This window comes from Schistocerca americana, chromosome 3 (assembly GCF_021461395.2).
Source record: "Schistocerca americana isolate TAMUIC-IGC-003095 chromosome 3, iqSchAmer2.1, whole genome shotgun sequence".
In the NCBI taxonomy this organism is placed as follows: Eukaryota; Metazoa; Arthropoda; class Insecta; order Orthoptera; family Acrididae; genus Schistocerca; species Schistocerca americana.
Window position 1 is genome coordinate 258523355 of NC_060121.1, and position 144179 is coordinate 258667533.

The following is a 144179-nucleotide window of genomic DNA, read 5'->3' on the forward strand; positions in this document are numbered from 1 at the left end:
ACAAAACTACTGTACAGTATCTTTGGCAGGCTTTTGTTGCAGAACATTAGAGAAAATTCTGAGTTCAGTCGTAATGTGGTACTTCACAGAATGGTCTCCTCTACGCCACCCAGCATGGTTTCCGAAAACATCGATTATGTGGAACCCAACTCGCACTTTTCTCACATGACATACTGAAAGCCATGGATCAATGCAGTCCGGTAAAAGCAATATTCTCGATTTCCGAAAAGCATTTGACTCAGTACCACATCTTCGATTACTATCAAAAATACGATCGTATAGAGTATCAAGCGAAATTGGACTCTGGATTGAGTGTTTCTCGGTAGGGAGAATGCGGAATGTTATCTTGGGTGGAGAGCCATCGACAGATGTCGAAGCAATTTCAAACGTACCCTAGGGAAGTGTGTTGAGATCTTTTCTGTTCATGTTGTATATTAATGAGGCAAACAATATTAACCTCAGACTTTCCGCATGATGCATTTACCTATAATGAAATACAATCTAAGAAAGCTGTACAAATACTCAATAGAATCCTGATAAAAATTCAAAGTGACGCAGAAATTGCTAACTTATTTCATACGTTAAGAAACGTAAAATTGTGCACTTCACAAGACGAAAAAGTATGGTATCCTAATCAGTCAACTCACACAAGTAAGTCTTCGGGTGTAACGATTTGTGGGGATGTGTAATGGAACGACCGCATGGTATGTAAATTGAAAGTGGGACGGGGCGGGGGGAGAACGGGAAGGGATTAGTTATGTCAACTGCATCGGAACATTACGTGGAAGCAGCAGCGATGAGTCAGGATGTGTAGTCTATCAGGATTTGAACCTGGGAACTCCTGCTCACAAGGCAGGTGTGTTAACCACTGTGCTATCAGGGACACAGTGTTATTGCCACTGAGCGGACTATCTCAGCACGCCTCACGGCCAGCCCACATTCCCACTGAGCGCCACTTGTCCTCAGTCCCTGCCCATTTTCTACAAGCTCGCTACTTCAGAGATGCCCGCAGGACGTAATAATACACTACTGCCCATTAAAATTGCTACACCAAGAAGAAATGTAGATAATAAAAGAGCATTCATTGGACAAATATATTATACTAGAACTGACATTTTCGCGCAAATTGGGTGCATGGATCCTGAGAAATCAGTACCCAGAACAACCACCTCTGGCCGTAATAACGGCCTTGATACGCCTGGGCATTGAGGCATTGAGTCAAACAGAGCTTGGATGGCGTGTACAGGTACAGCTGCCCATACAGCTTCAACACGACACCACAGTTCATCAAGAGTAGTGACTGGCGTATTGTGACGAGCCAGTTGCTCGGCCACCATTGACCAGACGTTTTCAATTGGTGAGAGATCTGGAGAATGGGCTGGCCAGGGCAGCAGTTGAACATTTTTTGTATCCAGAAAGGCCCGTACAGGACCTGCAACATGTGGTCGTGCATTATCCTGCTGAAATGTAGGGATTCGCAGGGTTCGAATGAAGGGTAGAACCACGGGTTGTAACACATCTGAAATGTAACGTCCACTGTTCAAAGTGCCGTCAATGCGAACAAGAGGTGACCGAGACGTGTAACCAATGGCACTCCATACCATCAAGCAGGTGTTACGCCAGTATGGCGATGACGAATACACGCTTCCAATGTGTGTTCACCGCGATGTCGCCAAACATGGATGCGACCATCATGATGCTGATGCAGCGTCAAGGGTAACCACAGTCATGGTCTCCGAGCTGATAGTCCATGCTGCTGCAAACGTCGTCGAACTGTTCGTGCAGATGGTTGTTGTCTTGCAAACGTCCGCATCTGTTGGCTCAAGGATCGAGACGTGGCTGCACGATCCGTTACAGCCATGCGAATAACATGCCTGTCATCTCGACTGCTAGTGATACGGGGCCGTTGGGATCCAGCACGGCGTTCCGTCTTACCCTCCTGAACCCACCGATTCCTGCTAACAGTCATTGGATCTCGACCAACGCGAGCAGCAATGTCGCGATACCATAAACCTCAATCGCGATAGGCTACAATCCCACCTTTATCAAAGTCGGAAATGTGATTGTACGCATTTCTCCTCCTTACACGAGGCATCAAAACAACGCTTCACCAGGCAACGCCGGTCAGCTGCTGTTTGTGTATGAGAAATCGGTTGGAAACTTTCCTCATGTCAGCACATTGTAGGAGTTGCCAGCGGCGCCAACCTTGTGTGAATGCTCTGAAAAGCTAATCATTTTTACATCACAACATCTTCTTCCTGTCGGTTAAATTTCGCGTCTATTAAACGTCGTATTCGTGGTGTAGCAATTTTAATGGCCAGTAGTGTACATCCGTGTTGAGTGTGGTGGATTCATTGGATATCAAGGCTAATCAATTATGTGAATGCTTGGCGTCTGTTCTTTCGGACATGGTTAATTGGTAGAAAGCCAGGGAAACGCAGTCAGTACAGAAAAGAGATTGCTTACAAAACACTCAAGCGAGCCATCCTAGAATATTGCACCAGCGTGTGGGGCCCATGCCAAAAAGGACTGGCAGCGGATTGTTTATAGATTAAGTCAGTGCGGATGGTCGGAGGTTCGTTGACCAGTGGGAGAGTTTCACGGACATGCTGACGAAACTGAATAGGCAGACGCTTGAAAATAGATGCAAACTGTTTCGAGAAAGCCTATTTAGAAAGTTTCAAGAATCAGCTTCAAGTGCTGAATCTGGGCATACACCACATCACACTATGCATTCTTCCTGTCAGGATAGTGAGGATAAGAGTAGAGTAATTACAGCGCTTACGGAGGTATTCCCATGGTCCGTCTCACAGGGTGCTGGCCGAACACAGGAAGAGCGTAGATACAGGAACCATCGGTATAACATTTGTAAATTGTCGTAGCTGAGTTGGGAAAGTACCAGAGCTCCAAGCGCTAATAGCAAGCACTGATGCTCAAATCGTTATAGGCGCTAAAAGCTGGCTAAAGCCGGAGAAAAGTTTAGCCGAAATTTTTAGGAATAATCTAACAGTATTCGGAAAGGATAGGCTAAACACAGTTCACGGTGGCGTGTTTGTTGTTGTAAGAAGTAGTTTATCTTGTCGCGAAACTCAATGAGATATTTCCTGGAGTAAGTGTGGGCAGAGGTCATTGTTGGCAACCGGAATAAAATAATAATTGGATCCTTTTACTGGCCTCCTAATTCAGATGATACAATTGCTGAAAGGTTGAAGGAAAACTCGAGTTTAATTTCAAAAGTTTATCCGACTCATATAATTATAGTTCGTGGTGACTTTAATTTACGCTCGATATGTTGCCGAAAATACATTTTAAAATCAGGAAGTACTCATAAAATATCAACCGAAATTGTGCTAAATGCATTCTCTGAAAATTACTTCGAGCAATTAGTTCATGAGCCCATGCGAATAGTAAACGGTTGTGGAAACACATTTGACCTTCTAGCAACAAATAATCTTGAGCTAATACCAAGCATCAAAACGGCTACAGGAATTAGTGAACACAGGGTAGTCGTAGCGAGATAGAATTTTGTAACCCTCAAATACTCCAAAAATAAACGAAAAATAAACCTATTTAAAAAACCAGATAAAAATTCACTTGACGCCTTCCTGAGAGACAATCTATACTCCTAAATTAACAATGAAAGTGTAGACTAGAATTCAGAGAAATAGTATCGGCAGCAATTCATAGATTTATACCAAATAAATTAAGAAACGACGGAGCTGATCCCCCTTGGGACCCAAAACGGGTCAGGACACTGTTGCAGAAATAACGAGGAAAACAGGCCAAATTAAAACGGACGCAAAATCTCCAAGATTGGCGATCTTGTACAGAAGCTCAAAATTTAGCGCGGATTTCAATGGGAGATGCTTATAATAGTTTCCACAACGAAACTTTGTCTCGAAACCTGGCAGAAAATTCAAAGAGATTCTGGTCGTATGTGAAGTATGCTAGACACAATCAACGTCGTCTATGCACGATAGCGATGGAAATACTACAGATGATAGTGCTGCCAAACCAAAGAAGACGAAGTAAATATAGCAGAATTCGAATCAAGAATAGCTGCCAACGTGATTAACGTAGAAGTAGATATACTCGGAATAGTGAAACAACTTAAATCACTTAACAAAAGCAAGTCTTCTGGTCCAGACTGTATACCAGTTAAGTTCCTTTCAGAGTATGCTGATACAATAGCTCCATACTTAACAATCATATATTACTGTTCGCTCTATGAAAGATCCGTACCCAAAGACTGGAAAGTTGCAAAGGTGTCGCCAATATTCAAGAAAGGTATTAGGGATAGTCCACTAAATTACAGGCCCATATCATTAACATCGATATGCAGCGGTGTTCTGGAACATATATTGTGTTCGAACATTATGAATTTCTTCGAAGAAAATGGTCTACTGACACGCAGTCAACACAGATTTAGAAAGCATCGTTCTTATGAAACACAACTAGCTCTTTACTCACTTGAAGTGTTGAGTGCTACTGACAAGGGATTTCAAATTGATTCCGTACTTCTAGATTCCCAGAAGGTTTTTGACACTGTGCCGCACAAGCGGCTTGTAGTGAAATTGCGTGCTTGTATTATATTGTCTCAGTTATGTGACTGGATTCGCGATTTCCTGTCGGAGAAGTCACAGTTCTTAGTAACTGCCGGGAAGTCATCGAGTAAAACACATGTGTTTTCTGGCCTTCTCCAAGGTAGTGTTATAGGCCGTTTGCTGTTCCTTATCTATATAAACGATTTGGAAGACAATCTGAGCAGCCGTCTTAGGTTGTTTGCAGATGACACTGTCGTTTATCGGCCAGTAAAGTCATCAGAAGACCAAAACAAATTTGCAAAACGAGTGAGAAAAGACACCTGTATGGTGCAAAAATTGGCAATTGTCCCTAAATAGCGAAAAGTGTGAGGTAATCCACATGGGTGCTAAATTGATCCGTTGAACTTCGGTTACACGATAATTCAATCAAATCTAAAGGCCGTAAATTCAACTAAATACGTTGGAATTACAATTACGAACAATTTAAAGTGGAAGGAACACACAGAAAATGTTGTGCGGAAGGCTGCCCAAAGACTGCGTTTCATTGGCAGGACACTTAGAAAATGTAACAGATGCTCGTCCGTTCTTTTTTAGACTACTGCTGCCAGATGTGGTATCCTTACGGGATAGCATTGACGGAATACATCGAGAAAGTTCAAAAAAGGACAGCACGTTTTGTATTATCGCGAAATAGGGGAGAGAGTGTCACTGATATGATACAGGATTTAGGGTGGACGTCATTAAAACAAAGGCGTTTTTCGTTGCGACAGAATCTTGTCACTAAATTTCAGTCACCAATTTTCTCCTCCGAAAACGAAAATATCTCGTTGACGACGCCCTACATTCGGAGAAACGATCATCATAATATAATAAGGGAAGTCAGAAATCGCACGGAAAGGTATAGATTCGTTTTTCCCGCGCGCTATACGGGATTCAAATAATAGAGAATTATTGTGAAGGTGTCCGCCTGCTTAGCTGGGTGGTAACGTTCTTGCCTCCCATGCACTGATCCCGGGTTCGATTCCCAGGCGGGTTGGAGATTTTCTCCGCTCGGGGACAGGGTGTTGTGTTGTCCTTATCATAATTTTATACTCATCATCGGCCACAAATCGCCCAAGGTAGGGCCGACTGAATTAAGACTTGCACTTGGCGGTCGAACCCGGCTGGGACATGATCATTTCATTTTCATTGTGAAGGTGGTTCGATGAACCCTCTTCCAGGCACTTAAATGTGATATGCAGAGGGTGATGAGGTGAATGGAACTGGTAGCATCCCTAATAACTGGTACAATGGGAAGTACACTCAGGCCTGGGCTTCAGAGTCGTTTCCATGGTATGGTGCTAAATGTAGAACACTGATATTCGAGTTTTGGTACAGATGTTTAAAACACTTTCACAACAAATGTGTTGTAAGATTTATCTAATGGTCGAAAGGAGATCTAAAAGCAGTTAGTGCAATGGAAGTAATGATACATATTTATTGGCGACTGAGTATACCGAAAATAGCAGGGGAACGTGGAATAGTTCTTGCAGAAGCGACATACAGCCATCGATGTGCATGACAAGGAGGAATCCATGGATATGCGTGGTTTCCGGTAGACATACCTAATGAGTGAACTGAATGGTAGAGGAAGTACATAACAATGGGGAAAATAAAGACAGTTATCGAGAAGCTGCCCAGTGTGTGAGCATAAGATTGAATAAAGAGTAGGATATATATACAATATTTTATTAATATGAAATAAGAATCACAGCTTTGTCAGTATAAATACTATTGAATTACAGCAGACTTCGCCTTTCGTGGACTGGGCACGTGATAAATAATGCCACCGTTCTTTTGACTTTTGGTCTTTGTACTACTTTTGTTTCTTAATACTTTATCTATAGTACACTGTACTAAAAATATCCATAAAATTAGATGAAGTCTAGAAGAACAATGAACTGTAAGGACAGAAGACTAAGAAATTAAATAAGTAATAAATTACGAAATAAATAAAATGTAACGCAGTGTTGTCTTCTTCTTGAGAGCCCTGAGTTTACACGAGGCTAGCTCTATGATAGTCGTCCAATGTGTACACGTAATTTTTTTTTTTTTTTTGGCATCATGCTGCAGTCAGTACTACTTTGTCTTTGTTAACATGCTGTCTTACAGTCATTTGCTTTAGCGACTGAATAGTATAACTGGTTTATCACGTCAACGTAGGTCTATCGTATGAAATGTTCAAGTCATCCTGTCGTAGACTGAGGCCCATTCGTCATCGACGACCTCTGTCATCTATTAACAAAACTCCAGCGTCCGTATTGACGTCACAGGAGAACTGCTTCGCAGCTGAGTACGTCCGTCATCTCTGAAACAAATTGAAAAGAAGAGCCTCAGTAACAAAAGTAGGATCACTGAAAATTTTAATGTAACAACACTCTTGCACTCATACTGGTTATGTACCTTACTTCGTATTTACGAACGTTATTGAGACCTTTGTTCTTGTGTTGCTTCTGTACGTAAAATGAATGTAATTAATGTTATTGTATGCTTATTACAGTATTGTTAATTAATTTGATTTTGTAACTAGTGAATTTTGTAGCTGTTAATTTTGCATGTGAAAGTTTTTACAATAAATGTAGCTCTATGGTCACACCCTGAGTAGAATATTATTTCGTAACTATTCGAACGTGGGTTTCTACCAGGACTTACGAAACTCCCATGTTATGAATGCGCGCTGGGCTTAAGGCAACTTATGGAGACGCTACAGGTGAGCTGGAACTAATTCTTCTCGAATAAATATCACATGGCCTCGAATGGACGAATTCGAATGTGGGTAGGTTTACGGATTCCTCGCTCAATCTATTGGATGTAAAACACAACATGCTGAGCGAGGCCTGGGCTGTCCAGTGCATCACTTTACGTATGTCTAATGATGAACAGCAGTTCCATGTAAAATTCCACCTTCGCATAAAGACAAAAAAAGTTCTTAATATTGCTGAAAATTGTGACAGGATAACAAACAGTTTTGTTTGCATGATGAAACTTTGTTTTACCTGGTAATAATTAAATTGAGATTGTTTGCTTATTTGTCAAGATTATTCTAGTTCAAACCAGTTGTTGCTGCTTCCCTGCCACAACGACCGATTATTAATAAGAAATAACCTATGACGAGCATAGCTGGATCTGTATAACTTCAGTAGAGCCTTCTGTCACGCTTTACAAATCTTATATTGCATTGCACATATTTCCAAATATTAACGAGTGACAGTGTTTCATTCTGTTTAATAAACAATTACAGTCAGTTCAGTGTACATCTATGATGATTTTGCTTTTTTGCTATAACATAATTCAGGCATTTTGCTATAACATAGTTCAGGCAAGACTATGTATTTCTTTCTTTCTAAAATCAGTAGAGACTTCCAAAGGTTTCATTAATATATAGACAGACTACAATTTGCAGGTGGGGCATATGAAGATAGTTTAGCGGTTTCCGGTCGCAGGTTCGAATCTTGCCTCGGGCATGGATGTGTGTGATGTCCTTAGGTTAGTTAGGTTTAATTAGTTCTAAGTTCTAGCGACTGATGACCTCAGGAGTTAAGTCGCATAGTGCTCTGAGCCATTTGAACCATTTTAGCGGTTTCTGTCTCAGAACGAGTGTGCTATGCTGCAGATAGCTTTCAGACATAAAAGCAGTGAACTGCTTGCAGAAGCGGCCGTAAAATTCAGTGTTTGCAAAGCATCGGATTTATAGTTGACATTTTTTTAGGGTGATATAGAGTTTATAGGCCACAGTTAATTCACACAAACATTATAATCAGAAGCGAGATATGTATACTGGATACGTTAATGGGTACATACTAAGTATTGGTTAAGAATTAGGTACTTTGGAACGCAGCGTAGAAATTGGGTAGCGTGTTTATCCCTAGTTTGGAGAAATGACTCGAAAATTGAATATTATTACTTTCCACAATGAAATTTTCATTCTGCAGCGCAGTGTGCGCTCATATGAAACTTCCTGACAGAGTAAAACTGTGTGCTGGACAGTGACTCAAACTCAGGACCTTTGTCTTTCGCGGCCAAGTGCTCTACCCAAGCACCCAAGCTACCCAAGCCCGACTTACGAACCGTCCTCACAGCTTTATTTCCGGCAGTACCTCGTCTCCTACCTTCCAAATTTCACAGAAGCTCTCCTTCGTGACTTGCAAGACTAGCGCTCGTGGAAGAAAGGATATTGTGGAGACATGGCGTAGTCACAGCCTGGGGGATATTTCCAGAATGAAGTTTTCACACTTTGCAGTGGAGTGTGAGTTGATATGGAACTTACTGGCCGATTAAAACCGTGTGCCGGACAGGGACTCGAACTCTGGACCTTTGCCTTTCACGGACAAGTGCTCTACCACTGAACTACCACTAGTGAGTCTGCCCCTGGTAGCTGAGTGGTCAGCGCAACGGAATATCATGCCTAACGGCCCGGGTTCGATTCCCGGCTGGGTTGGAGATTTTCTCCGCTCAGGGACTGGGTGTTGTGTTGTCCTTATCATCATCAGTTCATCCCCATCGACACGCAAGTCGCCGAAGTGGCGTCAACTCGAAAGACTTGCACCAGACGAACGGTCTACCCGACGGGAGGCCCTAGTCACAAGGCATTTCCATTTACCACTAGAGAGTGAAAATTTTATTCTGTTTCCAAGACGACACAGAGGCCTCTGTCTCTCTCGTAAATCTTAAAACGTGTTATTTCTTGGGTCACCCTTCTCTTTCCTCCACCAATAATTGTTTGGTTGATTATGGCGATCAGACGATACCTGTTCAATGACAGTTCATGATCTAAGTTGAGTATCAGCATGTAACACGGGCGGTCACTTTTTTGGTCATCGGAAGTTCGACGTCCAAAACCTTTTTGGGCCTCAACGTGTTCATAGTTTTTGTTTTTCATGTTCAGGATGTTGTGCATCTCGTTTCCGACTCCATCCCATTCCAGGCATTAGACGACGTCTGCGACGAGTTAGATTCACGGTTTTCGCCAGGACTGGGTGCATCAAAAGACTAAGAAGCCCACATCACCCTTAAACCAACAGCCGTTCCCAAATTTTGTAGTGCTCGGCCTATTTCATTTGCTCTGCGGCTGACGGTTAGCGAAGAACTGGACGGGTTACACAGCTTGGAGATCATTGAACTTGTTCCTCCAAGCTAGTGAGCTATGCCTCTATTTGTTATCTGAAAGCCTACGGCAGTGTTTCTTTTGTGCAGGGATTTTAAGTCCACCATTAACACCCAATATGCGTGGATAGCCATCCCATTCCCCGCCTGGAAGAAATATTCGTGCAACTGGCAGGCAGTGAGCGTTTTTCTAACACAGACTTGGTGGGGGCATACCTGAAGCTTCGGCTGAATTCCGCTTTTCAATAGATAATGGTCGTCAACACGCTTTTTTGGTGGTACCGTTATTCTAGCCTGCCGTTTGGCATCGCGATTACGTCCGCCAATTACCAGAGATTTTTGAGACAGTTAATGCAAGATGTTCAGTGCTGTGCAAACTCTCTTGATGACATTATCGTCAGAGGTTCCTCACGGCAGGAACATCCTGCTAACTATCAAATTTTGTTCACTAAATTGCAAGTGGCGTGCCTTAAGTACAATCTGTACTTTTTTTTTTTTTGAGACAGAAATCAAATATTTGGGCGACCATCTTTTGAAGATAACAGCATGGAACCCACGAAGCACCACGTAACAGCGATTGATTATCTTCCTAAATCATGGAACCTGGGTTGGGTTGTTTGGGGGAAGAGACCAAACAGCGAGGTCATCGGTCTCATCGGATTAGGGAAGGACGGGGAAGGAAGTCGGCCGTGCCATTTCAAAGGACCCATCCCGGCATTTGCCTGGAGCGATTTAGGGAAATCACGGAAAACCTAAATCAGGATGGCCGGACGCGGGATTGAACCGTCGTCCTCCCGAATGCATGGGACCTGGAGGAACTCTAATTGTTTCTGGGCAAAATCAATTTTTAATCGAAATTTCTTCATAACCCAGCAGGCATAATTCATTTGTTGAACGAGTTGCAAAAGTAGGGTGTTTCTTTCGTTTGGTCAGCAGTCTGTGACAGAGCATTAACTTACATAAAACACGCTGCTGAAGACACCGCCGCACCTCGGTACCTTTACGGTGGGAAACAGCTCGTCCTGGCAGTGGATGCTTCCCAATACTGGTTTGGAGTGGTTTAGCGCACTGGACTCGCGTTCGGGAGGACAACGGTTCAATCCCACGTCCGGTTTTCTACATCTATATCTACATCTACATTTATTCTCCGCAAGCCACCTAACGATGTGTGGCGGAGACCACTTTACGTGCCACTGTCATTACCTCCCTTTCTTGTTCCAATCGCGTATGGTTCGCGGGAAGAACGACTGCCGGAAAGCCTCCGTACGCGCTCGAATCTCTCTAATTTTACATTCGTGATCTTCTGTGGAGGTATAAGTAGGGGGACGCAATATATTCGATACCTCATCCAGAAACGCACCTTCTCGAAACCTAGACAGCAAGCTACACCGCGATGCAGAGCGCCTCTCTTGCACAGTCTGCCACTTGAGTTTGCTAAACATCTCCGTAACGCTTACCAAATAACCCTGTGACGAAACGCGCCGCTCTTCTTTGTATCTTCTCTATCTCCTCTGTCAACCCGACCTGGTACGGATCCCACACTGATCAGCAATACTCAAGTATAGGTCGAACGAGTGTTTTGCAAGCCACCTCCTTTGTTGATGGACTACATTTTCTAAGGACTCTCCCAATGAATCTCAACCTGGCACCCGCCTTACCAACAATTAATTTTATATGATCATTCCACTTCAAATCGTTCCGTAGACATACTCCCAGATATTTTACAGAAGTAACTGCTACCAGTGTTTGTTCCGTTATCATATAATCATACAATAAGGGATCCTTCTTTCTATGTATTCGCAATACATTACATTTGTCTAAGTTAAGGGTCAGTTGCCACTCCCTGCACCAAGTGCCTATCCGTTGCAGATCTTCCTGCATTTCGCTGCAATTTTCTAATGCTGCAACTTCTCTGTATACTACAGCGTCATTCGCGAAAAGCCGCATGGAACTTCCGACACTATCTACTAGGTCATTTATATATATTGTGAAAAGCAATGGTCCCATAACACTCCCCTGTGGCACGCCAGAGGTTACTTTAACGTCTGCAGACGTCTCTCCATTGAGAACAACATGCTCTGTTCTGTTTGCTAAAAACTCTTGAATCCAGCCACACAACTGGTCTGATATTCCGTAGGCTCTTACTTTGTTTTTCGTGATTTTCCTAAATCGCTCCAGGCAAATGCCGGGATGGTTCCTTTGAAAGGGCGCGATCGACTTCCTTCCCCATCCTTCCCTGATCCGATGAGACCGATGACCTCGCAGTTCGGCCTCTTCCCCGAAACAACTCAACCCAATCTGACAAAGTCCTGTGCTCCATCAGGTGGTCGATTTTGTGTGCAACGGTTGGCCTGAGCACCTCCCCACCAAGGAGTCTGGTCCGCTGCACACCTATGTTGTCCTCTGTCATCGGCTGTCGGCAGTCCACAGCACTTTCCTCCTCAGCACCTGCATTGCTTGCTGCCAGCACCCCCACCGGCCGATGAGGAACGTTCGCACGCTAGCAGTGTAGCCTCGTCTCTTCTGCATCTTTCGCGCTCCGCGAAGGTCCTACTTGGCAACTGAGCCTGTTTGGTGATTTTTTATGCCGTACTTGCTTGTTATTGTCGTTGTTTATTATTATTATTATTATTATTATTATTAATAGTAAAAATAGTTATGTGGTGGGAGGTAGCACTACGTAGGACAAATTTAAGTATTAATGTAAACTACAAAATTTCTACAAGAATCATTACAGTCTTTGTTTAAATTATAGGTGACAGGCTACAATGGAATGTTATAAATAAGTAAATAAATGTTACCGAACTTGACCTGAACTGTTTTTCTCACTGTTTCTTCCCACGTGTGTGTATAGTCTCTGGTGCTCAGTCACTGCACTTGTATTTAGCGCGTCTACATCTATACTCCGCAAGTCACCTTGCGGTGTGTGGCGGAGGGTACTTTGTGTACCGCTGTCACTTCCCACCTTTCCTGTTCCAAGCGTGAATGGTTTGCGGAAAGAACGATTCTTGGTAACCCCAGTGTGGGCCCAAATTTCTTTAATTTTATCTTCATGGTCCCTTCGCGAGATATACGTAGGAGGAAGCAATATATATGTATCCCTTCTAAGAACGTACGCTGCCGAAACTTTAACAGCAAACCATACCGTGATGCAGAACACCTCTCTCTTGCACTGTCTGCCACTGTAGTTTGTTGATCATCTCGGTCAAGCTTGCGTGCTCACTAAATGAACCTGTAACGAAACGTGCCACTCTTCTTTGCATCTTCTCTGTTTCCTCTGTCAGTCCGATCTGGTCCAGATACCACACTGACGGGCAATATTCAATTACTGAGTACTTCATAATTATAAATATATTATTTCCCAAGTCAACATCCCTTTTTCTCAATACATATTAATCGTATTGGGATGAATGCAGTATCGTTAGAAAAGTTTTATAGCCGGGTTCTTGCATTTCATACAGGCCTTGCGCTAAAACTGTCTATAGAAAATTTTACTACCGAAAAGTGCTTTTACACATTCGTCATTTATTTACTTCTTTGTATTTTGTATTCGTATATTCCATTGAACTTCTCTTCGACAACAGGTAACTGTAAATATTACTGTCGAAAGTTATAAATTAGAAGGAATAAAGCATGGAAATGTGTATAAAAGGATGTATCATAAATTTAAGATTATTAATTCACATCGTTCGGTTCCTTTTTAAAGACTTTTTCTCTTTGTTTCCACAGCTACCGTTATCCAAACGACTGCACATGTTCCAGATAATGTCATTATTTAAAGCTATAAAAGTGCGAAACTTTCGCACGAGTCCCCTGGTTTGCTATAAAACTGATACCACAAAAAGCCTTAAGCTCAGGTATTTGCCGATAGCAGGATGAAAAGCTATACCGATGGCCATATGAAACACTGGTAAGGGCGAACAATACTGAGTACAACGATCAGTGTTCTGTAGAATTCGTTTGTAAAGCGCACTGAACTCTGAAAACAGAGTGTATATTTCAATGAACTCTCTAGTTACATGATGAGGAATAAGTAGTCGTTGTTAAATCCTGAAGAGTTGTTACTACAGCAAGGTACAATCAGCGAAAAGCATAATTTGGAGCAGTTTTCTAGTATGGTATTTTAGTCACAGCTTAGTGGCTGTTTTACAAAATAAATTTTTCGCTATGGAGCTGTTTCGAAACTATGATTCGGCCATGGTGCAGTGACTAAACTATTTTAGCCCATATCTGTTCATCTCGAAGGGCTGGTCAGTTGGGGTGTACAGGATAGCGAATTTGGATGCAAAGAGGAAAGGCACTGATCGACTAATGTTTTTAGTCGATCCCTGAGGTGAATTTCGAAGACTCAGTTTAGATTCTGCAATGAGGAGACACTGGAAGGTTTCAGCCAGATTACTTAATAAAAATAGATTTGTTGAGCCTGATTTAAACTGCAAAGCATTTCCAGGAAAAGAGGTGAGCTCGGGCCATAATTTGCTGGTTCCCAACTGCGGATCAAAACTGAAGAAATGCCGGTAAGGTATGAAAATAAGGATATGGGAACTAGACAAATCGAAGGAACCGGAGGTTGTTGAAAGTTTCATAGGGACAATTAGGCAACGATTAACTTTTAAGGAGAAATGGAATGGAACAGAAGAAAAATGGTTAGATTTAAGAGATAGTGAAAGTCGCACGGAATCAAATGGGAAAAAAGAGAACGCCCAGTAACAGTCCAGGAATAACGCACGAGATACTGAGTTTAACTGACGCACCTGAAGATGACGAGCAGCTGTCTCCTTGAAATATTGTGCAGCTTCCACAACGTTATTCGACGCGATGCCCATAAACCGATGAAGATCGTAATCATTTGTTTGTCCGTACATGTACATCACATCTAGGGATTTCCGTCCCATTCGGATTCTTTTTTGTCTTAAGAGTGTATAAAGTTCTCCAGAGCGAAGTATGCATAACAATCGTAGCCATCAAACAATGTATTGTGAACGAGGTTGCGGCAATATCCGTCAGTATTATTGTCAGGTCATGCTAAATTTGCAGGTCAGACTACAACAATACCTTACTTATAAAGGAAAACATTTATGAGACAGAGAGTTCAGAAAACGATGTCGTTTGTATTGTACCTGTGACGTTTAATTTTTTTACTTTCAATTAATATGTAATAAAATATTAGAAGATACTTCTTTAATAACCAGTTATTTTTTGAAATTCGATCGTTTCGTGGGTACACCCTGTATATGAAGAACTACCCTCTAGTACTTACATTACAATGTGTTCAGTGTACACAGGAATGTGAGAGGCAAATATGATCTTACGACTTGTCTCAGGCTAATGCTTTCGGTTGAAGAAAGGCAAACAGGCGTCTATACCGTTTCTAAATTTAAAGAAAAACTTTCGGCCGTATCGACTGGAATACATTCTTTACAATTCTGACAGTAGAAGGAGCGCAAAGATGACTTATACACACACCAGACAGCAGTTATAAGTCGATTGACGCGCAAGAGGAAGCAGTATATGGGACAAGATAGGGACGGGGTTGCAACCTATCCCCAATGTGATTAAACTTGTTCACTGATCCAACAGTAAAGGAAACCAAGGAGAAATTTGAAATGAGGAGTTTAAGTTGCGGGAGAAGAGATTACAACTTTGGCATTTACTGACCACATAGTTCCGTCAGAAACGGCAAAACACGTGGGAGAGAAGTTGAACAAAATGGGGAGTGTCTTCAATGGAAATCTTAAGATGAACATCAACTAAAGTAAAGCATGGATAACGGAATGTAGTCCAATTAAATGAGACTATGGTGACTGACTTAGATTAGGAAGTGATCACTAAAAGTAGTAGGTGAGTTTAGTAACTTGTGCAGCAAAATAACTGATGGAGGCCGAAGTAGAGGGAGAAAAAAATGGCAGGCCGGCAGGAGAACCAAAGACATTTTTGAAAAGGAGAAATCTGTTTAAATGTTAAGAAGTCAAATGGTTCAAAGGGCTCTGAGCACTATGGGACTTAACTTCTGAGGTCATCAGTCCCCTAGAACTTAGAACTACCGAAACCTAACTAACCTAAGGGCATCTCAGACATCCAAGCCCGAGGCAGGATTCGAACCTGCGACCGTAGCGGTCGCGCGGTTCCAGACTGTAGCGCCTAGAACCGCTCGGTCACATCGGCCGGCTAGGAAGTCATTTCTGACCGTATTTTGCCTGAAATTTAACACCATACAGGAGTGAAACTTTGACGATAAAGAGTTCGGACAAGAAGAGAATTGAAACTTTGGCAATGTGCAGCTGCATAAGAATTTTGAAATTTGGTTGAAATATCAAGTAACTAAAGAGTTGCCGGCCTAAGTGGCCGAGCGGTTCTAGGCGCTACAGTCTGGAACCGCGCGACTGCTGCGGTCGCAGGTTCGAATCCTGCCTCGGGCATGGATGTGTGTGATGTCCTTAGGTTAGTTAGGTTTAAGTAGTTTTAAGTTCTAGGGGACTGATGACCTCAGAAGTTAAGTCCCATAGTGCTCAGAGCCATTTGAACCAAGCCAGCTAATGAGCAAGGACTGAATCGAACTGGGGAAAAGGAAGATAGTGAAACAACTGTAAGAATGCACAGTCGCGACGGTAACAATGAATGAAAGGTTCTCGGGTTTCCAGGCGCATCATGTGATTAAAATTACACCAGCTTTTTGTCAGGCACTCCTTGGCCATTTTCAAATGGAGTGACCGCCAGTACGATGCTAGTACGCGCTTATATACAAACCTCTTATGCTTCTTCCTGCGTTGTTCCACAATCCGTACGGTTTATCCGACGTAAGAATAGCCACACTCTCAAGGTGTCTTGGAGGCCACAGGTGTTCTGAGACAAAATGCGTCTTTAAATGGTGTCAATTACTGACGGATTTTTGTCGGTGGCCTTAAGATCCATTTGATGTTGTGTCGTTTAAAAAGCGGCTTATCTTCGCCAACACGCAGGAACAGAACGACAAACAAGCGAGTTGATTTTCCTGTTCTCGTCGGTGGTTTAATTATTTATTATTTGATGGGCGTTATTGCCCAGCTCTTGGGACAGCCACCCTAAATAGAGACGGTGGTTACAGCTCAGCGCGACATTGAATCCAGCGATCTCGCGGTTAAAGTGGGCGCATCGAACTCCGAATCAACGTGTGCCCGTATATGGCAATGTTGCGGGCACCAGTGGTGTCACAACCGGTAGCTAAAGTATAGAAAGGGCGTCCAACAGCCCACTGGCAGTCATACCACTTGGCAAGGACCAAGGGGTGCTTGGCTGAAGTCGTGTGTGATGTTAATCACTTGATGCGACTGGAAACCTCGAGAACTTTTCATTTAATGACACAACTTGACTGAAAGAAGGGGCTGGTTGAGAGGGCACTTCCTGTGGTGTCAAGGAAGAGTCAATTTTTAATGGAGGGAAGCTGTAATGCGTATAAGCATTCCATTCACGTGTTTAAGTCAAGTATTACGCACATTTATTCGATCAGGACTGCTCAGTAGTAGCCAGGCTACATGTACATTTAACAATTAAGCATCAGCAAGGAGCATTAGTGACGAAATCATAGGAGTAAATGTTGTGCAACCTTAGTAGGTACAAGATCCGACCATTAGGGAGTAGGATCTTACAATCTGAGACAGTGTTCCGGGACAAAGTTCCGTCACAATGTCCGCAAACGTGACGTCAGATCCGCCTAGCAACAGCGATCGAACGCCCATAGGCTGAAGGTTTGGATATATATATATATATATATATATATATATATATATATATATATATGTGTGTGTGTGTGTGTGTGTGTGTGTGTGTGTGTGTGTGTGAGGTGGTCTCTCTTGTCCTTCGGGAAGACAGGACAGGACAAGTTAGTCGCGAGGAGCCATTCAAAATGCACGATCCAGTAACCGGAGCGGCTCTAAACGAACGGTCGCGGGTGCATATTTCAGATGTTAAACAAGGTATAAAGTGAAGTTATTAGTTATAAGAACGCCACGTGTAGTGGGCAGTGTCTATCATTATGTATAGTCAGAAAATGGTATTAATGTGTGTGAAGGGTCAAAAGAATGACACAGAGTAACAAGGAAAATGCAGAAATCATGGGAAAAGCATTTAACAAACTTCTGAATAGCGAGGAACTCAAAGAGCCCTTACAAATCAACATAAATACCCCAATAAAAACCAAACGTAACAAACTAGACCCTCCAACTTACCAAGAAGTAGAACAAATTCTTAAAGAACAAAAAATTTTAAAGCATGTGGAGAAGATCAGGTTTTTGTTGAAATGTGGAAATATGCAAGTGACGCAGTCAAGACCTCCTTACACATGGCTCTAACAAAAATTTGGGTAACAGAACGATTCCCCGAACATTGGACCACAGCTGTCACCCACCCACAACACGAAAAGGGAGATAAGAGCAACCCAGACAACTACACAGGAATCTCTCTCCTAGATTGCACATACAAAATTCTATCCAAGATCCTATATGAAAGAATCAAGGAGCAATTAGAACAGGAGTTAGGGAAATATCAGGGAGTTTTCAGACCATGAAGAAGCTGTGCAGAGCAGATAATTAGTTTAAAATTGATTATGGCATACTACAAGAAACGGAACAAACCTCTGGCAATAACATTTGTAGAGTTTAAGAAGGCATACGACTGTCTCCACAGACCTTCAGTATCAAAAATTTTAAGAAATCTAGGACTCCATCCAAAACTAATTGAAATAATACAACTCACTCTAACCAACACCAAATCAAAAGTGAAGTTTAGATGAGAAATTTCGGAACCATTCCTCATAAAAACAGGCTTAAGACAAGGTGACTGCCTATCACCATTACTGTTCAACTGTACACTGGAATACATAATGAGAGAATGGTACAAGGACAATCCAAAGATGATAAGGATTGGAAGTGCAAAAGATGATATTAGCTTAAACTGCTTGGGATTCGCTGATGATCTTGCTCTCCTAGCCAACGCCATTCAAGAAGCCAGGCAACAAGTGAAATCACTACAAGAAATAGCAGAGAAATTAGGCCTTAGAATATCATTTGAAAAAAAAAACGGAGATTATGCTAACTGATCCACCACTTGCAAACAAAATTACAATAGGAGAACAGGAAATCAAAATTGTTGACAAATTTAAATATTTAGGCGAAATAATACCATACAATCTAAATGAGAAGCCATCATGGCAGAACAGAATAAAAAAATTGAACTATGCAAATTACATTACCAAAACTACATACAACAAAAAAGCCTATCTAGAGATGCAAAATTAAAACACTATTAAACAGTTACACAACCAGAAATAACGAATGCAGCTGAAACTATCTTCAAAACAACTAACACAGCAGAAATTGACAGAATACTAAAGATAGAAAGAAGAATAATTAGGGCATGTATAAATAAACAATATAAAATAAATGGACATTGGAGAACAGCATCAAATGAAACAGAATATAAGAAAATAGAACCAGTCATGAGCACGACCAGGAAGAAACGCATCTCATTCGTTGGACATCTGATGAGAACTCCAGAAAACAGAATTAGTAAAAAAAGAATACAAAAATTGTGGAATAGCAAGAGCGACATTAAATGGATCGCAGAAATTAAGGAAGATATAAAAGAACTCCAAATTACAGCAGATGACCTAAAAAACAAGACAGGGAATACCAGGATACTGCAAGACCCACAAACCAGACTACAAATGAAAATCAATAAAAGGAGTACAGGAAGAGTGGTCTCAGATGAAGGAAGAAAGAAAATATCTGAAAGAATGAAAAAATATTGGGCAGACAGATGAGCAAAACACCTTTCATATAAGAGTAGACTCTAATAATTATATTACCTAAATATCATATTAAGTTATTGTTGAGAGAAATTGTATCCCTGTGTAACAACTGGTTTACAACTTTGTATTTTTGACTAGAGTGGTCCAATGAAGACCATAAAATAAATAATAATAATAAAAAGTGTCGAAATAACAGCGTAGTCCAGAGCCGCCATATTGTAAATGCTGATTCTGTGACGTGTGTGACAAAGCAATTTCTCTATTAAAACAGTTATAGTCCAAACGCTGTTGACAATTAACAGCTGGCATCCCTAACCACTCCACTTCAGCAGGATCACCACCTACATGGAACCTGGCGATTGAGCGTTACTACTGTGCTACGAGGGACTTACCGAAGCAGCAAGACACCAGGTTAGTGATACCGCCCAGAGAAGTACTTCCTTCTCGCTACAATGCCATTGTAGCGTAAAGTGTGGAGGGTGGGGGTAAAAAATTGTAGAGGGAGACCAAGGCCTGAGTGCTGGAAGCAGGTTCAAATGCGTGTAGGTTGTGGTGGTTATTTAGAAATTCAGTAGCTTGTATAGGATTGACTGGAGTGGAGAGCTGATCAAACACATGAAGAAACACAGTGTAGGTGCAGTGGGCGGTGAGATACAGTACCTGTGTGGCAGTCAGTACCTCTGGCGACGCAGGGCGGAGCGCCGGCCGCCCGCCAGGTGCTTACGAGAGGCATAGTGGCCCCCGCTCCCGCCGTAGCCCGTGGGGCCGTCCACCCCAGTGGCCGAGTGGTCGGCGCCGCTGGACGACCAGTCGCCGTGCGGCACATGGTACGCCACTGCGTGGTGGTGGTGGTACGGCATCTGCCAAAGTGCAAAGTGCGCCGTCAGCCGCTGTCTCATATTAATACAGGGTGTCCTAAAAATCTTTCCCTGATTACATAAATTGATAACTCAGGCTAGAAGTAAGATACAAATATAAAACTTGTGTCGAATTGTTTACAACTATCAAAGTTTCTTTCTGTTTTAGGTTCGCAGTACGTAAGTAGCGGATGAGGTGCAATGCCCGAGAAGCACTGACACTGACAATGTTGAGTGTTTATGGAAAAAGTTTAAGGCAATTGAAAAATGCGTTTTAGACAGGTACGTGCCGAGTAAAACTGTGAGGGACGGGAAAAACCCACCGTGGATCAACAACAAAGTTAGGAAGCTACTGCGAAAGCAAAGAGAGCTTCACTCAAAGTTTAAACGCAGCCAAAACCTCTCAGACAAACGGAACCTAAACGATGTCAAAGTTAGCGTAAGGAGGGCTATGCGTGAAGCGTTCAATGAATTCGAAAGTAAAATTCTATGTACCGACTTAACAGAAAATCCTAGGAAGTTCTGGTCTTGCGTTAAATCAGCAAGTGGCTCGAAACAGCATATCCAGACATTCCGGGATGATGATGGCATTGAAACAGAGGATGACACGCGTAAAGCTGAAATACTAAACACCTTTTTCTAAAGCTGTTTCACAGAGGAAGACCGCACTGCAGTTCCTTCTCTAAATCCTCGCACAAACGAAAAAATGGCTGACATCGAAATAAGTGTCCAAGGAATAGAAAAGCAACTGAAATCACTCAACAGAGGAAAGTCCACTGGACCTGACGGGATACCAATTCGTTTCTACACAGAGTACGCGAAAGAATTTGCCCCCCTTCTGACAGCCGTGTACCGCAAGTCTCTAGAGGAGCGGAAGGTTCCAAATGATTGGAAAAGAGCACAGACAGTCCCAGTCTTCAAGAAGGGTCGTCGAGCAGATGCGCAAAACTATAGACCTATATCTCTGACGTCGATTTGTTGTAGAATTTTAGAACATGTTTTTTGCTCGAGTATCATGTCGTTTTTGGAAACCCAGAATCTACTATGTAGGAATCAACATGGATTCCGGAAACAGCGATCGTGTGAGACCCAACTAGCTTTATTTGTTCATGAGACCCAGAAAATATTAGATACAGGCTCCCAGGTAGATGCTATTTTCCTCGACTTCCGGAAGGCGTTCGATACAGTTCCGCACTGTCGCTTGATAAACAAAGTAAGAGCCTACGGAATATCAGACCAGCTGTGTGGCAGGATTGAAGAGTTTTCAGCAAACAGAACAAAGCATGTTGTTATCAATGGAGAGACGTCTACAGACGTTAAAGTAACCTCTGGCGTGCCACAGGGGAGTGTTATGGGACCATTGCTTTTCACAATATATATAAATGACCTAGTAGATAGTGTCGGAAGTTCCATGCGGCTTTTCGCGGATGATGCTGTAGCATACCGAGAAGTTGCAGCATTAGAAAATTGTGGCGAAATGCAAGAAGATCTGCAGGGGATAGGCACTTGGTGCAGGGAGTGGCAACTGACCCTTAACATAGACGAATGTAATGTATTGCGAAGACATAGAAAGAAGGATCCGTTATTGTATGATTATATGATAGCGGAACAAACACTGGTAGCAGTTACTTCTGTAAAATATCTGTGAGTATGCGTGCGGAACGATCTGAAGTGGAATGATCATATAAAATTAATTGTTGGTAAGGCGGGTACCAGGTTGAGATTCATTGGGAGAGTCCTTAGAAAATGTAGTCCATCAACAAAAGAGGTGGCTTACAAAACACTCGTTCGACCTATACTTTAGTATTGCTCAACAGTGTGGGGTCCGTACCAGATCGGGTTGACGGAGGAGATAGAGAAGATCCAAAGAAGAGCGGAGCGTTTCGTCACAGGGTTATTTGATGACCGTGATAGCGTTACGGAGATGTTTAGCAAACTAAAGTGGCAGACTCTGCAAGAGAGGCGCTCTGCATCGCGGTGTAGCTTACTCGCCAGGTTTCGAGAGGGTGCGTTTCTGGATGAGGTATCGAATATATTGCTTCCCCCTACTTATACCTCCCGAGGATATCACGAATGTAAAATTAGAGAGATTCGAGCGCGCACAGAGGCTTTCAGACAGTCGTTCTTCCCGCGAACCATACGCGACTGGAACAGAAAAGGGAGGTAATGACAGTGGCACGTAAAGTGCCCTCCGCCACACACCGTTGAGTGGCTTGCGGAGTATAAATGTAGATGTAGATGAAGCCATGTTAACCAATCAGGAGAAGGCACAGTGTGTCCTGTGGTACCATGAGACACGATCACCAACCACAGTGCAGAGACACTTCCAGACAACATTTGGAAGGAAGCCACCTGATGTCAAGAGCATTAAAGCCTGATATGAGAGGTTCAAGAACACAGGATCGGTTGCTGACCTTCCGAGGTCTGGTCGACCAAGAACCTCAGCAGACAGGGTGGAAGCTGTAAGGCAGTCTTTTCTGCGAAGTCCGAAGAAATCGGTGCGCAGGGCCTCACGTGGATTACAGATGCCAAAAAGCTCTCTCCATGACATTTTACACAAACGTTTATTGTTTCGTGCATACAAAGTGCAAATCGTTCAGGCCTTGTTGCCCAATGACAGTACACGTCGGTATGACTTTGCAGTCGAAATGCTATCGCGTATTGAGAACGATGATGGTTATCTCAGACGAATTGCCTTTCCCGACGAAGCGACCTTATTTGTCAGTGGAGTAGTGAATCGCCATAATGTGCACATTTGGGGTTCACAACCCCCTGGCGAGGTCATGGAGTGCACCAGAGGCAGTCCAAAGGTGAATGTTTGGTGCGCGCTATTGCACGATCGAATTATCGGGCCATTCTTCTTCGCTGAGGCTACCATCACATCTGCAGTGTATCTGGACATGTTGCAACTGTATGCTGTTCCTCAGCTGCTTCAGTATCACCCCAATGACTTGTTTCAGCAAGACGGTGCACCGCCTCATTGGGTTTGGACGTCCGATATGACCTTTCCTGGGCGATGGATTGGTCGTGATGGGCCAACGGTTTGACCTCCACGCTCTCCTGACATAAACCCATGGACTTCTTTTTATGGGGTTATGTCAAGGACGAGGTCTACCGAACACGTTTACCGGAAATTGCATATCGCCTAGATGTGCTACGTGCTACCAAGGGTGCTCATGTGGTAGTTTACTGACGTGTGAAAAAAAGTTTGATAGTTTGTAAACAATTAGACACCAGTTTCATGTTTGTATCTTACTTCTAGCCTGAGTTATCAATTTATGTAATCAGGGAAAGACTTTTCGGACACCCTGTACTATGGTACGTGCTAATAGTTAGGAAGCATGCCGGCCGGAGTGGCCGTGCGGTTCTAGGCGCTACAGTCTGGAACCGTGTGACCGCTACGGTCGCAGGTTCGAATCCTGCCTCGGGCATGGATGTGTGTGATGTCCTTAGGTTAGTTAGGTTTAAGTAGTTCTAAGTTCTAGGGGACTGATGACCACAGCAGTTAAGTCCTATAGTGCTCAGAGCCAGCCAGTTAGGGAGCAATATCTCCATACACGTTGTTATAGGCTCCGTTACAATGCTAATTTGTTTTTCCTGCTTGTGGTTACAGATAATAAGCCCATCATCTCTGGGAGATATCACGCTAGTGCCGATTAACGTCGCCTCTAGCTTACAAGGGAGGTCACGACGTTGGATCACGGATTTACTTCAAAGGTTCTGCACCTGTAGTCGGCCATTAAAACAACATAATGTGCTGGTAGTAAGGTGAGTGCACCTTACACCTCTACCAATTCCGATAAAATCACAAGAGAAGCTTTGCGCGTCCATAGTATTAGTTGAAAACAGTCTTTGTTGCAATTTTTTTTTATTTATCAGCTACGCGTTTCACCTTAGTTAGGCATCTTCAGGCTGTTCTTAATTTAGTATTTCTTCGGAAATCCTTTAGACAGTGTAACTAAAGGGTATCGTCGAGTACATCAGGCCAACATCGCCTTCGTTAACGTCAGTATTTCTATTATTTGCTCCTGCGAACGTGTACGCATTATGCATGTCTTGGAGTCACTCATGTCCATCTAGAAAATATTTACTGAGGTTAACGAAGGCGATGTTGGCCTGATGTACTCGACGATATCCTTTAGCTACACTGTCTAAAGGATCGCCCTAAGAAATACCAAATTAAGATCAGCCCGAAGATGCCTAAATAAGGTGAAACGCGTAGTTGATAAATAAAAAAACTAAAAATTGCAACCAAGACTGTTTTCAACTAATACTGTTAAATACTGGTTTGCTGATTCATGCCACAGATGGAATGGAAGAATTTACGCGTCTACTATGTAACTGATATATCTGACCGTAGGTGCTTGATGCTAGAGTCCATGGTGGTCAAGTGGTTGGTGGCACGATAGCTCAGCGTGTTCGGTCAGAGTGGTAGTTGCCCTCGGTAATAAAAGAAGCTCAGTGAATGGATCAACGATGAATTTGAACGGGTGTCATGGAACGTCCGCACCGAGCAGTAACCAACAAAATGATATTTAAAAAAATAATAATAAAAAGTGGTTAGCGCTCGAGCCTCGGTAGACACACGTGTATGAGACGATGGTTCGGTTCCCGTTCAAACTTTCATTTTTGTAGTACAGGTGAAAATTCTGTCATATTCAAAAAAATTTGCACCTACACCATTCGTTCTTGCTAGATTATCAACGTCTCACCGCTACGCAGGTTAACTGCCAAAAGGGGCCTGCCTCTGTGTCTGCTGCTCGAAGCGTCGAGGTGCAAAGTAGTTCCAGGTGCTGTGAGCTGGGGGGTGGGTGTTTTGGAGGAAGAGACTAAACATTTAGGTCATCAGTCTCATCGGATTAGGGAAGTACGAGGAAGGAAGTCGGCCGTGCCCTTTCAGAGGAACCATCCCGGCATTTACCTGGATCGATTTAGGGAAATCACGGAAAACCTAAATCAGGATGGCCGAACGCGGGATTGAACCGTCGTCCTCCCGAATGCGAGTCCAGTGTGCTAACCACTGCGCCACCTCGCTCGGTAGTTCCAGGTGCCTAACCAGATTGCATGTATAAGGGATTTCGCAAATCATGTCAGGCTACATATTCAGGAAAACTCTATGCGTTTCTTCATTTACTTGTCGACAGTTATAAATATGTTTGTTCTAATAATTAAATTTAATTACAAATAACATGAAATTCACTAAAACTTCATGTAAAAATAAGCGGTTTTTTAATTATATTACCTTTCAAATGTCATGTAAATTAAATAATATGAGCAATGAAGAAGAAATTAAGATTAAGAGTTAAATTTGAGCGGGAGTCGAACCGTAGCCTCATATACATTTGTCTTCCGAAGATCGAACGCTACCCACTTGACTACAATGAACTCTGAGATCCAGCGCCTACGCACAGACTCTTACGTTACATAACAGACGCGTAAAACTTCTCTTGAGATTTTCTCTGAATTGACAGAGTAGTCCACCTTACTACTTGCACATTATGTTCTCTTAATGGCCTCCTAAGGGTGTATAAAGTTTCAAGAAAATCTGAGATCCCAATGTCGTGGCCTCCCTTTGCTAGAGAATGGCTTCAGTTGGGAGAGGAAGAAAGACCGCAACGTTCCTCAGGTATGACACACACAGCTGAAGCCACTGACTGTTGACTAGATCCCTCAGATCTATCAAATTTAGGCGATGGTGATTGCCAGACTTAAAGTGTTTCAGACATTTTATATGGGGTTAATGTCAAGTGAATAAGCAGGCCAGTCAAGGTGCAATTTGGCGCTTTGGTGTTCATCAAACGGATAACTTATGCACACAGCCTTTCAAGACGAGTATTATCTTGGAAGATGAGAGTGTCCACAGGGCACTCAGCATAAAGATGCAGAAGAAAGGCAACACTTGGTCATCGAGAATGCTGAAATAAATATCCTTGTTCTTCTTCACGGTGACCAGAATGAACAGGCGAAAGTCATACTGTGAACGATGTCCGCAAAACATCACACAGACACTGCGAGCTCATCTACACCCAGCCGGCCGAAGTGGCCGTGCGGTTAAAGGCGCTGCAGTCTGGAACCGCAAGACCGCTACGGTCGCAGGTTCGAATCCTGCCTCGGGCATGGATGTTTGTGATGTCCTTAGGTTAGTTAGGTTTAACTAGTTCTAAGTTCTAGGGGACTAATGACCTCAGCAGTTGAGTCCCATAGTGCTCAGAGCCATTTGAACCATCTACACCCCCCATACTCTGCAGGTTAAATGCCTCATCGTGCCGTCTTTATGCCTGATGTCTTGCAGCATTTGCAAAAGAGACAAAATTGTGTCTCGTCGTATCACACTACAAGCCTCCATTTATCCACACATCTCACACGTATTCTATCTCCGACAGCTCTCACCGTTGTCATTTATCTGTGCAGATATGCGGTATGCAGACTTCTTCGCACGTCTTTCCGTGTGGACCGGTCTGTAATCTTCACATTCTTGTCAAAATTGACTACAGTGTAGTAACTGCAAATTGATAGATCGCCAGAGAGAATTACGGGGAGCAAAGGAAGGAAGCACGGCCCCCAAATAAAACGTCAAAGGGTGAGGAATGAGGGCGGAGGAGAGACTGTCTACGCCTGGCTCCAGCAGTCCGGGCACACACACACACACACTGCTGATAGTCTGCGTGTCGACTCGACGCGCTGTCCAGCGCAGTTATACGCGCCTGCGGGTGCACACAGAGAATGCTGGTTGCCTGCTAGTCAGGGTACAGCAGTGCCATTACATGCAGCACTGAAGTTTCTCAAACTATGTTACAGGTTCTATTAGGTAAAAAAAAAAAACATGATTTTTGTGCTACTTGTTTGTGGCTTATTGTATTGGCTTCATGGTGAAGTGCCCATCGTTTCGTTAATGTTCATAGTTACTGTGATATTTCGCATTTAATTCGGGAAGCTTGGAATGGGAAATATGGGTCCTATGATTTTCGCTTGATGCATATTACATCCTACATTGCTGCACATGAAATTTAGTTAACATATTGTTTTTTCCTTTATACTTAGTAGGAGGTCTTTCTCTTCATTCTTGAGAAAATGAAGTTCATGTAACGGACTAAGTTCCGCTCCTGCGCGCTAGTGATCAAGCCAGAATGAAATATTCAAAACGTCCCTCTTCTAACGGTATGGCCGGCCGAAGTGGCCGTGCGGTTAAAGGCGCTGCAGTCTGGAACCGCAAGACCGCTACGGTCGCAGGTTCGAATCCTGAGTCGGGCATGGATGTTTGTGATGTCCTTAGGTTAGTTAGGTTTAACTAGTTCTAAGTTCTAGGGGACTAATGACCTCAGAAGTTGAGTCCCATAGTGCTCAGAGCCATTTGAACCATTTTTTTCTAACGGTATGGAATATCGAAAAGAGATTTTGGCGAATCAAAGCAGTCAAAGAGGAGATTCCGCTCAAGCGCCAAAGAAACTGGTATAGGCATTTGCATTCAAATACAGGGATATGTAAACAGGCAGAATATGGCGCTGCGCCCAGCAACGCCTATATAAGAAAACAAGTGTCTGGCGCAGTTGTTAGATCGGTTGCTGCTGCTACAATGGCATGTTATCAAGATTTAAGTGAGTTTGAACGTGGTGTTATAGTCGGCGCACGACCGATGGGATACAGCATCTTCGAGGTAGCGATAAAATGGGGATATTCCCGTACGACTATTTCACTAGTGTACCGTGAATATCAGGAATCCAGTAAAACATCAAATCCCCGACATCTCTGCGGCCGGAAAAAGATCCTGCAAGGACGGGACCAACGTCGACTGAAAAGAATCGTTCAACGTGACAGAAGTGCAACGCTACCGCAAATTGCTGCAGATTTCTGCTGTTGGGCCATCAACAAGTGTCAGCGTGCGAACCTTTCATCGAAACATCATCGATATGGCCTTTCGGAGCCGAAAGCCCACTCGTGTACCCCTGATGACTGTACGACACAATGCTTTACGCCTCGGCTGGGCCCGTCAACACCGACACTGGACTGTTGATGACTGGAAACATGTTGTCTGGTCGGACGCGTCTTCTTTCAAAATGTATCGAGCGGATGGACGTGTACGGTTACGGGGACAAGCCTATGAATCCATGGACCCTGCATGTCAGCAGGGGACTGTTCAAGCTGGTGGAGGTTCTGTAGCCGGCCTTCGTGGCCGCGCGGTTCTAGGCACTACAGTCTGGAACTGCGTGACCACTACGGTCGCAGGTTCGAATCCCGCCTCGGGCATGGATGTGTGTGATGTCCTTAGGTTAGTTAGTTTTAAGTAGTTCTAATTTCTAGGGGACTGATGACCTTAGATGTTAAGTCCCATAGTGCTCAGAGCCATTTGGAGTCGTATGGGGAGTGTACAGTTGGAGTACTCTTCCGGATTTGTGGACAGCCATGCAGAATTCTTAGTATCAGTTTCCTCCAGCACTACTTCAGACATTATTTGAGTCCACGCCACGTAGTTTCGCGGCGCTTCTACGTCTTGCGGTGGCTCTACACGATATTAGGCACGTGTCTCAGTTTCATTCTCTCTTGAGTGCATTTTGCCTAATGATTATGATGTGTAACTTCCTCATCTACTGCGACATGTGAGAAACTTCAGAATCTTTCAGTGAAATACTGTAGTATTCAAGGGTCATTGATAGCTTGTGAACTGAGAAATAGTGTGGCTTTGCGACAATATATGTGAAGAAAACACACTTGTTTCTATATAGAGGACGCGCTACTTCATAAGCTATTGACCTGACTTCTCCTAAGTTACACTCTTAATAAACCACTGTTTCAGGAGGTTTGACGTGTAGGAAGAAAATACTTTGGTGCGATTCAGTACTAGCTGCTCATTATTAAAAGAACACTGGGTTACATTCCGCTGAAACTGCAACAAAAGGCAACAAGATAAACTCGTTACTGATGGCATTTCTATCGAGGAAAACGTTACCAAGTCAAACGGAAATAAATCATCACTTCAGCCACATTTTGAGGGGAACCCGGTAATCCAGTTTATCATTATTAATGAATAGCTGGGACTGAAACTTTCTTCCTACGCTTGAATTATCTTTGACATATCAGAAAGTACAGCAATTAGCATACTATCTTACTATTCCTCTCCCTGTACAGAGCGACGTAGTGACTCCTTTAACTATAAATATCTTTTAATTTATTAGTGATACTGACTTTAACGAACAGCTGACACGATTCTGGTAGTCGACAGTGTTTTAACAGCTTAGGAGTTCCGAAAGAGTTTTATTGCATTAGTTCTGCTCTACAGCATAAATGCAGCATTTTTCGAGCGGAAACAACAAGTTTTGTGCCTGTTTATCTGTGTATTAAAAGGTTATGTAAACATTATAGCAATTATTTTGTGATCCCCTTAAGACTATTCATTGAGGTGAAAATACACTGATGGAAAAAAAATCACAATACCAAGAAAGAGTTATGCCACATAAAAGAAAGTTGGTAGGCGTATTTGCACATCTGCAAAACGATATCTATTCAAATTTCACGTCAGTCCCATAAGAGTTCTGCTAGAGCACTCTCGTGGTTGTTCCACATATCCTGTCTGCAAATTTGTACGTCAGTCCGATGATTCGACCTGTAGTGCTGTCATTCATGAACAGCATTCGGAGTAGGTGTTTCCTAATGGAATAACGCTCGCCCATACGTCGCTGTTGTAACCCAACATGCTCTGCAGAATGTCGACTAGTTGCCTTGCCCTGTTAGATCACCAAATCTGTCTCAAATCGAATACATATGTGACATCATTGGAAGACATCTCTAGCGTCATCCACAAACAGCATTAATCGCGCTTCTACTGACCAACCAATTGCAACAGGCATGAACTCCAGCCCACAAACTGGCATCCGGCATCTGTATGGCTTATCTCGCGTTTACTTTAACGTGCGATCTTACAATGTTAAGCACTTAAATGTATTACCTAAACAAATGTATTTTCCAAAATATCATTACTGTACAGTAATTATTTTTGATGATGCGATTGTTTTCCATCAGTGTAGGCTATAAGTATATATCATCTATAATTAACACATAAAAAGATAAGTAAGGTGAAGAAATTCACCACTTCACTCTGGATGAGGATAGGAAGAAAAATATGACACGCTATTTGTTATGAATTATTTTCAATTTTCTCAGATCCTTGAAGTGCAGGAGGAGAATCCTTACGTAAGTTTCCATTCCAGTCGTTCACTACTAAAAATGCTATGGCTTATGATATTCTGCCAATTTTCCACAGAATTTGCCATTTACTTTTGCTGAATTGTTAACCTTTTTACATCTGAAGAGGTACTATCAGTTATGGATAATGTCTGCATTTCTCTTGTTGAGAGGGTTAATTTTGTTTGTTTAGCCAAAATACAGTGTAATTGACGAAAACTCACCTTACTAATATTTCGCGCAGAAGCTACTGCGACAGAATCGTGAAACAGAGAGTCTTATTAAACAAGGAAAGGTAACTAGGGAGATCAGTAGCTTATGGAAAACCTTATTGTGACGCTTTGTAATAACATAAGAAAAGAAATTTCATATTTATTTTGATACTAGCAAATTGTCTTTTTATTAGCTGTCAATGAATTTAAAAAATTACAGTACTGTATTGAAAAAATAAAATACACACTGAATTTTCTGCGGTATCAGTTTAGAAAAGTATGTTCTACATGTTAACCATATGGCAAAATAGGTTCCTCTGTGTGTGTTATCACTGCAAAAATCTCGTTTCGATAGCTGAAACCGATTATGAGATGTGATGGATTTTATGAACATGTCATTCTAGCATTATTGGTGGTGACTGGAACTAAGTGTGCTATATAAAGTCGATTTTCTCGAGACTGGAGATAGATAAAGACCTCGTCGCATGTATAAATAAAAATTCAGTATGTTAGCTAAATTTCATACACAGCTGTGCGTGGTGTAACATGCATCAAACGTAAAATCATAGCGACCCTTATTTTACATAGCAATTTTTTTCAAATTATGCGCAATGTCGTACTTAAATGCGAAATATCACAATAATTGTGACCATTAACGAAATGATGGGCACTTCATCGTGAAGCTGACATATAGAGCTATCAGTAATGAAAAAATTAATTTTTTTACCGAATAGTTTCTGTAAAATCGCTTGAGGAAGACAGTATGGCGCATGGCCTGATTTTGTCACGACAGCGCGTCATCTACCAGCAGCGATGGGGCTGGCAAGGAATGTTTCGTACATTCGAGTTCATAGGCAGGCGCGTGTCCACGTCAGTTAGCGACGCCACCCGACTGCCATTGCATGCTGCCCCATTAGCTAAGAAGGGGATATTCTTCACGCAGGTCAAGCGATCTCTCACTGCCCTCCCCTAAGCAGGACCGAGCGAGGTGGCGCAGTGGTTAGAACACTGGACTCGCATTCGGGAGGACGACGGTTCAACCCCGTCTCCAGCCATCCTGATTTAGGTTTTCCGTGATTTCCCTAAAATCGTTTCAGGCAAATGCCGGGATGGTTCCTTTGAAAGGGCACGGCCGATTTCCTTCCCAATCCTTCCCTAACCCGAGCTTGCGCTCCGTCTCTAATGACCTCGTTGTCGACGGGACGTTAAACACTAACCACCACCACCACCCTAAGCAGGTATCCCATTTTCTTTCTGTGCGCATCGTAAGCTTCATGCTCCTTCGAAAACAGAACCACACGGTGATAACAATCGTTTAAATGTCGTTTGTAATCGATACTGAAACGGTCTTATGTACTGACATATTTAGTAAAGGTCCTAACTGCAACAGTAACTTATGCTAATCACAAGGAAATGGAACAGTACAAAATAGAGTGGAGTGAAATGAAATGAAATGACCATATAACACTGATGGTCATGGGCATCCACCTGAGGAGGTTCAGCCACCGAGCTGCAAGTCTTTTCAATTGATGCCGCAATAGACAGTTTGCGAGTCGATGACGAAATGATGAAGACAACACAACAAGCAGTCCACAAGCGGAGAAAATCTGCGAACTGGTTGGGAATCGAACCCGGGCCCGTTGCATGCCAATCGGACGCGCTGGCCACTCAGCTAAGGGGGTGGTTAGAGTGGGGTACAAGACAGAAAAACAGCGGACAACAACGGATACCTCTAATAGTACTGTGAGATGGGTGACATTGGCTGCAAACAAAAAACTACACTACTGGCCATTAAAATTGCAACACCAAGAAGAAATGCAGATGATAAACGGGTATTCATTGGACAAATATATTGTACTACAACTGACATGTGATTACATTTTCACGTAATTTGGTTGCATAGATCATGAGAAATCAGTACCCAGAACAACCATCTCTGGCCGTAATAACGGCCTTGATACGCCTGGGCATTGAGTCAAACAGAGCTTGGATGGCATGTACAGGCACAGCTGCCCATGCAGCTTCAACACGATACCACAGTTCATCAATAGTAGTGACTGGCGTATTGTGACGAGCCAGTTGCTCGGCCAACATTGAGAAGACGTTTTCAGTTGGTGAGAGACCTGGAGAATGTGCTGGCCAGGGCAGCAGTCGAACATTTTCTGTATCCAGAAAGGCCCATACAGGACCTGCAACATGCGGTCGTGTATTATCCTGCTGAAATGTAGGGTTTCGCAGGTATCGAATGAAGGGTAGAGCCACGGGTCGTAACACATCTGAAATGTGACGTCCACTGTTCAAAGTGCCGTCAATGCGAACAAGAGATGACCGAGACGTGTAACCAATGGCACCCCATACCATCACGTCGGGTGATACGCCAGTATGGCAATGACGAATACACGCTTCCAATGTGCGTTCACCGCGATGTCGCCAAACACGGATGCGACCAACATGATGCTGTAAACAGAGCCTGGATTCATCCGAAAAAATGACGTTTTGCCATTCGTGCACCCAGGTTCGTCGTTGAGTAGACCATCGCAGGCCCTCCTGTCTGTGATGCAGCGTCAAGGGTAACCGCAGCCATGGTCTCCGAGCTGATACTCCATGCTGCTGAAAAAGTCGTCGGACAGTTCGTGCAGGTGGTTGTTGTCTTGCAAACGTCCCCATCTGTTGAATCAGGGATCGAGACGTGGCTGCACGATCCGTTACAGCCATGCGGATAAGATGCCTGTGATCTCGACTGCTAGTGATACGAGGCCGTTGAGATCCAGCACGGCGTGCCGTATTACCCTCCTGAACCCACCGATTCCATATTCTGCTAACAGTCATTGGATCTCGACCAACGCGAGCAGCAATGTCGCGATATGATAAACCGCAATCGCGATAGGCTACAATCCGACCTTTATCAAAGTCGGAAACGTGATGGTACACATTTCTTCTCCTTTTACGAGGCATCACAACAACGTTTCACCAGGCAACGCCGGTCAACTGCTGTTTGTGTATGAGAAATCGGTTGGAAACTTTCCTCGTGTCAGCACGCTGTAGGTGTCGCCACCGGCGCCAACGTTGTGCGAATGCTGTGAAAAGCTAATCATTTGCATATCACAGCATCTTCTTCCTGTCGGTTAAATTTGGCTTTTGTGGCACGTCATCTTCGTGGTGTAGCAGTTTTAATGGCCAGTAGTGTAAATAACTACCAGCCGAAGCCTTCCGACTTCTGTCGACCTCTATTATCTCAGGATTAGGGAGCTCTTCGGCGAAATTAGAGTTAGCTCACTGTACTTGTTGTTCGTAAAACGTGCTTTAGGATGGACTGCGGAGCACAGAAGTGAAGTGTATAGTCGGGAGGCGCTGTGCGGCGGGCGGGTGGTGCGCGTACCTTGCAGGCCTTGAGGTAGTGGAGCAGCGCCGGCAGGAAGACGGCGGCGAGCACGAGCAGCTTCTTGATGAACAGCACTCCCAGCAGCGTGGGGATCAGCAGCGCCTTCAGCTTCATGAAGAGGATCAGCGGCAGCACGATCGCCGCCTTCTTCTTCTTGCCGCGGGCCTCCGAGGTCGCCAGCTGGCCTGTGTGCACACAACGAGTATCTGCTACCTTACATCGTACCGCTCGTCACGCCAAGGTCGCAGAGTTGATAATATGTGGTATTTTCTAAAGAAAACCACCTAGATAACTGTGACAGTTTTCTTGATTTACTACGCCATTTGGGCTACTGCAAGCTTAGAACTTGCAGAACAGGGTTCATTATCAGTATAAGACGTATGCCTAATCTGGGCGTTGATATCTGATGACGGCAGTGGTCGAAACCGAGTATTAAATAATTTGATAGTGATATAGAGAGTTTAATCACGACAATAGAGGATTTACACAGAAAATTAATTTCCAATATTTAAAAAAAATCTGAAGAACTGTGAGTAGGATTGACGCACCGAGCGTTCCGTACAAACATAATTATGTATATAGGTACTTCATCCATCCCGAGAATCGAGAATATTGACGATTCTTGTCCGTTGTCGATATCGATACTGGAAAGCTATCAAAAAATGTGACATAAATGGCTATCCTTTGACTGCAATAATATACAAGTTTAAATATTTTACACCGCAAAGGGACCGTAGAGCTTACTATGTGACATAAATTTCGACTTCATACTTCTACTAGTTCCTGAGAAAGAGGGATCTTAACAGACCGAAGGACAGACAGTTGGATAACAACTAATAATAAAAATATTTTTTGTGGTACGATGACAAATTAACAATTTTCGGATTTTTTGCGTTACTTGTACTGTGAAATCCTGCTCCTTGCCAAATTTCATGATAACAGGTCAACGGGAAGTACCCTACAAGTTTTGATGAGTGAGTTTGCAAGTATCAAGATATGTGACGTAAATAGTCGCAACTTTTGATCGGATTGACTTAGAAACTTAAGTTTTTACACCACCAAGGCATCTTCTTCCGGCCGCAGCGATATCGGAGACTGATGTTTTACCTGATTCCTGATATTCACGGTAAACTCGTGAAATGATCGTACGGGAAAATTCCCACTTCATCGCTACCTCGGAGATGCTGTGTCCCATCGCTCGTGCGCCGACTGTAACACCACGTTCGAACTCAGGTAAATCTTGATAACCTGCCACTGTAGCAGCAGTAACCGATCTAACAACTGCGCCAGACATTTGGTTTCTTATATAGGCGTTGCCACCCGCAGCGCTGTATTCTTCCTGTTTATATATCTCTGTATTTGAATACGCATGCCTATATCAGTTTCTTTGGGGCTTCAGTGTACATGATTGCTTGACAGTTGATGCAGTGAACAGTTTTTTTAAATAAATTTGTTAAATCTATTAAGATCAAACTGATTGAAATGCTCAATGGTTCGATGTAGCTGTATTTATTTAGGTCAATTATAAACCCTCACAACCGATTTTACAACTTCTAAGTTGCATCTTCTGGTGCCTACATCTGTACAAAGTAGTTTTTGTAAGTAATGCTTTGATAATGAGGAATAGCAATTACCAGAAATATAAAATACAGAATGACTAGACTTAAATGTATTTTAAAGTATCTCAGATAACTGCAATTCCTCATTATCAGACATATAACATACGGACTCACTAGACTTGAATGTATTTTAAGATATCTCGGATAACTGCAATTCCTCATTATCAAAGCATTAATTAGAAAAAACTATTTTGTACTGATATTGGCACCAGATGATGCAACTTAGAAGCTGCAATACCGGTAGTGTGGGTTTATAATGGACATGAACAAATACGTCTACAGCGGATCATTGGAGATTTTATTCAGTTTCATGTTAATAGTTTCAACGCATGTATTTTAGAACACTGTTAACTGTATGAATTGTCAAGCAATTATGTATAACTATTTTTTTGTGGTTGCCTAGTTTTAAAATTATGTGTACATGCAGATTAGTCAGGGTTCTGCATATGACATCATGGATAAAAGTCTCAAACTTCGTAAATTCTGTGCAAAATGGGTATCAAAACAACTCAATGCAGAGGATAGGTTGAAACATATCAGAATCTGTCAGCAATTACTGATCCATTGTGTTAATGAAACAAATCGTAACTTGAGATGAACTATGGGTTTATCACTTTGAACCAGAAACGAAATGCCTGATCATGGAATGGAAACAACTCAGATCGCCAGCCAACAAGAAATTCACAGTTATTGGACTTAATTTAAGCGGTCATCGATTCACCTCCGATGAAGAGGTGAACGAAGCGGTGCATACGTCGCTTGTTGTTCAACCGAAAAACTTTTTCTCGTGATATTGGAAATCTTGGGCAACTATGGAACAAGAACACTGAAAAGCTGGAATTCTACGATGAAAAATGATGCCACTGTAAATTTTGTATTGTTGGTGTAATAAATGAGAAAAATTTTATGGAGATACTTTTGACTTACCCTCATACGCTACAAATAATTTAACAGTAATAATTATTTCAACTTCAACGTGGGAAAATCTAGAAACATTAACAACCATGACCTGAAAATAATCATGGTACATCCTCAAAGCGGATAGATACAGTTAATACACATTTCATCATGAAAATGCAACATATTTCAGGATAAAAAAATAAAAAATTAAAAAAAGGTGCGAAATTATTTTCCTGTGTAGCGAAAATAGTGACTGCTCATGGATTTGTGTTCCACTGGACCTAGTAGAAACATCGAGGGAGAAAGTTGTTAAGAAAATAATGAAATAAATTTTCGTGACGTTGACTCATTATAATTTTATCGTTGTATGCGGGTGAATAAAGGACTGTGGGAAATTTGTAAAAGGAGAGACTCGAAGACTTTGAGATGCAGTTCCGTAGAAATATGTTAAAAGTTGAGTGGACTGAAAAGATAAAAATTGAGAAGATCCTCCGCAGAATAGGCGAGGAAAGGAATAAGTCAAAAATTCCGGCTAGAAGAAAGGGCGGAATGGTATGACATGAGTTGAGACAACAAGGATTAAGTTCCATGGTACTAAAAGGAGCCGTAGGGGATAAAAACTACAGCGGAAGACAGAGATTGGAATACATCCAACAAAATAGTTAAAGATGTTCGGTGCAAGTGCTAGTCTGAGATGATGGGGTTGACACCAGAGAGGAAGTCTTGGCGAGACACACAAAACCAGTCCAAGACAAAGAATGAGATTTACTCGTATTCTCGGCAAATTCCATTTGTGACAGGGCTTGAGTATTCGATTCGCGTCAGCCACAAATCTTTTTCCACGAGGTCGCTTTAAGAGAACTTGCCTGTGAATCCAATTAAAGGTAACGAGTTTTTGCTTTCATCTTAAATCGATATTTAAAGCTTTTGAACAAAACAGTTGTTAAAAGAACTGAACTGGACATCGGGAATTTGTTTAGAAAACATTTTAAATATTTCCCTATGTGCGTCCACACCCATATTTTCGCTGCTTTCACACGTCAGTGTTCTCATTAAACTCCTGTTCGATAAATGCAGCCTGTACTATAAAACTGTTACCCAAGTTGACAGCCCTATTAGAAGTTACGTTTTGCGATGCTCTTATGAATCCCTTGTACACATTTTGATTTTAGTGTTGTGTGCCTTGTAAAGATTTCTGTAGTTTGATTTGCTGCTATTTTGTCATTCGAAAGTTACTCGTATTATGCCTGTAATTTGGTTTAATGTGGGGCAGTTAGCAGGTGTGAAGTTCTAGAGTTGCTACGAATATATCATGGATTTAATGTGAGACAATCACTGTCGACAGTTATTTCCAAGAGAGTGGCCAAAACTGAAAAGAGGGTCATGAGGCAACTAAAAACACCAGGAGAAAGAAGAAAAGGAAGCGAGAAGATGAGGGACTGCAAACCATGAAAATTGTGGATCTGTACTCTATTAAGATCAACCGAGGTTGGTCATAGATCAAATATATCTTTGCAATGAATTTCCCGAGAGTTAAATTTCGTGACATGTTTATTTTATGCACAAAAATTCTATTTGAGCCAGAGGTGTGAAATTATTGGGGTATTTCTGGGTACTATTTGGAGGAAAGTAAACTACAGACACTAACGTACTATCGACGGGAAGGAAAACTCACACTGATTAATTATAAAAAAGCGGCCTTAATTTTGATTATCAGATGTAAATATTTCTAGAATAAAAACTTGTGGCTGAAATGGCGTGCCTGTAGTCCACTTTTCAGATAGACATATTGTTAATGTATACTTATTGTTAATGTATAGTAAGGTAGTTAACCAGTGCATAGATTCCAAGCATGGGCAAGCATATCAAAATTTATTTTACTAATCTTCACAAAATAATTGTAATAAAGTCAAGGTTAGAATTTATGTTATTAAGTGTATGTCAAAATGTTCAGGAATAAATACTCCCATAATCCTACAATTTTCATCCTATTCAGAGGTCACTTGTTTAGTTAGAACTGTACAAATTTTGTGATCGTTATTAGTATTTCTCCAGGCGTTCACGGGCAAGTTACTTTAAGAGATTAGTGAATAATGAGTAATGTCCGAAAGTATTAAGTCTGCAGTTCTCATATACTCCTCGTATTTGCGCCTATTACTGAAATGCTGTGATAAATTGTGAAGACAGTTTGCGTATCTTAGAACAGTACATGGAGAAAATTTAAGCTTTAAGTACGAATTTGAAGTGTGTTTGAAATGTGAGTTTACAGACAATGCTATGCTGGACAATGGCCGTTGATGCTCAGAATCATTCACGCTAAATTAAAAAGCGTAATCATTTCTTGAAACAAATAAAAAATCAATCATACGTAGATCGCGAATTGTGATGAGTGACCAGCCGGTACCGCTGATGGCAGCATCACAGTTTAGGGTCATAATATAAGGGACGAAGCGGAATGAGCCGATTAGTTTGACGACAGCGACCATACGAGTTTCTGATAACGAACACTTCTTAAGACTTGAAGTGCAACTACCTTATTTGCTTGAGGTGCTGAAAGAGCGCAGAAAAAGACTGTGATTCAAGCACCCGTACTGTATTCGGACCAAGAATAAAGTACTGTGAAAACCTCGAAGTACTGTACACGATTTAATAAAACAATCGTTACTCGTTTAGATCATAAGATATCGAAGACACACTGTGACGATCTTGGCTTTTCTAATTAACTGAATTTTAGCGAGGTAGCATTCAATTACATTTGTTTTACTAACATCATTATTGTGACTCTTGAAATTTTCCCGGCGTATCGAATATTCCACAAGATTTCGGGATTGCAGCCGGATCTCATCGACTTCTTTCCACGATATTTCGGCTGACAACCTTACAGCCATCTTCAGGCGAGTGTTTGACACTGGAGATTGCTAGTGCAAGTCGCTCTATTTATACGTAAAAGTGCCGCAGGCGCATGCGCAAGTTACCGTAGCATACGCGCCACCTGTCGATTCCAAGGCCCTCTACAATATTACTGCATCTATGGAGCGCAAACGGATGCGTGAAAAAAGTAAAACATGCACACAGACGTGTCCAAAACAATAAAATGCAAAATTTCAAAATTAAAATTACTTGTCGCTCGACATGTCAGAAGCCATAAAAAGTTTTCTTTTGGTTGAAATTAAAGAAATCAACGGGTCCCAGGCCTTATTCAATAAAAAGCCGCCATCACGATTAATGAGATTTTCCGCTAAACGTATTTCCACGGATTCCTTCACAACTGAATCCCAGAAGGATCTCGATGGGGCCAAGATTTTCGTGGCCGAATAATCCATAGTATGTCCTGTGGAAATACAATGTTCGGCTATGGCCGACTTACTGGGCTGTAAAAGGCGAGTGTGGCGCTCATGTTCAACGCAGCGGTCGTGTACTGTGCGTATGGTTTGACCAATGTAGGCTTTCCCACACTCGCAAGGTATTTTATAAATTCCAGCCTTCCGTAATCTCAGATCATCCTTGGCTGAGCCCAGAAGAGCACGAGTCTTTGTAGATGGTCGGAAGATTGCTTTCACACGATGTTTCTTTAAAATTCTGCCTACTTTCGATGAAATGTTCCCGACATATGGGAGAAATGCTCTGGACTTAAACACCTCCTTATCCTCTTTATCTTGTGGGTGGTCACGTTTTTTCCTCCTCAAAGCAGTACTGACCTGATGTGCAGAATATCCATTATGTTGAAATACCGATTTCAAGTGCTGTAATTCGTCTGCAAGGCTGTCTTTATCAGACACGACATGTGCCCTATGCACCAACGTTCGAAGGACACCCATAGTTTGTGACGGGTGATGACAGCTTGACGCCTGCAGGTACAGATCCGTATGCGTGGGTTTTCGATAGACAGAATGCCCCAATGACCCATCCACCCTGCGTTTAACCATGACGTTCAGAAATGGTAGGCAACCATCATTTTCAACTTCCATCGTAAACTGATTGTTTGTGTGGATGGAATTCAGATGTTGTAAAAACCGTGAAAGCTCTTCTTCACCGTGAGGCCAAACTACAAAGGTATCGTCCACGTACCGCCAGAAGACTGTTGGTTTCAACATCGCCGAATCGAGAGCCCTCTCCTCAAAGTCTTCCATATAAAAGTTTGCTACCAGAGGGGACAGAGGACTGCCCATGGCAACACCGTCAAGTTGCTCAAAATATTCATTATTAAATAGAAAGTATCAATTGACTGAGAACACTACAGCTGAAGGATTCGGATTTGTTAGTAAGTTTCGATGTCGTTTCACTCTTCACGAGGGCCCCTCTTTTGGATTCATTGTCACTTATCGGCAATAAGTTTATGGCCGATATAACAGCGCTGTTTCACCATGCCCTGTCCTCTACTTACTCTACTTACTCTACTAAGGTTGTCAGCCGAAATATCGTGGAAAGAAGTCGATGAGATCCGGCTGCAATCCCGAAATCTTGTGGAACATCATTATTAATTGCATAACATCTAATTCGTCCGTATCTTTTAGTTGACACATATAGCTTGTTAACGAGTGAGTGGTGCATGGTACTTCCGACAAATAATATTTACTGATGCTCTAACAGCCACTGTGTTTGCAGTAGATATCTTAGGTGTTGCGAAACAACTCAAATCACTTAAGAAAGGCAAGTCTTCCGGTCCAGATGGCATACCAATCAGGTTCCTTTCAGAGTATGCAGACACAATAGGGCCTTTTTTAGCAATCATATACAACCGCTCACTTGACGAAAGGTCTGTTCCTAAAGACTGGAAAGAAGTACAGGTCACACCAATATTCAAGAAAGGAAATAGGAGTAGCTCACTGAATTACAGACCCATATCACTGACCTCAATTTGCAGTAGGATTTTGGAGCATATACTGTACTCGAACATTATGAATCACATTGAAGAAAATGACTTATTGATGCATAACCAACACGGATTCAGAAAATATCGTTCTTGTGCAACACAGCTAGCTCTTTATTCCCATGAAGTAATGAGTGCTGTCGACAAGGGATCTCAGATCGATTCCATATTCCTAGATTTCCAGAAAGCCTTTGATTCCATTCCTCACAAGCGACTATTAATCAAATTGCGTGCATATGGAGTATCGTCTACTTGTGTGACTGTATTCGTGATTTCCTCTCAGAGAGGTCACAGTTCGTAGTGATAGACGGTAAATCATCGAGTAGAACAGAAGTGATATCTGGCTTTCCGCAAGGTAGTGTCATAGGCCCTCTGCTGTTCCTGATTTCATAAATGATCTACGTGATAATTTGAGCAGCCCCTTAGATTGTTTGCATATGATGCTGTAATTTACCATCTATTAAAATCATCAGACGATCAATTCCAATTACAAAATTGATCTAGAGATAATTTCCGTATGGTGCGAAACGTGGCAATTGGCACTAAACAAGGAAAAGTTCGAGATTATCCACATGGTTACTAAAAGAAATCCGATAAATTTTGGGTATACTATAAATCGCACAAATCTAAGGGCTGTCAAGTACCTGGGAATTACAATTACGAGCAACTTAAATTGGAAAGACCACATAGATAATATTGTGAGGAAGGCGAAACAAAGACTGCGCTTTGTTGGCAGAACACTTAGAAGATGCGACAAACCCACTAAAGAGACAGCCTACATTACACTTGTCCGTCCTCCGCTGGAATATTGCTGCGCGGTGTGGGATCCTTAGCAAGTAGGATTGACGCAGGACATCGAAAAAGTGCAAAGAAGGACAGTCCGTTTTGTGTTATCGCGCAATAGGGGTGAGAGTGTCACTGATATGATACTCGAGTTGGGGTGGCAGTCACTGAAACAAAGGCGGTTTTCGTTGAGGCGAGATCTATTTACGAAATTTCAATCACCAACATTCTCTTCCGAATATGAAAAAATTTGTTGACACCCACCTACGTAGGGAGAAATTATCATCATAATAAAATAAGAGAATTCAGAGCTCGAACGGAAAGATTCAGGTGTTCCTTTTTCCCACGCGCCATTCGGAAGTGGAATGGTAGAGAAGTAGTATGAAAATGGTTCGATGAACCCTCTGCCAGGCACTTAAATGCGAACTGCACAATAACCATGTAGATGTAGATGCAGACGCAAAGTATGGTATTGGATTCCACCTGTTGTTGCAAACCACAAAGTTCTTCTTACTAAATATTTATCTAAATATGTTTCACTTCATGTATGTCACCATCCGTGGATTCTGATTTTATTCAGATCTGAAGCCACTCTTCGATAAAATTTTCGAGTGTAAATTAGGCCCAATTCTCACTCACAAATTTTCTATTTTCTACATCTAGATCTACATGTACATGGATTCTCTGCATTTCACATTTAAGTGCCTGGCAAAGGGCTCATCGAACTTCCACAATTCTCTGTTATTCCAATCTCGCATAGCGCCCGGAAAAATAGAACACCTATGTCTTTCCGTGTGGCCGCGTGGTTAGAGGCGCTATGTCACGGATTGTGCGGCCCCTCCCGCCGGAGGTTCGATTCCTCCCTCGGGCATGGGTGTCTGTTGTTGTTAGCATAAGTCAGTTTAAGTGGCGTGCAAGTCTAGGGACCGATGACCTCAGTAGTGTGGTCCCTTAGGAATTCACACGCATTTGAACATTTTCTTTCCGTGTGAGCTCTGACTTCCCTTATGTTATTATGATGATCGTTCCTCGCTATGTGGGTCGGTGTCCAGAAAATATTTTTGCATTCGGAGGAGAAAGTTGGTGATTGAAATTTTGTGAAAAGATTCCGACGCAACGAAAACCGCCTTTGTTTTAGTGATGTAACACGTAGTCCTGTATCATTTCAGTAACATGAACTTTTTAGATGTACTCCGTCAATACCATCTGGTAAGGCCCCCATACCGCACGGGAGTATTCTAAAAGAGGACGGACAACCATAGTGTAGGCAGATTCTTCAGTAGATCTGATACATTTTCGAAGTGTCCTGCCAATAAAACGCTGTCTTTAGTTAGCCTTCCCCACATTTTCTATGTGTGCTTCTCAATTTAAGTTGTCCGTAACTGTAATTTCTAGATATTTAGTTGAATTTACAGCCTTTAGATTTGACTGAATTATCGTGTAACCGAAGTTTAACTGATTCCTTTTAGCGCTCATGTTGATGACCTCACACTTTTCGTTACTTAGGACCAATTGTCATTTTTCGCACCATACAGATATCTTTTCTAAATCGTTTGGAACTTTATTTTGATCTTCTGATGACTTTACTAGTCCATAAACGACAGCTGCTCAGATTGTCTCCCAAATCGCTTACAAAGATTTGAAACAGCAAACGGCCTATAACACTACCTTGCGGAACGCCAGGAATTACTTCTGTTTTATTCGATGATTTTCCGTCACTTACTTCCATTCAGATTTCAACAACTTTTACGTTCTATGTCACTACTTGTGCGAGAAACAACATAATCAGATAGGAGCAAAAACTTCTGGCTGTCAATTAACATCTTAAAATATAGAAAAATTGGAACAAGTATATACGGAAAGAACTAACAAAACAACGGAAATAGTTTACCTATACGAACAAATGCATCAACGGAATACAGGAAATTAGTGAAAGAAATAAGAAAATTACATTTCTTCAAAGAGAAGAAAAATTTCTGAATAATGTATCTCAGCAGATTTCTTTCTGTAGGAAAGATCTACTAATATCTTACTGCTGGACATCGTATGAAGGCATTAGGGATTTGTACCAGGTACAGCGCCTGTGTGGTTCTGAGGGTTCCGCACAAACTTAATTATGTATACAGATAGTTCATCTATAGCCTTTGATGAGTGAGTTAACGAGTATCAAAATATGTGACATAAAAGACCGTATCTTGTAACTATTGATTTTATATCGTCAAGACACTGTACATCATAGTATTTGTCATAAATTTCAAGTCGCTACATCCGCCAGTTCCTGAGCAAAAGGTGCCTTTAACAGGCGGTCAACAAAGTCATCTTATAGGGGCTCCGTTTTATTTCGATAGAGGTACAGAAACCTAGAAATAAAGGATCATAGTGGATGATAAGCTGAAATCGCACACAAAGCAATTTATAAAGGACCAAAATATGCAACTAAAGGACTGAGTACGCGATCGTATCGTTGAACGTACGTCCAGAGCATTTACAGCGTGCCGACCCACGTACTTTCAGATTCACTACCTCACAAAACACAGCTGGATGGTTTGAGCCCGAGATTGGCCCGACTGTGTGTACATTGTGTAATTACAGTAGAAAGTAATAATCTACGTTGGTTGCGAAACTACAAAGATTACACGAATCCACCTGGAACAGAAACGACAAAAAATCCGTATCTCACTAGGAAAAACTGCAGCATTATAACGCGATTGTTAAAAAGGAAGCTTTTTAACCATCTGAAAGCTCGATAATTTGTGGCAGATCCGAAATGAAAGTGACTTAAAACCCAGAAAAATTCTCAGAAAAATACTAGGACTAAAATGTGAAACTAGAATACGGATGCAAAAGAAGTCACAGGAGATCTACGAAGCTGCAAGGAAAAAATCATAGATATTCTCAGAAAGTAATGGTTACAATCTCTATAGAATAAACAGCAACGTTCTAAATAAGACAATTCCAAACTTAGTAAACATTTTATATGCAGCGCGTCCGCAGCTGCTGAAAGTCATCATGAACGAAATCGCCGCTGACAGCTGTTAAAACGTGTTTATAGCTGACTGCACTACAGTCGCATCTTCAGCTGCAACTGATTTGGTTTGAGAGGGTAAGAAAACGGCGTGTCTAGTTTATTCCACTTTGTACCTGCGGTCTGACACTAATTCCACCGTTAATTACTTTTGAGCTATATTTTCGAAATCGGTTTTAGCCTTCAGTACTGTTCTCTTTTCTTTTTTTTTTTTAGATATTTGGACATGCAATGAATGGCCATTGTATAACGGTACAATCTACCCGGCAACATTAGTAGAACGTATTCAGGGACCACTTTTCCAAGTAGCCTTAGTTCATCTAATTTTTTTAATAATGGCAGTATTCCACGAATGGTAATACCTATGGCGGATTAATGAAATAGTTTTTGTACCGTACAAGTCTTCAATTAATCTTTATATAATAACTAATTTAATAATAATTTCGAAAGCAGCTTATAATTGTATTTCAGTTTTTAAATATGTAGGTTGCATCTGAAGATGCGACTTAAGCCAGTAGAATGCACAACTAAAAACAAGTTTTAATTAATCTAAATTTAGCCTTAAAGAAGAAAAACCACAACAACTGGCTAACAGTAGTTAATGAAGGCCTAAATGAAGTTGTATTCATAAAGATATCATTTAAGAAAGAACGAAATTTATAATCCTAATATACAAACGTAGACCTGCTGAGAAGGCTACCCGACAAAATTAAGACTACAGAGAGAAATGTGAACCAAGGAGGGGATACAATGATAAAAGAAGAAACTAGTGCTAAATTTGTTCAAAAGAGCCGTTTAGTTGATCATAATACTTGAAAATTCAACGTTGGATATGAACTTTATGTGGTGCGTCCTATAAATACAACAAAGTGTACGTTACACTTAAATTCCAGTTAAATGGATAATGTCCAAAGGCCAAACAAAAAGAAAAATTTTAAAGTGAGACATGTGGTGCACCCTTCCATACTCGCAGCGTGATTCAATTCAGCCCAAAACCACAACCTGATTCCTTTGACCAACGTCTGATTCCCTTGACAACCACATCAAGCCTTGGTTGCTGTGACAGAGCCAACATCACTAAAGGCTTCCCTCACTATAGTAATCTCGTCTTCATCGCTGTAATCCGGTTCGGGCGTGCAGTTATTGCAGCCATCCAGCCGCTCCAATAAGTAAAGTTCTCGCGATGGAAATCGACTCGTGGTGGTCACGCGCCGCCTGCTGCTGGAGCTATTATCTGGAGCGAGTCTGGACGGGTTCCCGCCAAGTTGCTATAACGTGCCGAGCGCCCGGGGACTCACCGACTGCTAGCGAGACACGTGGCGGTCCAGAAGCACTGCCCGCTTCGGGGTGACCGCGTTTTCATAATACGGCTGCCGTTACATCCTACAGACAAAAAATAAAAAAAGGACGCAGAGGACCCTCTCACGGTCTCTCGGCCATTACTGGCTTCATTTTCGGCAGTTTCCTTATTGATCGACCTCGTTACCTCCTTTTTCCGTTCAATCGATATCGACACTAAGAATGATTCCTTCCAGACATTAGCATGAGAGATAGCTGCAGCCCACTGTGGCAGTCTCATTTTTGTTGAAATCCATATTAGATCTATTTAATTTCTGGTTAAAACAAGTTTAGAAATTTCTGTGGATCGCGGATGGATTCCCGACAATTATTCTGTATTATGTACCGCAGGGAGTGGCTGTGTTACTTTATGTGAGTAAACGAAATTACCCTATGTGAGGCGGAAAACAATAGATTATATTTAAACGGAAAAACACAACTTTAATTTTGGAGAGCTCCTCGATTTCAAGAAATCTGTGAGTGTCCATAAACAACTGATAATTTCCAACCTTTATAATATGCTATGTAACAAGCAAGTATTTTACAATCTATAATTTTTCATATTCTTCCTATCAATTTTAGTCTCATAATTAGCACAAAACGTGTTTCACGAATCTCCAGCATGATGCAGGGAAAATGGGTGAGCAACTTTCTTTTATTTAAAGAATTATTTGCAATAGTGTCGAAATTGCCGTTAACAAAAAGTATATTATTTGCGGTGACTAGTTTCGAACATGACGTCCATTATCAACGTGGTTCGATAATGGACGTCATGTCCGAAGCTAGTCACCGCAGATAAGAGATTCTTTTCTTACCGCAACTTCACCGGAAGTACAAATGATCGTTTTATTGCAATATTTAGCATAATCTTGTCGCCTGCGATAAGAGCAATGTCGACGAATTTCTCATAAAGTAGTTCGAAGCACTCACAGGCTACACACAATGATAGTTTTTGTTTTTTTATTGAGCATCTATGGTGAGAACGACTTTTTGCAACCGTAAAAGTTCACCTTGTATTAAACAATTACATTGGTGGCCTAATCTATGTGGGAATACCGACAATCCTTCTTTCCACGAACAATACGAGACTGGAATAGAAGGGAGAACCGGTAGAGGTACTCAAGGTACCCTCCGCCACACACCGTCGGGTGGCTTGCGGAGTATGGATGTAGATGTAGATGTAGATCTCAATACAGTGTCGAAGACAAATTACACATTTTTTTATTGTTATTAACCATGGTCATGGATAAAACTCCAGGTTCCGTCTTTCGTGGTACATGGTGTGCAGCATGTAGGTTGAACGTAACATAAAATGATCGAAGAAGTTTTCCACCGCCTGCGTATCTAGGAACGCGTGTAGCATTGGGCTCAGGGTGAACAGGGAATGAAAGGACAGCGTCATATGAAACTAAACCCTGATTTTCTGTGAAATGTCGGCCGGTGTGGCCGTGCGGTTAAAGGCGCTTCAGTCTGGAACCGCGTGACCGCTACGGTCGCAGGTTCGAATCCTGCCTCGGGCATGGATGTGTGTGATGCCCTTAGGTTAGTTAGGTTTAAGTAGTTCTAAATTCTAGGGGACTGATGACCACAGCAGTTAAGTCCCATAGTGCTCAGAGCCATTTGAACCATTTTTTTCTGTGAAATGAAAATAGAACAATAAACAAAATAAAGGTATTGTATGGGAAAGTGCGCACCTCTGAATTCAAAATCTGCTGCTGGATAACATTCCATGTCGTCTAGCTCCGCCCTGTGCATGGTGACACACTATGGCCCTTACTGCTCAAGTCGGCCCTACTGATCGACGGCGACTCTTCTGATGCCATTATTCTATGCGTAGGATCGTTCCTGTCATGATGAAGTGCTAGTTTCAAAAGCTCTCCAGCACGGTCAGTGGGATTCATGGTAGCAGGTCAGTCGCAGGCCCTTTCATTAATTCCGTCCTCCAGGATGAAGGTATCGAAGTGCGCAAGTTCTGTTCGTGTATTATCGTCTTGAAAGATGGGTGAAGTGTAAGTTGGAGGATACCGTCCCGGTACAGTCCTTATATTACCCGATTGGCAATGAGAGGTGTCTAAAACATGGCAGCCCGCCCCCCTCTCCCCTCCTGCTAACCCTGTCGGACTTTACGACGGACGTGCATTTGTACTTGACCAGATGCACACTCTTCTACAACGATCATTAGGCGTCAGACAAAGGTGGGCTAAGAGATGTCCATTTCATATACCAGGTACCGTTCCATAGATTCCATTGCCATCACGGTGCTGGGATGTTTGTACTGCTGTTTGCAATGGACACATAAAGTCCAAGAAGAGGAAGTGGGGAACTGCGTCTTGTCGACACAGCTCTGCCAATTGCCTTCAAAAATCCAGTGTACAATTTTGTAGCACTCTCTGTAGGTACCTACCAGCCATAATCATCAGCTCAGATTGTCTATCGCTGGTGACCACTACTTCTGAGGGTAGATCTCCAATGTTTTGTGTCTCACTATTGCTGCCGAATAGTGATATGACGCCGCTGCGGTGTATGTCTGCTCCTGTTTGGTGGGAAACTTCCAGTGCTGACAGTCCTTCTACTAAAGTGACAATGCGCACGCTATATAAGCTTGAAATCACCCCTCTGGGTACCTTAGCAGACTGAAAATTGTACACAAGGCGCATTGTAACGCTTTGCATTGGAGAAAAGCGCCTTCGCTAAATTGCGCTGAGAATGCCCATTCACTTTTGTCACACGCGAGCCTGTAGGCAGTGATTTGCTTTGGTCAAAAAAATGCAGGGAAACGGACTTCAACCAACGCAACTCATTAGGATGGCGCAAAGTACATCTTGAAAAATTCATGCTTTATCAGGATTGCTGTAGAGAAGCAGTTATATGTCAGCTACAAATCACGGGTACCAGCAAGCCTTTTCTCTTCGTAAAAGATGAAACTGCTTGATAAAGTAATGTTTTCCTACCTCCGTCTCTTCAAAGCAGTTGGTATAAAAACACGTAGGCTAAACGGGACAATGGAAAGAAGCAATGCAGAATTTTGATTTACTCTTTCATAGAAGCGGCAGTCAAATGAAAGCGAGACAGATGGAAATTAGTAGATAGACTGTTTTTTATTTAAAAAGCAACCGCCATAGCTATTAATTCATTTGTCTCGCTGTAGGGCATGGCGGTCAGTGTTCATGGGAAAATGTTGCGGTTGCTTAGAAACCACTGTTGTACCCAGGCATGCACCTTTCGTCCGAAGCAAATCGACGGCCACGGATGTTTTTCCTCGGGCCTCCAAAAGTGTGGAAATCTCTAGGAGAGAGACTTCGACTGTGTGGAGAATGAGTAAGGGATTCCTAGCTAAACTTCTGCAGCGTACTCGAAACAACCTTGGCACTATGTGGATAGGCATTGTCTGCAACAGAATGTTGACAATGTTGATTCGGCCACGCTGCAACAGTTTCGCTGGGAAGCTGTTACACATTCTCCATACAATCATGATCTCTCCCCATGCGACTCCCATATTTTTGGAGCCCTCCCCTGGCCGTCTATTTGCTTCGGACGAAGATGTGCACGCCTGGGTACAATCATGGTTCGGTAGCCAGCCGTAAACACTTTTACTTGAAGGCACTGACCGTCTTGTCTCAAACTGGGACAAATGTACGAGGCCTGTTCAGAAAGTAAGCTCCGATTGATTGCCAAATTGAAACCACAGTGAACATCAGAAATGTTTTACTTGTAACAATTAGCTACACCTTTCAGCTACTTCTCTACGTAGTCGCCGTTCTGACTTAGACTTTTGTCATAGCGTTGTACCAACTTTTCAATAGCCTCATCATAGAAGGCAGCCGCCAGTGCTTTCCGCCAATTCTCCACGCCGGCCTACACCTCGTTGTCTGTGTCAAAATGTTGTCTTCAAAGACAGCGGTTCATGTGACCAGAGATGAAACTCAGGGGGAGACAATTGCGGACTGTATTGTGGGTAATCTAACATTTCCATTTGAAAACGATGCAGGAGCATCTTCATTGCCCCTGCAGAATGCGGCTGAGAATTGTCGTGAAGACGAAACAGCACGACAGTTATGTAATATTAGCTGCATAGCTTCAGGCGAAATTTCTCACCAGGCCCTCGTACTTGGCGGCAGACACTATTTTCTAGACATCTTTACGCACTCACTGCGAGCTCAGAAATGAGAAGAGCGACGTGATGCTAACTGGGGTTATACTAGAGACACTACCCAACACATCTGTGCAAAGCTTTATCGGATTTTCATAGTCGTTTCCATTTCGCGATCGATCGGAGCTTACTTTCTGAACGCCCCTCGTATTAACAGCTACAACGATTGCTTTTGAAATAATACACTTGTTTTATTTTTTTTCCATCTGTCTCGTTTTTATTCGACTGCCCCTTATATGTCAGAAGATTTCAGATGGTCTCAAAAAGAAGCACAATTGTGAATAACAGTTGTGTCCACAGATTATGACACTCATTACATTAATTCACGAATTTTGGAAGCCACCAATACTGAAGGAATTGTAATATAGCAAAAGAATATTGGTCAGTCTTCTTGGAATATTATAAACGAGCTGCACATAGCTTTTGCCTGCTGTTACTACTGTTGCCTATGTCCACTAGGTAATGTGCGAAAAACTGAAAATCGTAGTATTACAAGTTGTGGTACATTGTATTAGCGTCTGCTATCTACTGCCGATTATTCTTGAGTATACTTTACAGGTTCTTTCCAGAAAACTGACGTCCCTATAATTTTCACATTCACTCCTGCCACTTTTCCAGCAAATAAAAAGATCTTCACTTTTAGCAAATTTTCCGGTGTTCTTTCTTTTCTCACACACATATTCAGCAGATGCATGAGTTCAACATTGTGCCATCTTATTTCCAGCATTCAGTATTAACCCCGTCCATTCCTGCTGCTTTTCAGTTTTTTAAGGCTTTGACTGCGTCGATAACCTCCTCCAGAGAGATGGTATCTCACCCACAAGAATCTTTCTATTTCTTATGCAATAATTTCAATGCCTTGTAACAGAAAGACCGTCTACAATGTACATTGTTTTGAATGTTTGAAATCAATCTATTCCATGAATCGTAATGACTCTTGTTTACTAGGTTCTTTGCTACATTTCTCTCTATGCTATAAACTTAAGATTCTTGCTCAAAAATTCTCTAAAAGCTGTGTACTTATTCTAAACAGCGTCTTGAATTTATTCAGTCCAGATCTTCACAATTTTTTTTCTCCAATATTTACTTTTTCTCCTAAAAATCCTGTGGCTACTTTACTTACGGCATTTTCAATATCCTTCCATTCCTCCTCTATCTTATTTTTTGTTTGTCATTGCTGGAATTTCTGATTTAGTCGTTGTTGAGAAAGTAGATTAATACTCTTGCATTGTAACAGATTTTTTTTACAAGTTTCTTGTTGTGGATATCTGTTTCTTCTCTGTATCTTCTATCTAGCATACAATCAATGGTATGAAGTAGAAGACAGCGGTCTGAGCTTATATCGTAACCTCTATATGCTCTAACATCTGTAGCCTGTCCGGCTATTTTGCTATTTGTGACGATGTAATCAGTTACTGACCATCTGTATTGCGTATATCTTTTTCTCTATTTGTGTAGATCTTTTTTCTAAGAAAACATACTCTATACTTTCAGTTCGTTAAAACTTACAAAACCTCTTGGTATTACACTTTCTCCAAAAGAACCTATACAATTGAGGGATGTATCTGCTGCCTATTCAGGCATTAAGTCTCTAACTATGGTAATATAATTAGTATTTGCAAATTTGCTTACCAGTTTTTGTAACATATTACAAAATTATTCCGATTCTTCTTCTTTTCCTCCTTTGGTATATAGCGTAAGAATTCCTCGGAGATGCTTCGGACGTACAAGCATATTTCTGTTCGAGATACGAGTACATACTATTTTGTGCATAGAACAGCCACAGCCAACAAAGAACATTGTTAATATTTAAGGAACTTCAAACCATTTTTTACTATAAAAATGGTCTTTTGAATTGATAGGATTCACAGTGAATGAAAATTATATTCTAAAAAATTGCATTTTAACTAACAGTGAGTTACCTGAGGATGCATCTGAAACGGTGTGAAACCGGTCTGGTTCTCCGTAAAGGACTACAAAACAGCTAAAATGGCTTGAAGACTCTTCATTCACAGTGAATCCCAACAATTCATAAGATCTTTTTTAGTAAAAAAAAAAAACGGTTTGATGGTTCTTAAATATTAACGACGTTCTTTGAGATACGAGCGGTTCTAGGCGCTACAGTCTGGAACCGCGCGACCGCTGTGGTCGTAGGTTCGAATCCTGCCTCGGGCATGGATGTGTGTGATGTCCTTAGGTTAGTTAGGTTTAAGTAGTTCTAAGTTCTAGGGGACTGATGACCTCAGAAGTTAAGTCCCATAGTGCTCAGAGCTATTTGAACCATCTTTGAGATACATTTGTAGCTCTTAACTCTTTCTTCTAGAGTTCTTTTTATCATAATTGCAACACCTTCGCTTGCTATCTGCTACTCGGCCACCCCAATGAAAAACAATATATAATCCTCCACATATTTGTTATCATTAAGCTTCATTATTGTTTCAGTGATGAAGGCTACATCCATCAAAACAGTTTTCAACAGTCTTACTAATTCATTTTCATTTTACATTCCAAGACTGGAAAGCTAATTTTTCGGCAATCTACTCTTCTTTCTTCATCTTTCCCATTCACTCAACATTTACTCCACTCCTAGATTCGAGGCTATTCTGGCTTCTGCCGGTCATGTTTCTTCCCTGGCTGTGTCACAAGCGCCGTGCAGGGACAGCTCAGTGGAGGGGCTGCCTCCTTCCTGTCTCAGAGCTTGCACTATTTTCACCTGGGGTTTACTCTGCTAGGCTCTCATGCTCTCTCTGCTGTTGGGGTAGTCCTCCTCCACCTTCGAGAGCGTTGACTAGTTTTCACCTGTAACCCTAGGCAGGGGCCCTTACTACCTTACTCCTCTGTCTCCTCCTTCCTCATCTTATCTGCACTAAGATGATGCCCCCGACTTGGCAGCCTATTGAAGATTGAACCATCAAGTTATTATATCGTATTCTTCACCACATATTCCCTAAAGCTGCACAAAATCTACCGAGTGCAATAGTGCTGCGGTTGAAACAGCAGCCTTGAGGATTCTAACTTTCGCCTGACAGTAATGATTCTCCATGGATTCTCTAGCTATAATTTTCGTATGCTTGACCTTCCAGATACTGTGGTAGTGTACATTGTACGTAAGGGAGAGCAGCACAAACAACATTATAAAAAATGTGCTACTTTACAAATAGAAATTTCTCTCGGAATATCGCGAATCCCAAAAATAAACTTCTCAACGTCAGATAAAAGAGTGTTATTGGTATGTGAGACATTATTTTTTCAAAGAAACGTTCTGCCCCTCACTATATTGGTTTTGTTTCGTATACTTCTTCAACGACCTCTGAGAAATCAGACTCTTTTGCTTCACTCACATGACACGCTAAATACAGTGAAAACTCCGCGAGAGAAGTTGTTAAACCTCAATGACGGGCGTGAGCGAGGGAGAAAGCAGGGACGGTCTTGTTAGTGTTGTTTAGCGCCAATGTTCACGAGGTGAACCCCGTCTGCTGCTGGTTTTTTGAACGATTTTAGTTAACAGCGGCCACATTCGCTTTGCTGGATGTAAAAATTGTGTATCTACGAACCACATGGTTAAGATGTCACAATTGGGGTAATTTCTGTAATCGTGCAGATAGCTTGAACAGGTTGAAGTGTGAAAATGAAGTGCAACGAAAACAGTGGTTTAATCCTGTGATGACGTTTTTCTCTACGTTGGAAATAATTTTTCTCGGCAACCACCTCCAGTAAAGAGGGTGCACATGGGGAGCCACTGCAAATTTTCGTCGGCAGTGAACCAAACAACAAGGATAGATCTAAAGAAATGAACGTAAAATTATGTATGGACTCAAAAAATAATGGATACAGCACAACGGCACAGGAAACCATTGTTTTCTCAGTAAGTAGAAAACCGTCTCGTAATGAAAGTAGCACTAGAAGCGAGCAGTGAGAAGAGAGAGCAGAAGCAAGACAACCAGAGCGTCGACTTTTACGCTTTGAGGGTGCAGCAACTGCTTGTCGCAGACCTCTGGGAAAAAATAAATAAAAAGCATGATAACGACTCTGTGCGATATTTAGGAGCAGCACAAGAACTACTCCTAACACCTTGACAAGCACCACAACTATCCTGGCACTGATGGCTCCCCAAGCGGAATATCATCTTTCTCTTTTTTTTCCATTTTCGACGACGGCAGAACACGGCGCAAATATTTATCGACGACTATCGGACGACGTTTTGTCGTTTCCAGCATCACTACGTTAACGTGGAGCCCAAATTCGGTTTATGCACACCGATTTGCCACTACCGCTTCTGGTTTGTCATGTAAACATTCCAAAATCGATTTTGAAAATACTGTTCTAGTTGCCTGATTTCCTCTTCCACAATCGATATTCGATCGCATTTAAATGATCAAAGGTTTTGAAACGTGCTTGGGTTGTTAGGTTCCCACTTGCTTTTGAAAATGTTGGCTAATCTGCTAGGAATGATTTTTTGTTCAGCGAAGCAGAAGAAGAAACGTTAGACTGAGCAAGAAGTTACCTGTTTCTATTTGCAAAGAAACGGCCGTCGTGATGACTAATCGGAAACCGTACAGCTGATTTTCAGAGGTCGTTCGTGTAAAACAACTAACGATCAGACAACCGATGTTATACCGGACTGGCTAAATCTATTCAGGCATTAATTTTTTTTTTTTTTTTTTGGTCATCAGTCTACTGACTGATTTGATGCGGCCCGCCACGAATTCCTTTCCTGTGCTAACCTCTTCATCTCAGAGTTGCACTTGCAACCTACGTCCTCAATTATTTGCCTGACGTATTCCAGTCTCTGTCTTCCTCAACAGTTTTTGCCCTCTACAGCTCCCTCTAGTACCATGGAAGTCATTCCCTCATGCCTTAGCAGATGTCCTATCATCCTGTCCCTTCTCCTTATCAGTGTTTTCCACATATTCCTTTCCTCTCCGATTCTGCGTAGAGCCTCCTCATTCCTTACCTTATCAGTCCACCTAATTTTCAACATTCGTCTATAGCACCACATCTCAAATGCTTCGATTCTCTTCTGTTCCGGTTTTCCCACAGTCCATGTTTCACTACCATACAATGCTGTACTCCAAACGTACATCCTCAGAAATTTCTTCCTCAAATTAAGGTCGGTATTTGATATTAGTAGACTTCTTTTGGCCAGAAATGCCTTTTTTGCCATAACGAGTCTGCTTTTGATGTCCTCCTTGCTCCGTCCGTCATTGGTTATTCTACTGCCTAGGTAGCAGAATTCCTTAACTTCGCTGACTTCGTGACCATCAATCCTGATGTTAAGTTTCTCGCTGTTCTCATTTCTACTACTTCTCATTACCTTCGTCTTTCTCCCATTTACTCTCAAACCATACTGTGTACTCATTAGACTGCTCATTCCATTCAGCAGATCATTTAATTCTTCTTCACTTTCACTCAGGATAGCAATGTCATCAGCCAATCGTATCATTGATATCCTTTCACCTTGTATTTTAATTCCACTCCTGAACCTTTCTTTTATTTCCATCATTGCTTCCTCGATGTACAGATTGAAGAGTAGGGGCGAAAGGCTACAGCCTTGTCTTACACCCTTCTTAATACGAGCACTTCGTTCCTGATCGTCCACTCTTATTATTCCCTCTTGGTTGTTGTACTTATTGTAAATGACCCGTCTCTCCCTATAGCTTACCCCTACTTTTTTCAGAATCTCGAACAGCTTGCACCATTTTATATTGTCGAACGCTTTTTCCAGGTCGACAAATCCTATGAAAGTGTCTTGATTTTTCTTTAGCCTTGCTTCCATTATTAGCCGTAACGTCAGAATTGCCTCTCTCGTCCCTTTACTTTTCCTAAAGCCAAACTGATCGTCACCTAGCGCATTATCAATTTTCTTTTCCATTCTTCTGTATATTATTCTTGTAAGCAGCTTCGATGCATGAGCTGTTAAGCTGATTGTGCGATAATTCTCGCACTTGTCAGCTCTTGCCGTCTTCGGAATTGTGTGGATGATGCTTTTCCGAAAGTCAGATGGTATGTCGCCAGACTCATATATTCTACACACCAACGTGAATAGTCGTTTTGTTGCCACTTCCCCCAATGATTTTAGAAATTCTGATGGAATGTTATCTATCCCTTCTGTCTTATTTTACCGTAAGTCCTCCAAAGCTCTTTTAAATTCCGATTCTAATACTGGGTCCCCTATCTCTTCTAAATCGACTCCTGTTTCTTCTTCTATCACATCAGACAAATCTTCACACTCATAGAGGCTTTCAGTGTATTCTTTCCACCTATCTGCTCTCTCCTCTGCATTTAACAGTGGAATTCCCGTTGCACTCTTGACATTACCACCGTTGCTTTTAATGTCACCAAAGGTTGTTTTGACTTTCCTGTATGCTGAGTCCGTCCTTCCGACAATCATATCTTTTTCGATGTCTTCACATTTTTCCTGCAGCCACTTCGTCTTAGCTTCCCTGCACTTCCTATTTATTTCATTCCTCAGCGACTTGTATTTCTGTATTCCTGATTTTCCCGGAACATGTTTGTACTTCCTCCTTTCATCAATCAACTGAAGTATTTCTTCTGTTACCCATGGTTTCTTCGCAGCTACCTTCTTTGTACCTATGTTTTCCTTCCCAACTTCTGTGATGGCCCTTTTTAGAGATGTCCATTCCTCTTCAACTGTACTGCCTACTGCGCTATTGCTGTATTGCTGTATTGCTGTATCTATAGCGTTAGAGAACTTCAGACGTATCTCGTCATTCCTTAGTACTTCCGTATCCCACTTCTTTGCGTATTGATTCTTACTGACTAATGTCTTGAACTTCAGCCTACTCTTCATCACTACTATATTGTGATCTGAGTCTATATCTGCTCCTGGGTACGCCTTACAATCCAGTATCTGATTTCGGAATCTCTGTCTGACCATGATGTAATCTAATTGAAATCTTCTCGTATCTCCCGGCCTTTTCCAAGTGTACCTCCTCCTCTTGTGATTCTTGAACAGGGTATTCGCTATTACTAGCTGAAACTTGTTACAGAACTCAATTAGTCTTTCTCCTCTTTCATTCCTTGCCCCAAGCCCATATTCTTCTGTAACCTTTTCTTCTACTCCTTCCCCTAAAACTGCATTCCAGTCGCCCATGACTATTAGATTTTCGTCCCCCTTTACACACTGCATTACCATTTCAATATCCTCATACACTTTCTCTATCTGTTCATCTTCAGCTTGCGACGTCGGCATGTATACCTGAACTATCGTTGTCGCTGTTGGTCTGCTGTCGATTCTGATTAGAATTAATATGTAAAAATATTCAAAAACGAGTTCTGGAAATCGCATTAGCCGTTGATAACCCTTTATTCCAGGATACACGACCGATTTCAGGTATTGTAATCGTATCTTCAGGTGAAAAAAATCTTCAAAAACATACAATGTGGATTAGGAACAAATTAATAATACTAAGAATTCGAGGTACCTAACCAAAACAGAGAGAGTGAAATATTTATATATTTTGCTTATAATCCCCACTGGGTCTCTTAATAATTTCTTAATAATTTTAACCAACCTTATTTTTAAGGTCATTCTGAAATTTTAATATTATTGGTGTTTCATCAAAATAATTTTTAAGATAATTTTTTCTTAGCAATTCCCACTGTACTTTGTAATTTCACCATTTTACATACAACGGTTTTGTTGCTATATTACACATGCTTTAGTTCTTCTATGTAAGCATTCCTGCTTATGTAATGGCTCCCAATCTTCGGTTTAAAAATGGACCAATGTTACTTCCTCGCCACTTTCGCGCCCTCTATCGACAAGTACCATGAATTTTCACTTACCCTCTCGCAGCGCATTGCCCAGTATCAGTTTTCCCCCAACACTCGGCCGTGTCCAAAACTTCATGCGGTGGTATGACTTTCCTGCTGCAGCCATAGTCGGGGTTACATGTGGCTTTTTGCTGTTTTCATCGCTTTTCCAGCGCTGATGAGCAGCTATTCCTGTACTTTCGTGTAAGTTAGTTTCTCCATAATTTTTCGGGTTTCTTACGCTTGTCCCCTTTTTTAAGTCTAAAACGCGGCTTTCAGTTTTGTGTTACATGGCCTGTAACCACTAATAATTCTTAATTTCTTTTCTGGATTACTCGCCATCCATTTTAGCTGGCAATACTAATGACAAGTTCCATCCGAACGTTGGGAGACCGTACTCTTTCAACGGTCTGCTGTTAAATTACCTGTGTGAATATTTCACTCCCTTTTTTTCTGGAGATGGTGCCTCACATTTTTCGCACTATTAATTTGCTGCTAATCCACATTGCATGTTTTTGTAGATTTTTTTCATCTAAAGATGAGATTACAATCTCGCGAAACCGATCTTGTGTAATCTTTGCATAAAGGATTATCAACAGCTAATACGGATCCAGAAGTTTTTTAGAAGACTTTAACAACGTTTTTTAACATATATCAACTAAGCCGTGGATACCTGCACCGTAAAATCATATGGTATTAACATGTAAACTGGTCAGCGAAAAAGATTTCCCAGATTCGGTTTACATCTTACGGAAGTTCTGTCGCAGGGACATTTTTTCCCCAGTGAGTTATTATTCCGTAATAGTCCGAACTGTAGCACATCACAAGCTGACTAGTTAGAAGTACCGAATATGCTGCTGACGACAAACTTACGGCACTCTCGAGAGAATTACTTACTGCACTCACGTGGCGAATACTGTCGCTTTTTTGAATCCTCTACAAATTATCTTGATACAATCAGAGTACGAGAATTACCCACAAAGAAAATTTCCCTCACCTGCAGCAGATGGCAGCCCGTATAGTGCGGAAGGCGAGGGCGCATGTGAGGGAGGTGACGAACATGGCTATCGTATGCTGTAGTTGTCATATCAAGGTAGCTGGCAGCTTTGCTGTTGTTGCGACTGGACGTGGAAGCTCTGAGTCTCGCTCCTTACAACTGAGGTTTCTTCCTCCCTTTCTGCACCAACCTTTTCATCTCAGGATACCACTTACACGAGAAGGGCTCGATTATTTGTTGGATACGCACCGATTTCTTTCCTTATAGGTTTTGCCCTCTTCGGTTTTCTATTGTACCATGGAAATTATTCCCTGATTTCTTAACACCAGTCCTACCGTCCTGTCCCTTCTTATTAAACCACTTAATTTCAAGCATCATTCTGTAACACCACCTCGATTCTCTTCTTTTCCGGTTTACCCACAATTCGTGATTCCCTTCCATACAATTGTGTGCACCAGACCTTCATCAAATGAAGGACAGTGTTTGGTGCTGGTAGACTTAGCGATAGATGACCTCCTTGTCTGTACTAGTTTGCTTCTTATATGCCTTATATGTCTTGCTTCGTCTATCATTTGCTTTTTGGCTTCGAAGGTGGCATAATTCCTTCACTTCGTCAAGTTTGTGGTCTCCAATTTTGTGTTAATTCTATCGCTAATCTTATTTCTGATACTCCTCATTATTTTCATATTTTCGTTTGTTTACTCTCAGTCCACATTCGTTGCCCATTAGACATTTCATTTAAGGGGTCCTGTAATTATTTTTTTCATTGAGGACAAGGTTAAATAGTGATATCCTTTCATAATGAATTTTAATTCCACTCATAAATCTCTCTTTTATTTCCATCACTACTTCTTTGATGTACATAGTGAATAGTAGGGTACCACGTTCCATCTGAGCACTTTGTTCTTTACCTTCCATTTGTTTTGTTGCCTCTTACTTCTTGCACATATTGTATACACCCATGATCACACCCTTTGGAGTGCAGTACGACTGCAGTTTTTGCTACAGTGTACAGTGTGGAACTACTGGGACCATTCAAAACAATTCGACGAAATTTAAACACGATATGAAGTGGCAAAGGGTTTTATGGTTTTTGAGCCCTCTTTAGTGTGATCTCAGAGGGGTGCGACGTTGCAACGTTGACAAATGCTGGAATAAAACTGCAATGGGTCCCTCGAAGACGATCCAATTTGGAAACATCCTCACTGCCACCTGCACACCTTTCTTGAGCACATTAAAGATGTACCTGTACATACATAAATTGTGACAAAAGTCCTAGGCGCCTGCAGGCAGACAAACCCTTGACACACTTCCTATCCTGCATCCTACTAGCAGGCAGAAGAGCTGCAGTGTCGAGTACCTGCAGGAACCTAGGACACTCTGTTTCTATTGTTGAAGAAATGAATGAGTGGTAGAAAGCTTCAACTGTTGTTTAGAGAGAGTCAGTGGCTATGCTGAAAGTTATTGTAATGCATCTGTATCACTTTGAAGTGTAGTGCAAAATTGAATAAAAGTTACTTGGACTGCCATAATAATTTGTAACTTACTTTTATAGCCCTGTCCAAAATGTATAATAAATTTGATGTAAGAATTAATAAAATGGAAAAAGAATATGATTTAACTAAAATATCTAGGAGAAGAGTTGACCTCTAGAAATACAGAATTAAAACATTACACTACAGTGGTAAGACCAGAACGTTTATACATAAGTGAATGCTTTAGAACGAACTATAAGCTGGATAGAGAAGAGATACATGAAAGATATATTATGAGAAAAATAATGGGTAAGGTATAAACTACAGATGGGTTAGAAAATAATAAGTCATGAATGTAGCAAACTGCAAAAAAATATCACAAGTTATGAAAAGCGGAAGTTAATTCTCTTTGATCAGCTTTAACGAATGAACGACGACTAGCTAACGAAATAAACATTATTGTATTTCTGGAAAAAGGAGTCAGTAGTATCATCCAGATGCCAAAAATGAGATCGAAAACAACAGAAGAAATCGTCTCAAGAATAAAATACCAAATTTGAGTTTTCGAAGCAGAAACAGAAGAAATCAAGAACAATGTGAACAGAAGAAAGGAAAAGACGAGGACAAGATGGAGTACTGGAAAAGTAGTAAACAAAAAGTAAAGATAAGGAACTGAAGTTGTTACGTGACCCTAGTCGGTCGATATGATGATAAAAAGAAAAGGTAGCTTTCTGGCGCTGCAACAGAAACTCGTCAAACTGATGCTAAAATTCTCATCACTAGCTCACAGATGGGTGCCAGGTCGACATGTCGAATGAGAACGTCCTTGAATTGCAGAATGGCGAGAGTAGCACACATGTCCGACGACGCTTCTGCTTGGATCAGTGCCCGGCGACGTGCAGCTGCCGTTGCATACCAGACCAGTGTCCTCGTTTCGGATGCGACTGGGACAGATACGCGATCGTATTTACTAATTATGGACTGAAAACAGCAGTAGACGAGGAATGTTCTACAGTTTTACTTGTTTATTTTGAGTCATTAGTCGTCTGAGTTGTTTGATGCGGCCCACCACGAATCACTCTCCTTTGCCACCCTGTTCGTGTCGGGTTAGCACTTGGAACCTGAGTCTCCAGTTATTTGCTAGATATATCCAATCTCTAACTTCCTGTATAGTTTTACTCTCTACACCTTCCTCTACTACCGTGAGAGTTATTCCCTGATGTCTTAACAGATTTCTTATCGTCCTGTCGCTTCTTCTTGTCAGCGTTTTCCATATATTCCTTTCATTGTTGATTCTACGAAGAATATAAATTTCAACTTTCTTCTGTAGCACTACATCTCTTCTGTTCAGGTTTTCTTACAGTCCATGTCTCACTATCATACAATGCCGTACTCCAAACGTAAATTGTTAGAAATATCTTTCTCAGATTCAGTCCTATGTTTGCTGCTAGTTGACTTCTCTTGGTCAGGAATTCCCTTTTTGCCAGTGCTAGTCTGCTTTTTATGTCCACCGCGCTCCGTCCGTCGTGGATTATTTTGCTGCATAGGTAGTAAAATTCCTTAACTTCGCCTACTTCGTGATATCCAATTCTGACGTTAAATTTCTCGCCGTTCTCATTTCTGCTGCTTCTTATTACTTTCTTCTTTCTTCGATTTACCCTCAGTCCATATTCTGTACTAGTTAGACTGCTCATTCCAGTCAACAGTTTTTGTAATACTTCTTCAGTTTCACTGCTGTTAATAATCTTATATCGATATCCTTTCACCTTGAATTTCAACACAGCTCTTGAACCTCTAATTTCCGTCATTGCTTCTTCAATGTATAGGCTTGCTTCTTCGATATATAGGCTGAACAGTAGCAGCGAAAAGCTACATTCCTGTCTTACACCCTTTTCAGTTCGAGCACTTCGCTCTTGGTCTTCCAGTCTTATCGTTCTCTCCTGGTTCTTGTGCATATTGCACAATATATTACCCGTCTTTTCATACAATTACCACAATTTTTCTCAGAATTTCGAACATCTTGCACCATTTGACATTGTCGCACTCTTTTTTCAGATCGACAAATTCTATGAACAGTTTTGATTTTTCTTCAGTCTTGCTTCCATTACCACCGAAACATCAGAAGTGCCTCTCTGGTGCTTTTAACATTCCCAAAGCCAAACTGGTAGTCATCTAACAGGTCCTCAATCTTGTTTTCCATTTTTCTGTGTACTATTATTGTCAGCAACTTGGACTCATGAAGTGCTGAGCTAATCGTACGATAATTGTGGAACTTGTCGGCTCTTGCTGTCTTTGGAATTTTGTGGATGGTATTTTTCCAAAAGTCAGATGGTATATCGCCCGATTCATAAATTCTACACACAAAAGTGAATAGTCGTTATGATGCCACTTCCACGAATGATTTTAGAAATTCTAATGGAATGTTATCTAAGCCTTGTCCCTTATTTGATCTTAAGCCTTCCAAAGCTCTTTTAAATTATGATTCTAATGCTGGATGCCCTATCTCTTCTATATCGACTCATGTTTTTTATTCTATCACATCAGACAGATCTTTCCCCGCATAGAGGCCTTCAATGTACTCTTTCCACCTATCCGCTCTCTCCTCAGCATTTAACAGTGGAGTTCCCATCGCTCTCTTAATGTTACCGCCCTTGCATTTGGTTGTTGTTTTGCTTTCGTATATGCTGAGTCAGTCCTTCCGGCACTCATTTCTTTTTCGAATACTAAATAGCAGTGCCTTTGTTATTCAGAAGGACGATGCATGCAGGTCCGAAGATTCAGACTCTGCAGCGACTACAGCCGTCAAGAAATACAGAATTTGCATTTGCAGTTGCAAATATGAACCACCGTCGGCTTTATATTGGAATGACAGTGAAAATTTGAGACGGAACCGGTACTCGAACCAAGGCTTCCAGTTTTTTGAGCATTCGCCTTAACAGCTTCGACCATCGGAGTACGAATCACGGCCAGATCTAAACTTCCATATGTCGTCGCCCATGTGTCACAACTTGGACTCGTAAGTTACGTATATTTCCGCCCAGGAAGAACATTTTATTGAGAGTCGATGGCCTGATACTGGTAAAAAATATGAACTATCAATGCCTGTGCTATTACTAGCTGATATCTATTGCAGAACTCAGTCTTGCTCCTTTCTCATTCCTACTACCAAGCCCATAATCTCCCGTAATCCTTTACTCCACTCCTTTCACTACAACAGAATTACAATCCCCCATGACTATAAGTTTTTATCTCCCTTTACGTACTAAATTACCCATTCATTACCCTCGTACACTTTCCCTAGCACTTCATCTTATACCTATGATGTCGGCATATACACCTGAACTTTTGTTGTCCGTGTTAGTTTGCTGTCAGCTTTGATGAAAACAATCCTATCACTGAACTGTTCACAGTAATTCACCCTCTCTCGTATCTTCATATTCATACTCATCCCATCGGAAATCCTTGTCTTTTTCCATTTCACTTTGCTGATCATCATTACATCTATATTGAACCGTAGCAACTCCCTTTTCAGATTTTCTAGCTCCCCTACCACTTCAAGCTTCTGACATTCCACACCCTGACTCATAGAACGTTAACCAAATGGTTCAAATGGCTCTGAGCACTATGGAACTTAACTTCTAAGGTCATCAGTCCCCTAGAACATAGAACTACTTAAACCTAACTAATCTAAGGACATCACACACATCCATGCCCGTAGCGGTCGCGCGGTTCCAGACTGTAGCGCCTAGAACCGCTCGGCCACAACGGCCGGCCGAACGTTAACTCTTCTTTAATCATTCCAATCTTCTTTTATGGACACCTCCCCTTCGTAATCCCATCCCAGAGATCCGAATGGGGGACTAGTGTGGAATCTTTTTCCAATGGAGAGATCTTCATCACACTTTTTCAGTTACAGGCCGCATGTCCTGTGGATATATGTTACATGCCATTGAAGCTGTTATTTCCATTGCCTTCTGCATCCTCAAACCGTTGATCATTGCTGACTCTTCCGTCTTTTCAGGGCAAAAGAGTGCACTGGACCTCTATCCGCTGCTCCGCCCTCTTTAACACCATTGCTGGCGATTTTTATTCAAAATCAAAGCAGTGGCGAGGGTCGAACCCAGGAGTCAGCACGTTTTGACTCTTAATCGAAGACGCTTCCATAGACCATAGTCTCTTCGTGCCGCAGCTACGGATAGTATTTATTCTAGCGCTATCATTTCCTGACATCTGAATACGAAGATGACCAAGCGGTACCTTCTGGTTTTATGAAGAAGACGTTTGTGATAAACCGGGCCCTCCTCAGAAGTTTTCCCGCTGAAAACTTGAAGATAAATTTCCTGGAGGCAGATGGCGAGGCATTCCCGCCACGAACCATAACCAAATCCTAATCCAGCAATTAACGAAGTTTGTAATTTCTATCAGGAAACATGTAAGTGGATAATGGGTGTTGCTACTGCATATCGGGTTCAGTACTGGACTGATTTTAGAGTCGAAATCTTTGTGTATGTCTCCCTGGCTCATTGTAGGTTACTACGCCTACAGTCAGCCGGCCGCGGTGGTCTAGCGGTTCTAGGCGCTCAGTCCGGAACCGCGCGACTGCTACGGTCGCAGGTTCGAATCCTGCCTCGGGCATGGATGTGTGATGTCCTTAGGTTAGTTAGGTTTAAGTAGTTCTAAGTTCTAGAGGACTGATGACCACGGATGTTAAATCCCATAGTGCTCAGAGACATTTGAACCATTTCTGAGCCTACAGTCAGCAAAATAAAATGTCAGTGCTCTATAAGATCAGCTGAAATAACAGTTAACTTTAACTAGTCAATCTTACTGATCTTCGCGCTACACATCCTGTACTGCCTGCGTCACAGCTAGTAATTACGTAATACAGCCTACTTGCGGAGGCACACCATTCCAGTGTCATGGTCAGTTACTCGGTATACCTCGTAACACTTTGTTAGGTACTACGTAGATCCAAAGGGGAAGGGTGTCAGGACTTCACACCCTCCCGCCAGAAAGAAAGAAATGAGACATATGAATTTCAAAATCTCTCAGTTAACTTACGATAAATATAGTTACGTCAAATAGGAATTCTGGAAATTACAAGCTGCATTTAACACAGGACATTTCTCAGTAGCTTGAGTGATGGTCTACCTATGAGGAACGCTTTGCGGCGTCATCGTCTGCAGAAAACATATATAGGCTCACAATCGCAGGATGGCCGTGCCTGCTGGGACCAAGAAATCTAACACAGTTCGTGAGTGTACAGGTAGAACCAGACAACCGCAAGAAATTTGGTAAGGCATCATAGAAAGGGAAAGGCCCTCTACCAAGAAAAAAGATAACGGACTGACTTCCGAATAAAGGTGGAAAGGACTGACAGAAACAGCGTTCCCTTCGTTTGCACACTCACATAACCAGTGTGCAGTCCTGTGTTCACAGTTGTTGTGCTAAGTGAAAAATCTACATTTTCCAGAGCACGCTTCGACTTCATGTTGGGTACAGTATGATGATGTCCAAGATGTGAGAATTTGTTGCTATTACAGTTCATAAATCAACCAGATGAAACACGTACATCTCAAGTTTTCGGACAAATGCTTGTCGAATGATATGTTTCTCTGAGTTTGCAATTTCTTGGAAGTTATGGTGAAGCAATGTACAAAGCAGTGATGTATACAAATGATATACCAATTTTTATTATGTATTTTATTATTAAAATTGTGAACGAAGAAGATGCGAAAATGTCACTGGAAAATCTTGCTGTAGTTGAAGCAAAAGCCAATCTCAAGATAGCGTACAACAGACCAAGGCCCGTGGATTCAGAGACCAAACGGAAGGCTGAAGATCGAGTTTTGGAGGACGTGAACGGCTGTCGTTGCGTGGAGGAAAACGTAAGAAGCAAGTTACAGCCCAACAACAGCAGAAAAGATGGGTCCAAACGCTGAAGAAATTAGGATATGTGGAAAATACAATCTATAGGAAGAAAAAAACCTTACAAGAACGCCAGACAGTCACTATATGTCAACAATCATTGTATGCAATGGAGTCAATCACCTTGGGCAAGAGAGCCTGCATCTGGCTGGAGAAAGAGACGAGAAATTTCTTGAGAGACATATAGGGCACGAAAAAACAAGGTGAATTCTGGATACGTAGGTCAAGGCAGGATCGTTGTGTGAGAGTGCTGCATAAACCTCGTGCTTGATACGGAAGAGAAGCCTGAGATTTACGAGGCACATCATGCAGATGGAGGTCAACACGTTGACCAAGAATATATGGAAAGCAACATGTTTAACAAGGAACAACTGGATGAGAGAAGTCAGGGGGGATTGGAAAACAATTGTAAGAAGCGAAAAAATCCATACGCAGCAGTGCAGCACAAGCACATCTATGGATAGTCATAGGTAAGCTAATACTGTGATCAAAATTAAGACCACGTAAACAGAGAGAAGCAGGAGGGACTAGAGAATGAAGGGGTATTAGGAAGAAAGAAGACGTACTGAACATGTCACCTGTGATCCTAAAGGTCCAAACTGACCAAATGATAATTTTATTGTGAGACCTTAACTTTTCCCGGCGTATTGAATGTTCAAATAACTTACGGGTTTGCTGCCGGGTGACGTCGTCGACCACCGCCGATATTTCGACAAGAGCACACCGTGTCATTCTCAAGGCACAACTGCAAGGAGGAAACAATGTGCAAGGGCCTCATGGTAGTGAGAATTTAAACCGGTTTTTGGAACACCTGAATTCAATCCACTCGAATATTCAGTTCACTATGGAGGTGGAAAGGAATGGATGCCTTCCTTTCCTTGATGTGTTGGTGAGAAGGAAGACTGATGGTACGTTGGGACATTGTATTTATAGGAAGCCTACTCACACTGACTTGGTTCACAGGGTCCACGTTGTCTCAGACCCTGAAAGTTTGGCAGCTGAGCTATCACATCTCGAAGTCACCTTTCGTCAGAATGGTTATAGTGAGAGGCAGATCAAACGTGCGTTGAGCTATCAGCCTTCTGTGCAACGGTTGAGTGACGATAGCAACGAAGTGGCACCTAAGTGTACGGCCTTTTTGCCTTATACAGGAGGCATTTCCAACAGGATTGGCCGTATTTTGCGGAAATATGATGTGAAATGTGCTTTTCGACCACCTTTTAAGATTAAGGCCCTGTTGGCGTCCGTAAAAGATGATCTTGGTCTACGTAAGGCTGGTGTCTATCGTATTCCTTGCAGTTGTGCCATGTCATATATTGGTCAGCCAATCAGGACTGTGGAAGACCGTTGTATTGAACATAAGCGTCACACACGCTTACAACAGCCGAGCAAATTGCAGAATATTGCCTTGACACCGGTCATCCTATGGAATACAACAACACGGAGATTCTGGCTTGCACGTCCAGCTATTGGGATAGTGTTATTAAGGAAGCTGTTGAAATCAAACTATGATGCAACCTTATAAACAGAGATGATGGATTTTGTTTAAATACTGCTTGGAATCCGGCTCTGTCTCTCATCAAAAACAGAGGGACAGAATTAGTGCTACCTCACATGTTGATTAATAGTCACTATCGATATTTCTGATGTTGGTTGTCTTTGGTTGTGTGTTGACTCTGCGGTTACTTGTTTTGTGTGTGGTATCTTCCTTGTTTGTCCTCTGTGAACCGAGATATTAAATTCCCTGCCGGCCGGTGTGGCCATGCGGTTCTAGGCGGTTCAGTCCGGAACCGCGCGACCGCTACGGTCGCAGGTTCGAATCATGCCTCGGGCATGGATGTGTGTGATGTCCTTAGGTTAGTTAGGTTTACGTAGTTCTAAGTTCTAGGGGGCTGATGACCTCAGATGTTAAGTCCCATAGTGTTCAGAGCCATTTGAATCATTAAATTCCCTTTCACATTGATTCCTCCTTGCAGTTGTGCCTTGAGAATGGCAGGGTGTGCTCCTGTCGAAATATCGGCGGTGGTCGACGACGTCAACCGGCAGCAAACCCGTAAGTTCCCAGAATGAGATTTTCACTGTGCAGCGGAGTGTGCGCTGATATGAGATTTCCTGGAAGATTAAAACTGTGTGCCGGACCGAGACTCGAACTCGGGACCTTTGCCTATCGCGGGCAAGTGCTCTACCAACTGAGCTACCCAAGCACGACTCACGCCCCGTCCTCACAGCTTTACTTCTGCCAGTAGAGCACTTACCTGCGAAAGGCAAAGGTCCCGAGTTCGAGTCTCGGTCCGGCACACAGTTTTAATCTGCCAGGAAGTTTCAACCCGTAAGTTATTCGAACGATAATTTTATTGTTATTCTTACAATTCTAGGCATCTACGGCATGTTAAAAGTGGGATGAGCGTAAGTGGTATCTGCAGTGGAGGCGGGAGGTTCGGGCGGGGGGAATAAATCGTGTCCGCCCTTCCCTATCAGAGATGGATTGCATGTCTGTGGCCCACGGTTTCGTGAATTTCGAAGATAGTTTAATGGTGGGCTTGAGCCCCGTTGATCAGATTTCGGCGGTTGACGGTATCGCGAAAGCTGGGTCGGTGGCGGAGTTTTGTTCGTAGGCCAGCGAGTGGAGAGAATGGGCGAGGCTGATGAGGATGCGAGGCCACGCCGCCGCACACGTGCGCGCAGCGGTGTGTATGCAGACAGGCGCACACACAGTATGTACACTCACGGTCGGTGTCATCCCGCGGGGCCAGGTCGAGGCGCAGCGCGTGAGAGCGCGTGTACCGCTCGAGCATGCGCAGAGCGAACTTGCTGGCTTTGTCCGCCTCGGAGTCACCGGCGCGCGGCGCAGACCCGGGGAACAGCGGCGCCTGGCCGGAGAGGACGGGAGAGCCAGCAGAGCCCAGCGGCGACAGCGACAGCGGGCCCCACAGGAACACCTGCCAACACCACACCGACTGCTACTGCATGGCGCACAGCTGTGTACAGGGAGCTTAAAAAAAAGTGTCTCATACTCCCACAGGAGGTAGGTACTGGTCAATGCAAAGTTACTACACTACTGACCATTAAAATTGCTACACCAAGAAGAAATGCAGACGATAAACGGTATTCATTGGACGAACATATTATACTAGAACTGACATGTGATTACATTTTCACGCAATTCTGGTGCATTGATCCTGACAAATCAGTACCCAGAACAACCACCTCTGGCCGCAATAACGGCCTTGATATACCTGGGCATTGAGTCAAACAGAGCTTGGATGACGTGTACAGGTACAGCTGCCCATGCAGCTTCAGTACGATACCACAGTTCATCAAGAGTACTGAATGGCGTATTGTAAAGAGCCAGTTGCTCGGCCACCATTGACCAGACATTTTCAATTGGTGAGAGATTTGGAGAATGTGCTGCCTAGGGCAGCAGTCGAACATTTGCTGTATCCAGAAAGGCCCGTACAGGACCTGCAACATGCGGCCGTGCATTATCGTGCTGAAATGTACGGTTTCGCAGGGATCGAATGAAGGGTAGAGCCACGGATCGTAACACATCTGAAATGTAACGTTCACTGTTGAAAGTGCCGTCAATGCGAACAAGAGGTGACCGCGATGTCGCCAAACACGGATGCGACCATCATGACGCTGTAAACAGAACCTGGATTCATCCGAAAAAATGACGTTTTGCCATTCGTGCACCCAGGCTTGTCGTTGAGTGCACCACCTAAGGCGCTCCTGTCTGTGATGCAGCGTCAAGGGTAACCGCAGCCATGGTCTCCGAGCTGATAGTCTATGCTGCTGCAAACGTCGTCGAACTGTTCGTGCAGATATTTGCTGTCTTGCAAACGTCGCCATCTGTTGACTCAGGGGTCGAGGCGTGGCTGCAGGATCCGTTACAGCCATGCGGATAAGATGCCTCTCATCTCGACTGCTAGTGATACGAGGCCGTTGGGATCTAGCACGGCGTTCCGTATTACCCTCCTGAACCCACCGATTCCATATTCTGCCAACAGTCATTAGATCTTGACCAACGCGAGCAGTATTAATGAATGTTATTTGATCAAAAAAGCCAGAATGATCACCATAGCTCCAAAAACGCAAACGGTGAAAATGAATCAGGAGAGCTATCAAAATTTCACTCCAAACCCGCGGTGAAAAAAATAGTCGGTATTTATCTGTTGAAAGATAAGCGACACCGTTAAACTAAAACGAGACTATCGATCTCTCATCGTTAAGTACGGCGAAGCAAATTATCTGCCCTTCCCACGACATTTATTATTCAAATTCTTGTGTACCATCATCTACGATTCAGGCTGCTATTTATCGAGAAATTGTTGGACTCAGCGATTATTACATAATCTGCGGTGTGATGTTAAGGGAATCTGCCGTCAGATGTCAATGAACTAATAAAAGTATAGAACAGCTGACTTATAACTTGACTGGACGCCAAACCTCCAAAAAGACCCATGAGGCTTTCCTATTTGGCAATAACTAAGCAACTCATTGATGAGGACGTATACCGTCTGTGTAACCTTTAAATACGATTAAGATAGTGAGCCTCCTGTAAATGATTATTATGATAGTGGTCCATCGTCCTACTTGATTAGAACTTGTCATATGCGAAAAAATGACTTCAGACTAGTGAAGAATTTCCGAGGCTAGCATTCGTGGCACGCTTGCTCTGGAGAAAGCTGGTGTTGTTTGAGTTGCCATTGCGCCATTCATCAATATCTGTCGAGTTTCCAGATGGATCAAAGAAGTTCCAAAAAATGCTGTACGATCTTATTCACTATCACGTAAAGTTTGAATTACGGATCCCTTCCTACGAACTGCAGCTAGTGCAGAAATTAAATCCTTGACACGCTATGCTGCGTAATAAATTTTTTGACTGGGTGTTGGTTGATGTTAATCGACTTCTCTAGCGATGCCAGTATGTCAAACTAAGTAATATCTAAGATAAAAAACAGACGTTATCTCTGTAAGGATCTTAAAAGCAAAGTGTACCACACATGACTTACAATCGTAACCGAAAAAAAAGTAGGGGCAAAAAGCAAATGCAAAGCTCCGCATTCTGACCCAGATGTGCCCAATCGCGTCCGACCGACCGCCTTGTCATCCTTTGCCAGCGGCGTCCATTTGGAAGCGGTATGGAAGGGTATGGGGTCAGCACACTGCTCTCTTGACCATTGTCGGCTTTCGGGACCTTGGAGCACCTACGCCTCATTCACGTAACACCTCAACTGCACCACGAGGATGAATGCACCACGACCCAGTCCTTCCACCAGCGAAAAATATCTGACAATACCGGTAGTCGAATGTGGATCCACCGCACAACAACCAGACACGCTAAGCACTGAGCTAACGACGCAGACGGAATACAATAGGGCACTGAAGAAATATTCATTACCATACTTTGAGACACGAGTTATAGAGTGTTCCAAAGATGGAACGAGAGACTGTTGGAATGTGTACCGTGAAATGGAACACGCGTCCTTGCTGTTAGTTTTAAGACTCAACCATTTCACCACCATTGGAATGTAAGTGTCCCACGATAGGTTATCAGAAAAACCGTGGGAATTTGCTGCATGTTATTGCTTTGTATCAGTTTCCCGATGTTAAGGGGAAGCCTGTTAATGATTTGCAGAATTCTTCTAATTACAGGCTGCAACTGTAGGTTGTGTCGTTTTCAGATTAGATTGTTAACCCTCTGATACGCTCCGCTCCATACTATCGCTTCGAAATAGGTAGAGGCAACCCAATAAACTGATTTAAATAAATTTTATGCATATACACTGAGCTGACAGCTGTCATGAGATACCTCCTAATATACCCACCGTAGTGCCGGAAGTCTACATGTCATGGACTCAACAAGTACCCTGCAGAAATACTGAATCATGCTGCCTCTTGATTGCGAAGGTGTTGCCGGTGAAGGATTGTGTGCACGAACTGACCTCTTGCTTGTGTCCCATATGTTCGATAGGATTCATGTCATTCACTCCAATTGTTCAGAATGTTCTTCAAACCAATCGCGAACAGCTGTGACCTGGTGACATGGTGCATTGTCCTCCATAAAAATTCCACCACCGTTGTTTGGTAACAGGACATCCATGAATGGGTGCAAATGGTCTCCAAGTAGCACTGTTTATTGTAACTTGTCTGCTGTATGTTCAAGTATTTGCGTTAGCACTGGGATTATTTGCTGTGGTTCTCCCGCGCATGCATTTAACTGTATTCAGTCACTGACGATGATGATATGTAACCTTGTTTGCATCATGCTGCAACATGAACTATTGTTACACCACTGCTGTACTGGTATTACTGTTATAACATGCACTACGTTTCCATAGGATGGTTTGAGAAATGACACAATTCCGAAGCTAGTCATCATCAATGAATAAAGGAGTCTTCCAAACGCAACTTACGACGATACTCCAACCATTTATGTCATTAAAGGTAAAGTTCCGGTCCTGTTTCACCTCCGGCATAGTAGCCAGTTGAGGGCTACAGCAACATTCGATCATTACCTCGTCGTCTATTACGAGAGAGCTGGAGCCGGTCCGCTCCATAACTGCGCGGTTGCGCGTCTGACTGCTAGGAATGGAAACTAGGTCCGATTCAAGATGCAGTCAAGAATTGTTGGACAGGAGTTAGGTGCGCCTGGCGTCGTGTGGACAACCGACGATCTATACTTACGTGTACACAAGGTGAGTATAAAGTCTTTCCCTGATTACGTGAAGTTATTTCTAATGAATTATGATAGATACTGCTACGTGGTTTGTTGCAAACGGTAGTTTAACTCATAATGTTTGTTATTGATACACTTATCTGAGTTCTTTCATCTCTCTCTTGTTGCACGTAGCGTAATTTAGGAGTGCTGCTGTCCCAATGTCATCTATACAGATGAGGGTGAGATTTTTTGTGATTTCACGGAACACTGTCATAACAGTTCAGCAACAGCCGGCCGGTGTGGCCGAGCGGTTCTAAGCGCTTCAATCTGGAACCGCGCCACCACTACGGTCGCAGGTTCGAATCCTGCTTCGGGCATGGATGTGTGTGATGTCCTTCGGTTAGTTAGGTTTAAGTAGTTCTAAGTTCTAGGGGACTGATGACCTCAGAAGTTAAGTCCCATAGTGCTCAGAGCCATTTGAACCATTTTGAGTTCAGCAACAGTTCTGAAGTTCCTATGGTCGAGATTCGCCAGACGTGAAGACCATCAAAGGACGGTATAAATAGTTTAAACTATTTATAGAGTAGACATGCAGTGAGTGACGACACTGTTGATACGGTGCATATAGCCTCAGACAAGGAATATGCTGGAGCGAATCGATGTAGACAATGACTTCCTTAATAAGTTTGTTTTCCGAATAACCGGCTTTTCACGTCTCCGGGAAAGTCAACAAGCATAATGTCCCGATCTGGGGGTTGGAGAACCCTCGTGTGCTACAGCAGACAAGGGAAAGCCCGAAAGGGAATTTTTGGTGTGGCCTAATGCAGAACGCACTTATTGGACCGTTTTTCTTTTCACTGAGCATACCACTACGTGAACGATTTATGTGGACATGTTGGAACTTTAGGTTGCACCTCCGTTACAAACCTTCAGCTGTGGGAAGTATTTCAACAGAATGGTGCACCGCCGCACTGGAGGTCATACGTTCGCCACTTCTTAGAAGAAACTTTTCGGGACAAGTGGATCTGTAGAGAAGGTGCAACATCATGGTCACCACGTTCTCCAGACATAGTGCCTCCTGACCCTTTTTCTAGGGTTACGTTAAGGATAAAGTGTTCAGTTCACGAATTCCTAATATGGGAACTCATAGGTCACGAATACGAGATGCTGTAGAGGCTGTGACGGAAGATATGTTGACAAATACATGCCGAGAAACTGAGTGTCGCCTAGATGTTTGACGTGAAACAAACAGAGCATCTGTGGAAGTGTAGCCATCTGCAAAAAAACCGCATAGCTATCCATAAAACACGTTGCGAGTTGAGGTACTATTTTTAACAAACGGCACAGCTGTATCGCGCTTACTTTCATAGAAATAAATATTTGTAACCAAGGAAAGTCCATACGAACACCCCACTGTACAGTGCGTGTCGGAAAGTGCTTCGTATAGAAGCAGAGATTTCTGTCCTGTCCCATCCGTGTATTGAACGAGGCTAAAAAGACTCTCAGTATGTGTCTATACGCATCCTAACGTCTGTTTTCGTACTGTCATAATCCCTTTGCGAGATATACCATGGTAGTAGTATAATGGTCGCATAATTTTCCTCGAATATCGGTTCACCATATCTACCCAACAGAGATTTGTGAGGACGAGCCCACCGTTCTTCGAGATATTCGCACTTAAGTTCTCCGAGCATCTCTGTTAAACTTTCTGTGTGTAAGTAGGCTGTTTAGGTTTTTATGTTTGTAACGCTACATAGCGCTCTGTATGAAAATCACCGACTGTGCTGTGTGCAGTCTGTGGCTGGTTGGACTCATTGTTGGAATATTCGCAAGTGTAGTGTTGGGCAGTTGGATGTAAACAGCACGTAGCGTTGCGCAGTTGGAGGTGAGCCGCCAGCAGTGTTGGATGTGGGGACAGAGATGCCAGAGTTTTGAGAGCGGAGGATATGGACGTGTGTCAATCAGAAAGAGGATATTTGTAAGACTGGATATCATGAACTGATATATATACAGGGTGGTCCACTGATAATGAACGGGCCAAGTATCTCACGAAATAAGCATCAAACGAAAAAACTACAAAGAACGAAACTCGTTTGAAGGGGGAAACCAGATGGCGCCATGGTTGGCCCGCTAGATGGCGCTGCCATAGGTCAAACGGATATCAACTGCGTTTTTTTAAATAGGAACCCCGATTTTTATTACATATTCGTGCAGTACGTAAAGAAATATGAAAGTTTTACTTGGACCACTTTTTTCGCTTTGTGATAGATGGCACTGTAGTAGTCACAAACGTATAAGTACGTGGTATCACGTAATATTTCGCCAGTGCGGACGGTATTTGCTTCCTGATACATTACCCGTGTTAAAATGGACCGTTTACCAATTGCGGAAAAGGTCGATATCGTGTTGATGTATGGCTATTGTGCCCATCGGGCGTGTGCTGTGTATGCTGCTCGGTATCCTAGACATCATCCAAGTGTCCGAACCGTTCGCCGGATTGTGACGTTATTTATTGAAACAGGAAGTGTTCAGTCACATGAGAAACGTCAACCATGACCTGCAACAAATTATGATGCCCAAGTAGGCTGCTGTCGCTGCTAATCCGCACATCAGTAGCAGACAAATTGCGCGAGAATCGGGAATCTCAAAAACGTCGCTGTTGAGAATACTACATCAACATCGATTGCACCCGTACCATATTTCTATGTACTAGGAATTGCATGGCGACGACTTTGAACGTCGTGTACAGTTCTGCCACTGGGCACAGGAGAAATTACGGGACGATGACAGGTTTTTTGCACGTGTTCTATTTAGCGACGAAACGTCATTCGCCAACAGCGGTAAAGTAAACCGGTATAATACGCTCTATTGGGCAACGGAAAATCCACGATGGCTGCGACAAATGGAACATCAGCGACCTTGCCTGGTTAATGTATGGTGCGGCATTATGGGAGGAAGGATAATTGGCCCCCATATTATCGATGGCAGTCTAAATGTTGCAATACATGCTGATCTCCTACGTAATGTTCTACTGATGTTACTACAAGATGTTTCACTGCATGACAGAATGGCGATGTTCTTCCAACATGATGGATGTCCGGCACATAGCTCGCGTGCGGTTGAAGCGGTATTGAATAGCATATTTCATGACAGGTGGATTGGTCGTCGAAGCGCCATACCATGGCCCACACGTTCCCGGATTTCTTTCTGTGGGGAAAGTTGAAGGATATTTGCTGTCGTGATCCACCGACAACGTCTGACTACATGCGTCAGCGTATTGTCAATGCATGTGCGAACATTACGGAAAGCGAACCATTCGCTGTTGAGAGGAATGTCGTTACACGTATTGCCAAATGCATTGAGGTTGACGGACATCATTTTGAGCCTTTAATGCATTAATGTGGTATTTACAGGTAATCACGCTGTATCAACATGCGTTCTCAGAAATGATAAGTTCACAAAGGTACATGTATCACATTGGAACAACCGAAATAAAATGTTCAAATGTACCTACGTTCTGTATTTTAATTTAAAAAACCTACCTGTTACCAACTGTTCGTCTAAAATTGTGAGCCATATCTTTGTGACTATTACAGCGCCATCCATCACAAAGCGAAAAAAGTGGTCCAACTAAAACATTCATATTTCTTTACGTACTACACAAATACGTAATAAAAAATGGGGTTCCTATTTAAAAAGAAACGCAGTTGATATCCGTTTGACCTATGGCAGCGCCATCTATAGCGCTATCTCGTTTCCCCCTTCAAATGGTTCAAATAGCTCTGAGCACTATGGGACTTAACATCTATGGTCATCAGTTCCCTAGAACTTAGAACTACTTAAACCCAACTAACCTAAGGATATCACACAACACCCAGTCATCACGAGGCAGAGAAAATCCCCGACCCCGCCGGGAATCGAACCCGGAAACCCGGGCTTGGGAAGCGAGAACGCTACCGCACGACCACGAGCTGCGGACCCCCCCCCCCCCCCCTTCAAGCTATATAAGTTTCGTTCTTTGTAGTTTTTTCGTTTGACGCTTATTTCGTAAGATATTTGGACCGGTCACGATCAATGGACCATATGATGACTTTTGAACATTATTAAGGTAAATACATTGTTTATAATCTATACAAATCTTTCATTTGATAACCATGCCTATCAGTAGTTAGTGCCTTTCATAGTCAGAATCTTTTATTTAGCTGGCAGTATTGGCGCTCGCTGTATTGCAGTAGTTCGAGTAACGAAGATTTTTGTAAGGTGAGTGATTCATGGAAGGTATAGATTATTGTTAGTCAGGGCCATTCTTTTGTAGGCATTATTGAAAGTCAGATTGCGTTGCGCTAAAAATATTGTGTGTCAGTTTATTGATGATTAGAATAAGTAAACAGAGAAATGTCTGATTACGTTCAGTTATACTCAGCTGTCTCTGTATCAAATAACGTAGAAGTTTACCAGCACAGTAGTTTATAACTTTTCCAAGAGGACGTTTCATGTGGATTAAAAGGACATTTTACGATAGTATCAACGCATCTTTAAATTAGTTCGATATCTGCTCTCATGCCTACATGATAAGGACTGCAAACGCTGGAGCAATGCTTTAGAACTGGTCTCATTAGCGTTTTGTTTACCTTTGCCTTAACAACGCAATGGCCTTTACCATATCCCTATCAACAAGTCTTTGTCTTCCATTCATCTTCCCTAATACATATTTTGCATAATTTTCACCTTTAGTATTGTATAAATCGTTCTCGAACTTCTTGCCTCGTCAGTTTAGGGTAAACCTTCGAAGTTTCGATTATCATCTCAATCATCTTAGCCGGTCAGTTTCTCCTGACGAATTGCTCCAAGTTTTACTGATGCGGCAAGAAGCCCAAGAATGTTTTAACCTCAGTGTCGTAGAGAAAAACTTCGTTCTCACCTTCAATATTATTTTAACGATCCGACGGTCTCAAGAAGTATAGCACTAATTTCGTAACCGTGAACTATCGATCTCTTTCTCTTTGTTACGGGCTTTATCCTGTATTTTATCTGAGAGCTGCCGTTTACTAGAACAAGTGGAAAATTTTGTACAAATATTTCCGTGTTTCTTTACGATTTTTTAAAGACGATACTTTACTGTGGATGAAGGAACACTTTAATTATGCTGCTGACAGTATCGCTCCCTTGAGGCCGGTTCCATGTTACTTTCACTTATGATGAAGAGTCACCGAACACTATAACGTACGGGTTTCTATCAGTCAGATACTCATCGTGGCAGTCGCACAGAAGGGTTGGGCAAAAATATGGGAACACTGCGAGAGACACATGCTTGAAAATAAATGCAGATGCCAGCTACGCTTGCAGATTCCGCTGTTGTATTTGACCACAAACGGCTCCTGGACAATGTTTTCAATACATAGGAAGTGTCAGTCGTGGCCAGAACAGTTTTATCTGTAGTTGTGAGTGCATCAGGTCGGCGCTAAGTGAATTCGAACGTCAAAATATTGTTAGTGTTCATATGGTGGATGCTTCCATTGCCAAGGTAGCCGATGTGTTTGGTGTTCCAAGAGACCCCATATACGAGGGGCGTTTGAAAAGTCCGTGCAAAGTCCGAGAGATGGAACCATCGCCGCGTATCGAAGTCATTTTTAGTTAGTAGCATCTTTGGAAAGAATGCACGCCAAGTTTCAGCCATATTGGTCTATTTATTTGTGTTTGACATTCGTGTGAATCAAAGAAGTCGAGCGATTCTCAAAAAAATGGACGAAAAAGAATTTCGTGTGGTGATTAAACATTACTTTATGAAAGGCAAGCTTGATAAACATTACGGTGACTCTGCACCTTCGATTAGAACAGTTTATAAGTGGTTTCAAAATTTTCGGAGTGGCCATATGGCACAAGTGATGCTGAACATTCTGGACGCCCTGTGGAGGTTACGACTGAAGAAATCACTGATCAAATCCATGATATAGTGATGAATGACAGAAGAGTTAAGGTGCGTTATATTGCTAGTGCTGTGAGCATCTCGAATGAACGAATATATAATATTTTGCATAAATATTTGGACATGAGAAAGCTATCCGCAAGATAGGTTCCGCGATTGCTCACGCTTGACCAGAAACGGAATCGTGTGAAGTGTTGCAAGGATGGTTTACAGCTGTTCAGGAAGAATCCGCGGGACTTTAAGCGTCGTTTCGTCACTGTGGATGAAACATGGATACATTACTATACTCCTGAGACCAAACAACAATCTAAGCAATGGGTTACCAAGGGAGAATCTGCACCAAAAAAGGCGAAGACCATTTCTTCGGACGGAAAGGTTACGGCGACTGTCTTTTGGGATTCGCAAGGGATAATCCTCATCGACTATCTGGAAAAGGGTAAAACTACTACAGGTGCATATTAGTCATCGTTACTGGACTGTCTGAAAACCGAGCTGCAAGAAAACGCCGGTGATTGGACCGCAAAAATGTCCTTTTCCATCACGACAATGCACCAGCACACACCTCAGCAGTTGTGGTCGCAGAATTAATGGAAATAGGATTCCAGCTAGTTTCACATCCCCCCTGTTCTCCACACTTGGCTCCCTCGGACTACTATTTGTTCCCCAATTTGAAGAAATGGCTGGCGGGACAAAGATTTTATTCAGACGAGGAGGTGATTGCAGCAACTGACAGCTATTTTGCAGACTTGGACAATTCCTATTATTCGGAAGGGACCAACAGGTTAGAACAGCGTTGGACGAAGTGTATAAGTCTAAAAGGAGACTATGTTGAAAAATAAAAAGGTTTACCCCAAACACGTAAGTAGTTTTTATTTTTGCACGGACTTTCCAAACGCCCCTCGTACATACAGGAAACTCGGGAAAACATCATTCATTAAGTCACAAAGAGGACGAAAGTGTTTGTTGAATGATCGTGGCAGATATTCATTGAAGAGGATAGTGACGAAAAATAAAATGACGGAAGCAGCAAAAATCACAGCAGAACTGAATGTCGTATTCGCGTAGCCCGTCAGCATGAAGCAGTGCGAAAGCAGCTTCATAAGCACGGAAATGTATGTTGAGCTGGAATTGGGAAACGACTCATCAGTGATACAAATGCCCATAACATGAAAATATCCTGCCGAAGCCACAGCACTCGCACTACGGACCAATGGAAGAATGTCATCTGGTCCGGTGAGTCTTGTTGTACACTGTTTCCAACTTCTGACTGAGTTTACTTTCCACGTTCCAAGAATGAAACATGGCGGGGTTTCGGTGACGATTTGGTCAGCCATATCGTGGTGTTCCATGGGCTTCATGGTTGCTGTGCAAGGTCGCATTACTGCCAAGAATTATGTGACAATTTTGGCTGCTCGGGTCCATCCCACGATGCGATGTTTGTTCCCCAATGGTAATGCTGTGTTCCAAGATGTGAGAGCGCAGTTTACACAACTCGCATGGTCCAGGACTGGTTTTGTGAGCACGAGGATGAATTATCACATCTCTTCTGGCCATCGCAGTCACCAGATCTCAATGTTATTCAACCTTTGTGTTCTACTTTGGAGAGAAGGGTGTGTGATCGATATCGACCTCCATCACCGTTAACTGGACTTGCCTCTATTTTCTAGGGAGAAGGGTATAAGACACTTTTGAAAACCATAAGGGACCTGGAGAAGAAATAAAAACTTTGAGGTTCGCCGATGACATCGTAATTCTGTCAGAGACAGCAAAGGACTTGGAAGAGCAGTTGAATGGAATGGATAGTGTCTTGAAAGGAGGGTATAAGATGAACATCAACAAAAGCAAAACGAGGATAATGGAATGTAGTCGAATTAAGTCGGGTGATGCTGAGGGAATTAGATTAGGAAATGAGACACTTAAAGTAGTAAAGGAATTTTGCTATTTGGGGAGCAAAATAAATTATGGTCGAAGTAGAGAGGATATAAAATGCAGACTGGAAATGGCAAGGAAAGCGTTTCTGAAGAAGAGAAATTTGTTAACATCGAGTATAGATTTAAGTGTCAGGAAGTCATTTCTGAAAGTATTTGTATGGAGTGTAACCATGTATGGAAGTGAAACATGGACGATAAATAGTTTGGACAAGAAGAGAATAGAAGCTTTCGAAATGTGGTGCTACAGAAGAATGCTGAAGATTCGATGGGTAGGTCACATTACTAATGAGGAAGTATTGAATAGGCTTGGGGAGAAGAGAAGTTTGTGGCACAACTTGACTAGAAGAAGGGATCGGTTGGTAGGACATGTGTTGAGGCATCAAGGGATCACCAATTTAGTATTGGAGGGCAGCGTGGAGACCAAGAGATGAATACATTAAGCAGGTTCAGAAGGATGTAGGTTGCAGTAGGTACTGGGAGATGAAGAAGCTTGCACAGGATAGTGTAGCGTCGAGAGCTGCATCAAACCAGTCTCAGGACTGAAGATCACAACAACAACAACAACAGCAACAACAACAAGGGATCTGTAGTTTTCCATTTCAATACGGCTGAAAACTGTTTGGAATGCTACAGTTTTTCCTACACCGTATTAAGCTTACTACTGTTTTGTGCATTTAGTGTTTCCATATTCCCGTCCAGCCGTTATTTATGTAAAGATGAGTGTATGTGGCTACTAGTCGACGATGTGGTATTGTGGTTAAAGCCTTTCAAAAGTCTGAGAAGATGAATTCTGTATCTACTGTTTGCAAGATAGCGTGTGTAGATAAATCAAGCACTTTTTAACATAAGTACTTTGCCTGAATCGTATTGATTCCCTGAGAGATACTGCTTTTTAGAATATGCACTAGGATTCTCCGTCAGACGTCAGCCATATCCGTCTACAGTTCTGTACATCCGTTCTTTTACACGTTTTGGTTTATACAGGAGTTGTCTGCTCTTTTTCAGTCACTTTGCCGGGAATGAGATTCTCCATGAAAAAGAGCTAAGAAAGGAGCATTTTAACAGCGTATTCAGCGTAAAATCAAACTGGAATTCTGTTAGGGCCTGATACACTGTTTGCTTTGAGTAGTCGTAACCGAGGGTGCTTGTGTGAGTATCATTTGTGAGTCTGTACGACCATTATAAGAGTACACTGGTATGGATGTATCCTCATGGATGAACTCACTGTTAAATTCGAAATTTAATGTGGATGCTTTTTTTCTGTCGTCTTCAGTTCCAACATAGACTTTAATACGAGAGATTGAGAATGCAGTGGCACTGAATCGCCAAGATTAATGGTCGAGAAAGCAGAGTCGACCTTATAGCTCTTCATTTTGTAAATTTCGACTGGTTTCATTCTGCCCGCCATCTTTTCCTATTTTGTGCTAACATTTTCTCTACGTAACTACACACGTCCTTGAAAATGCGTCACCATGAAGCCATGACGAAAGAAATATCAAATAGACATGAAGTACATTATATGTTTGGATACGGAAGTGTTTAGCATTTCCGCGCAAGTGTACAAGGTGGGTGTGACTAGAGTTGTGTACATACTCTACAAAAGGAGAACTATGCAGCGGGTTTCTCATTCCAAAGTCGCATTTGGACGTACGATGAAAGGCGCAGAGCGAAAGACGTGCCCGTATATGTCATGCGAAAAAACAACATCCGCTAAGCTACAACACGGACGAAAGCGTGTGTACTGAGTGATCGTGACAGACGGTCATTGAAGAGGCTTATCACGAAAAATAAAATGACGAAAGCGGCAATTTTTATATTAATGCTAGTGAAGTTCAGAACTCAAATATTAATCCCCCCAAAATTATTCGATGCTACTATCAAAAGTTTTCGAGAAAATTGAATTTGAAATTTTCCGACCGTCCGTAATATGTTAAAGCAAGGTCGATTTTCCTCGACAGGCCGTGTGGATGTATGGTAAATGCTCGTCAGCCCCGTGGGAGCTTTAGGTGCAGTTCGCTGATAATACAAATCTTTAGATAGAGGTGCCCGTCCTACTAACAATTCCGTGAAATATCAAACATAGAAAAATGAAAAGAAAGAGGTCAAGTGCGAGCAGGACTCACGCACTAGGGACTCACTACGAACTTAGTTATGTGTATATACACAGAGTTCATCCATCCTGGGAATCGAGAATCTCGCGATTTTTGCCCATTATCGATATTGATACTGGCAAGATATTGGTCCCCGGAATCACAAGACTGTATCAAAATGTCTACCGTAGTTCGTCAAACTAGTCCAGACGTACAAAACGAAGCGAGCAGGGGACTTCAATTTACATGTACTGTATAGAGAAGATTTAATAAAACATTTTTATATACTCAGTAAAAGATAACTACGACTTACATTTTATGTTTGCATGCAGTAAGGTTCGCCTATCATGCTTTTCACGGATGATCAATGCAAAATGGCAGAAGATATTTTTATGTGATATAATTACACTTTAACAAGTTTCAGATTTTTTACATTACATGTAATGTGTAGTTCTGCTTCTTGCCGAATTTCATGATTCTAGGTGAACGGGAAGTACCGTATTGGTTTTGATGAATGAGTTTTTGAGTATCAAAATATGTGACATAAATGACCGTACCTTTTAGTGAAGTGACTTAGAAGCTTAAAATTTTTTCACCTCCGTGGACCCATAGACCTGAATACATGACATAAATTTGACCTTGATACATCTACCGTTCCTGAGAAAACTGGTTCTTAACAGTCGGACAGACAGACAGGCAGACAAATAGACGGACAACAAAGCGATCCTTTAAGGATTCCGTTGTTACAGGTTGAGACTCGCAACCATAAAAATCAGTACCGGTAATAGCCAGTTCGAGTCTCGTCTGGGTCATTGCTTTTTCTTTATTTATTCCGTTAGCTGTGAATACCTACATCATTTAAATATGAGATTCATGAAATATATAATAAATAACAGGTGTGTAATTGCTATTTTAATGAAATGTGTTCATCTCATTTTTAATTGCATATCACACACGCAAATCCTGTTTTCATTGGAAATATACATTCTTAATTACAGAGCTTTTATAAAAGCCTGCTTCAACTGAAAAAGACATTATAAATTAAACGGTTTTTCATCCTTATGTTCGAGGGTTACTCGGAAAGTAAAGCGAAATGGAAACCATTGTGAAAATACAAAATGTTTTATTTGCAACTGTTAGCTACACATTCCAGCTGCTTCTCTACATGGCCGCCGATCCGACTTAGACATTTGTCTCCTGGGTTCGATCCCCGGCGGGGTCAGGGATTTTCTCTGCCTCGTGATGACTGGGTGTTGTGTGCTGTCCTTAGGTTAGTTAGGTTTAAGTAGTTCTAAGTTCTAGGGGACTGATGACCATCGATGTTAAGTCCCATAGTGCTCAGAGCCATTTTGAGACATTTGTCTTTCCAATACCCTCGTCATATAAGGCAGCCGCCTGTGCTTTCCACCAATTCTCTATGCTGGCCTGCAGTTCATTGTCTGTACCAAAATGTTGTCTTCATAGCCAGCGGTTTAAGAGAGTGGAGATGAAACTCGAGGGGAACCAACTCCGGGCTGTATTGTGGGTGATCAGACACTTCCCATTGAAAACGCTTCAGGAGCGTCTTCAATACGCCTGCATAGTGTGGCCGAGAACTGTCATGAAGAAGGAAACGCATGACAGTTATGTTATGTGGGCTGCATGACACCAGGCGAAATCTCTCACCAGGTCCTCATACTTGGCATGCATCTTTACGCGCTCACTCTCCGCTTAGAGCTGAAAAGAGCGACGTGACGCGATCGACGGGCGTAATAGGGACACTGCCCAACACATCTGTAAAAAGCTTCATAGAATTTTCACTGTGGTTTCCATTTCGCACCCCTGGACATTGCTTCCCAAATAGCCGTTGTATTTTATGTACCATGGAAATGTTCAAGGAACATGTACATTCGTTTGAAATTTGGGCATGGCTGAGAATCGAACCCGTGCGACGTACGTGGTAGACGAGCATTCTACAATACAGCCACACCTCATGTCGACAAAAACTGATATTGTTTTAGCATATTAAAGATGGTCGGAAAAATTCGAAGTCGGTTTCCTCGAGAATCTTTGAGAATTGCATCGAAGCGCTTTTCTGACAGATGTTTTAGTTCTGAAGTTCACGTACCACAAATTATATTTAAAAAAATACAAAAATTCGATTGCCATGTGGTACTCTTGTCAGTTCGACTCAACGCCCAAAGGGTTAGAGCTGTTGTTGCTGCTATATGTAAACGTCGGGCCTTGTTTACCCATGCATGACCCACAAAGGTAATAACGTGTTATTGACACTATACTGTAAATGCAGGATAAGTAAAATATCGTTATTTGCTGTTCCCTCTAGTATCGCAGTTTTAATAGCCAACAGTGTATTAGAAGCAACATTGCCTATTGTCAGGTTTGCATGTTCTAGCCTTGGTTCAAATGGTTCAAATGGCCCTGAGCACTATGGGACTTAACATCTGAGGTCTTCAGTCCCCTAGAACTCAGAACTACTTAAACCTAACTAACCTAAGGACAGCACACACATCCACGCCCGAGGCAGGATTCGAACCTGCGACCGTAGCGGTCGTGTGGTTCCAGACTGAAGCGCCTAGAACCGCTGGGCCACTCCGGCCGGCTTCTAGCCTTGGTGCCATTTTTTCCACTATACTCCTGCTGTAAGTGCCACGTTTACTAGGTCGTTGCAGATATCCCATAACGTATCCTATGATGACAAAGTGTTTCAAATTCTCAGAAAAAATAGGTGCAAGCCGCAGGGAAAGACGGAAATATACAGTATGTACAAGACCCATGACGGAACAATAAGAATGGAAGACAAAGGACAAAGTGCTCCAATAAAAAAGAATGTAAGACAAAAATGAAGTGTTTATCCTCTGCTGTGCAGTCTGTACATCGGAAAAACATTAAAGGTTCAGGAGTGGGATTAACATTCAGGTTGAAAGGATATCCGCTGCGGTCGCAGGTTCGAATCCTGCCTCGGGCATGGATGTGTGTGATGTCCTTAGGTTAGTTAGGTTTAAGTAGTTCTAAGTTCTAGGGGACCGATGACTTCAGAAGTTAAGTCGCATAGTCCTCAGAGCCATTTGAACCATATTTTGAAAGGACATCACTGATAAGATTCGCTGATGCCTTTGCTATTCCCTATGAAACTGAAGAAGAATTAGAGAAACTGTTGGCTGCAGTGTCTAATTAGTACTGAAAGTAAACGAAAGATAGTTATAAGGACTATCAGAAATTAGATTAGTGATAATCTTACCATCAGAATTGGGGTACACGAAGTAGATAAAGTGACAGACTTGTGCTAGTTAGAAAGAAAAATTACGAATGATGGTCGAAGCAGGCTGGGTAAAAGAAGTGTATTAAAAGAATCCAAATGAAGGTCATTTACAATCAATGGCTCTGAGCACTATGGGACGTAACGTCTGAGGTCATCAGTCCCCTAGAACTTAGAACTACTTAAACCTAACCTAAGGGCATCACATATATCCATGCCCGAGGCAGGATTCGAACCTGCGACCGTAGCGGTCGCGCGGCTCCAGACTGATTACAATCAATCAAATGGTTCAAATGGCTCTGAGCACTATGGGACTTAACATCTATGGTCATCAGTCCCCTAGAACTTAGAACTACTTAAACCTAACTAACCTAAGGACATCACACAACACCCAGCCATCACGAGGCAGAGAAAATCGCTGACCCCGCCGGGAATCGAACCCGGGAACCCGGGCGTGGGAAGCGAGAAAGCTACCGCACGACCACGAGATGCGGGCTACAATCAATCATCGGCCTTAATTTGGGGAAGAAATTTCTGACAATGTAGGTCTGGAGCACTGCATAGTATGCAACTTGATCATGGACTGAGAGAAAGCTTCAAAAAAGATTCGATACGGTTAATATGTTGAAAATTTGGTGGATTGAAAAGACAAGAGATGAGGAGGTTCGCCGCAGAATTGTCGAGGAAAGGAATATGTGGAAAACACTGACAAGATGGAAGGACAGGATGACAGGACGTAATACTAGGTTTGTGTATAAGTTCGTAGCGTTTTTCTTTCGCTTGATAGTGTTCTGGTTGCTATGGGTTTATTCATCTGTCATCTTGTACTCGTAATACACTGTCGCTATCTGAGTTCACATATAGCCATTTTGTCATTCGGAGACAGTGAGTGGAACCGCGGACGCTAGAAAATTGAGTGCCCAGTGGAGAAATCGGAACACTGCCGACATATTCTTCCGTTTGAGTTCAATAGAGGGGTGACATAAGCAGAGGCAGCCAGAAACATTCGCGCCGTATGAGGATAATGCCGTTGGACAGAGCACGGCAAGAAAATGATTTTCTCGTTTTAAGGAGGATCGTATTGACATTCAGGAAAACCGTCGGTGTTTGATGAAGATCGTTTAAACGCATTAATCCACAATGATCCACATGAGTGTACTCAAGAACAGGCAAATGTGATAAACTATGATCATTCCACCATCGTGTGGTATTTGGATGTCATGGGGAAGGTTCAAAAATCGGGTGTACGTGTACCGCATGCTATAAGCCAAAATCATACAAATCAGTGGGTGGCCGTATGTGCAACTCTGCTTGCTCATCATTAATTGGCTCGTGAACACCAGTAACCATGCCTATCCTATGTCGTTACTGATTGCAAGAAATGATGTCTTTATAAACTAACATAGTTTCCTGCCATTATGTAGACAGGAGTGACACCACTAGCATTCGACCAATAGTGTAAAAGCCCAGAAGATGACCCCTACGTCGGGTTGATACTGGTTGGCGGTATAATAATAATAATAATAATAATAATAATAAATGCGATTAAGACTGTTTTTGAATTATTGATTAATCATACTAATCGCTGCTTCTCTCCACAACCATGTTGTCCAAAAACCTAGGAGATCCAGGGCTCGAATCCCGGTCCGGTACACATTTTCACTCGATTCCGCTTAATGTCCCGACGCAGCTGACAGCAGTGATCCGCTCCCTTTCCTTTCTTCCCCTCTCCACCTTCAATTTACATGTAATCGTAAACACTGCTGTAGACAGATGGGTGGCGGAATGGTGCGTCGGTATCCCACCGACCCCTGACGGCCGCGCCCATGGATGACGCGGAGCGGCGTGCAGCGACACCTACCTGCCGTGGCGAGGCGGCGGCCCTGACGGCGAAGCGCAGCAGCTTGGCCTTGGCGCAGGGCCACGAGGCGCCCGTCGTGGCGCAGTCCGCCTGCACCTCGGCCAGGTACGCGTCGCCCCCGGCGTCCGCCCCCGGCGACGCCAGCTCCGCCTCCGGCTCGCCTCCGAGCGCCGGCTCGGGCCGGGAGTCGCCCGCCACCGAGAGGGCGCAAGCCGCCGACAGGAGAGCGGCGGCCGCCACGAGCGCTGCCACCGGAGGCTGTCTGGCGTGACGCTGTGCCATGGCGACGGCGGCGTGGTGCGAAAGCGCGGTCCGAGCGCACGGCGGCTTATAACAGAGGCTCGGCCGGCAGTCGGCCAATGGCGGCCGTCCCCGCCCCTCGCCTGGCTGCAAACGTCGCGGCACACTTAGCACCTGGCCGCCGGCTGCCTGCCCCCAGACGTAGCCACGGATGCTCTCCCCCAGTGGCCGTGTCCCCACTCTCTGGGGCACCTCTCTCCCCTATATAGCTTTTATCGAGGCCAGCAAGAAAAAACATGTACAAGTGACATCTCGTTGACGTCGTGATCATTAGAGACTAGTTCATTTGGTAATCAGGTAGAGAAAGGAAAATTGCAAAGAAGAGAGTTTGATGGCACTGGAGCACATGTTTGGGAAAGAAATGGGGAACGAAAATTGGTTGTCTCATTCTCCTTCGGTGGTTGGGGTGGGGGGCGATCATGAAACTGATTGAAAATGTCACTTTTCAGTTTACTTTTTATCTATTAATAGAACTCATGGACAATAAGTTACCAAAGTTTCACAGGTGAAATCGCACCAGAAGTACCTCAAAAATAATTAAATGTGTGACACGAACTACTGCCACGCCCACTTTTTGATCATCTGGAGCTCTAGTCCGTACCTTTGAAACATTATCAAACTAGCTGTTTCGCTTATGAAGGAGCAATTCTTGCTTTGCGTTGTGCTACTGACGCAGATTTAGTCAAGTGTTCGACTCTTTCATCATTCAATAATACCGCGGTTACAAACATTGTATAGAAAACTGAATAAACTGCGTTTGCAGAACTTAGTGAACACAAGACGTGAGAACATTCTAGTCATCATCTGTGCCACGTTAGATTGTGTAAATATCTACATGTTGAGACGGATAACAACCCCTGCATTCACAAACAGAGGCTTCCAAATTGTGTCCTCCATGCTGTCAAGTTCACTTACAGGTTTCTGGCCGATCATAACTTCTAAAAAAAGTGTGTTCATAGAGAAACCCAGGCTCAACATGAGTATCTAAATTTATTCATACAAAAAAGATTCCCTAAAACCACGTTTTCATGTATTACAGTTGTCAGAATTGTAACTTACGGTGCAGTTCTTGTATTTAATGACTGGAACGTAGGGAGAATGAAGGCATTAGAGAAGAAAGGGTTTTAAGATACCAAATTTCATCAAGACATCTTGAGAAAAATAGATTTACAGCGCCTCTCTGCAGCTGAAAAGTAGTTGAAGACCTAGTACAGAAAAGAAGGCAGAAATCAAGGAACAAAAAGAGAAGCCTGGAAGGGAAAGAGGACCCTGAATACAAATCTGGGGCCTTCTGTAGAGGTGACATTATAAAAAACGTTAGTTTGAACTTCAAATTGAATTTCCTGAAAATAATGTTTTTTTTTAAGTTTATGTACCATTTTCTCATGATGTATGAAAGATAGAATTACGAAATAAAGTACACTTGTTTCTATGAACGCAATACATGTTGTCTCAATAGTAAATTTTGAAATTCTGATTGTAAGCTGAGATACCGGTCAAAGTGCTTGGAATTTTGCATGAATTTTATATTACACTTACAGAATTATAGTTAAAAAATTATTAAAATTGTTCTATTCAACATGTTAAAAAATTATTCATGAATGCAGCTTATTATATGCAAAGAAACTGAACAGAGAAATTTTTTTTAGAAATCTCTTGAATAGTTTCTGAAAAAAGGTACATATATTATTTTTTAAAACAAAATTTTTAAATTCTATAAAAAAGTTAAATAAGCATATAATTCAAGAAATTTAAAAGAAAATGTGTCAATTTCATGAAAAGCACGGTACAAAATTTCATTCCTGTGTCTTCAAAATTGTGGATTTGGTGCTGCCTTTAAATAGTGTGCGTTTTTCGTGTACGTCCCCCCTCAAGCGATTCATTGAAAGCACGGAATCTAAATTAGAATGGTGAGACAGGGATTTGGGCCATTATCTTTAATAATATGAGCTTATTACAAAGGATAGTGATTAAATTTTCAATAAACGCCTCTAAAAGGTCAAGATGCGAACATAAAAGTTACTTCTCTGCAAATTCCGTTCAACGTGTAACATACGTTTCTCCTTCCAAACACGTAGACCACGTTCAGAAGGTGTTACAGCAAGAGGATTTGTAGTACCTTTCACTTGAATTTTGAGGACTCATCAGTTGACTAAGAACAGAAGCGCCGTGATGCAAATGGACTAGCAATTTTTATTAACACAGTGCGTCCTATGTTGAAATTACGCGATTTTCTCATGGGTGACGGAGGGAAATAGTTCAAACATACCGCTACTCAGTATCGACCCGAAGGGGTCTCAGGGGCTGGCATAAAGGGCGTCAATGAAAATACTCCTTCCCTTGGGGCACAGAGTCACACACAATTTGCTACCGAGACTTGGATGCATCCTTAGTTTCTCATAAAATGAAACACAAAACTATCGAAAAACTGTGTGTATTAATCATCAAATATACTAATGCGGACTCTTTGTATCTGTAAGTCCATTGATACGCCGGAGACGAATGATTTATCGTCGGAGGAGGAGGATGAGACCAATGCGTCGCAGACGGAGAACATGGAGACGTAGGAATGTCAAACTTACATTTCCTGTATTTGGGAGAATGTGTAGACAGAATTTGTTAAGACCTTTAATGTGTAATTTGCTTATGGCTAAGAAAGGTAACATAATGCTTTCGATCCATATGCTAAGAATTTTCATCATTTGTCCCATTCTGTTAGTAAGAAGTAAAATTTTTTAAAAGAAGTATGAGAATGTAATAATTAATAAAGTTGTAACGTTTGCATAGAGTTTATTTTAGAATAGAACGCATTACTGAAGATGGTTCGGCAACTGAAAGATACTTTGAAGAGCAAGGCGCTCTTGAGAAAGTTCGTATATTTGTAGTAATAATTTGGGGCAATTTTGTATTCGAGGATAAGATTCAAGTAAAATTTAGTAAATCACAGCAATCCACTTAACTAAGTAAAGCTAAAGAGTTGTCAACGTTGGAGAGCCAGTGTGAAGCCGAAAATAAATTATATGAAGATGCAAACCAGTTTTTCGTAGGTATTCTTTTGTACCAGGTCTAGGGACTAAGAAAGATTCCAAAAAATCAGGTGAAGTTAAGTACCTATCATTTATGTGTACAAAAGTAGTGTATGTGACATTTTGTAAAAAAAATAAATAAAGGCACTTGTTTACAGCATATGACTGTGCATTAGTATTTGTACCGGAACTGGGACCATATCAGGTTCTATCCAGACGACCTCAGCCTGGGTTTCTACATTGGTATACGCATTCGTATTCAAATATAGAGATATGTAAAGAGGCAGAACACGCCGCTGCAGTCGGTAATGCAAATATAAGATCACAAGTGTCGGGCGCAGTTGTTGGCTCGGTTACTGCTATTACAATGGCAGGTTATCAAGATTTAAGTGCGTTTGAACGTGGTGTGTAGTCGGCGCACAAGCGATGGGACAAAGTATCTCCGAGGTACGATGAAGTGGGGTTTTATCTTACTACCACTTCACGAGTGTACCGTGAATTTCAAAAATCCGGTAAAACATTAAATCTCCGACACCGCTGCGGCCGGCAAAAGATCCTGCAAGAACGGGACCAACGACGACTGAAGAGAATCGTTCAACGTGACAGAAGTGCAACGATTCCGCAAATTGCTGCAGATTTCAGTGTTGAGCCATCAACAAATGTCAGCGTACGAACTGTTCAACGAAACATCTTCGATATGGGCTTTCGGGGTCGAAGGTTCAAATGGCTCTGAGCACTATGGGACTTAACTGCGGAGGTCATCAGTCCCCTAGAACTCAGAACTACTTAAACCTAACTAACCTAAGGACATCGCACACACCCATGCCCGAGGCAGGATTCGAACCTGCGACCGTAGCAGTCGCGCGGTTCCGGACTGAGCGCCTAGAACCGCTCGGCTACCGCGGCCGGCTCGGGGTCGAAGGATCACTCGTTTACCTTTGATGACTGCACGACACAAAGCATTATGCCTCGCCTGGGACATTGGACTTTTGATGACCGGAAACATGTTGCCTGGTCGGATGAGTCTCGTTTCAAATTGTATCGAGCGGATGGAAGCGTACGAGTATCGAGACAACCTCATGAATCCATGGACACTGCATGTCAGCAGGGGACTGTTCAAGCTGGCGGGGGCTCGGTAATGGTTAGAGGTGTTTGCAGTTCGAGTGATATGGGATCCCTGATACACTTTGTGCTCAAAGGTATCCGGACACCCCCAGAAACATATGTTTTTCATATTAGGTGCATTGTGCTGCCACTTACTGCCAGGTACTCCATATCAGCGACCTCAGTAGTCATTAGACATCGTGAGAGAGCAGAATGGGGTGCTCCGCGGAACTCACGGACTTCGAACGTGGTCAGGTGATTGGGTGTCACTTGTGTCGTACGTCTGTAATCGAGATTTCCACACTTCTAAACATCCTTAGGTCTACTCTTCCCAATGTGGTAGTGAAGTGGAAACGTGAAGGGTACACGTACAGCACAAAATCGCACAGGCCGTCTGTTGACTGACAGAGACCGCCGATAGTTGAAGAGGGTTGTAATGTGTAATAGGCAATCTATCGAGACCATCATACAGGAATGCCAAACTGCATCACGATCCACTGCAAGTACTATGAGAGTTAGGCGGGACGCGAGAAAAGTTGGATTTCATGGTTGAGCTGCTGCACATAAAGCCACACATCACGCCGGACAATGCCCAACGACGCCTCGCTTGGTGTAAGAGCGTAAACATTGGACGATTGAACAGTGGAAAAACGTTGTGTGGAGTGACGAATCGCGGTACACAATGTGGGAATCCGCTGGCAAGGTGTGGGTATGGCGAATGTCCGGTGAACGTCTTCTGCCAGCGTGTGTAGTACCAACAGTAAAATTCGGAGGCGGTGGTGTTATGGTGTGGTCGTGTTTTTCATCGAGGGGGCTTGCACCCCTTGTTGTTCAGCAAGAGTACGAGGGGGTAGAGATCTCTTCTGAACAGCACGTTGCAAGACATCCCAGATATGCTCAATAATGTTGACGTCTGGGAAGTTTGATGGCCAACGGAAGGGTTTTAACTCAGAAGAGTGTTCCTGGAACCACACTGTAGCAATTCTGGATGTGTGAGTTGTCGCATTGTCCTGCTGGGATTGGACATGAATGGATGATAGTGGTCAGACAGGATACTTATGTAAGTGTCACGTACAGGAGTCGTATCTAGATGTACACTATGTGATCAAAAGTACCCGGACACTTGGCTGAAAATGACTTACAAGTTCGTGGCGCCATCCGTCGGTAATGCTGGAATTCAATATGGTATTGGCCCGCCCTTAGCCTTGACGACAGCTTCCACTCTCGCAGGCATGCGTTCAATAAGGTGCTGGAAGGTTATTTGGGGAATGGCAGCCCATTCCTCACGGAGCGCTGCACTGAGAAATCGATGTCGGTCGGTTAGGCCTGACACGAAGTCGGCGTTCCAAAACATCCCAAAGGTGTTCTATTGGACTCAGGTCAGGACTCTGTGCAGGCCAGTCCATTACGGGGATGTTATTGTCGTGTAACCATTCCGTCACAGGCCGTACATTATGAACAGGTGCTCGATCGTGTTGAAAGATGCTATCGCCATCCCCGAATTGCTCTTCATCAGTGGGAAGCAAGAAGGTGCTTAAACATCACTGTAGGTCTGTGCTGTGATAGTGCCTACTGGTAGCACTTTAGAACTCATTAGTGATTCCTTTCGTTGATTTACAGCAAGTTTTTACAGTCGCTGTCCGTAATATTCGATGGCCCCTGTCTGGCATTCCGTGAGGACTGTGTGGTCTTGATTTAGCCATGATTCTTCCCACTTTACAATAATATCACCAACAGTCGACTTGGGCAGCTTTAGAAGCATACTGCCGCTACCCAGATTTAGTGAAATTAATAAGAAGTTATAAGAAAACCGCCATGGACTATTGCAATAACAGTTACTGCAACGTGACGACATTTTGGTCAGAGTAAGGAAGGATCGTGAGACAAGATAGCCACCCTGAGCAGAAAACTGCGCTGCACTGTAGAAACGGCCTTAGTGGATGGTTTGATGTCACCACACCAGGACAAGGCTCTTGTTATTGGCTGCAATACCAGGTGCTAAGTTTTGTTGTAACAAATACGTGCCAGAGCTGTATAAATAGGTCCGAAATTATAGTCAGAGTTACTTCTTTGGAGTGTAGCAGCACCACTACGATGCCAGCGTCACGCCAGACGATGAGGCGATTAGACATCGTCAGTAGCAGCCATGAGTTAGAGTCTGAGCTGGAAGAATTACACCTGCACGAGCTCCTTGCGGAACTTGGTGCTTCAGCGCCAGCCGCCGTCGAACTCCTTCCAGAGAGCAGTAAGTTGCATCCTGAACATGGCAGTCACCACATACCACCACGGTGAGCACGCGCCGAACTGAGTCGCAAGAACAGGCCATTTCCCAGTGGTTGTGATGGAGGAGGTGGAAAAATGATGTCGATCACTATGTCACGAAGTGAGAGAATATGGGATGTTACTAATGGCGGAAGAGGGAGATCGCAAATGGTAATGACTGATGGTGAGGTACAGCAGTGTCAGAGCGACGTGGTCACTGTATGTCCTATTTGTGAGATTCAGACCAGTGGAAGGACATGATCACGCAGTTGTTCAGGGGCAGGTCAGGGGGTTGTCCATGCCACAAAAAGGTTATCAAACGGAAGTTGCATTTCCAGAAAGCGAATCTGCGTTAAGTGTACTCATTAGACGATTACATGGTAGTGTTGCTAGTTGCTGTGAAAACTCATGGGAGCGAGCCACTTCGACTTAAGAGGCAGTGCTTTATTGATCAACAGGAATATGTGTGACATTTTTGGACCAAAGCTCCATTTATCAACTACCATGACAGGAGTAACACTGTTAAATGTAATATAGGCGCAGCTATATTGGCCAGACGAGCCCTTAGAGACACTGCCTAAACGAAACCTTGTTTCCCTGAACAGTACCTCGGAACCAAGCTTAGTCCATTCACTAAGCCAGATCATTACAGGACAGATAATGCAGCACGTGGAACAGCACTGGCATGGTAGGAATTGGGTAACCATGACATTTAGTGTCACAATTCACAGCTCCATGGTTTTGCTCTGTACAGCTTTTATATATCTGAGATGATGAGACATTCAAAGAGCATTCCGAGCAAGAGACGAGAAATAGTTTAAGAAGTTTTTAAAGATTAATGTAGTAACTACATAGCTTCAGGAGTAGCTAGTCGAGTTGCTTGTACTTAACCTACATATTAAGAGTAGAACTAGTTTTATTGCAGAACCAGGTCTTATCAACACCCAATGAATTGGGTCTTCTCCGTGGAGAAGGGCAATGTAGTGCCACTACCCGGTTTTAGTGACAGTAATAAGAAGCGGTAAGATAGCCACAGTGAAGTATTGCAATAATAGCTGGAGGCTGGTAGCTGCAGTGTGGCGACGTGTGGATCAGAATAGCACGTGCTGTTACACCCTAGGATTGTATCCCTGAGGGACAGTAAAAATTCGTCCATGTTCTACCTTGGCAGCTCCCAGAAGCGGAACCGTCTGTGACAATAACTAGTAGATTGCCAGCTAGGGAGAACTGCTGGGCGAGATGTGGCAGACACGGAAACTATTGCAGCATGGAGGAGCGACCGAGCGCCCAGCTCTGCAAGCGAGGCATCATGACATCATGGAAGCTGAGATATACCGTCGTACTTGTAACAGAGCAGAGTGTCATAAAGAGGCCTAGATACAATGCAAGAGTAAATATTCAGGTACTGAACCAGCACAAAAGAGGCTCTGAAAAGTAAAGTTGTGACGTCACTAGAAGAGCTGACAGCGAGGTATAACCAGGACACATGCTGTCATTGCCGACTCCACCTTCGCAAAGCGAATAGAAAGAACCAACATAAATTCCCCACCGTTCTTAACAAACGTTTGATTGCTGAGTGTGGACTGCTGACTGCTCAGGGTGTAGTCTCAGCCCTTGTGTCAATTGCACCTATCCAGTGAGAGGGGCGGCTATGGAGGTCGACCCTCTGCATGCCCAACTGCCTTCAATTGTCTATGGAGTCCAGCTGGGAGGATGCTGCTGCCAGCTGCACGACCGAGGCACAGAGGCCACTATCACCCTGCTGGGGGCTTGACTTGTGTGACCTGGATGCTGTCCGTCATCCACCTTACAGATGGAGGACCATTGCAGCGGCTCATCCCATTCCTGAGGCCGATACCAATGCCACCGGATCCTGTATCCTAAACAGGGGTTGAGAGCCGACCCCTGCAAGTCAACAAGTACTTCAGGTAGACCCGGGGGCGTTACTCAAGAGTGCAAATCTTCGAGGACAACGAGAGCACTTTGGAGATAGATATGTAGAGCTGGAGGCCTCCAGCTACCAGGGGTCAATGGCCACCCTGTGACGTAGCTACCGCCACCTGACACTTTGCTGTGCTGGCGGAACTGTGAGTCGAGCACATACTGACTCTTTTTCTGCGGACGATGCTGCTGCTCTGCTGTCCCGGCTGTGGCGTGACGCTTTGGAAGACATTCCTGTATTGCTAATTAATAAATGTGTTATATTCAATGATGTTTTCTCGGCATTCTTGAGCATAGTGAAGTCCTCGTTGCCGCATCGCATCCTGCTGTCCCCTGACGACTATATGAATATGGGACCGGCCACCTATAATACGCAGAATGATTGTGAGATGGGCTAGCTGCACTAAACAGAAAAACACATCGCACAGTGCTTCTAACCGTAGCACGTGGGTCGATGTCACCACACCAAATCTCTTGTAATGGGCTTCGTGACTAGGTACCAGGTTTTATTGTAACAAAAGCGCGCCAGTGCCGTGTAAATAAGTGTGAATTTTGTGGCAGAGATACTTCTTTGGAGTGCAGTGGCACCACTAAGCCGCCAGGGCCATACCAGACGATGAGACGACTGGACATCTCCAGTAGCAGCCAAGAGATTGAGTCGGGTTTGAGCCAGTAGCCACTAGCATTGAGTTCCTTGTGAGAGTTGGTGCCTCAGTGCTGATGCCGTCCGACTCCTTACAGAGAGCAGTGGGTCACATCCTATGCCATGTAGTCGCCATATGCCACCGCTGTGAGCATTTGCCGGGCTGACTCGCAAGAAGAGGTCGTTCCCCGTTGGGATGCCGTCGCATCACAACATGCAGAATCGCTAACGCTATGGCCGATGGCCTAATGGGGCTGACGGCTGTCCTCTGGCCTGGCATCAACATCGAAGGGCGCCTATGTGAGCCTCTCAACACTGAACAAAAACAGCCAGCCGCGACCCAGTGACGATAAGGGCCAGTGGAGTGAGGCATGTTTTCCTTCACATCTACATCTACATTTATACTCCGCAAGCCACCCAACGGTGTGTGGCGGAGGGCACTTTACGTGCCACTGTCATAACCTCCCTTTCCTGTTCCAGTCGCGTATGGTTCGCGGGAAGAACGACTGCCCGTAAGCCTCCGTGCGCACTCGAATCTCTCTAATTTTACATTCGTGATCTCCTCGGGAGGTAAAAGTAGGGGGAAGCAATATATTCGATACCTCATCCAGAAACGCACCCTCTCGAAACCTGGGCAGCAAGGTACACCGCGATGCAGAGAGCCTTTCTTTCAGAGTATGCCACTTGAGTTTGCTAAACATCTCCGTAACGCTATCACGCTTACCAAATAACCCTGTGACGAAACGCGCCGCTCTTCTTTGGATCTTCTCTATCACATCTGTCAACCCGACCTGGTACGGATCCCACACTGATGAGCAATACTTAATTATAGGTCGAACGAATGTTTTGTAGTCCACCTCCTTTGTTGATGGACTACATTTTCTATAGACTCTCCCAATGGATCTCAACCTGGCACCCACCTTGCCAACAGTTAATTTTATATGATCATTCCACTTCAAATCGTTCCGTACGCATGCTCCCAGATATTTTACAGAAGTAAATGCTACCAGTGTTTGTTCCGCTATCGTATAATCATACAATATAGGATCCTTCTTTCTATGTATTCGCAATACATTACATTTGTCTGTGTTAAGGGTCAGTTGCCACTCCCTGCACCAAGTGCCTATCCACTGCAGATCTTCTTGCTTTTCGCTGCAATTTTCTAATGCTGCAACTTATCTTTATACTACAGCATCATCCGCGAAAAGCCGCATGGAACTTCCGACACTATCTACTAGGTCATTTATATATATTGTGAAAAGCAATGGTCCTTGGTGAGTTAACGACGAAATGTGTAATTAATGTTGAATTAAGGCCTTTATTTTGGTCAGCAGTGTTTCCACTAGACCTTCCAGCTCGTTGTCACCAACACTCAACCTAGTTTGGGCAACCACACTCAACAGAAGGGTTGAAATGTCCCTAATGGATTCGTTACTCAGGTGACATCCAGTGACTAGTCCACACCCGAAATCAATGAGATCTCTTGATAGTCCCATTCTGCTACTACTACTTCTCTACTGGTGACACAATACTCTCGCGCTCTTTCTATACTATCGAGTCCGCCTCTCGTGAAGTCCAGTGATCAGTTACATAGGGGTGTCCGATTGCTATTGATCGGATAGTGTATCTGTATCCTGCTTTAATTCTCTTTTAGTATGTAGGTCCTTGAAGCTCAGCGCCCTAAACCCAACAAACAGATCAATACTCCATCTAATACCCTGTAAGCTACTTGATTAACATAAGCAGGTCATAAAGTGCACTTACAGTAAACATTGTGGCCTGAATTCCTTCGCCGCGCGGGATTATCCGAGAGGTCTGAGGCGCTGCAGTCATGGACTGTGCGGCTGGTCCCGGCGGAGGTTCGAGTCCTCCCTCGGGCATGGGTGTGTGTGTTTGTCCTTAGGATAATTTAGGTTAAATAGTGTGTAAGCTTAGGGACTGATGACCTTAGCAGTTAAGTCCCATAAGATCTCACACACATTTGAACATTTTTGAATTCCTACCCACTACAAACTCTCAACAACAATGTATCAAACCCTTCCTGCTTCACTGTTGTCACGTCTTGATGTAGCCATCTACATGAAGTGACAGCTCTGCGAAATATGCGATACATCATCGCTTGTTTAAAAATAAGGAAGGATGCTTAAGAAAATGTACACGTGTAAAAACAAATAATACAACTATATTCACAAATTTTAATATTAATATCAGAACAAATTGTAACAGCCACAAATGATGTGAATCCAGAAATTTTATTGGTGTACTGCATATTCGATGATGTTTCTGTGTGTAGCCTTCTTCGGTGACTATCATGAAGACGTCTGACAAACGCTGAAATGAAATATAATGCGTGCCAGGAAACTATTACCGGTTGAAATTCTGAAACATCATCGAGCCGAAGTGACGTTACGGCAAAGTCAAAACATGTTGAGACAAACATTAAAAGAACCCCGTCTTCTTCATCCGCGCACAACATCCAAAATATTTTAATATGCAAATACTTGTCAACCACTGTGTCGAACTATAGCTACTTAGTATTGTTGCAATCTAAACTATAATCAACATGTGGAACGACGGGGTGGTTATTCTGGAAACAACTTAATAGTGAAGTTGTCGACATGTGGAATGACGAGAAGATAACCTAATTCTGGAAGCAACTTAATAGTGATAAGCCGTCGAGACATAATTTTACGCAAGGGAAATCAGTTATGACAACTTGGAATAAAAGTAACTTACAAAATATGTCTAGCGGAGATAAAAAAAGTCAGCCTGTTTGGATGGCATCAGTCACTATTTATTCTTTAGCACATATGCACAGATCCCCCCAGTTATGCAAGTGTACTTGCGGAATACACTTCGCTGGATTATGTCCTCAGTTGAAGGTATGTCAGAGACTTCAGTGTCACAGCCCCTTTATCCAGTTGCCTGAATATGAGTTGATTGTTTGTGTATGTTTCATATGCGTACGACAATAACGATCTCGTAGCTTTAACAAAAATGAACGCATCTCTTACCTCCATATATTTAGAACTACGAAGTCGTAACTATCGCGTCTCACAAATTCTGTCTCCCGCGAAAGTAACAGCATTAATCGATACCCCGCAATCTGGTTTGACCGCTACGACTGGATTTATAATCTCCCTTAAGCTTGCTAACCTGTCACTGCTGCACCTGTTTTTTGCTGCACATTTACGAATACCGTTGCCGTTTAAAGAAAAAAAAAATAGTTTCTGCCTACTCCTGCACCCGGCTTACCGTCAACCTTATCGTAGTTGTGTATGATGCATTAATTATTTTGATGTCGTCAATTAGCTGTTATTTGCTTCTGGTGTTTCCTATGCAGTGTCAACTCATCCATTCTCCTAGCCAAATTCTTTTCCTCCTCTTGTCTCCCTATTTGTCTTTTCCCATTCACCCTGTATAACACATCTTAAAACGAGGTTCCATACGTAAGTTCAAAAATATGGATACAAAACTGCACCCACGACAGGTATATGTGTAAGTATGTGAGTGGGATAAGAGAACGCGAAAAAAGCGACTGCCGATGTTTCAGACAGGAAAATAGCGACCTCCGATGTACCAGACCAATAGTATAGCAATCTACGATGTTCCAGACCAACAGAAATGTATTAGACGGGGAAATTGCGACTTCAGACGTGCAAATAGAGCAGAAATTACGTTCGACGCAATAATCGCAGGGCATGCGAAATTGTCCTGAAATTAACTGAGTGAATACGTTCTCGTTGCCCACGGCTGTAGAGTTAACCTTGCTTCTGTATCGATGGGCACTGATACCTCTCACAATCAATACAGCTACACTGAATCGCCAAAGAAACTGGCATAGGCATGCGTATTCAAATACAGAAATATGTAAACAAGCAGAATACGGTGCTGCAGTTGGCAACGCCTATATAAGACAACAAGTGTCTGGCGCAGTTGTTAGATCGGTTAATGCTCCTACAATGGCAGGTTATCAAGATTTTAGTGAGTTTGAACATGGTTTTATAGTCGGCGCACGAGTGATGGGACACAGCACCTCCGAGATAGCGATGAAGCGGGGATTTTCCACTACGACCATTTCACGGGTGTACCGTGAATATCAGGAATCCTGTAAAATAACAGGTCGCAGACATCGCTGCGGCCGACAAAGACCCTGCAAGAACGGGACCAACGACGACTGAAGAGACTCGTTCAACGTGACAGAACTGCAACCCTTCTGCAAACTGCTACAGATTTCAGTTTCGGGTGATCAACAAATGTTAGCGTGCGAACCATTCAACGAAACATCGTCGATATGGGCTTTCGGAGCCGAAGGCCCACTCGTGTACTATTGATGACTCCACGACACAAAGCGTTACGCCTCGCATGGGCCCGTCGACGCCGACATTGGACTGTTTATGACTGGAAACATGTTGCCTGGTCGGACGAGTCTCGTTTCATATTGTATCGAGCGGATAGAAGTGTGCGGGTATGGAGACAACCTCACGAATCCATGGACCATGCATGTCAGCAGGGAATTGTTCAAGCTGGTGGAGGCTCTGAATTGGTGTGATATAGGACCCCTATACGTCTAGATACGGCTCTGACAGGAGACATCTACGTAAGCATTCTGTCTGATCACCTGCGTCCATTCATGTCCATTGTGCATTCCGACGGACTTGGGCAATTCCAGCAGGACAATGCGACACACCACACGTCCAGAATTTCTACAAAGTGGTTCCAGGAGCACTCTTCTGATTTTAAACACTTCCGTTGGCCACCAAACGCGCCAGACATGGACATTAATGGGCATATCTGGGATGCCTTGCAACGTGCTGTTCAGAAGAGATCTCCACTCCCTCGTACTTTTACGGATTTATGGACAGCCCTGCAGGATTCATGGTGTCAATTCCCTCCAGCACTACTTCAGACATTAGTCGAGTCCATGCCACGTCGTCTTGCGACACTTCTGAGTGCTCGCGGGGGCCCTACACGATATTAGGCAGGTGAACCAGTCCCTTTGAGACTTCAGTGTATGTCAGCTAGGTAGTCTGACAGTAGACACAAGCAGTGTAATCACAACACAGTTCCGACCAGGTTCACAGATGGTGCTAGCTCTGCCAGCGGGTGCCAACGTGGTCGGACTACTTTACAGCGCCAGTCACGTGCACTGAACTAAAGCGTGAAGGTATCCTTCCACTCGTTAGGTGTCCGCCCCCGGTAGCTGAGTGGTCAGCGCGACAGATTGTCAATCCTAAGGGCCCAGGTTCGATTCCCGGCTGGGTCGCAGATTTTCTCCGCTCAGGGACTGGGTGTTGTGTTGTCGTAATCATCATCATTTCATCCCCATCGACGCGCAAGTCGCCGAAGTGGCGTCGAATCGAAGGACTTGCACCAGACGAACGATCTGCCCGACGGGAGGCCCTAGTCACACGATATTATTACTCGTTGGATATATTCGACGCCGCACTGCCAAAAAGCAGCAACCTGCGAACTTCGAGTTGTCGTTGAGTTACCTCCGAGTTGTCTATGAGTTGTATACGTGTCACAATAAATCGGAAGCCGGCCGCTGTGGGTGTGTGATGTCCTTAGGTTAGTTAGGTTTAAGTAGTTCTAAGTCTAGGGGACTGGTGACCTCAAATGTTAAGTCCCATAGTGCTCAGAGCCATCTGAACCAATAAATCGGATTTTCATTCAGTTACACTCTTAGTTGTTTTATCTCTTGACAAACATAATATAAAATCTTCACTCTTGTGGTCGCACAAGTATCAGCCACTTGCGATCGCCTTTACAAGACCGCTCGCCGGTTTACACTGTCTATTATCCTGAATAGGCTTACCAGTACGATAATAAATCGTTCTACATAGCGTAAAAAGGGAAGACAAAAAAATGGTTCAAATGGCTCTGAGCACTATGGGACTTAACTTCTGAGCTCGTCAGTCCCCTAGAACTTAGAACTACTTAAACCTAACTAACCTAAGGACATCACACACATCCATGCCCGAGGCAGGATTCGAACCTGCGACCGTAGCGGTCGCGCAGTTCCAGACTGTAGCGCCTAGAACCGCTCGGCCACCTCGGCTGGCCAAAGGGAACACATTTAAAAAATACTATGTGATACCTTAACCTTAATTCAGTCATAAAATTGATTAGTTCTAAATTCCGCCAAGAAGCTTTCTATTCTTCTCGACGCTATTCCAGTACCGTATGAGAAAATGGTGAAGAACTTGGGTGTAGCCTTGTAAGATGAGCACTTCAAATGAAATGAAAACATTGTCGCCAGTTATAGGAAGAATTTTGTTTGCCCCTGTGGTGGTCTGAAGTTTCGAAAGATAGTTACACTGGATGGAGACGTACCTTTTCCAGTCACTCGTTCGGCTGGAGCTTTACGATTGCAGTGCAGGCCTAATCCAGCATGGCATGAGTGCTCAAAACTCTACACAGTTAGAGCTAACCATGAATGCTTGTGAGCATTATGACTGCAACATCCATCTATTATACGATGCCAAAACTACGTGCTTTGTCTGACCTAACCAGCCTAAGCTGTTGAGGTCAGACAAGTAACGTAACAACCACGCTCTGTGACTGTTTCAGCGGCTCCAGTATGCGTAAGCCACCCAGTACCTTGCGACAGAAGAAAGCTTACTGTTGTGTCTTTAATACACATCCTGATATCTGCTGGCTCATCTTATATGTTTAAAATACGTTCTAGCGAGGTAGGCTAAGTGAAAAGTTATTGCTTGGTCAAATGGACATTAAACTTAATCTGAGAATTGGCTCATTGCCTCTGCATTCACTACCACATCAGTTTCTTGGCCTGCTGCTTCGGTAATTAGGATGAGTAATCAGATTACGGCCCAAATATCAATAAGCTAATGCTGCGCAACGGAAACGGCTTCTAGCAAGCAGGTGGTGGAATCTGACATGGGGGAAGAGTGATGGATTGCTTTTGTATTAGTGATGAGAGATTCAATTTCATATGAAATTTATTTCTTAAGATACATTTAACTAGTTAACTTGCAATTGGTATACCAACACAAGTCGACAAACAATGAGTGGCTTCCAAAACATTAAATGGCATGTAACAGTACCTCTAACAGAATGACTCTGTAAAGATATCGGTAATACACTCATATGGAGAGGAAAATGAAGAAATAGTTGCGAATAGGAAGGGAAAAATAGTAGTCTCTCGCATACCTTGCAGACAAACCTGAGGAACATGCTTCTCTAACTGCTGACCACTATTGCAAATAGTGGTGACAGAATTAGTCAAATTGTGGCCTAGTGAGGAACGGAAAGCTGGTGATATGTTGAATTTAAAATCATTATGAGACGTAACAACCACTCTCAATATCTCTCTGACTTCACTGAATCAAGTAAATAAAAATGAAAGTGATAGGAGCACGACCGAGCAGGAACTAAATTCCATCCCCCCAAGAACAGTAGGACACCTTGAGCAATCGCGTATGGTACAATTACCTCCAGATGCCGCTCAGCGCCAGCGTCTCACCACCTGTCACTGATCCGTACTCACTCACCACTGTGGAAACACTAGCACAGATCAGGTCATTCTGCGGTCCTTAAGACTGGGGGAAAGCAAGTTGCTGTTACGTCGCAAAATAGTCTACCCGCCGGACACTATAAATTCTTCCAAGTTCTACCTTGGCAGCTCCCAGTAACCGAACCCCTGTGTCAGTGACCAGTAGACCGCCAGCTAGGGAGAAATGTTGAGCGAGTTGCGCCAAACATGGAAACTATTGCAGCACAGGGGAACGACCTAGCGCCCAAGTCTGCAAGCGAAGCATAATGACATCATGGAAGTCTAAAGTTACCGCTATACTAGTGACGAAGCAGAATTTCGTAATGGAGGCTAGGTACATTGTAACAAAGTATTAATGAGCCGATACAGCACAAAAGAGCCTCAGAAAGGCTAAGTTGCGAAAGTGTGAAGTCACTGAGAGAGCTGGCAACAACGTAAAACCAGGATATACATGATGTCTTAGCCATTCCAACCGCCGCAGAGCGCACGGGAACTGCCAAAAGGAATACCTCACCCTTCTTAACAAACTGCTGATTGCTGAGTCCTGGGTGCCGACTGCCAAGTGCATAGTCTTGGCCTTTGTGTCAGTTGCAGCTATCCAGTTAGAAGGGAGGCCATGGATGTCGACCCTCGGCACGCCTAGCTGTTTCCAGTCCTCTATGGAACCACGAGTCCGGCTGGAAGGATACTCCTGCTGCCAGCTGCACGTCTGAGGCAATGCTGATGGGACACAGACGCTGCCATCACCCTGCAGGTCTGCTGGAGTTTTGACCTCCGTGACCTGGACGCTGTCCATCATCAGCCTTCGAGAGGAAGGGTCACTGCTGCTGTTCATCCCGTTCCTGGGGCTGACACCAATGCTGCCAGCTCCCGTCTTCCAAACGTCTGCAGAGAGCGGCTCCCTGTGAGTCATCGAGTACTTTGGATGGACCTGCGGGTGTGACTCCTACATGCAGATCTTCGGGGTCAACGAGCGCTCTTTGGAGATCGATACACAGAGCTGGAGGCCACTGACGTACATAGGTCGACGGCCGCCCCGTGATGTTACAACCGTCGCCAGAAACTTTGCTGGTCGAGTGCGTGGTGGCCGCCCACTGTTGATGAAGCCGCTGCTCTGCCAGCTCGGCTATGGCACAGCACTTTGGAAGACAAACCTGTAGTACTACCTAATAAGTGTGTTATTGTCAACGATGTTTTCTTGGCGCTCTCGACCCTAGTTAGGTCTTCACCATTGAATCCCACCCAGCTCTCTCCTGAAGACTGTAGGAGTCTGGGACCAGACTTCTATAACGTGCTGGATGTGAAAGTGACCAATCATACTCTCTCCAACTGAGGGGGCAAAAGCTCATTAGATTTTAAAAACATTCAGTCATCCAGTCATCTAACTGCTTATGACTCTGTGTCTCTCTGTCTCCGTCCTCGACTTCACCCTCCCCCTCCCCTCCCCATTTTTGATCTTCACTGCTTCCAAAACAGAGCTCAGCCGTAGGTATAGAGGGGAGAGATTCAGTGAATTTGAAACATTCTAATCATGAGCCGTTACAGGCTACGGGTTTTTCTGTCCCTGCACTTTACTCTAATGTCCAAGATTGGCTCTTTCTATCGTGTGGTGGAGAGAAATTGCTGTTAAAATTTGAACACGCCATTGATTCTCTCGTTTGAGGTGCAGCGTTTCACCATTCTTTCTTACTTACATTCCCCTTCAAGTGGTATGGAAGAAGTTCTCATTAAAGCCGGCCGGAGTGGCCGAGCGGTTCTAGGCGCTACAGTCTGGAACTGTGCGACCGCTACGGTCGGAGGTTCGAATCCTGCCTCGGGCATGGATGTGTGTGACGTCCTTAGGTTAGCTAGGTTTTAGTAGTTCTAAGTTCTAGGGGACTGTTGACCTCAGATGTTAAATCCCATAGTGCTCAGAGCCATTTGAACCATTTTTCATTAAAATGTAAACATTTGAAAGAACGAGACCTTCCCGCCCGTCATGGACCTTTTCCTTCTCCTGCTGCCATGATGTGTGAATTCTCCTCTAACCCCCCATCTACAGTGGCACATGAAGTAAGGAATAGAGGAATTTAAATACTATAAAACGGCTAACATGAGTCGTCCCTCTTCCAGGAGGCCTTATTACAGTCTTGCCATGGCAAGAATTTAGGATGGCAGACTCTATATATCGCCATCGGCATGACGAAAAGATGACATTTCATCAGTCTGTATGAAACGAACCAATAGTCAAGTACTTGTCATAATCGCAACAGAAGGATTCAGTTATCTAGTATGTTAGTTGTGCGTAATCCACAAAATACAAACATTCGGAAGCCGCTGCTCATTGCCTTTGGCCTTTCGAACAAAGAGCTCTGTTCTCTGTCCACAATTCAGTGCCCTGTTGCAGTTAAGAAGTTGAAGCACTTCATGATTTTTCACTAAAAAATTAACACACCTGACCACTTTTCTCTTCCAAACAGTAAAGCAAATGATCTTACCTTCTCCCAGTTACGCGTCTTTCTCTTTCTAAATTAAAGTTAAAGCAATTACAACTCTCAGTCACAAAATTTAAGTCTTTTGACCAGGTTTAGACACTTCTATGAGTCCTTCATCAGAAATAGAATATTCAAACCGGCATGTCACGTATAAGATAAACATCAAGTGATAAGTCTTAAGTCAAAAATTTAAAAAAAGAATACATGGGAGGCGAGCCGGTATGGGCAGCTCCTATGAGCTCGCCTTCCATGTATTCTTTTTTTAAATTTTTGACTGAAGACTTATCACTTGATGTTTATCTTATACGTGACATGCCAATTTGAATATTTAATTTCTGATGAAGGCACTCATAGAAGTGTCGAACCTGGTCAAAAGACTCAAATTTTGTGACCGAGGACTGTAATTGCTTAAACTTTAATTTGTAAACGGTCGCTGACTACGCAACCTTATTTAAAACCTTTCTCTTTTCATTTCCCAATCAGTCACTCCACTCTCTTTGCCCTCCTCCTTATTGCTGCTAATCTATCACGTTCCTCCCCCCCCCCCTCTCTCTCTCTCTCTCTCTCTCTGACACCTGTTCTCCTAAGTCTTCTTAGAGGTCTCGTTGGTATAAAAACATATTAGTAAAAACGCTTAAAATGTGGTTTAATTGGCTGCATATTTAATCAATAGTTCTTCTGTTGTAAGGAAAGGTACTTTAGCAACAGCAAACAACAGTAGGTTATATAATCTGGCAATAATATGAATTTCAAATTAGTTCGCACTTACGTGTGCGAAATACTTTCCTCCAATAATATTTGCAATAGCCATCTTCCAGTAAAACATCAAAACTGATGTAATAGCAAGTCATCCATCTGAGTAAACCAAGATGGAGTCCGTCTATCGTAATACCGAGCGTTGGCTTCCTAACGTCCCTGCCTTCACATATTTCACAAAATAGATAAAATAAACTATTTACTTAAGTCTATAGGTTTCACAACACTTACTGTGTACAAATAGAATGTTTATTACTTGCTTCTTAGAGCTCTAAAATTGATTTACAACTATGAAGCAATAAACCACGCTGCTTCCACTATGAGATATGTCAACAACAGTATCTTGGTTTGTCATTGCATTTCACTGACTGTGGGTGAGTATAGATGTAGCGTAACTCGAGAATAGAGAGACTATTTAGGTTAGCTGTGGTCAGAAATATGAAACTCTGAATTGCAGGGATTCATCGCAACATGTTTATAGCAAAATACTGCAAAATTGCCTACAGTGACGAATTACCTGACCATACCCCATACTGCAGTTTCATACAACCCGTCTCCCACTCTCCACTTTGTCACCTCAGTTTGGTCTACGCCATATGCACGCTGATGGTGGGATGTTACTGTCCCATGCATATGAACGTTGGTGCTGCAACAAATGAATGTGCCGAGCGCAGACTCGAACGCTGCTGTCAATGCTTGACAGATTACCACAGGGCTAGAGGAAAAAGTTTCAGGCTTATTCCTATTACTGACTGTGTGATTTCTTCTGAAAACATAGCTGTCACACTCAAAGAAAACTTGCTCCAAGGAAGCTCGGTCAGTTTCCTTCGCAGATTTCATCAAGCAGTTAGGAATGGGGCGACCTTGTCCTATTTATGGTTTCGATAAAGCTTGTGCTCACCCTACTTCTCCGGTAAAGCAGAGCCAGCGGAACGGGGTCCAGCCGAGATCTCATTCCAGAATACCGTTGGGCGGCTTACGAAAGCCGTGGGGCAGCTGCTTTTACTCATTAGTCCTTATTTCTGCTTTTATGATGAAAGATACGAAATTCGTTCATACCTTTTTTTCGTACTCATTAAAGCACTCGGAAGTGGAAAGAATCCCAGTAAGTGGAACATAAATCTCGGGAAGGAGCTCCAAAGGGACTAAAAGCAAAACATATGCCATTTACGTGTTTAATTATAATGAACGAAAATGGTGGCCCACTCCACAGATTATGATACAAGTGTACACCTACACTTTCGAACTGTTCAGTGTTTTTGTGCAAGTTCATAGCCACACATTAAAAATATCGTCGATACTTCTGAAAATCTGTATTTTCCGACATATCGCGAATACAGACTTTAATAAAACAAATAATGATCAGTGCAGTCTGTGGACATGCAGCGGAATTGCTTCCTTTACATACCAGGATACAACACGTCACACGGAGTTCATTCAGAGCAAAGCTGATGAAAGGAAACCGTAGAAATGACTATTACACAATACGTGGTTAGTGAGCAGTAAGGACGCGTAAACGTAAGACTGGAAGACAAGAAACGTATTTCAGGTTACTTGAGCGGTCTACATGAAAAATCCAGAAAATGAGCTTAAATGAGCAACGTTTCAAGAGTATTGTACAACATGGCTTAGACAGGTATACGCCGAGCAAAGTTGGATGAGAAAGACTCACCAAGGTTCAACAGCCGTCTTAGAAAGCTGTTCCGAAGACAGAGAGACCTCCACAGCAAATTTAAGCGTAGCCAAAGCCTTACATACAGATAGAAAGTGGACGAAGCCAAAATTAGGGTAAGTAGAGGTATGCGTGAAGCATGCAACGAATTCGAAAATATAACTCTTCTACCGATCTGACAGGAATGTGTAAGACTTTCTGGTGTTACGTTAAATCAGTAAACGGCTGGAAGTCATTTGTCCAGACACTGTGTGGCCATAATGGAATCGAAACAGAGAATGACAAGAGAAGACCGAAATACTAAACTTTTTTTCCAAAACTGTTTCACTGAGGAAGTCCGTATTTCGGCTCCTGCTTTAATTCGTCGAAAATGACAAAACGACATACATCGTAATAAGTGACTATGGGATAGAAATTCAACTAAAATCGCTCAACAGAGAAAGCATGACTGCACCTAATGTGGTACCAGTACAGTTCTTCAGAAAGTATGCCAAAGAACTTGCTCTTCTGTGATCCGCATTGTACACTAGCTCGCTGAAGGATCGAAGCGCTGCTAGTGATTTGAAAAAAAGCGCGTCATCCCTATTTTGAAGATGGGTCGTCAAACAAACACACTGAAGTATAGGCCTATATTTCTGACATTAATCTGTTGTAGAATTTTGAAACCGTTTCACGCTCGCGTATCATGGAAGTTTTGGAGACCGCAAATCTCCTCTGTATGAATCAATATGAATTCCAAAAACAACGAGAGTGTGAAACGCAGATCTCTCTGTTCATCCGTGAGGAACAGAAAGTAATAGATACAGACATCCGGGTTGTTCCTTTTTGTTCTTTGACTTTCATTGACGTTCAATACAATTCCATACTGCCATCTATCGAGTGAACAGAATATCAGATCAGCAGTATGATTTGACTGAAAATTTACTAGCAAACAGAACATAGCGTGTCCTTCCTAACGGAGAGAGATCTTAAGACATAAAAGACATAAAAGTTTCTCAGTACAGATGTACGACCTAGTGGATAACGCAGGAAGTTCCGTGAGTCTTTCGGCTGATGATGCTCTTTATTGTATACAGAGAAGTCGTAATGTTAGAGAATTGTGGCGAGGTGCAGAAACACTTGGAGAGGATCGACACTTGGTTCTAGGATTGACAGTTGACCTTTAACATATACAAATGTATCTTATTGCGTAGTAAAAACATAGAAAAACCCGTTATTTTATTATTACAAGATTGCAGAACAATCACTGGAAGCAGTCACATCTACAAAATATCTAGGAGAATTCGTTCGGAACGATTTAAAGTGGAACGATCACATAAAATTAATCGCCGGTAAGGTAGATGGCAGACTGAGTTTCATTGGACGATCCCTCTGGAAGTCCGCCCATAAACTGTGTCCCACCCGTAATTGTAGTACCTTACAAACACACGTTCGAACAATACTTGAATATTACATACCAGACTGATTTCATAGAGGATAATGGAGAAGATCCAAAGAAGAGCAGCACGTTTCGTTACAGGTTTATTTAGGAAGCGCGCAAGCGTCATGGAGATGCTCAATCAACTTCAGTGGCAGACGCTTAAAGATGGGCGTACTCCATCATGGTGTGGTTTACTGTTGAGATTGCGAGACTATTCGTTCCGAGAGAATCAAGCAACATAGTGCTTCTTCCTAGAAATACTTTGAGAGAAGAACATGAAAGCAAGGTGAAAGAGCTTCGAGTTCGAACGGCTTACCAGCAATCGTCCTTCCCGCGGACCATTGGCGACTAGAACAGGAAAGGGGATAAGTGAACGTTGTACATAAAGTACCCTCCGTTACGCACCGTAAGGAGGATTGGGAAGTGCAGGTGAAGGTTTAAATATAGACTGGAAGAAGGGAAAGGATACTAACTAAACAACTGCATGATCTTCGATAAGTTGTAGAGTAATTCTAGGTGCACAGCAAGCCGCAAGGTGTTGCTACTTACAGGCTGTATGCAGTATTGAATAATAATGTGGAGAAGGCGACAGGTAACTCGCACGCAGTCAAATCACGTGTGCTGACGTGCTGGTCTCCGTTTACCAACTTATATCAGCAAGTCCGATTACCAGTGACATCCTGGAAGGAGGTCAGTGATATATGAATTGCATCCTAATGTCGCAAAACGAGCTATTTAGAATAGAGCGTGCTTCGGTGGCTAGCACATCCTTCTTCGGTGGGTATGTTCGTCCCAAAAAAATGTAATATCAAGTGTGACTCACGGAGACATAGTTGGGTGGTTAACTCTACCAATATATGCAGGGTGGACAATTCTGTGCAGAAAATATAGATAATTTGAAGACAAAAGTTCCTCTTCCATTTTTACGTGTGCGAAATACTTCCCTCCAATAATATTTGCAATAGCCGTCTTCCAGTAAAGCGTCAAAAGTGATGTAATAGCAAGTCATTTATCTGAGTGAACCAAGATAGAGTCCGACTATTGTAATTAATGTCAAAGATTTCTGTTTTTAGCTACGACCTTCAGAAAACACCTGTTGCGGGCACACACAACCATACGAGAATGTCGGAACAAGCAAGTCTGCGGGAGACTCCCTGGCTCGTGTTGGCAACAAGAAGTAGCAGGTGCATACAATGGAACGTGTGCCACATTTGAGCAACAACTCTCGCCTAATAAATCTGCTGGCCAAGCCCAAAGGATGTGCTGTGCTTCCAAAGCTACACGCCTCTTTCGCTCGGTTGACGAGCAAAGTTTTTCATCCATTTTAAGACCAATATGCTTTGTTTAAAAGGAGCAGCTCCATGAACGTTATATGATGCCATCATTCTTCATGGAAATTTGTTATTTTTATGTTTCTCTGACTTGTTTTTGAGTTACAGATAAGCAGCGATAGCTCCATAAATACTGATTTCCGTGAAAAATGGTGCATAACTTTTAGATTCCTTTCAACATTATCTGCACATATTTTAACTTACTGTATACATTGAAAAGACACTCTTTACAAACGATTTATCAGAGAGCGTCCGCTGAATTCTCAGACTGTTCACAGCCAATGCAGAAAGTATGCTCACTTAATGGAATGAAATAGAGAACGACTTTCGAAGTATTTTCACTAAGTGTATTGAATAGCAGCTCTCTTTGGGTACGAATAAATGTAAGGTAACACAGATGTGACCACTTTAATGGGATTGACTTCTATCTCATTATTTTCATTTCATTACTTTTATTATTTATTATATAGTATTCTTTTATACTTATATTTTATTCTTGTTTTATCTTATTTTATTTATTTTAATATAAAACACACACCACATACACAAGTCCAAATAAAGCGAATGTACTGTACTTCTTAAATCTGTACTCATTGGTTCTCAATGCATGTGCCAAGTCTTTTCACCATAAAAGCCACAGCTCGTTCACAAATTTCCGTAGCTATAAAGCGGACAACTTTTTCTATGCGTTCTTTAAGTCTTTAATGTCAGCAGGCCTTGTAACATACACGCACTCATTCACTATATCCAGAAATTACATGGAGTCAGATCGGATGACTGTGGTGGTCACGCCAAAAATTCCACTTCTTCCAGTCCACAGTCTACCAAATGTTTGCCCCAGGTGACGTCGAATCTTTAAGAAATAATGTGATGCACCATCTTACTGGAGGTAACCTGATGTTACGATATGGAGGGAAAGATTATCAACAACAAAAGCGTGGAACATATGTAGGCAAGAATATCCCCTTACAGTCTGATCATTTACAAAATGTGGAACAAGTACTTCAAACTTCGAAATACCAGACCCTGCGTTAGCTTTCGGGGAATATCGAGTGTGCTGTCTTGGTTCGTGGGGATTATCTGTACTGCGAATGAAGCAACTGTGCTCATTCAAGTTACCACTGGCATGAAATGTGGCTGTATCTGACATGCAGGACACATCATTAGCGCCTATATCAGTGTCAGATAGGGCCTGTGTCATTTGAATGTGGTACGGGTTGATTCCCTGATCGAGATGGGAAATTCCAAAAGCTACTGTCTGTGCGATTACCGTTTCCAAAGCTAATCTCGTACTTGACTTTCCTGGGCTCCTAATCATTGCCCCTGGAAAATTTGTCTTCCGTTCGATAAATTTTGGACGTCCACTGCTCCCTTTACAGTCAGTGGTCACAGGACCGGTGCACACAAATATCTCATGCAGTCGACAGATAGTTAAACAGCTTGGAATCTATATGAAACCACTGCCGAAATGTTTTTCCTGCTATTGAAGGTGTCCCAAACACTTCCATTCAAGCTGCTACCTTCCTTCTCTCTTTCAAAGTAAGTCAGGTGGTCATCTCCAGTCTGCAACAAAAGATAATTTAAAATTATGTAGTACCATATGAGTGGTAACATCTTTTTGGACAACCCGTTATAATACAGAGAAAAAACCAACAGACTGCCTGCCATTAGATGAGTGATAAACTCCTGCAACTTGTCTCGTTGTTTAGATTAGGATAATAAAACAAAAAGCAATATAGTGCTGGAAGTACGTATACGCGAATTCAATGGCAAGGGAGATGAATGGAAAACTTAGACTTTTTCGCAGTATTTTAGGTAGATATGGTGTACCTCTGCAAATTGCATACAAAACACTGGTTTGATAAATTCTAGAAAACGCTTTGCTTCGGAGTTGGCGTCACTGCATTCTTTCTCAAACACGTCTGACGTTAGGAATCTGACAGATCAGTCCGAGCGGTCTGAGGCGCTGCAGTCACGGACTGTGAGGCTGGTCCCGGCGGAGGTTCGAGTTCTCCCTCGGATATGGGTGTGTGTATTTGTCCTTAGGATAATTTAAGTTACGTAGTGTGTAAGCTTAGGGACTGATGACCTTAGCAGTTAAGTCCCATAACATTTCACACACATTTGAAAATTTGACTGATCAGTATAGGCCACCAAAGTGTAGCAGAGATGCTGAGGAAACTGAAATGAATATCTTTGGAGGCAATCAGTAAAAAACTTCGTTTTGTAAATTTAGAGAGGCACCGGACGAGAAAGACCGTGAAAACAATCCTATTGCCTGAATCGTATTTGTCGAGTAGAGCTCATCAGAATAATATAGAACGGATAAGGGTACTACTTAGGCATACAAAAAGGATTTTTTGCCTTCCTCCATACGTGAATCCAATGGGAAAAAAACAGCTACGACTTGTATGAAATACACTGCGATATGCACTCTACAGAGGCTTGCTGAGTATATACACAGATATAGACACGAGATAGCCAATTCAAATCTGGATATTGGAAAAAATTTTAGCGTTACTATTTGAACAACAAAGGAACAACTAAGCAACTTGTGCCAGTAACATGATTAAGACCCAAACTTTTCCTGCACTTACTCGTGGGGTTTGAGTGTGGTAAGGGTGGTAAGGGTGCCGCTTAGGTTATTTTTATGAGTAGCAAACAATACGTTCGCCCCCCTAGACGAGTGGTCAGCTTGTCAGACTACTTTAAAGAGAAGTTGTGTTTGATCCTCGGTAACACGATGACGTCCAGTCAGCCCCCCGTGTCCAGCTGAAGAGCTGCTTTGTGATATCCGTTCTATTACAGTAATTTCAGTGAAACGTTATTTAATCGCGAGCATTTTAATAGTTATCTAATAATGATGTGACACTTTCGTAAAGTTCCGACAGTTTCTGTACCTAGTTCTCACATAACTACTTATTCTTGTTAAATGAAGTCCGAATTTTCAGTGAATATACACAATCTGAAATTTCCTGGCAGATTGAAACTGTGTGCCGGACCAAGACTCGAACTCGGGACCATTGCCTTTCGCGGGTAAGTGCCTTCCTCTACCCAAGCACGACTCACGACCAGTCCTCACAGCTTTTAATTCCGCCAGTACCTCGTCTCCTACCTTCCAAACTTCACAGAAGCTCTACTGCAGACCTTGCAGGGCTAGCACTCCTGGAAGAAAGGATACTGCGGAGACATGGCTTAGCCACAGCCTGGGGAATGTTTCCAAAATGAAATTTTCACTCTGCAGCGGAGTGTTGCGCTGATATGAAACTTCCTGGCAGATTAAAACTGTGTGCCGGACCGAGACTCGAACTCGGGATCTTTCCCTTCGCGGGAAAATTGCTCTACAATCTGATTCTAAATGACAACTGAAGAAAATTACAAAGTCTTGAACGTTGTTCGTTTTGTGGCAAATAACATGTATAGGGTACTGTCTAATACACTCCTACGTATGAGTGTACCCACCAATACTCAAGAATATGACGGAAGGCAAAAAGCTCTAGTAAACCAGGGTCCTAAAATGAATGCCTTGCCCTTGTTCACCTTCGCTACTATCAAACATATCTCTAAAAACTGACATTTTTGTACGCAAGATGCGTGAAAATGAACTCCACTAGGGAAGGGTTGTTTTCATTGAAGCCCTTTATGGTAGTCCTGAGGCCTCTTCGTGACGATTCTGAGTAGCCGTGTGTATGAAACGTTGTCTTCCGCCACCCATAAGAAAACCGCTAGATTTGGACGCTGAGCGTCGCGATTTTGTCCTCCGTCGCAGAAGTGTCAAAGGAAGGGGCGAGATCTGGGCATGGGGAGGTGTGATGATTTTCACATCGCCTGTGACACATTCAGGGGCCGTTGGGCTGAATTGTGGTGAAATTTGTTGCCAATGTGGCATCATTAACCCACCTTATAGCTCACATGAACTTCTGAACGCTGGCCTTTTTTCCGCATGTGTCGACACCTTGCTGTATGAAACATCGCTGAGCCTAAGGGTGGCGTCGCAGAGTGCTACGCTTTGGACCGTTACAGAGGAAGGTTGTAGGCACCTTTGAGCCAAATTTTTAACTATGGTGTCGCAATGGGAGAAAATGACTGTGTTTCAAGAAACGTTTCCTTTAATTCTGTTCTGCAGTGTATATGGAATATGCCAGTAACGTGCTTCAGTGTAAGAAGTAATGCGAGCTAAAAAGTATCTAGGCAGACACTAGCCAACTCGTCCGAGCTTCGTCAGCACTTCAAACCATCTTGCTAGAATGTAGTGCAGTGTTATTCACAATTACCTCGTGGGTTTCAGAAGACGACTGCTTGAAAACTACAGGACATACAGAAAGCAGATACATACCAGTGAATAGAGCAACTCTCCAAGGTCTTAGCTCACATTACAGGTGATCTATATGGGTGCCAAATTGCGCGTGCAAAGTATTCTAGTCGCTGACACGAATTACCAAGGAAGGTGTGAGAGCAACACCACGTAAATGGTGTTGGTGAGAGCAGCCCGATTCGGAAATCTGGTCGTTGGGTACCCTACTTACAGGCGCTAACTAATTTGATGCAACGATACGGATCGGATGGTTTGCCTGGCATGCCTGTTCCCTAATGTAACTAAGCCGCAGCGCTTCGTGCTAATATATAATTGGAGAGATATTTTTTTGTGTGTTTCGTGAACTCCCAGAATTACTTATGAAAAACCCTGCATTTTCTGTACAAAATCTTTTGTGGGTGCGAGTGTTGCCAACAAGTAAAAAAGAGTAGCATTTCTTGCAGGCAGCTGCTGCAATAGTGAAAAGAGAATCTGGTTCTAGTGACACAAATCTTTTGCACATTCTTCATGGATGTAAATATCGGAATTTCGAAACTTCATTACACCAAGTATGATGCGTCACTGACTTTCAGTATCGTTTCGAATACTGTCAATTATTTCTTCAGAAAGCTGACTTCTTAGCTACATGTAGAATGTCCTGTAAATAAATTTCGAAATAATATATAACAAAGCTAACCCACGTAGACAATAATTCTACTGAACTTCATTCAAATTATACGAAGTGTAGTACAAGCTGATCAAATATCTCTCTTGTGGACCGCATAAGTTTCCACGTGCAGCGCCATTAATCCTGCCGCAATACTCACAACCTGAAATCCACTTTTACTTCAGGTTTTATTTTCAAACATACAAATTATTATATCACTGAAATCGTATTGATGAATGATATTTTGGATAAAAAAAGCAAAGTTTGATTTAAAAAGTGCCTTTATTTTGGCGGAAGGAGCGTCAGGAAGCAAAACTCATGTCCCAATGCCTGCTGTGTACGGCGAACACAGTATGTCACTTGCGCGCCTGTTTGCGTAGACTAAACGATTTCGAGGTGGTCGGATGTCACTGAAAGTCAGCAGTCAGCCATTCAGCATCATCGTGTCATTGCTGCTGCAGAGGCTGCCGTCAGACCGGCGGCGGATTGTGGACGACATTCTGCTCATGTTGGACAACAGTCAAGGTCTCGCTCACGTCATCATCACAAAGCATCTGAAGTTCCAGAAAATCTGCGCGCATTGGGTCCCCCACAGCCTGACTGTGGAGCAGAAGGTGAACAGAGGTTCGACATCACTCCAGCACCTCGAACGCTGTCATGAAGAAGAATATCGTTTCCTATCCCATATTGCGAGAGATGAAACATGGTGTCATCATTTTCAGACCGAGAGTAAGCGTCAGAGCCAACAGTGGAGCCTCACCGTAAAAATCCAAAGCCGTGCGCGCCAACTCCGGTAACGTCATGATGATCTTTTTCTTTGGCAGCAAGTGCCCGCTGCTCACTGAATTTCTGGAAAACGGTGCACGTAGGAGTATTTGCACTCAAAAACCGGTCAAAATTACTTTATGCTTTTTTTTGCAGTGTGATCAAATGAAATATATTATTTAACATTAGCTATATGTTTATTTACAAAATATACGAACTTTATATGAAGGGCTTATTTCAATAGTGGTACAAGACCATTACCTCCACTTTTCTGCCTATAATGCTTCTGAAATTAATGATCCAAACAAAAGAAAGCCGGCCGCGATGGCCGTGCGGTTCTAGGCGCTACAGTCCGGAACCGCGGGACTGCTACGGTCGCAGGTTCGAATCCTGCCCCGGACATGGATGTGTGTGGTGTCCTTAGGTTAGTTAGGTTTAAGTAGTTCTAAGTTCTAGGGGACTGATGGCCTAGGATGTTAAGTCCCATAGTGCTCAGAGCCATTTCAAACATTTTTTTGAAAGAGAAAGAAAGGTTCATCTCCAACAAGAAGCCATATGCTTGAATATTTCTGGTATACCACCTACAGATTTTTCAGCGCCCATTTAACTTTAGGACTCTGTATCTCAAGATGAACAAAAATGGACTTGTACCACTATCGAAATAAGCCCTTCATATGTGAACTATTACAACGTATCTTTATTCAGTGTTAAACTGTCGGTAACTGTCCTCTTCGTCGTGTCTGGCTCCCTCTATAGTTACGTCGCTATCATTTTCGTCTGGAGATAAATACGAAGTACTTGCGACCGTCAGACTGACTGCCTCTTTGCAAAAATGGGAGGCTTTTCTTGTGATGCCTTGATATGATACAACTTAAATATGTGTCTGAACTTAGTAACGAACCCTGTAGTACACCTCTGTTACAATCCACACCTCAAAATTTATGAGCAAAATTTATCCTGTATTGTCGTATATGCTTGTTGCCGCCCTCAACTGCTTCTTCTGACACGTGAACTATAGATAAAATTGCTTTAGATACGACATCGTCACCATGAATTAAAATTGTGTGAAGAGTTGATGACATAGTATATCAGTCATAAAAATATTTGTACATTTTTGCAGTTTCAGTAGTAAAGGGATCAAATCCCTCAGCATCAATGCAGTTGCCACTTGAAATCACTTCTAGTATTACTTCCGTGAACGAAAATTTCTCAACCATTTGCTTCTCTTTAAATTGCTTCAGAATATAGTACAAAGCTCTTCTGGTAAATTTCTTGACTGTTAACAAAGAATCTGCAACAGAACAAACAAAAATTTGCTTTGTTGCAATGGTTAAACTAATTTAGCATTTCCCTTTGAATGAATAAAAACCAAATGATGAGTGACAGCGGACAATGTTGGTGTGTTAAAGAATTGTTATCGGTCTAAACGTCATGTTTGTAAAAGGCATATCGCTCGACAAGATCAGACAGGTTGCTAAAAACATTGAAATCTCAAAATTTTGTCGTAATAAAACTATCCCTAGAAACACTGTCTCTAAACATACAATTTAAACAATAAAACATGTTCATATTTAATAGTTATTTTTATCTAAACTTGACCAAAAAAGTAAGAGAAACAAATGTCCCAAACAAGTCGCACGAGAGGGCACATGTATTTCCCAATATGTTTGGTTAGTGGCTGACACACTGTCTCTAAACATACAATTTAAACAATAAAACATGTTCATATTCAATAGTTATTTTTATCTAAACTTGACCAAAAAAGTAAGAGAAACAAATGTCGCAAACAAGTCGCACGAGAGGGCACATGTATTTTCCCAATATGTCTGGTTAGTGGCTGACATTGCGGTTCGTGGCATCAATGTAGGGAAAGGTTATGGCTGCCAAAAGACGGTCAGGTTATCATTGATCTTCAAGATAAACACGTTCGAATGAATTTTAAAATAACTTGGCCAGTTTCATTTTCTACCGGTTTTAGGGCGCAAGTACCCCTACGTGCGGCGCCACAATTAAAGCACACCAAGACGCGGACACCGGCCGGGCCTGTTGCAGGACAATGCCTGCCCACATCTTACCAATGTTTTTTTGGCTACGCCGCAGAAGCCTCGCTGGGAAACCCTTACACATCCTCCACACAGTCCTCGTCTCTCACCTCGTGATTTCGATATCTGTGGAGCCCTGAAGAAGGTCATTCGTGGGCGTCGGTTTGCTTCGGACGAATAGATACATGCCTCCATAAAATCATGGATCCGTAAGCAACCGCAAACATTTTTCCATGAAGGCATGGCCCGCCTTGTCCCACAGTGAGATACATATACAGGGTGGTCCATTTATAGTAACCGGGCCAAATATCTCACGAAACAAGCATCAAACGAAAAAACTACAAAGAACGAAACTCGTCTTGCTTGAAGGGGGAAACCAGATGGCGCTATGGTTGGCCCGCTAGATGGCGCTGCCATAGGACAAGCGGATATCAGCTGCGATTTTTAAACAGAAACCCCCATTTTTTATTACATATTCGTGTAGGACGTAAAGAAATATGAATGTTTAAGTTGGACCACTTTTTCGCTTTGTGACAGATGGCGCTGTAATAGTCACAAAGGGCATAAGTACGTGATATCACGTAACATTCCGCCAGTGCGGACGGTATTTGCTTCGTGATACATTACCCGTGTTACAATGGACCGTTTACCAGTTGCGGAAAAGGTCGATATCGTGTTGATGTAGGGCTATTGCCATCAAAATGCCCAATGGGCGTGTACTATGTATGCTGCTCGGTATCCTGGACGACATCATCCAAGTGTCCGGACCGTTCACCGGATAGTTTCGTTATTTATGGAAACAGGAAGTGCTTAGCCACATGTGAAACGTCAACCACGACCTGCAACAAATGATGATGCCCAAGTAGGTGTTTTGGCTGCTGTCGCGGCTAATCCGCACATCAGTGGCAGACAAATTGCGCGAGAATCGGGAATTTCAAAAACGTCGGTGTTGACAATGCTACATCAATATCGATTGCACCTGTACCATATTTCAATGCACCAGGAATTGTATGGCGACGACTTTGAACGTCGTGTGCAGTTCTGCCACTGGGCACAAGAGAAATTACGCGACGATGACAGATTTTTTGAACCTATTCTATTTAGCGACGAAGCGTCATTCACTAAGAGCGGTAACGTAAACTGACATAATATGCACTATTGGGCAACAGAAAATCCACGATGGCTGCGACTAGTGGAACATCAGCGACCTTGGCGGGATAATGTATGGTACGGCATTATGGGAGGAAGGATAATTGGTCCCCATTTTATCGATGGCAATCTAAATGGTGCAATGTATGCTGATTTCCTACGTAATGTTCTACCGATGTTACTTCAAGATATTTCACTGCATGACAGAATGGCGATGTACTTCCAACATGATGGATGTCCTGTACATAGCTCGCGTGCGGTTGAAGCGGTATTGAATAGCATGTTTTTTGACAGGTGGATTGGTCGTCGAAGCATGGCCCGCACGTTTGCCGGATCTGACGTCCCCGGATTTCTTTCTGTGGGGAAAGTTGAAGGATATTTGCTATCGTGATCCACCGACAATGCGTCACAACATGCGTCAGCACATTGTCAATGCATGTGCGAACATTACGGAAGGCGAACTACTCGCTGTTGAGTGGAATGTCGTTACACGTATTGCCAAATGCATTGAGGTTGACGGACATCATTTTGAGAATTTATTGTATTAATGTGGTATTTACAGGTAATCACGCTGTAACAGCATGCGTTCTCAGAAAAGGTAAGTTAACAAAGGTATATTTATCACATTGGAACAACCGAAATAAAATGTTCAAACGTACCTACGTTCTGTATTTTAAGTTAAAAAACCTACCAATTACCAACTGTTCGTCTAAAATTGTGAGCCATGTGTTTGTGACTATTACAGCGCCATCTATAACAAAGCGAAAAAAGTGGTCCAACTAAAACATTCACATTTGTTTACGTACTACACGAATATGTAATAAAAAATGGGGGTTCCTGCATAAAGAACGCAGTTGATAACCGTTTGACCTTCGTGAGATATTTGGCCCGTTCACTATCAATGGACCACCGTGTAGTAACAGTCGTGGAGATAACTTTTGAAATAATGACCAGTTTACTTTCGTTCATCCATGTACCTTGTCTTCATTTGACTGCGCCCTGTACATGGAATGCAGCGCCGACTACACAGCGAGAGGCGCCAGACCGACGGACCGCGGGTGCGGCACCTCGGGTAACCGAGGATCGCGGCCATTCTGCTCGCCTCGCTCGAGCGGCTGTGCGGCGCGTTTCTTTCTCTTGCGGTAACCGGAGAACAAGTCCGCCCGCTGCCACAGGACACCGGAAACCGGAGGCTGCAGGCCTGGGGATTGGGGCTGTCCGCTCCTGCTGTGCAACCTACTTCAGCAGGGAAACGTCTAGGAGCCCTGGTCTAAATGAGTATACTAATTCCTTGCTTACATACTCTACTCAACAGAAAAACACGTGGTTAACAGTCAATGTAACAAGAAGACACGACCTGAATGCAGTTCTTTAAGAATACAGTCCAATAGCTTGTGAAATTACTGCGACTCATTTCGCTTCTGAGATGTTGGTGAGCTATTTTATTTTGTCCTCCTCACTCACATAGCCAGAAGGTACTCCTTATTTAAAATATCCCACAACGGATCATCCAGAGACGATTATCTGCTTTTTATTTTAGGAAGAAATTCAGGGACGGGGCCTTTGATCCTTTGATGCTCCTTCGATGTCAAGCTTATTTTGCAGATGGAGTACTTGGTCAAGGATAGGGGAGGAAATCCGCTTTGTCATATTGAAGGCGTCATCCCGACTTTCACTTGAAATGATGTATGGGGAACAAAATATCTGAATGTGAGTGACGGGACTGAGGTTCAGTCTTCCACTCCTCACGACTACGGTTGCCATATAAACAGATGGGGTCTCAGCTGTCCATACAGTTCATTCATTCAATCGTTTATTCATTCCTTCATTTTTTTTCGTTCAATCATTGTGTTCCGTGTATCCTATTCATGAACGTAATCCTCAGAGATGAGGAGGGTACATGGTGTCACTAATACAGAGACAACCAACTGTGTACGAAATAGATTCGAAATCATATGGATCTTAAACAGTCGTTCTTTCTTTCTGGAAAAGGCAGAGGCATAGGCAGAGTTATGGTGGTACTTGAAGTACCCTCTACCAAACCCATTAACGTGTCTCGCAGAGTATGCACAAGGAATTAACTACGACGTATACGGAAAAGAACTGATACGAAAAGCAATAGAGGTGCAAGATGGACTGTAATTAGAGCGGAAATTATAATGCCTATAAAATACGCTGTTGATCAAGCAGTGTTGTGGGAGCCAGAAGAAGAGCTGAAGCAGATGCTGTAATGTATAGCAAGAAGCGCGAGGAGTATGAAATGAATGTAAGTAGAGGAAACACAACAAAAGTAATGTGAATAACCAGGAAAGAAGCGCCAGTTAACATGTTCTTAGACCATGGGTAGTCAACATTTTTTACCAAACGCCCACTTTTGTATCCATGTTAGTGGTAAAATATCCTAATTATCCACCAGTTGCTCAGTGATAGTAATTTATAAAGTAGGGAAGTAATTTTACAAACATTTATGAAGCAGACTTAAAGTTAAAGCATACAGTACTAATTACTTACCATACACTTTGTAATTTTTTTTTTGAAATCCTATAAAGATGTTTCTAAAACACCTACTGTCTACCGCCCACCATGGAAGCTAGAACGACCACTTTTGAGTGGCAGGGACCAGGTGGACTACCACTGTCTTAGACGGATTTCTTTTTAATTGGCTTTCGGACCGTACCCATCCTGCCACCTCAACAGTGGAATGTCAGTTATGACAATACGAACGTAACGAAAACACAACATTCAGTCCCCAAGCGGAGAAAATCTCCAACCCAGCTGGGAATCGAACCAGAGCACCTTTGGTTAGCAATCTGCTATGCTGACCGCGCAGCCACTGAGGAGGACGAAGAAAAATATAGTACAAGTAAAATCCTTTCTGTGCCTGAGAAGTTTAATGACGTGGAACGTAAGCTGTACAGAAGAAATAAGAAGAAGGATATCAATGGGTAAGAGAGCATTTGAAAAGATGAAGCAGTCACTGGAAGCTAGAAAAAATCCAATGAAGCTGAGGAAAAGATTTGCTAAGTGTTGCTTCTGGAATGTAGTATTATACAGCACTGAACCAAATTCTACTATCAGTAACGCACATCATTACGGAGTAAATATACTGAACAGTGACTGTAAATTCCAAATAAAATAAAACAAACAAAATACGCGAAAACATTGTCTTTAGGCCAACACAGATCGCTAAATTAGTTTTCTGGGAATTTTATATTCTACGAGCACAAAATGTAATAGTCAATGAACAGCAATCCTTCCAAGCTAAGACTATGAGCAAATATCAGTGGATCACATTAGAAACACACTCGGTAGAGAAACGGACTACACTACTGGCCATTAAAATTGCCTCACCACGAAGATGACGAGCTACAGACGCGAAATTTAACAGACAGGAAGAAGATGCTGTGATATGCAAATGATTTGCTTTTCAGAGCATTCATGCACAGTTACAAAGAAAGATGAAAATTAGCTAAAAAGTTTTGAAATGTGGATGTGTAAAAGAATGCTTAAAATGAAGTGCGCTAAGATGCTTAAGAGCAAAGAAGTAAAGAAAAAAGTAGATGAAGAAAGAATGTTACTAGAAATGATCAGAAAGAGGAAAAAATTTTCGCTGGGGCATATACTGCGTAGGAATTGACCTCAACAAACAATTATAGAGGGAAAAGAGGAAGGAATGAGAGGAAGAGACAGGAATAGAGTGGAAATGGTGGACGACACTGTAAATGTACGAACGTAAAAACAGATGAAGGAATACGATCAGAACAGGTGGTGGTAGGTTCCGATGGACCAAACTGCTGACGTCGTCGGTCCCTAGAATTACACTTTACTTAATCTAACTGAAACTAACTTACTCTAAGACCAATGCACACACCAATGCCCGAAGGAGTACTCGAACCTCCGACGGGGGGAGCTGCGCGAACCGTGGCAAGGCGCCTGACACTACGCGGCTCTCAGAACAGGACATGACTGGTAGCCTCCAGCTGAAACATAAGACAGATACACGATAGAAGATGAAGAAACTGCTATGTGGAATTTGTCGTTATACACCGTAACTGCACGTGCTTCAGCTTCATTCAAACCAAGTAGCTTCAATTTATGTACTATTGTTTGCTTCACATTTACTTTGATAGATAAAAAGTATTTTGCATATATACATTCTGTAGCTACAACGGCCTGTTTGCAGTAAACTTTTTCTCTGGGCATGCCATTAGTACAAGTTCTTTATTCTTGAACCAAAATAATCAAACAATTACTTATATGAGAAACGGTTTAATAATACGAATTTTTTATTTTATTTGGAGTTTGTAAATACTCCGAAATTCTCGCTTTACGTCATGTTTTATATCCACTTCTATTCTTAGATAGGGAGACGGTGTATATGGAAATAATTTTTCCACTTCTTATTAATTAAATCTATGTTCATTAAAACTAGTTTTATTATGGCAGAAACAACCATTTAGGAGTAAATACGTAAGTGTTTGTAAAACTTCCACGTTTTTCGAAGTGACATCTGTGGGATCTCTTTTCTTTGTTTAATTCGCTGCATTGCTCAGAAATTAAATCCATTACGCCAGCAGGGAAATCATAATCTAGCAGCACCGTCTTCAGCACAGCGAGGCATAACATTCCGACCCGAGTTCGTTGATTGATTTATCTGACTGATATCTCCAGTTTACGCTGTTGTCCAGCCGGACGTATGGAATTTTACACATAGAGTTTCATTTAACGTACGATTATTACTGCCTGTCTCTGGTACCAACAGATCACATTTCTTTGTATTTGCTAGTGTCGTTTGAGTCTTAATACATATTAATGTGCTTTGCATTATATGAATGATAACTGGTCTATCATTACGTTAAATCTCAAGAAGAGGAGGAACGGAAACAAGAACCCCAGGCTCTGTCATTAGACGCAAACAAAAATCCTTCGGTAATGAATCTTCTCTTTTAACGGACGTTCTGAATAAGCCTGCGGTCATTTCAGAATATTAAGTCTTTTTCTGATATAACTGGTGATATCACAGACTTATTAAGATAATACACTGGAGGTTATAATTAAAGCGCAGCTACTCATTGAGGTCCAGTGTGAACTATAATTATCGTGTGGCAGCGAAACTTGGTGGATATATATTAATGCGTTAATTTGGAACCGATTTACGCTAGATAACAATTAGTTCCAACTGCGACCACCTGAAGCAAATCTAGCGCTGTACACTGTATGACGGTGTCATCCACGTTGTTATTTGACAAGCCATAACGTAAGTGAACGCTATGGCTGCCGAGAAAAGAGACTGCGCTGTCAGTGAAACTGTTTTATGTCAACGACTGCAATTACAGAGCTGCAGTGTGGCATTGTGAGAGTGTCGCCGACTGAAAGATGTGCGGAGAGGCCAGATGTCATAAATGGGTTTAGGAAGATGATAATGCCGCGCGGCATTAGCCGAGCGGTCTCATGCGCTGCAGTCATGGACTGTGCGGCTGGCCCCGGCGGAGGTTCGAGTCCTCCCTCGGGCATGTGTGTGTGTTTGTCCTTAGGATAATTTAGGTTAAGTAGTGTGTAAGCTTAGGGACTGATGGCCTTAGCAGTTAAGGGGCTCCGGAACGCCCTATACTTGCAATGTTAAAATAACGCTTATAAATTACATCTTTCCTCACAAAGTATTTGAGGTAGGAAGTTGAACTTTTTACAGATTATTTATTGGAATATGGGCTACAACTTAACACAGGGATTTTACAAAATTTTGGTTCAGTTATTAAAGATGATTTTTTTTCAATTGTAATGAAAATTCACAACATTTTTTTGCAATTTTTTATTTATATATTCAAAAATATACAGTTTTTTGGAAAAGGCTGTGTTAAATTATGCAGAAGGTACTGTGTAACATTTACTGAAAGTTTGAAACAAATATGTTTGGAAGATCCTTAGAAAACATGTAATTAGTATGAGAAAATAAAAGTTTTGGGACTCGAGCGACAAAGATTGGATTAACTTTTTAGTGCATTCCAGGTCCATAGGATGGATTATCTTCATCCTCTGCAAACTCCTCCTCCAGCTTCCTCTTGTTCCTCCTCCTGTTTACTCTTGCTTGTATTTCTAGACTCTTTACAGCCCTGTCTGCAGCCCGAAGGCGTTCCTTGTCTAAAGCAAGCATCGCTCGTTGTTGTGTTCGTAGATTTTGCTACCATTTTCTTCAGTTGCAGTTACTGCAACACTGTTCCAAAAGGTGGTCATGTATGAACACTTATCACATTTCAGTTGTATTTCACTAGCAAATCCTACGTGCTTTATTATGGAGAGTTCCAGACCAACTTCACTACAATGAATACATCTTACACAGTTTGAAAAAATTCCTTTGAGAACCGACATATCAAATATTTCATTCACATCCGATTCGCCCATAAAACATTCATAGTTTTCACTCATTGAACCAAGCTTCTTCTGTGAAGTATTTTCTTTCTCACTTTGACTGCTATGGGCAGGTGTACTTGAGAGGTTAGGTTCACTCACTTGGTTATCGTCTTTATTGTTTGCAGTAATAACACATGCCTTTGGCTTTCCAACATTTCTCCTTTTCTTAAAAGCCTTCAGAGGATTTCTAATAACTTTACTTTTACTCATTATTATACTTCAACAAAACAGAGACTCAAGAAACAGAATTACTTACGAATATTTTCTAGATAACGACAGAGTAAATAACATGAAACAATCTACAATGACACCAGCGATATATATTGAACCATCACAGGTTAGCCACAACACATAGTTTATCTCACATCACTAAAATGTACCTGATGAACACGGACGTTAATAATAACACCATTTGACAGCAGTTTAACAGCGCCACAGTGGGTCACGCCCATGTAGAACACATTTCAAAAAAAAATTAAAAATAGTTGTAGTCTTCGGAATTGAATAAATTATATATCTCTTAAAAGGCAGTAGTCTGCAGATTCAGAAAACGCAAAAAAGTAAAAATGGAACTTTTCATGATTTTGACATTTGCACGTTATCGAGACCTCCTCGTGCAGCACGTGATCCCTGCTTTGGAGGAGTGCAGCTGTGCGGAAACAACTGTTTTCGTGCATGATGGGACAAACCTCATTTCGCTGTTTCCACGATCGTGTTATCTCCAGAGGTTTTCCAGAGAGCGTGGCCTGTAAGACAACTTGATCTGAAACCATGTGACGTTTGGCTCTTGGGATGTCTAAAAGAATGCGTTTACCAAGTACCGTTTGGTCCATACCTGATCTTAAGGCCAGTGCACGGGAACACGTTGTGCAGGTTCCACAGGATCTGCTGCGAGCAACTGTTGATCACGCCGTTTTAAGGATACGCATCTCGTCGACCTCTCCGGTGCTCAAATTTTAACGAATTGTGTAAGTCATGATTGATAATAAAATCACCTTTATGTCTTGAATCTTCCTAGCAGATTAAAACTGTGTGCCAACCGAGACTCTAACTCGGGACCTTTACTTTTCACGGGAAAGTGCTCTACCAACTGAGCTACCCAAGTACGACTTACGACCCGTCCCCACAATTTTACTGCCGTCAGTACTTAGTGCAAGTTTCGCAGGAGAACTTCTGTGAAGTTTGGAAGATAGGAGGCGAGGTACGTAAAATTGTGAGGACGGGTCGTGAGTCGTGCTTGGGTAGCTCAGTTGGTGGAGCATTTGCCCGCGAGAGGCAAAAGTCCCGAGTTTGAGTCTCGGTCCGGTACACAGCTTTAATCTGCCAGAAAGTTTCAAAATCAGCGCACACTCCGCTGCACAGTGAAAATTTCAGTCTGGGAACTTTATGTCTTTCTCGCTTGTTTGAGCGTTTCTGCCCATGTCCCGTCCCTAATCCATTATATACGGAAACATTTCCATACGTCTTTCTTGAATTTACAGCGCCATATTTGCGCCTCGTGTTCAAGATTGGAACCATTTTTTTCTTTTTTTTTTAACAGTGAAAGCCGGTTCCACTTTAACGCATCATAATATTTACCAAGTTTCACTGCCATATGATAACTGCAGTCCATCCTGGACCTCTCTGAGCAGGTGCACTTTAATTATAACTACCCGGTATTAATACCCCCTCCACCGCCATTCTGCTCGTATACATGTTCTCTAATATGGTTCAGTGAGAACAGATATTGTCGTCGTATCGCACACATTTTACACTGTGGCTCGATTTCTAACCAACCAGTAAATTCTGGGGACATCCAACGACAGTACCTTCCAAAGAAAATTGAAGAAATCACCGAAGAAATAACATTCAGTGAAACAAGGCTTCGTCGAATTGCCTAGGAGGTCGTTTCATGACACTAAGCTTCATAGTTTCACTCCGACAAACATCAATGAATCATAACTCGTAATTACATTTTTAAAAGTGTTACGTGACGAACAGAAGAGATGAGTGCACTGCGTTGTCAAAGAAGAACTTTTAATTATACGGTGACGTATAGAACGTTCAAGTAAGAGAGTTTTCGTACCACCCAAACGAAATTTTCAGTAAATGATGAAGAATTAGGAATTTTTACAGTGGCGGAAGTTACTTCGATGTAAACTGATGCAAGCTCATGACATTGTAAGGAAGTAGTAATTGCAAATGGGTGAGGAATATCTGAAGGAAGTTGGTCTAGCTAACTTACAGATGAATTTGGGAAAGCTGGTAACCCAGAAATGCTATAGAATTTTATTTTAGAAGAAGATATAAATCGTTCTTGTTGAATACAAAGTTCGAAACCTACTTCTTCTGCCTTATTGATCAAATCTCTCGGAAAATGAAAACAAAAATATTTGGAACACTGCAACAAAGACATAAATACAATGGAGAAAGCATGGAAAGTGAGCAGCCATCAGAGACAATAATAAAGTGTCTTTGTAAAACCTCAGGAAGTACACAATACCCAAAAGACCTGAACGGACACGTGTCGGGAAGAGTCAGAAGTACTTTATGTATAAAAACAACAAAATGCCGACATTATTATCCTCACTGCAAGAATATCTTACAGTAACATACTCTCTTTCACTGCGCTGTACTTTGTAGATGTAGATGATCTGTGGCAGAACAGGGTACTAAGTGTTCGCCAGCTATCTTGAGGTACAAGATAATTATAATAAGCTGTTAAATTGGTTCATACATGTTTATTATAATATTAACTTTCATAACATTAAACCATATCAATATTTAATTACCTAACTACACTTTTTTGTCAAAAAACTGAGAAATGGTAGTTTCTTCCACTTTCCCGATTGATGAGACAAAATAAATAGTAATATTTAACATACAAAAATAAGTCGTGAATAAAAATCCTAACAGCTTATATACAGGGTGTTTCAAAAATGACCGGTATATTTGAAACGGCAATAAAAACTAAACGAGCAGCGATAGAAATACACCGTTTGTTGCAATATGCTTGGGACAACAGTACATTTTCAGGCAGACAAACTTTCGAAATTACAGTAGTTACAATTTTCAACAACAGATGGCGCTGCGGTCTGGGAAACTCTATAGTACGATATTTTCCACATATCCACCATGCGTGGCAATAATATGGCGTAGTCTCTGAATGAAATTACCCGAAACCTTTGACAACGTGTCTGGCGGAATGGCTTCACATGCAGATGAGATGTACTGCTTCAGCTGTTCAATTGTTTCTGGATTCTGGCGGTACACCTGGTCTTTCAAGTGTCCCCACAGAAAGAAGTCACAGGGGTTCATGTCTGGCGAATAGGGAGGCCAATCCATGCCGCCTCCTGTATGTTTCGGATAGCCCAAAGCAATCACACGATCATCGAAATTTTCATTCAGGAAATTAAAGACGTCGGCCGTGCGATTGGCCAGGCACCATCTCGCATAAACCACGAGGTGTTCGCAGTGTCGTCTAAGGCAGTTTGTACCGCCACAAATTCACGAAGAATGTCCAGATAGCGTGATGCAGTAATCGTTTCGGATCTGAAAAATGGGCCAATGATTCCTTTGGAAGAAATGGCGGCCCAGACCAGTACCTTTTGAGGATGCAGGGACGATGGGACTGCAACATGGGGCTTTTCGGTTCCCCATATGCGCCAGTTCTGTTTAATGACGAAGCCGTCCAGGTAAAAATAAGCTTCGTCAGTAAACCAAATGCTGCCCACATGCATATCGCCGTCATCAATCCTGTGCACTATATCGTTAGCGAATGTCTCTCGTGCAGCAATGGTAGAGGTGCTGAGGGGTTGCCGCATTTGAATTTTGTACGGATAGAGGTGTAAACTCTGGCGCATGAGACGATACGTGGACGTTGGCGTCATTTGGACCGCAGCTGCAACACGGCGAACGGAAACCCGAGGCCGCTGTTGGATCACCTGCTGCACTAGCTGCGCGTTGCCCTCTGTGGTTGCCGTACGCGGTCGCCCTACCTTTCCAGCACGTTCATCCGTCACGTTCCCAGTCCGTTGAAATTTTTCAAACAGATCCTTTATTGTATCGCTTTTCGGTCCTTTGGTTACATTAAACCTCCGTTGAAAACTTCGTCTTGTTGCAACAACACTGTGTTCTAGGCGGTGGAATTCCAACACCAGAAAAATCCTGTGTTCTAAGGAATAAACCATGTTGTCTACAGCATACTTGCACGTTGTGAACAGCACACGCTTACAGCAGAAAGACGACGTACAGAATGGCGCACCCACAGACTGCGTTGTCTTCTATATCTTTCACATCACTTGCAGCGCCATCTGTTGTTGAAAATTGTAACTACTGTAATTTCGAAAGTTTGTCCGCATGAAAATGTACTGTTGTCCCAAGCATATTGCAACAAACGGTGTATTTCTATCGCTGCTCGTTTAGTTTTTATTGCCGTTTCAAATATTCCGGTCATTTTTGAAACACCCTGTATATTTCGCATACTAGCGTTATTCATAAATGTCATATAAACTATAAAGTGCTTACAAGGATAACCTCCTCCTCACTGTCGACCCCTGCACGTGAATTGTTGGCTTACTTGAGGCATACGCTACTTCTGATCCCACCCTCTTTAGAGAAGTCAAGATCGTAAAGGCATTCATCGATTTATTCTAATTTACAACATACCTTTTTAGCATACTTCAGGCTTTTCCTGGACTTCCTAGACAAATTTAATGGGTATTTTTGTGGACTTAGGCTTAATGACTTGGTTTTCTTCTTTGATTCTCCTTACTCTGCGTTGATTAGCTCCGTCTAACAGATCAAAATAGCTGTTTTGCCTCTGTTTTTAACAAAAATTTCTTTTTCTGTGCAACTTTTGGAACTGGTGATATGTTTTCTGGACAGGAAACATGGAAGTTACTTTCTGGAGAGATGGCAACTCCACAAGGAGGGTATGTGCGATGAGTGTGGTTTAGGAGTCGTCCCTTGTGATGCAGTTTCCAGTCCTGCTGTACTATATGAGTATGATGGTCCTGCTAAAGTTTTCTTCAGAGTTTACACCTCAATATGGGTTTTCTGATCATAGGAAATCTTCAGGTCTAAAAAGATTCTTGTCAACAGGCCAAATTATACGAGGGTTGGAAATTTAATAGTGGCAACTATTTATTTACAGCTCGTACAAAATAGACACGTGTTTCAAAGTTTTACTGACCTTCAAAGTAGTCACCGGCATTGTGTATAACCCGTTGCCAGCGATGTGGAAGTCGTAGGATACTCTTAGCAGTGCCAGTTGTGTTGACAGGTCGAGCGGCGCGGTCTATCGCCCGTCGAATTTGTAGCAGTTCTGAAGAGAATGCCGCGAAGTGTTTCCTTCAGTTTAGAAATCGAGTTGAATTTACGAGGGCTTAAGTCAGGGGACTGCAGATAGCACTTAGCTACCCCATCAGTCAAACAAATCAGTAACAGCTCGCACTGTACGTGCTTGAGCATTGTCCTGCAAAATGATGGTCAGGTCCTGCAGAAAGTGTCATCACTTCTGTCTCTAAGCTGGTCGTAGGTTGTGTTACAAAAAAGATTTGTTTGAACGGCTGAAGTAGCTCCTGACTTCCGTAAATTCAGTGTTTAATGCCACCTCAAAACTCGTCTTATCCACTCCTGCTTTTCATCGTTGCCAAACGATTGAGGCAAATTTTTACGATTAGTCAATTCACAGGCTGGTTCTCAGAGTTCATTAATTGTTAGTCTAAATAGTTGGGCTTCCACTTTAGTCAAAAGTTCGACTAGTTCTGCCTCTTGTTGTACAAAAAAGACACAATTAAAATGAGCCATTGATTTTTTAACACAATAGTATTTGTTTTCTCGATTTCTCTTCACATGATGATCTAACGTAGTTTGAGGAATGCTGCAATGAGTTGCCGATTTCTTGTAACCCATTCTTCAATTTACTACAGTTTCTACAGCCTCTTAAATGGATATAATAGACCCATTTTGATTCTTATTTTCCTTATGTAGATTCTAATCACTCTGTAGAGAAATCAAAATCTTTTACGCACAGCTTGAAAACGCAGATATAATTAACACAGGGCGATACCCAATTCTGTCGTACTACATTCTGCCACAAAATTACACTATCATATCACTTAAAGTTCACTGACCACTATGGATCATATTTAATATTTAAACTACGTCAAAACGAAGTTGAGAGTACAATCAAGACAACAGTAATGACTTCGTTTAACTGTAACAAACTTATGTTTACACACATGTGAGGTATTAAGATATGAATATTACAGAAACATATAGCGGAAACGCATCGACAAAGGATAAGCAAGAACACAGTACGTAACGGCGTCAATACAGTCTTAAATATTTCCCCTCGACCTCTCGAATTAGTTCCAACAATGTCCGAGAGATCGCAGCAAATACAAGGCGATAAACACTGTCAGCCCGTTGTGCATCACTATTCCGTTCGGCCAGATGGCCCCCTACATCTTTCTGTGTTATATTGTTTACATTTCATTAATTTAACAAGTAATAGCTGATAATGTGACAATGTCAGAGTCAATCGTCGTTAAAAGTTTTGAAAAGTAATTACAGAGCAATTTTTGAATTATTATGTTATTTACTAATTATACTGGGGACTTTTCATGAACTAATGTATGCGTGAACTGGAGAACTAAGAATGTGATGCTGCCAAGGAAAGAGTAAATGCTTGAAATAAATAAATAGATGGCGCACGACATAAAAGGAAACAGGCATTACACATCTCGCTAGTGTCCATATCTGTATTCGCAAAGTTAAAAATATTGAAGTGACTCACTGTTAAATAAAGAACCGCTCTGATGCAGTACCAATATCTTTCCTCCAATATGAAAAAATGTACAACATATTATACTCTTGTATCACAAATACGGTTAATGAGCTTACATCGATATTTTTATTTTATCACGTTACAGAGTATAAATCTTTCGGCGACGCCATTGCTTCTCTTGCCCTTGTTCCCCTCGTTATTAATGTAAGCTCTGTTTAGACGCCTGGTGCTGGATCGAACATGCCTCTTAACTGCGCCAACAGGTTTCCAGAGTAACATAAATATGCTTATATCAACGTGTTTGCCTCCTCGAAAAGTATGGAGTGTTTTCTGGCACATAACAGAACAGGTTCGCGATCACGCATTAAACTTGGCGCCAGAAGACACATTTCATCAAACAACGAATGAAATTATCATTTCCTATTTATTCACGCTAATTGCAATAAGCTGCCGTTCTCGCACGTGCTATACTTCAACACTTACCTTATTGTAGCTATAAAATGAGCAGTAGTTCACTTATATAGTCATGTAATGTAAAAAGCCGATATAAACTGCGAAACGTAGATCATATTTCTTGCCTGTATGTCGTAAAGACGAAGAACTTAATTTGTCAATACTTTTGAATTCACAGACTGATTAAGCACTTCTACGAAACAAAAGAAAACATAAAAGCTTCTTACTGTTCTCTGGAGTTGACAAATGAAATTTGAGTACCTTTATAGCGAAAAGAAAAGGTATTTAAAAGCCTAGCATCGCCCCCATGCCAACTCAATTTATAAACTGATTCTCGGTATTCGCAGTTAGAAGAACAACAATTACTTAAGCGATCTCTGAAAAGAGAATTATTTAGCCACGTGTTGTGCAATCAAAACCGTTGAAGACTGGTCTCAAAGAAGAGATGGTAATCTCATCGTTGCCGTCGCTGATGAACAGGCGAAGTACAGTTCAAGGTAGCATGAACATAGGGGTCATTATACAGAGGTTGCTATTTGTATTGGTCAAGGATGATATAATCGGACGTTGCCTAGTTGAAGAAATCACCTCAGCATTCTCTCGAAGCGATGTAAAGAACCCACTGTAAATCTCAATCAATAAGGGCGGTTGGCAATTGGGAAGGTGGGTGCTGAACCTCTTACTTTTGATGAGCGATAGACTGCTTCGCCATTTTCGATAGAAGCGAAAACGCTACACCAGCGAATGTAAGTAGTAGTTAAGCGGAAACGTAACAAAAAGTAGTCTACACTGTGAAAAATGCAGTAGTGTCTACAATCTTCGTCATTACCACCAAAGTTCTATATGCAGGCCTGGACAATAACTGGATCAATGGACTGAATGATTCCATGATATTAGACCAGAGACTACGTAGCGTTCATGACATGTCCCTAGTAGAAGTAGGGGCTGCTTGCCGTTTTGTCCCTCCCTCTGTGAGTACGACGTGTTACATTTTAACTATACAATGGTAAAGAAATGCAGTGACGCTCTGCTGCTACCATGTATTGTATGTGAATATTTTGTTACGAATCTGTATTATGTTGTTGTTGTTGTGGTCTTCAGTCCTGAGACTGGTTTGATGCAGCTCTCCATGCTATTCTATCCTGTGCAAGCTTCTTCATCTCCCAGTACCTACTGCAGCCTACATCCTTCTGAATCTGCTTAGTGTATTCGTCTCTTGGTCTCCCTCTTCGATTTTTATCCTCCACGCTGGCCTCCAATACTAAATTGGTGATCCCTTGATGCCTCAGAACATGTCCTACCAACCGATCCCTTCTTCTAGTCAAGTTGTGCCACAAACTCCTCTTCTCCCCAATTCTATTCAATACCTCCTCATTAGTTAAGTGATCTACCCATCTAATCTTCAGCATTCTTCTGTAGCACCAAATTTCGAAAGCTTCTATTCTCTTCTTGTCTAAACTATATATCGTCCACGTTTCACTTTCATACAAATACTTTCAGAAACGACTTCCTGACATTTAAATCTATACTCGATCTCAACAATTTTTTCTTCTTCAGAAACGCTTTCCTTGCCATTGCCAGTCTACATTTTATGTCCTCTCTACTTCGACCGTCATCAATTATTTTGCTCCCCAAATAGCAAAACTCCTTTACTATTTTAAGTGCCCGCATCTCGTGGTCGTGCGGTAGCGTTCTCGCTTCCCACGCCCGGGTTCCCGGGTTCGATTCCCGGCGGGGTCAGGGATTTTCTCTGCCTCGTGATGGCTGGGTGTTGTGTGATGTCCTTAGGTTAGTTAGGTTTAAGTAGTTCTAAGTTCTAGGGGACTGATGACCATAGATGTTAAGTCCCATAGTGCTCAGAGCCATTTGAACCATTTTTTTTACTACTTTAAGTGTCTCATTTCCTAACCAAATTCCCTCAGCATCGCCTGACTTAATTCGACTACATTCCATTATCCTCGTTTTGCTTTTGTTGATGTTCATCTTACACCCTCCTTTAATTCGACTACATTCCATTATCCTCGTTTTGCTTTTGTTGATGCTCATCTTATACCCTCCTTTCAAGACAACTGTCCATTCTGTTCAACTGCTCTTCCAAGTCCTTTGCTGCCTCTGACAGAATCACAATGTCATTTGTATTATAACGAACCAAAATTTTGGGATTCGTATGTCACATATACTTTAGTTTGTGACACTATCGTCAGTTTATCCAAAACTGCGATGCTATATATTTTTTCGGCAATGTTCATTCTAACTGCAGTTATAAATAGAGGTGACAAAAGTTATGGTATAGCTTGTAAGACCCTGTCCGACCTACTTTGTACGGCGAATGCTACAACTTCACGTCGCATGGATTCCACCCGTCGCTGGAAGTTCCCTGAAGAAATATTGAGCCATACTGCCTCGACAGCCGTCCAAAATTGCGAAAGTGATTCCGATGCAGGATTGACCTCTCGATTACGTCCCATAAATGTTCGATGGGATTCATGTCGGGCGATCTGGGTGCTCAAATCATTCGCTCGAATTGTCCACTATGTTCTTCAAAGCAATCGCGAACATTTGTGCCCCGGCGACACAGCGCATTATCATCTATAAATATTCCATTTCGTGTGGAAACATGAAGTCCATGAATGGCTGTAAATACACTCCTGGAAATTGAAATAAGAACACCGTGAATTCATTGTCCCAGGAAGGGGAAACTTTATTGACACATTCTTGGGGTCAGATACATCACATGATCACACTGACAGAACCACAGGCACATAGACACAGGCAACAGAGCATGCACAATGTCGGCACTAGTACAGTGTATATCCACCTTTCGCAGCAATGCAGGCTGCTATTCTCCCATGGAGACGATCGTAGAGATGCTGGATGTAGTCCTGTGGAACGGCTTGCCATGCCATTTCCACCTGGCGCCTCAGTTGGACCAGCGTTCGTGCTGGACGTGCAGACCGCGTGAGACGACGCTTCATCCAGTCCCAAACATGCTCAATGGGGGACAGATCCGGAGATCTCGCTGGCCAGGGTAGTTGACTTACACCTTCTAGAGCACGTTGGGTGGCACGGGATACATGCGGACGTGCATTGTCCTGTTGGAACAGCAAGTTCCCTTGCCGGTCTAGGAATGGTAGAACGATGGGTTCGATGACGGTTTGGATGTACCGTGCACTATTCAGTGTCCCCTCGACGATCACCAGTGGTGTACGGCCAGTGTAGGAGATCGCTCCCCACACCATGATGCCGGGTGTTGGCCCTGTGTGCCTCGGTCGTATGCAGTCCTGATTGTGGCGCTCACCTGCACGGCGCCAAACACGCATACGACCATCATTGGCACCAAGGCAGAAGCGACTCTCATCGCTGAAGACGACACGTCTCCATTCGTCCCTCCATTCACGCCTGTCGCGACACCACTGGAGGCGGGCTGCACGATGTTGGGGCGTGAGCGGAAGACGCCCTAACGGTGTGCGGGACCGTAGCCCAGCTTCATGGAGACGGTTGCGAATGGTCCTCGCCGATACCCCAGGAGCAACAGTGTCCCTAATTTGCTGGGAAGTGGCGGTGCGGTCCCCTACGGCACTGCGTAGGATCCTACGGTCTTGGCGTGCATCCGTGCGTCGCTGCGGTCCGGTCCCAGGTCGACGGGCATGTGCACCTTCCGCCGACCACTGGCGACAACATCGGTGTACTGTGGAGACCTCACGCCCCACGTGTTGAGCAATTCGGCGGTACGTCCACCCGGCCTCCCGCATGCCCACTATACGCCCTCGCTCAAAGTCCGTCAACTGCACATACGGTTCACGTCCACGCTGTCGCGGCATGCTACCAGTGTTAAAGTCTGCGATGGAGCTCCGTATGCCACGGCAAACTGGCTGACACTGACGGCGGCGCTGCACAAATGCTGCGCAGCTAGCGCCATTCGACGGCCAACACCGCGGTTCCTGGTGTGTCCGCTGTGCCGTGCGTGTGATCATTGCTTGTACAGCCCTCCCGCAGTGTCCGGAGCAAGTATGGTGGGTCTGACACACCGGTGTCAATGTGTTCTTTTTTCCATTTCCAGGAGTGTAGTTTCCAAGTAGCCGAACATAACCATTTCCTGTCAATGACCGTCTCAATTTGAACAGAGGACCCAGTCCATTCCATGTTAACACAGTCCGCACCACTACAGAGACACTACCGGCTTGCCCGGTGTCTTGTAGACAAGTTGGCTCCATGGCTTCGTGGAATCTGCGGCACATTCGAACCCTTCCATCAGCTCTTACCAACTGGTCGTCTGACTAGGTCACGGTTTTGCAGTCGTCTAGGGTCCAAGCGATAATCACAAGGCCAGGGAAGACCTTGCAGGCGATGTCGTGCTGTTAGCAAAGGCGCTGGGGTCGCTCGTCTACTGGCATAGCCCACCAGCGCCAGATTTCGCTGCACTGTCCTAACGGATGCGTTCGTCGTACGTCCCACCTTAATTTCTGCTGGAATTCGACGCAGTGTTGATTGTCTGTTAGCACTGGCAACTCTATGCAAACGCCAGTGCTCTCGGTCGTTAAGTGAAGGCCGTGGGCCACTGCGCTGTCCGCGGTGAGAGGTAATGCCTGAAATTTGGTACTCTCGGCACACTCTTGACACTCTGGATATCGGATTACTGACTTTCCTCATGATTTGCGAAACAATGTTCATGCGACTACCATTCCACTTTCGAAGTCTGTTGATTCCCATCGTGCGGTCATATCCACATTGGAAACGTTCCCACATCTATCGCCTGAATACAAACGACAGCTCCGTCAATGCACTGCCCTTTTATACTTCGTATACGCGGTACTATCGCCGTCTCTATATGTGTATATTGTTATCTCATGACTTTTGTCACCTTATTGTAAAGTACAGGATTCGTACCCATTTGACTAACATTTTCAGTCAGGTGTCTGGATACTTTTGATCACTTAGCGTACCTGGAGAAGGCGCGCCAAAAGGTAGTAACTACAGTTTCAAATCTTCATTACAATAGTTTCTTCTTGATACAAAAATTGTCAAGCGAAGTCCCTCAGTCGTTGGCCACAACCGTGGCATTATTCCAGTCCGATAAGCCTCGAGGAGTAGAAGAAACGGTTACAGGAGAATATGGGCTTCTGACAAGGAATGAGAGAGGAGAAAGACTGACTGAGTTCTGTAATAAATTTCACCTAGTAATAGCGAATACTCTGTACAAGAACCGCAAGAAAAGGAGGTATACTTGGAAACGGCCAGGTGATACGAGAAGATTTCAGTTAGATTACGTAATGGTCAGACAGAGATTTCGAATCAGACACTGGATTTTAAGTCGTACCCAGGAGCAGATACAGATTCACATCACAATGTAGTAGTGATGAAGAGTAGGCTGAAACTTAGGAGATTTTCAGGAAGAATCAGTATGCAAAGAAGTGGGAAACAGAAGTGCGAAGGAATGAGGAGATAGGCTTGAAGTTTTTACGGAAGTCTCTACTTTTACAAATTACTTTGCATCATATTGAAACCTTATTTGTATCTTTCATTGTAAAAATTGTTGTCCTAAAAGTTAGTTACATTTTTTCCAAATGTAATTTACGTAATATCTGATGGAAACTTATCGTTTACGAAACAGAGAACTATTATTATGTTCGAAAAGTCAGCTTAACTTTTCTGTGAGGAACTCAGTTTGCCGGCCGCGGTGGCCGTGCGGTTCTAGGCGATGCAGTCCGGAACCGCGGGACTGCTGCGGTCGCAGGTTCGAATCCTGCCTCGGGCATGGATGTGTGTGATGTCCTTAGGTTAGTTAGGTTTAAGTAGTTCTAAGTTCTAGGGGACTGATGACCTAAGATGTTGAGTCCCATAGCGCTCAGAGCCATTTGAACCATTTGAACTCAGTTTATAAAATAACGATTGCCATTATTTCATTTATTTGATTTTTGCAACAGTGAAAAATGTTAAGTTTTCATAATCATTAATTTGAACAATACAGCCTCCAGAACATTCCAGAATTCACCTTTTAATGTATAGAACTGAATATGCATTCAGTTAGCAGTCCGTTGTCGGCAGTCAGAATGTGCCATAGTCCTTTGTTTCAGCGCGCCTACAGCATCCTTTTTCTCTCAGAAAGGTTGTAGTAAAAAGCTCTCTTTAATACTAAAATGCTGAATTGTGTTTTTACTGTTGTGACAATTTTAATTGTGAAATAAAGCATCTACTAGGATATCTTCAGTTTGTCAGAAAGAAACCGGTGGCCTGAGTTCATCTCCTACCAGATGAACGAGCACTACTTTAAGGACAAACAAAAAGATGAGTATATCTTTCTATACATTATTATTTTTCTTTCCTTCGGCTTTAAAATGTACCACGTTATTAAATTGTGATGGTAGAAGAGTATGTAATTTGGATACAAAATTGAAAGGATTGTTTTCGCGTAATTTTGGAAAAAGAATCATTTCAGTATGAAAACGACAGAGAGTAATTCATGTCTTCCCAAGAGTGCCGAAAGATACAAGTCTAACACTCGTAAACAAATATTAGATGTTTTTTATTTTCAGTCGCCGGCCGGAGTGGCCGTGCTGTTATAGGCGCTACAGTCTGGAGCCGAGCGACCGCTACGGTCGCAGGTTCGAATCCTGCCTCGGGCATGGATGTGTGTGATGTCGTTAGGTTAGTTAGGTTTAATTAGTTCTAAGTTCTAGGCGACTGATGACCTCAGAAGTTAAGTCGCATAGTGCTCAGAGCCATTTGAACCATTTTTATTTTCAGTCATGGAAGGTTTTCATGTAGAGCACCTGTTATGCGTTTCTTTGAAAGAGTTTCGACGTATTCGTGAATGACACTACATCCGAATCTGAGGGTGGCAAAACAAAAACAGGAATTCTGAAAGCGCCCTTACAATGTTCATTTACAAAGATCCAGAAATGGGCCGATTTAACTCTAGCCACCTCTGAAAATATATATGTGATATATTTGCTAGTGTTATTAGTTCTGACGTACAGTTTAAGTCTCCAAAACTAAACAAGGCTCCAGGCCACGAAATAATTCCTTTCTTACTCTATACAGAATTTGCTAACAAAGATGGAAAAAGCAGAGGTTTGCAGAATATGTGACTAAGAGGCAGAAACACCGTAAGTAAAGTGCACGCCAACATTATGAAGAAATACTGCTATCAATCTGTAGCGACTACAGTTGTAAAACTACCGCAGGCTACCGTAGACTATAGCAAATGAGAGTAGACTACGGTAATTTTCCTAGTAGCTTTGGTCAGTTAAGATCCGAATCTTGCTACTATAAGTTAGGTGTGTTACATACCTGGTGGGCGTTACCTCACTTTGATTGCTTTGGTTGCATATGTGATCAGTGCCTTATATTGATCTAGAAACTGGAAGCGACGATCCGTCTAGAAACTGAATGAGAATATATATAAACGGTCGCGTAACCTACAGAACGTTTTTCTTCTGCGTATCTATCCTCCTGTCTATTACTTTGTATTTGTAGCAAAATTGAAATTGTCAGTGTTTAATTCAAGTTTTATTCGAAAGTTGTTGATTTGTAACGTGGTTCAAATGGCTCCAAGCACTATGGGACTTAACACCTAAGGTCTTCAGTCCCCTAGACTTAGAACTACTTAAACCTAAGGACATCACACACATTCATGCCCGAGGCAGGATTCGAACCTGCGACCGTAGCAGCAGCACGGTTCCAGACTGAAGCGCCTAGAACCGCTCGGCCACAGCGGCCGGCTTTGTAACGTTAAACAGAGGGATGCTGCAGGGAAAAAAAGATCCATCGTGTAGCTCTGGAAAACGCAGTATCCTCAACAAAGAAGTAAAATAAAAAACCGTAAAAGAAAAATAAATCAAACATTGATTCAATGCTTTGTCGCACTTATATAAGACTTCTTTCTATAACAGGTTTCGCACTTTTCAGTAACAACAGAAAACTCTTGGCTTTGATCATGATGAACTTTCTCTTGAGTATAAAATAATAACGGTAATTGTATAGATTATTTGTGTTTTTGCATATAAACTGTGCTTGCATCAAAAGTAATTACTTTGGTTACATAAAAGCGCAGAAGTTACGCGAGAAGCTAACTTTTATTATTTAAAAAACGCGATTTATATTTTGAAAGGCCATAAAATACACAATGGACTAAAACTAAGCGATGTGCACCTCTAATCCTGTGCAAAACAAACAAACAAAACACAAAGAGAAGTCGTCGGCTCCCAATACCGAACCGTAGTTTTAGTAGCGCGCAAATCTAATAAGATAAAAAATATACAAACATATGTATCCATATTTACAGAATGACCACAAAAGAAGACTTGTACATAAAAGCGAAATGGCCCTGGTATAAAATTCTCTTTAATTATAGTAAACTTAATACGGCACAATCGGTAATAATTGATTTTACCATCTGCTGCAGAAGATAGCCATGCAGACAAACATATTATAAACAAACTATCGTTAATAAAAACCACACACTGTTCACTTCCTTACAAACGAATAAAACGAATAAC

General features: G+C 42.6%; 1 protein-coding gene across 1 annotated transcript; it reads right to left on the reverse strand.

Annotated features, from left to right (window-relative positions):
- Nucleotides 1-6258: 6258 nt before the first annotated feature.
- On the reverse strand, nucleotides 6259-88965 carry LOC124606006. The gene is made up of 5 exons (XM_047137969.1): nucleotides 88684-88965; nucleotides 69687-69897; nucleotides 34095-34282; nucleotides 20131-20330; nucleotides 6259-6891 (listed from the first exon to the last, which is right to left on the reverse strand). The coding sequence occupies exons 1-4, from the start codon at nucleotides 88963-88965 to the stop codon at nucleotides 20142-20144; spliced, it is 870 nt and encodes a 289-aa protein (XP_046993925.1). The 3' UTR covers nucleotides 6259-6891; nucleotides 20131-20141.
- Between the last annotated feature and the right edge of the window lie 55214 nt (nucleotides 88966-144179).

Excerpts from the sequence above, each read along its gene's own strand:
- LOC124606006 (XM_047137969.1), bottom strand. The coding sequence starts at position 88,965 with ATGGCACAGCGTCACGCCAGACAGCCTCCGGTGGCAGCGCTCGTGGCG. Across the intron at positions 34,283-69,686 it reads CCCGCGGGATGACACCGACC|GCCAGCTGGCGACCTCGGAG; the intron begins GTGAGTGTACAT and ends GTGTGCACACAG. Across the intron at positions 20,331-34,094 it reads ACTACCTCAAGGCCTGCAAG|ATGCCGTACCACCACCACCA; the intron begins GTACGCGCACCA and ends GCACTTTGGCAG.